The 144,179-nt window shown below is 37.3% G+C and overlaps 3 protein-coding genes across 4 annotated transcripts; all 3 read left to right on the top strand.

Moving 5' to 3' along the window:
- Nucleotides 1-289: 289 nt before the first annotated feature.
- On the top strand, nucleotides 290-18,400 carry alkbh8 (alkB homolog 8, tRNA methyltransferase). 2 transcript variants are annotated; one of them, XM_088921243.1, is made up of 11 exons: nucleotides 290-526; nucleotides 1,085-1,319; nucleotides 2,198-2,329; nucleotides 2,628-2,723; nucleotides 2,911-3,015; nucleotides 4,789-4,859; nucleotides 12,153-12,259; nucleotides 12,596-12,747; nucleotides 13,028-13,293; nucleotides 14,827-14,976; nucleotides 15,647-18,400. In XM_088921243.1, exons 1-11 carry the CDS (start codon nucleotides 317-319, stop codon nucleotides 16,178-16,180), a joined length of 2,058 nt encoding a protein of 685 aa, XP_088777369.1. In that variant the 5' UTR covers nucleotides 290-316; the 3' UTR covers nucleotides 16,181-18,400. The 2 variants fall into 2 exon arrangements, with proteins under 2 accessions (XP_088777369.1, XP_088777370.1); XM_088921244.1 differs by having other exon boundaries at nucleotides 2,201-2,329.
- A 403-nt stretch (nucleotides 18,401-18,803) lies between these two features.
- cwf19l2 (CWF19 like cell cycle control factor 2) lies at nucleotides 18,804-62,507 on the top strand. Its single transcript, XM_088921246.1, has 18 exons — nucleotides 18,804-18,902; nucleotides 22,765-22,875; nucleotides 25,731-25,853; nucleotides 28,291-28,398; nucleotides 31,895-32,014; nucleotides 33,846-33,939; nucleotides 37,492-37,607; nucleotides 39,034-39,674; nucleotides 41,147-41,270; nucleotides 43,217-43,324; nucleotides 45,666-45,794; nucleotides 47,563-47,700; nucleotides 52,710-52,922; nucleotides 54,927-55,043; nucleotides 58,314-58,469; nucleotides 58,775-58,855; nucleotides 60,295-60,396; nucleotides 61,758-62,507. Exons 1-18 carry the CDS (start codon nucleotides 18,810-18,812, stop codon nucleotides 61,896-61,898), a joined length of 2,715 nt encoding a protein of 904 aa, XP_088777372.1. The 5' UTR covers nucleotides 18,804-18,809; the 3' UTR covers nucleotides 61,899-62,507.
- A 7,318-nt stretch (nucleotides 62,508-69,825) lies between these two features.
- gucy1a2 (guanylate cyclase 1, soluble, alpha 2) lies at nucleotides 69,826-115,469 on the top strand. Its single transcript, XM_088921802.1, has 8 exons — nucleotides 69,826-70,056; nucleotides 73,104-73,165; nucleotides 74,751-74,872; nucleotides 78,185-78,912; nucleotides 92,703-93,188; nucleotides 96,764-96,907; nucleotides 108,319-108,473; nucleotides 115,142-115,469. The coding sequence occupies exons 1-8, from the start codon at nucleotides 69,826-69,828 to the stop codon at nucleotides 115,359-115,361; spliced, it is 2,148 nt and encodes a 715-aa protein (XP_088777928.1). The 3' UTR covers nucleotides 115,362-115,469.
- The last annotated feature ends 28,710 nt before the right edge of the window (nucleotides 115,470-144,179 follow it).

Below are 144,179 nucleotides of genomic sequence, written 5' to 3' on the forward strand. Positions count from 1 at the left end.
GGTTTTACCACATTTGGCATGCGAACCCTTACTGATGGCTGCCCTTGACTTAAAAAAGCAGTAAGAACTCGTAGTCAAGGACAAGAACAATTCAGAGTGGTCTCAAATCACTGATGATGTGTACATGATGTGTGCATGTCTCATGTACAGCAACTTTCTGTTTGAGACATGCACACGTCATGTATTAATTAGTTTAACATGGTAAAGCTCTACCGAACTTATGTTTACTATTAAGAGCAATATAATTATTTTAATATTTAAACAAAAAGCACGGCAGAATTGACTGCTGTCAGTTTTGTTATTAATCCTTCCAGCGATGGCTTTAACTGCCGCTAGGAACCATTTTCTTGTCTTCTGTTTCGTTCAGTGTTCAGTTCATTGTGGTACCATGGAGACACGCTTGGAAGAAGGCGTGAAACTACAGAAAAAGACTAAAGAGGAGAAAAAACTTTTAAGGAAGCAATTAAAAGCGAGCCATACATTACTAAAACATGAAGGCATTGACACAGTGTTGATACCAACAAAGGTGACACTATTTTTGTTGAAATAAGGCAATTGTAGTACACCGATCTTATGTTTAAGATACAGAACCTTAAAGATGTTTTTATGATTTATATAAAAATGTTTATATTGTATGTATGTCACGGATATGTATGTCACTTAAAAATGTAAATTGTATTGCGCTTAATGATGCTCTCATTAGCAGGTTTCGTTGCTTATTACGTACGCTGTTATTCATCGGTGACAGTTTGATCAAATCGTAACACCAACCGAATGGAGTAACTTTTTTTCTTCCCCGAAATCGATTTAAAACTCAAATTAGCCCGACCTAAAAAAGGAGGCGAATAGGTAAACGAATAGTCACTCTATTAGTACTCTTTCTGCGCAATTAACAACCATGTGTTTAAGAAAGCATTGTTTTTAAAACCTTACGCATTTGGCGTTTTCATGCCTTTGGTGATCAAGTGATTGAAAAACAGTAATGAAACGTCAAACGTGTGTAGTCGCTTTGCCCGGGGCCCGACAATGTAGGACGAAACAAAGGCAAGTGAAGGGAAAACGATTGTGATTTCTCTTGTTTCAGAGCCTGGTGGTAGCAAACGGTGGTCTTGGCAATGGGGTGAGCAGAGAGCAGCTGCTAGAGGTGCTGGAACAGTGTGGCTCACACAGGGCAGTACTCATGCCACCAAACAAGCCCTATGCCTTTGTAACTTACCAGTCCGTAGATGCTGCTCAGCTGGCGCACACAACCCTCAATGGCAGACAGCTCGATACGGAGCACCAGCAAGTCACCCTGTACTTAAACTTTGTAGAGGAAGGTGAGCCGAGATGTTTGTTTGCTTTTTATTTTTTTTATTTCGGAAAGTAGCTGTGGATAGATTGCGGAAAAGTCAGTTACATCTCTGACAGTCGGGGGAAATGTGGGGTAAAAAACCAGCTCGGGCTTGGTTTGTAGGGCAAAGGGAAGAGAAGTCTAAATGTGGGCTGCACTGCGGTGTTATATATTAAGAGGGTTTGGTTTCAGGGTATCCCGTGTTATTGAAAAGAAGGAAGCTTTTTCAAAGGAATTGTTTTTTGAGCGCTAGGTAGGGCTGTTTCTGAACACAGGGGCAGTAAGGCTGTTACAGTATAGAAAATAATGCGGACAAGCATTGATTGAGGGACAGTCTAAATTCATCTGGAATTTAACAAAAAAATATTGTCCTTAATTCTACGCTTGGTGCCGTGTACAGTTTTAGAAATGGACTATGAAAAATGTTATTTTTCAATAAACACAAGTCTTGGATGTCTGAATGTTTAATTCTTTTATTTGTGAGGTTCTTATACTGAAGTTATAGTGCTCTTTTCATACTAACAGATTTGAGAGAATCAGAGGCCCACTTTTAGAGAATCAGTCCTACTTTTAACAATTTTATATTTTACCCAACGTGATGGAAAGTACAGAACCTGTTACAGCAACAGCATGTTGAGTGATGACTTGGAGATGTTTAATAATGAAAAGATCGTTTTGTTCAGTGATTTGCCACTTTTGTATCCTGACATGTGTTTAGATCATCTTAATCTCAAAGGTTAATTGGAGGCAACCTTAATCAGACAGTGTGTGTGACAACATCAATAAGTAAGGTCTCAGTAACTTCACAGGAAATGCTTTAAGGATGCAACCCTTCCTTCAGCCCACCAGTGTGTCTCTCTGCAGTAGGAAGTGTGGTTCGGCAAGGACAGGAGCTGCCCCCTGGTCTGAAGGTGGTGGAGGAGATTCTATCACCTGAGGAGGAAATGAGACTGCTGGGAGCCGTTGACTGGGGTTCTCATAGCAACACAGACACTGGTGAGAGGTTCATAGCACTTTCTAAAATCCTTCATGACTGTTACTTCAAAATCTAAATATACCTCTTTTGTGTACCTGATTCTGCTAGTGAATTTGAATGGTTAGTAGTGTCTTAACTTCAATGTTTTGAAATATTTAAGAAATTGTAGATTTCAAACAGGCCATAAAATCAGAACAGGCCTTTGTGCCTTGATTATAGCATTTCTGAAAATGTAGTAGTTTCTAGCATTTAAAGTTCATTTAGTACTAATGGAGATTAGATTGGTGTGGAATAATTTCTTTTCTCTTGCTGTTATAGCTCAGAAGGCTTTGAAACATAGGCAAGTAAAACACTATGGCTATGAATTTCGGTATGACAACAACAATGTGGACAAAAACAAACCTTTACCTGGAGGTAAGTACATTTTGTATGAATCATTTTCTAAAATTCAGTGATTTAATTTCACAGTTAAAAAATCCAGGTGAATTTAAATTGATTGCCAGATACTGGGTTGAGTACAAAGTTTCAGTTGTTTCTATAATGTTTTTTCTACCTCATCATTGTCGTAAATAGAATGTTTGTGGTGCTGCTTGTTTTTCAGGCCTGCCCATGTTTTGTGATGAACTGTTAGACAGATGTCTGAAAGAGAATCTCATAAAGGTCAAACCTGACCAGCTCACAGTAAATCAGTACCAGCCAGGACAAGGTAGGCTGTGGTGCACTAACACTGATTCAACACAAGATGGCAGCAAAGACCTTTTGTATAAAATAATAATGATTCTGTTAATTTATATACTGTAGCACTTTTCTGGACACTCCACTCAAAGTGCTTTACAGGTAATGGGGACTCCCCTCCACCACCACCAATTTGTAGCCCCCACCTGGATGATGCGACTGCTTCCAAAGTGCGCCAGTACGCTCACCACACATCAGCTATCAGTGGGGAGGAGATCAGAGTGATGAAACCAGTTCTGAGATGGGGATTATTATGGTAAAGGCCATGGGGAGTTTTGGTTGGGATATTGGGGTAACACCTGTACTCTTTTCGCGAAACATCCTGAGATTTTTAATGACCATGGAGAGTCAGGACATTTTTTTCATCCGAAGGACGGAGCCTTTTTTACTATATATAGTAAAAAAGTCCCTATCACTATATGGTGGTACTAGGACCCACATAGAGTGCAGGGTGAGCACTCCCTACTAGTCCCACTTCTTCCAGCAGTAATCTTAGGTTTCCCAGGAGGTCTCCCATCCAGGTGCTGGCCAGGCTCACACCTGCTGAGGTTCAGTGGGCTGCCAGTTGTGCCTTTTTTGGTGCACTTATTTGTATTTTCAACTTTCCAGTAACAAAACAACATTTCTTCACAGGCACAGGTAAAGGGAAAAACAGACCCAAAGTCACAGAACCCCAGAGACACAAAATGTTTCAGGTGTTTCAAGGAGCCTTTTTCAGGTGTTTCAACCTTCACGCACCTGAAGAAGGCTCCACAGCTGAAATGCTGTCACTTTTTTTTCCTTTCAGCATGGAATTAACCTTTACCTGTTCCTTTGCTGCTTACGCATGCTGATGCAGCTACCTATGTGAATTTCTTCTACACCTCAAACAAAAAAATCCTCAGAGCACACAATCTTCCATGTCCATAGAAGTCCGCGATGAAAATTTTCATTATGGGCATCTCAAAATTATGAACTTTAGAATGTTTCCTAATTAATATTTTTTGTTGAAAATAATATTTTTGGGAAAAAGAAGCTTCTGTCTTTGTGATTAAATAGATAACATTTAATTTGCTGGGATAATGCAGACCTGAAAGGTGATACTCCAAGTGTATTGCAACATCTCTATTGGAAATGGACGATATATTCTCTGCAGCATGAGGAGCTTGAGGATGTGTTGAAAGATTGATCCTTATTTGTTCTTGTTTGCTTCGTAAGAGTGAATACAGGGTGTCTTGGTGTTTGAAAGAGCCATTTTTCATCATTGCTGTGTGTAGGAAATTAACAAATCATTCAGAACAGAAAGTTACAGAGATTATTTCAACACATAATATACTTCATGTGTTGTAACAGTTATTACTTTATTGTTGTGCTTGAGTTATGAGTTAGACTCTCTAATCATTTTGCAATCATGTTCTCATCAGAGGCTGAGTGGAACCCACTGTGCTGATTGCTCAGCATTACAGCTGAACTCTGTGGTACTGAAGAGAGCTTTTTATTGTCTACAATCTCAGTATGTCCACTATTAAGGAGCGGAAAAGAATGATGATTTCTGGGTTTAATTTGAATTGTTTAGCTGTAATCAGTGTCAGGTTTATGATCTTTGTTTTTACTAAAGCATGAATAGGTTATATGCATATTATATCCCAGAATAAATCACATGCAGTACATACACGAAGACACATGGACTTAAGTGTTACATTGTTCTGCAAAATGTGATATTTTTTAAATATATGCTTTTATTTGTTTTTGTTGTTTTTGACAGGTATTCCACCTCACATTGACACTCATTCTGCCTTTGAAGATACAATCATCTCATTAAGTCTTGGAGCAAAGGTATGCCATTTTTGTTTTTGGTGTGCAGTAATCCCTTGTGATACAAGCATCAGCTATATGTTTATAAATGAGTTATTGCTTATATCGGATGTAGGAATTCCTTCATGTTTTTGCAAAACTGGGTTCTTCTAAAGCCATAAACCATTTTAAACTCTTTTGTTATAAGAAAGACTTGTGTATTAAGTGTATATACAGTAGTATAGGATAGTACCCAATGTTTATATACTTGCTAACAACTGTAACAATGTAACTAAATTTCTGTTCCATAAATGAGCAGGACTGTTATTATTTTCCTACTTATTGTTTATGCATTGGCTAATGAGAATAAACTGGGAATCTTGTCATTTTCATAATTAGATACCGATTTTGAGGGGTATTAAGGTGCGTTTTGGGTGTTTGGGGGAACAGTTTTGTGTTCAGAAACCAATTGGAGGTTATAATACAGGAAGTAATGGCATTTTTCATTATGAGAGCTTTCACCTCACGAGCAGTTTTTGAGGAACAAATTACACTGGTATTTAAATTAATCTAATTAGGCCGCTAAATCAAATTTAAAGCTGGAGCTTGTGTGATGATTTCATAGAAAAGACCAGGATTATCTGATCAATGTCATATTCAGATACACAAAAATGTTTAGTTCTTCATCTTGATTTACCTTCTTCTACAATCTTCTATCTACTATACTAGCAATACTACCATACTACTACTATACTATAATATACTAGATACTAACTGAATAGTACCAGCTATACTATGTTATACATTATACTCTGTCATAAATAGTTGATATAATCAAGGTATTTTGCCCATCTTTGGTCACACATTTAAGCTCTGTCAATTAATTTGATCCTAGAGCCCTTCATAAGAGTAAATTACCCATTACCACTCATTAATGAGTGAGAGATCCTAAACCTTTCCGTTCTCTGTCAGTTTCTTTGATAGCATTATAGCAGTCTGAATCCGCAGGATTTGTGAGCAGTTAAACCAGAAAGTAGGAAGAAATTCTTTAGAATATGAAAGCCAAAGGCGATATGGAGAATATACTGATGGAAAAAAGAAATGCAACACCCCCTCCTCCACACTATGGCCCTCCTATCTGCGTGGAACAGGCTGAAGAGTGACTCGTCTGTGAAGAGGACCTGATGCCACTGCTGACGAGCCCATCGCAGCCTCTGTCTGGCCCAAGCCAGTCGGGTGTGACGTCTAGAAGGTGTGAGCAGAGGGCCTCTGACAGGTCGCCTTGCTCTAAGGCCAGCAGCATGGAGCCTCACTGTCCTGTCACTGATGCAGGCATTGTGTCAGCCAGCAGTTTCAGCAGAAGTACGGGTGGCAGATCTGAAACAATCTCTCAGATGGACCAGTCTGATGTGTCGGTCCTGCTCTGGTGTGGTCACTCGAGGGCAACCGGATCTTGGACGGTCATCTGTCCTGCCGGTCTTCTGAAACCTTCTCTGCAGTCGGGACACAGTGGAGCGGCTCACTCCATAGTGTCTGGCAACGCTGGCACAGACATGCCTGCCTGCAGCATGCCAATGGCCCTCTCCCTTGCTTCTGGTGACATTCGAGGCATTATGGAAAACAAATTAACATACTTTTTGTGAAAGTACATAAGCTATAACTATAGCATTCTCATTCCAGAAAATGTTTACTTTTTTCCATTAGTATATTTAAACTGCATGATCCTTTTAATGGCAGCAACTGAACTATAGATGTGTGTTTTTCGCATACTGAGTCTTTTAGATTAAGTCTGTTTTGTCTGGATGGGGTCCAATGAAATCCGTTGAATTGCTTAAGCCCCATTCTAATTTCTCTTGGTAGCCTTTGGACATCCTTAAGGATCTTAAAAGACTGCTCTTTTTTTGAAAGAGATCTTTAAATCAGCTTCCCACTCATAGCTTGAGCTTGGAGACTTTCTTCGTCCAGTTCTTTTAATTTGATAGAGTGCACAGAACACCTCATGCCCCTTTCCAAATCTACTAAAACGTTTATGTATTGCGATGAGTTAAAGACTTGACTTAATGTCCCAGTTGGTGGTCTCTCTAAAATAATCTAATAATGGTTAATAGACCAGTCTAAAGCATTGTAAACCCTAAATCACCAATCATTATTACAATTTTCGATTAGAGCCTCAGACTTTCTCCGGATCATTTATTGAGTTATTTTTAAATCAACTCTTTTTGCTTCACTGTTAATGAGGAACTGTTGGCAGGGCAGATTAATTACAATTCACAGAGTTACTGGAACCTGAAACAGTGCTTTCGACACAAATCATTCAGCAGTCTTACTTCACTGGATGGATAGCAGGTGATTTCTCTCAAAGTAAATGCCAGACTTCAACAAGCTTTGCTACAGTCCAGTGATTTACTGAGTTACTGATGAACTTTGTTGTCCAGATCTTCTCTCTTGAGCAGCGACTAAGGCAAAATATAGCCTTGGTTTGCAATAATAGGAACATTGCAAACTAGAACAAAAAACAAAATGTCAACTTGGCAGTCTGCATGGAATTCAAACTAGACAGGGGTCGATTAGAAAAACTAACACTGAGTAGTTTCTTGTGCATGAAAATCGAAATAGGTGACACGAAGAGCTTCAAAAACAGGTTAGTTTGTGAATGTCACGATTTATGTTTCACTTTTTCATCAGGCTTCACAGAACATTTGTATGCCGTGCAGCAAGGTCGCCATCATTGTCCTGGAGGTGGAATTCACTCATTTGCTATAACGTGACTCATGGAAACCTGCCTGCTCGAATTTTTATCTGGCAGTTTAAGTGACCTGTGGTTAGGCTTTTATTTATGCCTCTGGAGAACTCGGTGCTTTATTAGAGACTGTACATCCTGACCAGCTGAACCTTAACGTCTCACTCAGGTGTGATGTTGTAATTACTTTGGCCCAAGAGCTGGACCCGTAGCCAGTCTGGTGTTTCTCTCTAGTCCCTACAGCAGCCCTGACTATCTCTGGAATGCCTGCTGTTCTGTTCACTCCCTCCTGGATCATTGATCAACCCGTTCCTCCTTGAGGGGTTTATGACTGGGATCTATATTCCATCTGCCTGCCTCGTTCTGTGGAATTTAACCTTCTCACTCCCCTTCATTCTTTTCCTTATGGTTGCTCTCTGTTGTTGCTGCTTGCTTTTGTTGCACTTGGTGGGATTTGCATTTTCTCTATATCGCGTCCCTCTCTCTGTGGACTTTCTTGTTGATTCCCCGCCGTCTCATAATCGTTTCTGCAAGCTAAAATCTGTCGCTCTCCTTTCGTCCTGGGTGGGTGGGGAACTAATGGAGTCAGAAATGAGCTCACTGGGTTCCTCTCTGTCAGCTGCTCTCTGGGGGCTCAGCTGTAATAAGGCCTGGTTGTTGCTATGGTCCCTCTCCAGGTCCCCTGACTCAGTCCTAATGTGCAGGGAATACACCATCTTCTGTATTCAGCTGGGACCCGTCCTCCTGTCAGTTCTGCTTGCTTTTGTCTCTAAGAGTTGCTTCCCACGTGGTAGAGAAAACAACCTAGTAGAGTGGTTTGACAGGCCGAAGGACATGCCTCATGGGACATTATCAGTATGGTACTCTCTCACAGGGACAGTCTCACTCAGCTGCTGCCTCTCCACGTGGAGTTTTCTTTTGGTATCTTTTCAAGCTTTTTTCTGACTCACTGATGGGTGAGAACTCTGGGTGTGAGCCCGCTGCAACTTGTTCCCATTAACCCCGATCTCTGACTGGGAACCCTTGAGGGGTCCTGATGTTTCCCTCCTCTGAACACTGATATCCTAACAGAGGCCTAGACTACTACCTCTGGTCCTTATTTGGCCATGAATACTGTGCCATAACCGAGAAATGGCCTGCTTACTTGCTTGGTGTCTGACTTTTCTGACAACACTCCTATATCAGGGTTGAGTCTTATGAGTAGCAAGTGTCTAAGCTCCTTCTGACCTGTTCTCTTAAACTCCTTTTAGTGAAGACTATTACCTGGTAGCATATTTGGAATTTCCCCAAGATAAATTTTCTCTCGAGATTCCACATGGAAATCCCTAGAGAAGCAGTACTGACAAGTACAGAACAGTACGGATGATTTTGGCACCCCTCATTCATCTTTCAGCAGGACTCTAACCCTTGCCTACTAGTCTTCCATTTCAAATGTGTCCAGCATACTAATGGTCTCTCTATAACCCAGGAAACTGTGCTAACCAAGTGATTGCCAGTACAGAACATTGCTCTGTGTGTATTTTGGAATTCTCCATGAAATTTTTGGATGAAGCTAGAATAGAAGCTACATAACCTACTATGTTAAGGAAATTCATACACCCAAGATGGCACTCAGTTTTGTTCATCACGTATCTACAGTAGGTGCTCAGTACTTTATATGTGCATTTCTTTAATTAGCATTAAGAAAATGCTAAAAAAATAGGGACCGAACCTTTCATCCGTTAAGAAAACACACACAGTTAAATGAAGTAATCATAATTGTCGCACTGTGAAACACTGTATACCAGAATAAACAGGTTGCATTAGCTGAAACTTTCTCAAGTCAAGGATATGCTCATAGGATTTGAGAACACTGAAATGTGAGATATTGAGACATCTTTCTGTATTCTGATCGTATTAATTTTAGCATAGTTAAGAGAGTTGTGGACTTGTGCAAATTAGACTAAGTAGAAACCATATGCTTCCCATGTGAACAAGTAATTTTCTGTCACATGTAAAATGCAATGAATCTCTGAATGACCGCAGGGCAGCTTTTGATTAAACATTTACCTTGTTCCTTTTTTCCTTCTCCAACAGAATAAATAGGTCAGCTCAACAATCATGGATAATTCACATTATGAACAGCTTGTCATCCATAATTTCAGAGATCAGTTATCAAATAGGACTACTGAAGGACTTATGCAGGAATTAAAAAGGTTATTTCTCTGTAAAGAAAAAAAAATGAGTAAGACCTTAGAGGGATCAGCTAAGAAATGTTAATACCTCATTTATTTCTTTTTCATACCCATCTGCATCATGAGTGTTCTTGTGCTGATATCTGCCGTGTCAAGATAACATAGAGAAGACAACTGGAGAGTAAAGCCAATATTTCCTTATCAACGGGTGGATTTCTTGACATTCTTACATTCTGCGTATTTCCTACTGCATTTCATTCAAAGGTAGCCATTTGCTGCAATTAATTTTGATATTGTGCAGCTCATTATAAAGGCTTATAACCAGGATTTATATAGTATTACCATTAATCAAAGTAGAATAAATAAACCTCTGCTATTGTATCATTCAGAAATGGGACTCCTCCCACATGGTGTGAATCCACTGACTAGGATGACTTAATGGCAATAAAGACATGACTAAATCTTTGAAAACTTGAGAGGATTGGAATGGATGGTTGTTTCCCTTTGTGGTTTTCAAGGCATATTGGAATTTGACTTCCCTTGACCTTCTTTGGACAAAAGCGTTTTCGTTCATACGTATAAAATGATTTTTCACATCACATTCTCCTTCATTTCTCTTAATTTATATTGTTGGTAGTCCTAAAACTAATTTACACAATAAATTGTGGGAGGTAAAATTAAAGTTTTTAGTAAATTTAGTAAGAATAAAATCTAAATTTTTGTGATGCATGAGATTTACTAGAGCCTTAGACTTGTTCCAGATCGGTTAAATTTTAATCTTATCCCCCTAAAAATTTCTCTTGTTTAGATTCGAAAAAGAGGACCAGAATCAGATTTCTGTTCTTAATTTTCACCAGGTTTGACAGTCAATCTATTAAATCATCTCATCAATCAATTCATGTATTAATCAGGTGATTTTTTTGTTTATGCAGTAGTCAAAGTCTCTTGAGTGTATCCTGACCAGTCATGAATTATCAAAATGAAGCCTCAACATTTTATCAAAATGTAGAATCTGTTGACTTGAAGACCTATGTTTCTAAAGTTGTGCATTCTGATGTTTCTTTTGATGCTCATTACATACTAATCAACAAAAACTGAACCACAAGTGTAACATCTTTGTAAATGACAAAGAAATATGATCAAAATTTTAATTACAAAGGCAAATGACTAGTTATTTCCATCCGCTATTACACTGAGCAGTTTCTCTCATTCTTTAATTAAGAAACCGAGTTCTGTAGCTAGTAATGATGCAATTACGTCAACAAAACCTTAGCACAATGACAGTTTACGCATCAAACAGATTTTTAATTGTTTCTCAACTGATTTATATTGAGTTGTTTGCAAAGGAATTTCTGGTTATGATTTTAAGTTATTAATTTTAGCTTAATGCTTCACAACATTTTTATGTATGAGGACATAAATTCAGTATTACCATACTGTACATATCAACTGTAATGCTTTTGGAAGTAAGAGGCCCTTTAATTAAATGTGTGCATCCGCTGATAGTAGGTTTTGCAGACATTTTGTGTGTAGCCAAGGCCTTGAGTTCCTGCCTATGCAACTGATAAGTTACTAATTCAAAAGTAAAAGTTGAGACGTTCAAAAGAACATAATGAAAGAAGCTATTTGGACCTTTTTAGTCTGTTTGGTAAGAGATACTGAGCTGTGAGAACATCAGGAATTTGCACCTAGAACAGGCTGAAAATGTCCTGAAAACAGAGTCTTCAAATCACTTTTCCTAGATGGTTAGAGTTTGCAGAACAGGATATCATGCTTGGAGATGCATCAAAATCCACAATTTTAAGTTACAGATCACAACTTCCATGCATATAAGGACAAACATTCAGACATGTCCAGTTGTGGGCTATATAACAATTCACATAAAAATATGAAGGGGGTTGTAATCTAAAAAAATAAATCCACAATTTAAATATTTAGTCTTAAATCTAATCTTTTAAAAGTATGCAAGCTTTTTTACAAACCTGAGCAGAAACTTACAGATAACATGGAGCTGTTGTGGTATGTTCTAAAATGAACTGTAAAAGCAGCAGGAAATTGCTGATTAACAAAAGCCAAGTTGGTGGTTGTGATGATGACGATGATACTAATGACGATAATAATAATGGATGATGTGACAGCAGTCAAAGTGCTCCAGTGCGCTCACCACACACTAGCTATGAGTGGGGCCTAGCTATTAGAGTGATGAAGCTAGTTCATACTGTACATGAGAGTTATTTGGGAGGCCATGATTGGTAAAGGCCAGGGGGAGATTTGGCTAGGACAGAGGAAGCGGAAGACATGTTTTGGTGTGTGGTTCCTGCGAATTGTAAGCAATGTTACAGCTGCACATGGCCAGAGAAACCATGAAAGAAAAAAAAATCTGCACTTCCTGTAGCTTCCCTACAATGTGTCTTTCTGTAGACTGTGATGGATTTTAAGCACACTGATGGGCGTTCTGTCTCAGTGGTGCTGCCTGCCAGGAGTGTCCTGGTGATGACAGGAGAGAGTCGCTACCTGTGGAGTCATGGGTAAGAGAGAACACTTAACATTGTTTTTGCATGCCTTGGAATTGATAGAATGGCATTAAAAGGAATTTGGCAAGTAAGAGGTGTCTGGCTCACTTGGGTGTTAATAGCTAATTGATCTGAAAATCTCTTCTAGTCATTACTTAAGAAAAAATAAACTTAAGCTTTAATGCCATTTTTCATTTTTTGTTTTATTTTGCATTAGCAAATGGTGAATTTCAGGACTTAAATGTTGGTTCACAGCTAGAGCGCTATCACCTACAGTTGGGAAAACAAAAAACCACCTTGGGTCAAAGAGGTATACAAATTTAGTGACAATAGTGTTTTATGCTTTGACAGAATCACTCCCAGGAAATTTGATGTGGTTCCTGTCGGTGATGCAGAGAAGGCCAGCATCGTCAGTGGTGACTCTGGAGATTTAACACTCCACAAACGAGGGACAAGGACTTCCTTCACATTCCGGAAAGTGAGGAGGACTCCGTGCGACTGTGGTGGGTATTACGAAAAACTGTAGACTTGCTCTGTCTTTACCCCTGCCTCCGTCACTCTGTGTTCATGGTTGTAGGAGGTAGGGTAATTGAAGTGGGAGAACCTTTTACAGTGTTGTACAGTATGAGAAGAAATGACTGGAAAACTGGAAAAAGGAGAGATGTAAATACAACACGTGTTCTACAATACTATTTTTACTCTTTTACTTTTGTTTGTAAGTTAGGGTGTTGACTCTGGAGCACGACGCGAAACGTTTTGATTTGTTGGCGTCTTGTTGTGCAGCCTTCCCCTCGGTCTGTGACAGTCAGAGCTCTCCTGGGGATCCCAGCAGCCCCTCTGTCCCTCAGAGCGACCGCGACGCCTCCTGCCTGGAGAACGAGTTTGTACACAAGGTGTACGAGGAGATCGCCAGCCATTTCAGCAGCACCCGGCACTCCCCCTGGCCCAGGGTGGTAGACTTCCTCCAGTCTCTGCCCACTGGCGCCATCCTGGCAGACGTAGGCTGTGGGAATGGAAAGTACCTGGGGTTAAAACAGGACCTGTTTGCGGTAAGACAGTCTGTAAATCTGCAGTATTAATGATACTTTACGGAAAGCCCCTCTACTCTGTGTTGACGTGCTGTATGATTTGAGTGAATTTCACGGGTTGTTGACCTGCTCTGTTCCCCTCATTGTTGTTAAAGCATATATATTACTACTTAATGAGGTTTCGTTTGGAACAAACTATCGAGCTGAACTGAAAGACTATCATCTTCATTTAGAAAATAATATAAAGTAGCATTTGTAAGTGCATAAAAGTTACAATCTGCACATTGATTAGTATTAACCTTCTGATAATCTAAATTATTTGCAGTATCCTTGCTCGTCCGCTTATGGTATAGGTATATGGTATAGGAAGACAGTGGGCTTCTGAAGTATACATCTTTTTAAAATAAAGATAAATGGATGAAAGATTACAGCTTTGAATATGTCCTAAGTATTCTGTCTTTTAGATAAGATCATGTTTATATGCAGAAAACCAAGTGTATTATATAACACTTTGCTTTTTGATCCAATTCCATATTATATTAAAAGCTGTATTGGAAAGGAAAGTATGATGTACTGGCTGTTAAAAAGGGTAATGTTTGACGTATTTATAGTTATACAACTAAGGAGGAAAGCATTTTTTTAGGATAGGATGAACAAAATGTGTAACAATTTCTGTAAGTGACAAAGCACTAGCTCATAGCTCATAATTGTCTTTCCATGATAATTTTGACCTTTGGATAAGATAACGTTGCAAGCTGCAGGCTTTATTTTTGTGCAAAAGAACCCCTAACTGTGGAAGACACTTTTTAAAAGAAATATTATCATAAATCATAAGGGTTTTTTGATATTTGAGCACCAAACATGGCATCCTCTGTAAATTTCTGTTTTTATTTGCCTTTTACTGTGTCTTTCAAGCAGTAAAGCCGATATTGATTTATTGCAGTAAATCATGTCTTATTAAAAATTAGCCAGAATAATGTGTGGGCATTGCTATTGTCATTGCCTTCACCTTTTAAAGGTGTACACTCCTCATAGTGCCCCAAAATGCATTTTTTCTTTGCCTATAACTGGTGCATTGTTGAATTATGCATGAGATAACACATTTTTTAAAATTTCAAATGTTACCTCAAAATGTATTTGGAAAACGTAATTAAGATACTTCACGTGTCAAAATAAAAAATACTGCCACAAAATATAAAAAGGTGATATGCTTATGGAGCAAGGCTCACAATAACACCCCTTGACTTAAACTCTGCATAACACAGACGCAGTATGTGTGTTTTCAGCGACCTTCAAAGGATGTCACTGTTTGTTCAAGAGTCACAGAGGTGGCTGCAGACAGGATCCGATCCGAATGTTCAGGGACGCAGTGTGATGCTGCTTTTTGAGAAACCCCTTTGTGGTGGTTTTTATAAAGGCCACTGGCTGTCTGGATGGGGACTGAGATGGCCTCAGTCGTGTCGGGGCGGGTGCAGTCCGCTCATCCCTGTCTGACACAGCTCCTGGCCCGTGCTGCTGTTGATGCTCAGCTGCCCCGCTCCTGTGTTTTCGCAGGTGGGCTGTGACCGCAGCAGGAACCTGGTGGATATCTGCGGAGAGAGGAGCTTCCAGGTCCTGGTGTCAGATGCTCTTGAGGTGCCTCTTCGCAGTGGCATTTGTGATGCCTGTATCTCCATCGCCGTCATTCACCACTTTTCCACTAAGGTCAGCAGACACTTGCGGTTCTTCTTACCTAGCGCAGGCAGGACTCAACGGCTCTGGATGGTTCTCCTAGTTATTCTTTTCATAGGAAATTTCACTTGATGAAAAAAGGCTAGCAGGAGAGTGTTACAAAAACAGCTGAAGATCAGTGAGGATCTCAGATAAAGCAGTAGACTGCATTTTTTCATTAGGTAGGAAATATTCAGTACAGTTCAAGAAGAAAACAAGTCGGAGCCTTAGTTTGCCTATCTAATCCTTTCCCAAACCACGCCTTTTCTGAAGAGAAAAGTTACATCTAACTTCAGCTTAATCTCTGGAGTAAAAAGATATACATAAAAAAGGTATTTAAAGTTAATAAAAAGGTATTCACTGTTTGTAAAGTTTATTCCTTCTAAAGCCATTGAAATGGACAGGCTTGTGAAGCACGAAAGTGTTTTAGTGTTACCTTATAGTATTTTAGAATACTCAGTACTCAATCAACAGAATGCTTTAAAATACTCACTGGAAAACCATACAACCCGGCTAATCTCCACTGCTGTTACAGGTATTAGGGAGAACTTTGGAGTTTGGGGCATGGAACACTGCCAACTCTTCACTCTATTGGCTATTAAAAAAGAACAGAGCAGAAAAATGTAATTATTCACTGAGCTTACTAATTGTGTTTCATGTTTAGGAGAGAAGACTAGCTGCCATTAAAGAACTTGTGAGGCTTTTGAGGCCTGGGGGAAAGGCACTTATTTATGTTTGGGCAATGGAGCAGGAATATAACAAGCAGAAGTCCAAATACTTGAAGGGGAAAAAGGTGAATCAAGAAGAGGGCTCTGCACAAAGACCTGAGCAAACAGCGGACCACCTAGGACACAGCACCTCATTGGCATCAAACCACAGGCCTGCTGGGAAGGAGGTCAAAGATTGTTCTTTGACTCGGCAAAACATGTCAACATTGAGCATTCACACCAACAGAACTGCGTTCCATTCCCAGGACCTGCTTGTCCCCTGGCATCTGAAAAGCTCTGCTCCCAGGGACAAAAACGTGGGAAAATCATTAGGATCTGCAGATAAAAGCCCCATCTTTCACCGCTATTACCACGTCTTCTGTGAAGAGGAGTTGGAGAGCTTGTGTCGAGAAGTGGAGAACATTGCAATCCAGACCAGCTACTATGATCAAGGGAACTGGTGTGTAATATTAGAGAAGAAGAGTGAATGATTTTTTAAATGTGATATTAAGGAAGCCAAAAAGAAAGATTTTAGTGTGATTTTTATGATGGCCGTTATCGAGTAATTCAAAATGCAATGAAGTAATTCAATTTAATGTATTTTATTTAATGAAAATAAAAGTTCTGCAAAAAGATTCTTGCTCATCAGAAAGCACCATTTTTGGAAAGGATATCATATTATGGACTCTGAGGTTCGATGTGTTATTTTGAAAGCTTTATGGGTTTAAACCTTAGCATTTGTGCTTTAATATGCGGTTGCTTAAGATCATTACCTCTGATGTCTCAGTTTTAATATGGCTTGCTGAATACCACGTCCCTGTGCATTGCTAGACTTATATGTTCTGTACTTTGAAAACGTAGAATAGACGCATAGCAGCAGTTTCTTAATTACATTTACATTTGTTCTACAGTAAGTTCATATTTACTGTACACCTCTTGATTGGCCTCTCTTTCTGTCCCCTGCTCCCACCTCTCACTCCTCCTCCCTCCCAGCCTTTGTTCTCCTGCTACATTACCTTTGCCTACTGCCTTGTCTCTCTCACACCTGAAGAAGGCTCCACGGCCGAAACGTTGTGTTTTCTTTCTTCTTTTTTTCAGCATGGAATAAACCTATTACTTGTTCCTTTGCAGCCTACGCATGCTGACGCAGCTACCCACCTGAAGTTCATATTTAGTTTTTTATTGATTTTACAAATATCAAAATGCAATGTATACTGTACTCTTTTTTACTATTGTGATGTCTCAGGTGAAACTATGTCCTAAACTGCACCAGTCGTCTGCGTTATTATTGTCCACGTTACACTACATTCAACTTTCGGCAGAATGTTTATTTGTATGCAGAGTTAATAGTATTTCAGGAGTTTGGGTTTTCTGAGAGAAAGAGGGGACAACCATAATAGAATATTACAAAACTGATTCATGGGTAATAGGCCTTTGATCAAAAGCTGGGACAAATTTTTGGCACTAGAATATTTGGCTGCATGTTTCCCAGCACAGAGACCTGCCCAGGTTTGTTTGAAAATTAACAGCAGATCTTCTTGTGCACAATTACAAAGTGGAGCAGTGATGTGTATGAATTTACTGTTTTAACATGGCTAGACTTTCTAGTAACAACTCCGGATTTTTATTAAATAACGATCCGGGCTGATCTTTAGCCTTTGCATGAGGTCTGTCCACACCACCTCCCATTTCCTGAAAGGTTTATAATTTCATATATGATATAATCAAGTCATATGGCAGATTTTTCATTTTGACCCAAGACCATTGTATGAACAGATTGACCTCTGGCATAATAAAAATAATGTTCGCTACACCTTTCTATCGCGCCCTTCTAAATCCAATGACGCCAGCTTCTACGTAATCACAAAACAAATACTGTATGTACTACTGCCGTATATTAAAAGCAAATCAAAGTGTTAATAGGACTGACCTCCTTTTGGGTATTTCAACTGATTTATTCTTGGATGGCGTGGAAATAAAGGATAAGAAATGTAACAATACTCATATTAGAAATCTTTGTAAACCCCATCTTATCCCTTCTTGTTTGTCTTTTTGGAATGCAATGTATGAAAATATAAACTGGAAGTTAGTTTGGACAATTCCTGATAGATTTTGTATTACAAATAAAGTTAAAGAGATATTGTTTAAAATTATTCATAAGTTTTATCCAGTGAAATTAGTACTCTTTAAATTTAAGCATGAGCAGGATGATCTGTGTGTTTTTTGTCAGGCGGAAAAGGAATCTTTGGTGCATTTATTTGTTAGGTGTAGGTTTGTGACGGATTTACGGAGTTTTGTTTGCAGGCAGTTAAAGGTGTTTTTTAGATTGAAGGATTTTGACATTTTATTGTACTGTTTAGTAGAAAATTTGGAAAAAGAGCATTTATTTATAGTCAATTTATTAATCATTCTTGGTAAATTTCACATCCATAAATCCAAATGGTCTAATAATACTCCCCTTTTTAGTTCTTTTGAGGTGGAGCTGAAACACTATTTAAATTCTATTAAAAATGTGAGAAATAATAAAGCACGGAAAACATATGATATATGTAAAAAATACAATTTAATCATATAACTTACTTATTACCTCTGGCGGTTAACTGTTTATTTTTCTGTTTGTGTTTGTTCTCTTGTACCTAATTTGATCCTCTGATTGTATTTGTATTTGTAAATTCTTTACACATTTAATAAAAAAATTCTTTTAAAAAAAACTACTGCCGTAGATTGACTTCTGGGCAGCTGCTTTTTTTTCAAAAAAAATTATGCATAACAGAATAACAAAAATTACAATACAAACAAGAGTACATATAACATTTCAAAAAGATCGTCAGGGGTACATATTACAACATAAATTCAAGTTACGAAAAAAAGATTAAACAAATTAAATAAAAATAACGTCCGCACCGTTTCATATTTTTGCACTTCGAAATAGTCTGCAAATACTCCCTTACATCCATTTTAAAATGCTCAAAGGATTCTTCCCAGACTACTTCATTTTATGTATATAATGACTTCTGGGCAGCTGTGCGTTATGTACTGTTGCGGCTTCAACTGTCGTAATGTATTTACGACCGTTTAAAAGGCTTTGGACTAACCGGCCGCTCGGTTTGCGGCATCGTCATGGCGGCGTACAGTGGTAGTTTTGAAAGTGCCAACAGCCTCAATGAGAAGAAAGAGTTGAAAAGGAAGGCAAGAGAAGACATTCTGAAGAAGGTAGGTGTTAGTTTCGATGAAAATTACTGTTTGTGAAGTTTGCTTGTTTACCGTGTTCCAAGAAGGGTGGGAACTTTTATATATCTGTGCTTACTATGACTACTCTTGCCGTATTTACTGTATAATCTTTGATACTGAAATACTTTTTACATATAATAAAGATACTTTATATTTACATATAATACTTTTATATATAATAAGGATTATATATGCAGTTTCGAGGAAGTCATTTTATGCTTTGAAAGAAACGGGATATGGAATATTTCAAGACAACTATCAGTAATGTAATTTCTGCACTTCTGTTGCCTCTTGTACTGTATTTAATTAGTAACTTTTTGTCAGACAAAGTTTTTGATAAGTCATATTAGCTGAACTATAAACAGGTGTAGCCTTTCCTAGTTCTTTTTATCACCAATTTCCTCTGGCACGTTACACTAAATAACTAGCTCTTATATGTGCGGGGCAGAGGGAAATAGATTTTTTACTCGCGTCATATAACTGCGAAACCACAAGGTGGAGATATCGCACCTGCGGTGAACGATGTCGTTTGTAGCTTATGTACATATCTCTTAGGGTAATTTTCTTTTCCATATTTTCTGGAAAGGAATTATTCAGACGTTTAAATAAATGATTGTGAGCGAATTCATTATTTATTCTGTCCTTGGCACTGAAGCAGATAACTGAAAAGCATCTCCTTTAGTTCTTCAGGAAGTGTAGGGTATTACTATTCTACATTAAAATCAATGTATGCGCCAGTTTTGGATAGTTATTAGTCTTACACAGAAGATAAAATTAAAAATAGAAACTTGAATTATTTATGCATTGTAACGGCGTGATAATAGGTATAGCAACATTGCACTAGATCATTTTTCTTAAGGAATGTTCAACTGCGCTAAGCGAGGTAGAACGGTTTTCTTCTTTCGTGGGCTCTTGTAAGGAAAATTTGTATCGCATATGCTGAACAAAAATAAGTATCATAAACCTTATCAGCACAACTGCCTTGCTGTCATCAGTCACTTTAATTACTTGGCTGGAGAGTCCAAAACCGAATGCTGAACGCCGGTGATAAGACGCATTACGCGCCGCTGCAGGAAGGAAAAGATGCAGAGAAGCCCGTTTGTGCGTCAGCAGTTTGTCCAAACACCGCCTGTAGCTCAGAAGCAAAGGCAAAACAAGCGTTGGTTTTTGAATAAACCATGCCTCAAAACAGTGTGTTGAAATCCTTTGCTTCTATCTGGCGTGTTGAGCTTTACTTTTCCCCCCGTCTTCTCAAATCAAGATCAATACTTAATCATTTGCATTCGGCATGGTGCAAATTCAAAGGCGAGGTTTTTTTTTTTCCCTAGTGCTTTGCAGACGCCTAGGAACATAAGCTTCTTGGACGAAAATTAAAGCTTAAAGAATGTTAATGTGTTATGCAAATACCATAACAATTTAAGGTATGCTAGCAAGTTCGTACAGTATATGCAGAACTAGAGTTTCAAAGACCTGGTGCTTGTTTGAATGACAAGGTGAATTTCCTGAACCTTTCTGACGTTTGACCACATGTCTGATTTGGTGGTTAAGGTATGCTTATATAAACAAAGAAAAAATCAATTTAATAAGAAAAATAGTTTTTTTTAAATAAGCCTTATTGGAAAATACTGTATTTGTTTAGGCAAATTACCACGTTTCTTGGTGAGTGGCTTTTTAATGAAATTACCTTTTATAGTTGGGCAGAGTTACCTTATCTCAACAGATGTCAGAATACAGGTCTTGGTCTTGTCCGTATAAAATGAGAAAACGGCATTCACAGCAGTAACTTGGTTGGTGGACCAGTAGGTGGTGCTCTTCCCTTTCCAAAGTTTATTGATAAGTGCTGCAGTATGGAGTCCTCCACCATGCTGTAGGAAGTGTTATTTTCTGAATGAGACCCTAAACCTTAAGCTCTGAATAAAGCAGATCAATTTATTTGGCTCTGTTACAAAAATACTTGATCATTAAAGGTGCCCACAGTGCTGTCTGAGAAGGGAGATGTTGATTCCTGGTTCCTGACTTAAGTTCTGCTATAGGTCTGTCCAGTCTGGCCTACCTAAAGTTCTCCCTTAAATCAGTCGTGAACAATTTCTCACTGCTGTGTTTGATCGGTGTAGTGGGGCTGCTGGTGTGAGATGGCTGCTGCATGTCACCAAGGTGGGTCAGCCGTATGTAACCTGTTTCTGCATGTGTTGGATCTTTATCTGATGTTTATTTTTATCTTTAGCTGTATGATGTCACACTCTTCTGTGTGAGCACTTAAAAAGGTGTCACTAAATGTTATACATTTCCATAGGCCCTGCCTCTGGAGCTGCATTACACTCTTGATTACTGCATTTGTTGCATTATGTCATATGTATGTCTCAAAAGGAAACACTCTTTAATTTTAATTAAATTTTAATTCTGTCAGTAACCATGAAGTACAAGGAAAGGTTGATTTTCAGGTGGAAAGTTGTTAGATTAAGTTTGTGTCTCCTTTTTATTATTGTATCATCCTTATCATTATCTATCAAATAGATGCAAGACATTAAAATATTAAAGTTCGATAGGTTTGTTCCAGTTACAGTGTTTTGCTTATAATATGTCATTAGGGTAGTTTCAAACATTTATAGAGCTGTGCCTTTTTAATAGAACAGTGGTGTGATTTTTACTATGGGAAAACCTCCAGTAGTGAAATTGAAAGGGTTATTTTTATTTTTCATTTTATCCCCTTGTTTGTGGAAATCAAATTATATTTGTATTCCATCAGTGTAATCTAGGCTTGCAAAAGAGATTGTGTAAGATGCCGTCCCAATAAAGCACTGATCCTAATGTATGAACATTAGATCACATTTTATAGGAATAATCAAAGTATTATCTTGCAACTTAGCTTAGGTGGTTTAAATTTAGAAAATCATGCATGTCTCAAAAATAATTATCCATGGGATAGATGTTTTTCATCAAGTCGTATTTATATTAAGAAAATTTAGATGTTGAAAGAATACAAATCTATCTGTGACAGATTTTGCTGTTTAATAAGGGCCAATTCTAAATAAAGCAGATCATTTTATTTGGCTCTGTTACAAAAGATGAGATCCACCAGGAATTTTCAGTGTATTTCTTTCTGCGCATATTGAGTCTGAGAAGAGATTTAATTGGCTGCTTGCATGCAGTGGACAGCAGTCTGACACAAAAGTCACAGCATGCGAGGATGTCATTGCACACACCTTTTTGGAAGTGCTGCTTACAGTAGTTCATTCACTGAACAGTGGTGGAAATTAGCCAGCCAGCTGCTGGGAATGTAGTGGAATGGGACAAGCCTAGTCAGGGTAGTACTGGTTTGTGGTTAGGGAAACTGGGATTTGACAAATGACTTATTTTCAATCGAGTGATCTAAAAGCTGAAGGGTTTATTGCACTCTCCATGGCAGTGGAGGAACAAACAGGTTAATAATGTACCTCTGTCGAGCCCCCCAGCACTGTTATCTCTCCCACAGCTGTGTTAGCTCTTCTTAATTGTAAGGATGTGCTCCAGGATAAATTAGCCTAATTGTGATGGATCGTCTTCCTGCAGGAAATGATCGGATCCATGGAAATCCTGGGGGATGAGGAGTTTTTGTTTTGTCACAGAAGAGATTTAGTCCTTGATGGCTCCACTGAGGCCTAGTTTACAAACAACTACATTTTGGAAATGTTTTTGAACATCTGTGACGTTATGGGGTTTATGTTGCAGGTGGATGACTAAATTGTGCCACAAATGTCTGAGGCTATTGCTGTGCCTTGAGAGTACAGCAGCTTTATTGCCTTTTTTGGAGGTGAGGTGGTGTCCGAAAGAAATTGAAAGCTTGAGTCCCCTGTCTCAATTTCAGGCTAAAGAGCAGCATGAGCGGGACGAGAGGCGCAAGGAGCTCAGGCGAGCCCGCGGGGAAGACACGTGGATGTTGCCCGAAGTGGACATGAGGATCAAGCAGCAGGAGGAGGTGAGAGTGAAGGGAAGTGACGTCAGATCCCCCATGTTCTAATGTTCCAGTGCATTGAGAGGCTTGTAGTAAATCCATTCATGTCCCATCAACAGTTTAGGTTTGGATTTGAGAGTAAGGAATAGGATTATATTTTTTAATGGATTGGCTAATGTATTCAGTAGCCATATCACCCTGCAGCTCACAACTGGCAGCCCACTGAAGCTCAGCAGGTGTGAGCCTGGTCAGTACCTGGATGGGAAACCTGGGAAAAACTAAGGTTGCTGCTGGAAGAGGTATTAGAGGGGCCTGTAGGGGGCGCTCACCCTGCGGTCTGTGTGGGTCCTGGTATAGTCATGGGAACACTATACTGTAAAAAGACGCCGTCCTTCGGATGAGATTTAAAACCGAGGTCCTGACTCTCTGTGATCATTAAAAATACCAGGGTGTTACCCCGACATCCTGGCCAAATTTCCCATTGGCTCTTACCAATCATAATCCCCATCTATGAATTGGCTTCATCACTCTGCTCTCCTTCCCACTGATAGCTGATGTGGGGTGAACATACTGGTGTTCTATGGCTGCCGTCGCATCATCCAGGTGGGGCTGCACATTGGTGGAGGGGAGTTCAAATTATCTGTAAAGCGCTTTGAGTGGAGAGTCCAGAAAAGCGCTAAAGAAGTGTAAGCAATTATGTTCTTAGCAATGAGATTAAATCTCTCAAGAGTCTGGGCATCTAGAGTAACACAATTAGCCAAGAACAACAAAGCTAAGTGCACAATCCCCATATGTACAACAGAAAGACAGGGGGTTCATATATTTATTGTTTTATGATTAAAACAGGATTAGTGGGAGCAGTAAACAGCAGCTTGTGAAATACAAATATTAAACACATTAACTCTAGTTGTCCAACATGGTGTCGAGATTTATCCTGGAAGCTTGTTACAAACATTGTTAATGTACAGAACTTGGATTTCCTCTTCTGTCCATTTAAAAAAGATTAAAGTTGCCAATGAATATCTTGATCCACAATAAGATGTTTTACATCGTTTACAAAAATGTATCTTATTTAAAAACCAAGACTTTAGTGTTCATAAGAGCAGGGCATTAAAACATACAACCTGTTACATAAACTCCATGGTGACGTGTTTGACTATTGACATATTCTTAAAGAAAATTGCCCTGTCTTTTAAATGTTACATTAAAGTCTTCTAAAGCATACAGGCCCTGAAGGTAAATAAAGCAGATTTGAAGGTAATATTTTCATGTTGGATCTAATCTAAGGTTAGTGTTTTCTTCTTCATCTCTTAAATGTTAATGTTTATGTTAAATACTAATGTTTTGGACAAATAAATCATTTTATTTCTCATATTTATTTACTATAATACAGTGTTTTATTCACATTTTAAGGAATTTTCTTAAATATGTTTTCCATTGACACACAAGGATACTTTTTAAGAGTGTAGTAAATTGTGGGGTCTTTTGTTTTTAATTAGACTATTTGCAGCTCAATGCTTGTCATATTAAATTGTGGTAATCCTATCCAGTTTGTGCAATATTTCTCTTCATTAAAGAAAATCAGAAAGATAAGCTGTAGCCTGTCAAACCGTTGAAACTGGAGTAATTAAAAATTTATCTGGTTCTTACTAGGGTAATTGTGCCAAACCCTTTTAGACATTCTGAACAGCAAACTGAATTAAGTCAGATGTATGCCATTAATTAATGTCAGCTGAAGTATCCATTTGCAGTCAGTGTAATAAAATCATGGTGTCTGTTGCATTGTCATGAAGCTGAATATATGATAGCCATGTACCTTTTTGTAGATCAGAAATTTTGTTGCATAATTTTAATTTTATGAATAGTGGTGCGGTACATTTTGCATTGGAGTCTAGATTATCCTGACTATAGCAGAATGCAGCACTGCATAGAGCATGGTGATAATCCAGAATTGTAATTGTAATGTCTTCATTTCTTGTTGCTCTTTTTAACTCCAATTCCAACAATATACACTGTAGTTGTCAGAGCTGTGAGGTGAAAAATCTTCTGTGAGCTATGACAAATGCACTTGTACCACCTCTGTTATGATTCCTTTTCAGCAATTCGCAAGCTTTTCCTTGAAAACAAACTTACTGCTCTGTGTCGAATTTGCTGATTTCTGGGTATTCCAGAAGATCTTCACCATTTTTATTATACTTTGTTACATGTTTTGTCATACGAATCCTTTAAATATGAGGTACTGTATGGTCACGTTGTGTGCAGGTGCTTAAACACAAGGAGCTCTTGCTCATTTTATTTCATTTGTCTGTGCCTCTGAAAACTAAGGTACTCAATGGGACTTTGGTATTATATTTTTGAAAAGACTGTCTTTGCATATCTCAAAACTCAAGAAAATTAAGCAAGCCAGTGATGAGCACTAGAAAGTGCAGTTATAATGACTGCTGCTTCAGCTCACTGCAGAGGTCAATTAAAATTCACCTCTGAGTATTTTTGTAGGCCTGTGCTCTTGAACTGCCTCCAACCTGCATTCACAATGGGCTGCACATACAGTACAAGACGTGACATCTGATCCCAGCGTGAACATTTCTAGCTCCTCTGGATTGGACTGTCTTTCTATGGCTTGCTTCTCTAAACGTTGATCTGACAGCACTGATTTCCCCAGGGATCGCTGACATTTCAGTCACTTTGAACCATTCCTGCAATCCAGGTCATGTTATTAACGTGAAAAGGAAGAATAAAAAGTAGGTGTGTAAAGCCCAAAGAGAAAAAAAGAAAACCAAAAATTTAACAAAAGCTCTGCCTGTCCCTGAGCCATAACTGGACTTTGTTTTCCATGCAGGAGAAATTCCACTTCTGACCGGTGTTTCATGTCTCTGCAGGAGCATTCCGTTAAAGGGAAAAACAACAACAAGAAGAAGAAGAAGAAGGAGAAAAAGGCCAAAAAGAGTAAAAAGGAAAAGAAGAAGAAGGGTCAGGCCAATGACTCTGGTGACAGTTCTGCAGTAAGTAACCAGGCATCTCTGGGTGGTAATTAAAAGATAGTTCAGAAATGACAGTGGAATATCGGTTTTGCACAGTGTAGGTTAAGCCAACACATGTGAAATCACTGACCTGCATCCAGGTGGTACTGCTAACCACCTGCGGATGAGAGTCCCCTTGCCTTCCCTGCCTGAGCACTTTCTGTAGCATTGGATGAGGGGAAGATGAAGAGATTCTCCGGCTGACGACTGTGGTCTACTGGATAGTGTCGTGTTCATTGGGTGCCATTTGTGTCTTTATTTAGGCTGACCATTTTAGGTCTATTGTTTCTGTTCGACAGTACTGAAAATAGACAGTTGGCCCGGCACTTACATATCAATGATATTAAGGGTTACCCTTAGTTAGTAGGATGTTAGTTTGATTCTCAACTGATAAATCAGTTTGTTCTTAGATGACTACCTTACTGTCTATCTACTAATTTTGTATATGTATATGCTTGCACATTTGTGCACATAGCAATATTAAAATCTAATATTTATGCAAGCATAATGCTTATACTGTCCCACAGAGCACCCTAGCAATCCTTTTTATTTATTTTTATGGTATGAAACTCCTTCCTACTGGGAAGGGCCTGATTCTAAATTCAGAATTCCCTTCATAAAAACTTCTGCATTATCAAATATGTAATTTGGATGGTTTATAAACCAGAAAGTCAATGCCTTTTCATCCCTGCGGGAGTTGTTCATGTGCAGTCTCTTGGTTAAAGCACCTTCAGAAGGTATATCGGGGATTTCACGGTATGCTTGCTGTTTATACAATGAAGAGTCTAAAGAAAATGAGTTGTACTAATCACACTTGTAGGAGACAATTGCAGAAGGTGACTTCTTTTAAGTTTAAACTTCAATTGTAAGATGAACTGATCCTGCATCACCATAATTTTGAAGCATCTAATTTACTTGAAAACAGAAAAAGAACAAATTCAGGATCCGATTATCCAAGGTGAGAACAGACATTGCAGAAAGAAAAAACTTTTATTTGGCAGATTTTATTTTATTCCTTTTTTATCCTTCCCAATTCGGATTTGCCAATAGTTGATGAGCCTGGCTCGCCGACAAAGACTTTGCACACCCGCGTCAGGGATGTGGACCTTGCCCACTTTCCTGTGAACTCCCAGCTTCTGCGAAGCCAGTAATGTCTCCAGTAGAGACAGCATCAGCTGGAGGACAAGTGCAGCTCTCACTGACAAAGATGGAAGTCTGACGAGTGCCAGAAAAGACCAGGGGCACACTGTTGATTCGAAACAAGAGGATACTCGAGTCTATTCAGTCATGGAAGCACTCAACCTCTGTTGCACCATTAGTACTGGAATCTCACTCACAATCAGCTAAAGACAAGGGTCCACAGCTGAAGCAAATGCGATGGATTTAAAGGGAAAAACTTTCAAGCAAAGAGACTGTAGTTCAGTGTGGTCATGTGGCTTTATAATTACTTATGGGGAAAAAAAGTCTGTTGTGTTCATTTTTCTTCTTTCTTCAAGACTTTTATCTTGCCATCACATTCTCTTGCTGTCATATCTGTATGTGTTAAAAAAAATACAAGATGAATTGTGTTTCTCTTCATTAAATGAAGCAGACCAAACACTTAATTGCTTCAAGCTGCCAGGTATTAATAAAATGCTAAAACGTAACAGATAATGTTCATATTGTGTGGTGAATATCACTTAGGAGCCAGTTTTTTAATAAAAAATGAAATCCTTTTATTTTCTAACTACAGCATATCTATGCATCTGGGATCATTAATATTTATGGCTATAATATAATGGTGAAGGAGGGCCATGACATTGGTTTCTCTGGGGCTGATATTACTGCTATGATCATCTGGAAAATGTCTGTTCCAGTGAAGGGATTGAGCTGAATTAGTTCTCTTCATTTGTCAGCAGCGTTGATCAAGGTTTGCTTTGCTTTGTGGAATTGTGTCGGCAGTAACACCTCACAGCACAAATTGAATTGTCTTCTCCCTGGATTGAATCTGTCTCGGGCCTGGACAGCCCGAAGGATTTTTGAATGAATTTCTTGTTTAAATACCCCAGGTGAAAGCTTTATGAAATTGGAGTCACATTGAAAAAGCAGGGGCATAGTAGAGGGTCAGTCTATAGCAGATGCTATCATTTTTTAATTATCAAGTATTTGCTCATCAAACATTATATTAAAAGTGAGTACCATACTGAAACATGCAAAATATGGAGTCAAGTATCACTGTTGTTTGGAGTATACCATATTTTGTAATTGTAGTGGTTTTTAAAGCTCTTCAAATTATCCAGAAATCATGACTGACAAAAAGGTGGCTAAAATGCACAATTCTCAGTTTTGTATTTTACACATTAGTGTATTAAATAGTTTGCCCTCATAAGCGAGTTCATGTTACAGAAATCTAAAGGCATGGGTTGTGTTAATGTTTCAGGATTCTGAAGATGAGTGGGTAGAGGCCTCACCTGCTCCACAGTCAGACACCACAGAGAAGTCATGGCAGATTCCAAAAGAGAAGCCAAGTCCAGCAGACAGCAGTCAGGTGAGCACACCCAACAAAATTTGCTTGCTCTTGTTCTGAGATGTTTTTATTTCAGGTGGGCCAGCAACCTTGACCCATTAACACTGTTACCTGTTATGCTGTGGCTACAAATGATATTTTTTTGTCGACACCTAAAACTTTTCTGTTGATTTTGAATCACACTGATACGTGGGGGGCGCATTGGTAAACGTTGCTTCTCCGGGTGCTCCAGTTTCCTCACACAGACCAACGGTTGGTAAGTTCATTGGCTTCTGGGAAAATTAACACTGGCGGTGGACTGGCGTCCTGTCCAAGGTGTATCCTGCCTTGCATCCATGGCTTACTGAGATAGGCTCCAGCTCCTCTGTGACCCTGTACTGGATAAAGTAGTAAGAAGATGGATGGATGGGAACTGCTGTACAGATTTGTGAATTATGTTGACAGTTGAATAGATTTGATTATACAGTACATTTCATTTGTTTTGTAGGGTACAAGCTGTTACAACAAAATTTGTAGGACAGTTTTTATGTAATTTTTACTTTTCTCCCCAGCTGTAAATTGCTCATGCCAGCATTGTCAGGTGTTGTTTAAAATGATAGTGTGGCCTCATTGGTTGTGGAGGGTATTTAAGAGTAGTTTGCTCATCGTTTTTTCCCACCCTTTTATATGTTACAGTTGTAATGAAACTCAATAATACCTTATCTGAAAGAATTAAGTTTTAAGAATAAATCAAAATATAACAATTCCCCGTAGATCAAAGCAAGATGAACTAAAAAAGCACATTGATTGAAAACAATTCCAATCCTAAAATTCCAAAATGTTTAAACTTGAGATTTAAATGCACCGCATTACAGTAAATGCCAAGCTTTCATGCTGACTTTTAAAAGATTCCTGAATTGCTAGGAGCTAGAAATGACCAGAAACTGATTTATTTGTTTTAAGAAAACAATTCGTTTTTCTCTTGAATACTTGTTCTGTAGTTTTCAGACAAGGCCAAGAAGAGAAAAAACATTATTATGGTTAAAGAAAGTATGTACATGATTTTGCAATAGGTTATATTTTAATCAATGTGCACATACATAGTTATGTGATACTTTTGTCCGTGTACTGAAGCATTATTGAAGTCTGGCTCTAATTTAAGAAAGAGACCCTGAGATAATTTTTAAGACACTGTCAGTGGACAGGGAAAGTATCTCCAAAATGAAGCTATGCGAGTGTTTTGTTTCGTTAGTTTTGTTTGATATTTTTAGATATCAATTTAGCTTTGTTAAAGACAGTACAGTGGTAGAAGGAGCTTTGCATTTATTTTGGAAAATATTTGACTCCCACTGTCTGTACACTGTGCACTGTTTTTAAGCAAAGTGCATGTCTGCTTGACTTAGATGAAAGCAGACGGTACTAAAATGAGACCTTGAAAACTGACAGATTCACGTCAGAATGTAGATGTCATTTTAAAAGCACAAGTTTAGCTGATGTTTCCTTACAAACAGCCACTGTATCAGACATCAGCATTGTTTGCTGACCTTTTATAGTATTGATTGAACATATTCCTCTGTCTTAGATAGATAGCTGGGTGCCTGATATTGATGAGGTTTCCAAAAATACAATGTTTCGAGGAGTTGTTGATCAATAGTGCATGGTACTTAACACATTAGTTTATATGGATTGATGACTTCTGCTGCTAATAGATGATCAATGATTACAGTTGTTATGGAGTCGATTTAAAACAAACTGTCTTCCCCAAGGAACAGGATATATGATTATTATACTTTCACCGTTGTTGCTACTGTAGATCTCTGCGGTATAATTCATTACCTAGGAGCACTGTTGTGGTGTCACAAAGGATCGGTAATAAACTGATAACTCTGTTAAAAGGGTTTTAAAAACAAATCCAGCACTGAGACTGCATTGCATTCCATGAATCAAGAAAATGGATTAGTACAGTGCATCAGGTGATTTTAAAGTACTGTTTTCGATAACTACTGTAGGTATTTCTTTGTAGAACAAGTTAACCTTAATGCATCCTTTTTTGTTCATTACTCATGACATCTTCGGCAGAGTAAATCTATTTGAAAAAGTTCAACCCTGTTTATTTATATCTTAGGAATGACTGGCCATAGCCTTAACATAACATAGGTTATGATGTTGGTCTTTTATTGCATAAATTATTTAGGAGATGACAGACCTATATCTTAGGGGTTTAAAATCTTTCACATAATTTTTGGAAATTTTGGAGATTTTATCTTATAGAGGAGTCTCACAAGTATTAAAAAACTCTTCGCACACACTTTCAATACTAGTTTGGTACTGCATGGATTTCAGTTATTATGCTATGTTAATGTTTTCAATCTTCATTTTCTTTTGTAAGATTGATGTTCTCCACCAATTGTGCAACTTGTAATCTGTATCCATTAACATCTAATTAAATCTGTGACAGGGCAAAGTATGAAATCTAGTTTTTTTCCATGAACTTTACTGCAGGTTTTGTGATATCTGTCATTAGATTTAAAACACTCTGTGTGATATTTACAAGACCTTATAAGTTTTATGAGTATTTACAATACATTTACACAACAGGGGAATTAAGCTGTTGATGACTGAGTTTTTAATTAAAATTAATGGACAGGCAATTATGCTGACCTGGTAAAACACAACATAAACGACAAGGATTCTTTGTGATGTTTTTTAATGATGTGAATGTCGGAACAAGCTGTATTTTTTTTTAAACAAAACAACATCAGAGCAGCTGCTGCTGTTTTATTGGCAACGCATGATTAATGCTGTGGCTTGATTTACTGCCACTGTAAACTGACATTTGAACAGCCCTTTCCTCCCCAGTGTGTAAACTGTGTATAAAGAGTGAAAGCCTTGTCTCTCAAGTCCCCAAACATTTCAACGGGTGAAGAGGTTAAATCTTCATTTTCTGTAGTTCACAGAACGATTTTCCAAGCTCCGGCGAATGTTTTTTAAGTGAAAGCTCCCACGATATAAAACATGATGCAAATGATTACTGGTAGTTGTTGGTTGTAAAAGTGAATTTATTCAGGTTCTGAAAGTGCAGTCAAAGTTTTCCATTATTTGAATACTAAAGTATTTGTTTCAGAGGTGAACTGTGCTAGAGTTGCAACACCATATTTATATATAATATAAATTCCTTACAAATATATAGCACTTTTCTGGGCACTCCACTCAAAGTGCTTCATAGGCAATGTTGACTCCCCTCTATCACCACCAACGTGTAGTATATATTAGCATAACATCTCCTGAAATACATTAACATAATCTCTTGACCTAAGGTGCTTCACAGTTGTTTGCTGACATGGCTTACGTGTTCATCTTTGAAATAAAGCAGTTTATTATCAGCTAAGGGTGCAGTAACACTGACTCACTGTAGACCTAATTTCCCTTGCCTCCAGTGTGTGCTTCACCAGCAGCAACCTCTTCCTGCGTGGCAACCAGCAGGCATCGAGAAACTTCATACCTGCCTTTGTTTTTTTGTGTTGGGTGTCATTGCCAGAGAGACGAGTGGATGACCTTTGATTTCTTGTCCATGAAAACCGTGTCGACTAAAGAGCTCCGGGACGATAAGGAGAAACGGAAGGAAGCAGAGAGGGAGCGAGCACAGGCAATCGAGCAGGTAGGCTGTGCTGATCACTGTTGCCCTGTGTTGAGGTCCACTTAAAAGTTCATGGTCACTGCTGATCCAGAGGTGCAACCAGAGTAAAATCATGAGTGAATTATGCACATACATATAACATATAATGCATATAAGTGGGCAAATGTATATGGCAAAGTACAATTTTCAGGCATTAGGTATTTGCTCTATTTTTTAAATCTGTATACTAGAAATAAAACGGTTGCATACAACATTTGTCAATATGGTCTCTAGACAATCTTGTGGCTCCTGTCCCATCATAGCTGAGTGAAGAATAATAATAATTATGATATTTCATTCTTCTAAAAACTGTTAAATTAACACTTTACTTTAAGGAAGGCTAAAAACGTGAATCTGATAAACGGCAAAACAGCATGCTGCCCTTATTTTTTTCTTCCAGTTTTAAAGCGTCCACTTAGCACGGTATGTCCTTCTGCTTTGGACAGACAAAACTAAAATTACTTATCAGAATTTTTCTTTGTTTTAGCATTAGTCCAGACTCAGAATGTTAAAGCTAATGAAAAACTGTTTTTCTGAATGCCATCTGTTCTTACTGTGCTTGATGGCATTAGTCACTCTTCCTTGCTTTCTTTTGATAATACAGGGTAGCTGTGGAACAAGCAATGCCTTTTCTCTTTTTTCCTGGTCAAGGTTATAAATACCAATGTCTTTCACTTTCAATAAACCAAGGGCATTTATAAGTCTAAACAAAACCCAAGGCCTTTGTGATGCGTTTTTCTGTGACAGCTAATTAGAAAAAAGAGACATCTGTGTCTCTGTTAAAAAAAGAAGCAAATTGTGAAGTAATTCACCTGATAGAACACCTTCTTGGTAACCAGGGAGACCAAATTCCAGTTGTAATGAGAACTGATGTAAATTAATAGAAAATAGCAGAAAATGTCATTTATAACTAATTAGTACTGTGATAAAGTAATGCTTTTTGAAAAATAAGCAAGATGTGTGTCCATTTGTGGGATAGAATGTAATAAAAATGTAGGAATGTGGAAAAACCATCCATATCATTATCAGAAAGCTGCTTACACTTTCATAAAGTATTACCTTGTCCCCTTCTAGAGTTCATATTTTATCAACATGGTGTACCACAACCTATAAAAGAAATCTAGTTATAAGATGTTTTTTTAAACCCAGGTCTTTGAAAATAAACAGAATCCCAAAAGGTGTTAACTACAGGTTTACGTTACGCATTGTAGAGATGTGTACTGCTTAGATCCTAAATGCTTATTTCACAATGATTGCTTAAGTACAGCCACATCGTAGAACTTACTGATAGAGAAGCCTGCCAAAAACATCACATGTACATGTCTATTCTATATAGGCAGAACTCACTGGGAACTTGCAGAATGACTTAATTTGGCAGATGTCTGCTTAAGAGTGAAAAGAAAAAAACGAAAGCAAAGAACATTGTGCTTATGAAAGCCAAGTTACTAATGTTAAAATGAAAGATTTTGTCTTGTTTAATTGAACCATAGACTTGAAGCGTTCAGCAAAATCAGTGCCTAAATGGCTGTGCTTCAAAGCCCCTTGAGAAAAGAGTAAATATTTCTGCATCTCTTCCTTTTTGTTTGCTGACATTTTGACATTTTAAAATGGTAATCCTGTAAACCCCTTTTAAAGATTTTCTTTGTTAAGATATGAAAAGGCCTAGCAGTTATGTGCTTCTGTATTGTAGATATCTCCATCATACGATATGTGAGTGTTGTGGATCACTGGGTTTATTAATATGATTAAAATTATAATGGAAGGGAATGCTCCCTAAAATTATTTTTATATGCTTTTGCTGTGAAAAATTGAGGCTGGACTACATGAGCGGGAGCTGAACCCTTTCTGGAAAGACGGAGGGACAGGTCTTCCTACAGAGAACAGCAGTGGATCCTGGTGTAAAAAAGGTAACATCTACAGTTGACTGATGGAGTTTAACTCGTTCCTTCCACTCCTATAACAACAGAAGACCTTCTTTTTGAAATCCTTTTGTGCTCTACCTTAATTCACATTTTCTGAAAGTGAATTTAAACCTGTGACAGGCTTTTCCTTGGAGAAATAAAAAAAGATTGAATTCAAAGCTGTAGATATGGTTTTTGAGGTGTAATAGAATTCCGGGGCTGTTTGTTTCACAATTGAATGTCGTACAGCAGCAAATTCTTTTGAAGCCATCGTGCTCAACTGAGATTACGCAATGGGAGAAGGTCAGATTTTTTTAGAGGCATATTTTACTTTCTAATGTTTTCTTTTGGGGCTAAAGGACATTCTAATAGGATGGTAATGTAAACAGTGAGCAAATTTAACATTGATTACTGACAACTAGTTGTGCCCTATTTTTCACATTTTGACTACACTGCCAGATAGGAATGTTTTTCCTTTATTTGCATGATTTATATGCTTATTTGAGGATGTTTATGCAGAACGGGTCTTATTTTGAAGATGTTACTGAGTATATCTTCCTCTGCTGTCTGAACCTACCTGCCATTTAACATATCTAGAGCGGCTTTATGCCTTATGGACCAATTTGACAGTTTCCCACCCCTCTCTTTGGTCTGAAGCTGCCAGTTTCAGTTTATAGTTTTACATCAAATATTGAGATTGGGGTTCTTGACAAGTAAATATTAATTAAGTGACGTTTCTTATTGCATGTTATTTGGTGTACAGCACATCATCAGCCTCTTATTGCAGATTGTAAAATATATATTTTCTGGATTCAGTTTATGTTTGACACTGCTTTTCCAGTCCAGCAGGAGAGAGAGTTTAAGGGGCAACAGCTGTCCAGAAACAGGAGGTTTCAGTCAGTTGCTCAGATACCTGTACTAAGAGATTTTATTGAGTCTGTTACTTTCATTGTTTGTTTTTTTCCCTTTACTTCTTCTGAGAGCATATTGGTCTTTTTTCTTCTGTCAACTCCAACAGATCTCTTCCTAGAAAAATGTTTGCAGTTTCATTCCCTGTTAACATTTTAGCAAGTACACTACTTTCTGATTCATTTCTCAGTAGTGGTTGAATGCAAGATTTAGAGAATGCTTTTGTTTTTACAAATGCCTATTTAGGAAGATATAAAGCAGAATTTCTGTTTAATTTTTTGGCTTCAGCCTCAGATTTTCTTTCAAAAGCATACCCTGGTAGTCCCTCTACATTTCTCAATTATGCATCATGTTAAGGTGAAAATGGAGGGTTGTGCGTATGAAGAGTGAAATGTTATCCCTGAGTTTATAACAGCAGACTTTTATTTGTCTTATTCACTGTAGACTTACAGTTGATTTATGTTCTAGGGAGTTTTCTTATATTTAGTACATAATAAGATAGAAAATTAGCTTTATACTGTCCTTGGAAGTTTTTGAATTTACTTGTGCTAATCCTGAATCTGAGGTTTCAAAATTAATGGAAGATCTACATTCACTTAGTTTTAATTCACTTCCCCCCAAAAGTAAAAAAATACTACTTAAGTCCTTGATGTTTTCCTCCAAGTAAAAGATTTACTAATTTAATAAATTATTATTAATTGGATAGAAAATAGTATGTATATGGTTGTTAATATTGGGTTGACGGAGTATCACAGAAATCTGTATTAAGACCTGATAAAAGTATTCAATATCCTGAAAGGCATTGACAACTCAACCCAGTGATTTTACTTAGAGTGATCAGTGAAACTCAGACCAGAGCACATGAGTGGAAACTATCTGGAAGTGCATTTACAACAGGGAACAACAGGCACTTCTTTAACCAAAGGATTTTGCAAGTATGGAATAAGATACTCAGAAATGTTGTTTAACCCCAATGCCTTGTCTTCTTTCAAGGAACAGCTTGATGAGATTTTCAGATTTACAACCAAAAAACCTAGATGGGCGGAGTGGCTTTATTTCATTTTGATATTATGCTCATATTAAAGCAAGTGAAAAATAATTATAGAACATATGAAAACCATGACAAAAACAAACATTTATTTTAGCACACCAATACAGATTTTAGCATAAGATTGTGCAAGGAAGCCACAATTATCCAGAGACTGCAGATAATGTGAATCTTACAATTTGACTTTTATAATAAAAATGAATATAACAAATTAGTTCTAAAGATATGCAGGTATCAAGTGCGTTGGAATTCTCATAGTTTAGTGTTCTGTACTTCTGTATTTCATGTCACTGACATTACTTTGGATTGATTATTTTTAAGTAGATCCAGAGATAGAAATTAGACTTCATTGCAAAATACTTACTGTAAGGAATGCCCCTGAATCTGCCACTCATACACCAGTATATGGTACGTTTCTGCTAGTGCAGAATGATGTGACATCTGTTTTCCATTTTGTTTCCAAAAGTAACATAATGAATTCCATTGCCAAAATAAAGCACTTTGTAAGTGCTTTATTCTTTTTAATGAATTAAGTTTAATTAGTTTTGTTTTGTTAAATACTGTACATCACAAAAGCCCATAAAGACAATTCAGCACAGTACTTATAAGAAGCAAGATTAATTACTTTGAAGAGCATGGCTAATATAAGTCTCCAGAGAAGCTTAAGTAAAGCTAAGAGAACATTTGTCTAAACTTTAGCATAAGCACAGACACCTCTGAAAAATGTTATCTTGAATAAACTGCTCTCATTATTAGAAAAAACCCAAAAGTACTGCCAGTTCCAGCAATTAAGGTATTACTCAGAAATGGCAGTTAATTCTCTAAAGTGTAATTATGTTTTAAAATATATAGTATATGCAGATCTAAAAGTCATATGACTCCATAGTGGTGAAAATGGGTCTGATCTGTTTTGGGAAACATAATGGGAAATACCATTCTGTCCGTTACAGGAAGCATGATGTCTGTGATTTCCTGAGGGCATGAATTTCAGCTGCTGATAGATATCGTCTTGCTACAATTTGTCCATGTAGAAATTCTAGACACTGGTGTCTTAACTGGGGCGATCACAAAATGACAGTTGTGTTATGTATTAATGTACAGCACTGAATGCTTCACCTGACCTTCAGTCTTGCTTGGAAATGAAAGTTCCTGTGCGTGCTCATTATGCCCCATTTTATTACAGCATGATAAATTGATTGTGCGATCATTTTGTTGCCACTATCCAATTACATTGACACATTATGAAAACGTTTTGACTGTCAAAGGCCAGGGTTGAAGTCTTCCAGTTGAGCTGTCATTTGCAAGACACTTCTTTGGATTTCTAATGGGCTCTGGAACATGTCACTGTTCATTCTATCCTTGGTCCTAGTTTGTAGTAGCTAAATAGGATGTGTGTACCGAATTGAACTGTGCTTTCTGGCAGTGAAGTATGTGGCAAGAAAGCAGTTTTATATATAAACTGAATCTGGAACTTCAAATGGATCTGAATTAGACAATCACATAGAAAGTATATGTACAAGTATATACACAGATTACGTGCTGTCAGCTGTCATAATTTGTCGGTACAGAATTCTAAAACTTTTCTGTCTGTCTTACTTCAGTTGCAGTAGTTGATGATGGAGGTCTGAGTTGGCTCAAAAAGTCTTATCAGCGCATGAGGGAACAAGCTGAGAGAGAGAGTCGCAATCTGGAGGATGTAGTGGCGGAGAGATATGGGGTGAGCCTGTAAAATATGTACTCATTACTTAGAAACCTGTTTTGTATCCTCACTTTCCTTCTTCACTGACAACTGTTCTAGCAGTTTCAAGATTTGGGTTCAGCCACTGGAATAATGTCTTTACTGATATATGGAAAATGTGCCTGGCTGTGTTACAGGCAGTACTTCATTAGTAATGACCCACAGCCTAATTCACTGTTCCTATTTAATCCTTGTGCTACCAGAGCGGTGAACTGTGTTGCATCAAGCTACTTGCTACTTTCTTCAGCTACAATGTAATGTAATAATCAAAGACTACTGTAATTTAGAAGTGGCAACGGCAATGTAATACAGCTCCCAATACAAATTAATAGAACAGTTTCTCACTGTGCAATCATCCAACCATTTTCAATAAATGCTTAGTCCAATACTGGGTTGCAGTCATCTGGAGATTATCCTGACAGACAGTAGCCACACGGAGGATATACCCAGTCCAGAGGGCATACGTACTAGTGCACTCACACATGTATACTGTACATGCATGTTTTTGGACCCAAGCTCAGGACCCAAGAGCTGTGACACTAATGCTGAAAGTAACACATTCTTTTTGCTAATTAATTGTACAAATAGCTAACTATAGACATCAGCATGAAGGCAATGAAAAACTATAGCAGACATCTTTGAAATACAAAACATTTAGTCCACTCATTGTCTTAAAAGGCATAAGTATGAAAGTATAATATATAAAAATATATTCTATATATTGAAAAAAATATAGACTGCTATCTTTTCTATCCAAAACATAGGTTACATACAGCTGAAAAGTATTTAAAGCACAGGATGAAAATGTGTTTTTCAGTGGATGCAATCAGAATCAAGTGAGTTAATAAAGAGGTGGTAATTTGAACTTTGATACAAACAGTTCAGTTGCACTCAGAATATAGTGCTAATTTATCTGTGCTTGTCTTCAGCACAGTCCTTAACACATCCACTGTTTCATGCTCTTCAAATTGAAAATTTACTGAAAATAGAGTAAGTGCCACAATGCTTTCACACCTTGAGAGAATGCAGCTGATTTTAAGTCGCATATCTAAATTATCTGCAATTTATTACAAATATGCAGTTACATTACTTAAGCAGAGGCCTTTTTAATTAAAGCACCAGTATGCCATTGTGATTGCAATTGATGCAATAATCAAATTAACTCTATTAAGTGAGCAAGCAGGTTCAAAGTTTGACTTTTGAATGTTTACAAAGTCCACAGTCCTGGGCAGCTTTTTAAAATAATTGTAATCCCAGTGATCAGTATTAAAATCCATTACGTGGCATGTCACAACGTGGCATTTGAACAGGTTCAAATCTCAAATATGTTTAAGCTTTCTGATCTCTGTTGGCCAATAATAAATGTTTCTTGGCTGGCAATTGTTTAATATCTGTTTTTTTCTAGTCGATGGAAAAGTTCCAGAAGAGACTAGAAGAGGCTGAAAAGGCAGCGTATGAGCAGAGCTGGAAAGACAGGGATGGTGGGCGAAAGAGATGGAGGAAAGAGGACCCTCAGGCTTCAGACAGCGACCACCCATCAGACAGCAGGCACAGCAGGGCTGAGGACAGACCTCCTCACCGAGGAGAAAGAGGGGGACATGGGCAATGGCACAAGGGTGATGAGGAGCTCAACAAACGCCGGGACAGACACACAGAAGAGAGAGACAGAAGTTCTACAGAACGGTCTCAGTCCCAGCGTGAGAGCCCCAGGCAGTGGGAAAGAAAGTCCTCTTCATTTCAAAGAGCCACTGGAGTCAAGTTTCTCAAACCCTCAGAGACAGATGATACCCCTAGTGGAAAGTGGAATGTAAAACCCACAAGCTCTTCTGCTTCTGCACTGACTCATAGCTCTGTAGGGTTCCAGAAACCTAATTTTGACGATAGTGGTTGCAGCAATATTCTATCCTGGAAAAAAGAGAGCACACCTTCAGGTGCTGGAGAAGTGAAACAGACTCCCAAAACATCAACAGCGTCAGAAAAGACAGCTGAGCCAGCTAAGGGAGAACAGGAAGTATCCAGACCTCAGAGACAGACCACACAGCACAGGTGAGGGGTTTTGAGCTGTAGTAGGAAAACTGAGATTGGAAGTCTCAAAAGGGGCAATGCTCATAGATGACAGCTGTTTAAAATTTTTGTCATTAAAATAATCTCATATCATAGCTCTTCAGACACTTTGGTCACCGAAATATGTCCTACAGACCTTTCAAGACTAAAAACTTTATCCATGTGTGTGTCCAGCACCCAGATCAAAACTAAAGAAAATGTCTGTGGGCCTTTATTTTACCCTATCTTCAGTACCAATGACACGTTAATTTCAAGCAAATAATCGGCTTGATAGTATAATTTCCAAATACTATAATCTCACACTTAAAGGTCAGTGTTACTTTGTAATCATAGATTTTTACAATGATTAAATGAAATCTGAGTAGCCCCAAACCAATTACTCCAGTTAACATTTCGTTAGTGCTTCATCCCGATTTGACTACACACATTCTGATCTTTGTGTTCACATGTTTGTTGATGGCTTCCCAGGATTCATGCTTGCTATTGAATTGTGTAATTTTTGAGAGCTTAACTTTTGCACATTACCTTTTATTGCATTTTGAATCTTCTCCCTTGGCTGTTTTTTTTAAGCTTTGGCTCACTGAAAGTAATAACAGTGCCAGAGATTGGAATACAAATGAGTAATGTGTGAATGTGGTCTCTTTCTTAGTTACTTCAATTCCTCTTCTTTCCTCTGGTTATTTCTGACTTTATAGTGAAGTTTGTCCTTAACCATTTTGTCTTTAGTCTTTCCAGCTGTCTAAAGTCTCTTAAGAAGTTTCTGCTGTTTCAGATGCCAAAAGAACATCAGTCTGGTCTACATTCAGACTGCTGTTGCAGTTGATGATTTCCTGAAAGCCTGTTCATTCACCATTAAATCTCTCATCTGCATAGCCCTTCTTCTTTTAATTGCCTTGCTTTATGGTACCTGTATTAAAAAGCGAACTGGTACAGTATTTAATATTCGGAAAACCATAAGCATGAAATTCTACATTAATTGTCAGAAAATGTAAATTTCTTCCAGGAAATGAGTTTTACCCTGCACTTGTTAAAGGGCCATTTTAAGAGTTTAAAAGCCTGTGAAGTAAAATAAAAAAAGATGTATGTCTGTTGACATTCTCAGAAGGTATGATTGATGACTTTTCAGTTTTCTTCTCTGCTTCAATTATGGTGTGTTTTATGTCTCATGCAATACTCTGAAGGTTAAATTTGATCAACTGATCAAACCCGAAAAGGAGCTGAGCTAATTTTGTGAAATATATTTTAGTTTCTCTTATGAGTACTATCATATCACTTACTATCATAGTTGTTGTATTGAAAGATGCCATCCCTGTGTTTTGCTCTTTTTTTGCTGAAGTTGACATGATTTATAGCCGTAAGCTTAGGTTTAGAGAAAATCCACATCCACATTTCCATTCTGTACAGCTGCCTAAGAAAATGCTTGTTTCTCTGTTACTTTCATTTCCTGGTCATAGTAATCCTGCAGACCCAGGTAGAGATGCAGTTAGTGAGGAACAAGGAGAGGTGCAGATACTCAGCGATGAAGATATGAACAAGCTGGGAGCAAAGCTGGTCAAAGCAGAGCTGATGGGAAACACTGTAAGTTCTTCTTTTCAAAACAACATTTTCAGTTATTTATATATGTGTCTGTTGTGACTGATCACTGTGCTCTCTCTGTGGTTAAGTTGTACGACATTCATTATCAAAGTCATCTTTTCTGAGACAGCTCCCAAGTGATTTCAACATCTGTCATATCTGTTTTCCTTATACTTGCAAGAGGCACATGGGAGAGACCCTGAAGGAAAACAAAACTTGTTTTAAATATAACTCCTGGTAAATATCTGTCCGCCTTAAAGAAGTTTAAATATTTGATGTTAGGAACACCTAGTACTTGGGCATATTGGAGTCATGATTAGAGTCCGATACTGAAAACATAAACAGTCTATCAAAAAGAGAACATACTATCCACGCTATCATATATCCTTATACTGAAAACATGAATAGTATGAAGATAACACTGTTCGCCCTATCATGTCTTACTGATTTTCTGAAAAACTCCAGGGTATTGGCCTAAATAATGTGGCACATCATCCTATGCATTAATAATTCTCAGTGTAATCAAAAATCCCTGCCTTTATTTCAGCTTGATCTTTAGTAGAATTAGGAGCTAGAGCTAGTAAACATTCCACATTCCATTGATAGCGAATGGAGTAAATACTGTCCATGATCACCAAGATCACTAAGAGATTAGTTCCTTGCTTTAAAGGGATTTTGAGAAAATATCTTTTAGACAAAAATATCTTTGTTGGATGATGATTATTAGATTGTTGATTGGCACAGGTGGAAAACAAATTTCACACATTCTAATGCCAATCAGTCTACGCATTGGGTTATCCCACTTGATGATGTGCACACACCTGTAGGTTATCCTCTTATAAAAACATTGAAGCAATCTTTGAAACCTTGCAAAAGTGTTTTACAGTCCTTCATAATGGAACGTGTCTCGACAATATAATAAATCTAGTTTCACCTTAGCTTTTGTTTCTGAGAATTCGGGGGGAGGCTAATTCCATCCTTATCTTATCCTTGCTCTTAAGACGTAGAATAAGTATGGCTGATCAGCTCTCGGCTTTCTCTGAGTTTTCTTTCTTTGTGTTGTGGATACTGTATACAGTTAAGGCATGTTGGATTTCATTGTGCCCTGCCAGCAGACGCACACTTGACTTTTTGTTATGAACATGCAGTAAATCCTGAAGGATTGCTCACAGTGTCAGCTTTCTGTTTTCCAAAGAAATGCCACGGGGTTTTACAACCAGATTAAATCACTGAATTATTTTGGGAAAAAGAAGAAAGAGGAGAATTTGCAAAAAAATCAGAAAGGTTATAAAGGAGAGGAGGCAAATCTAGTGAAGTCTAGACGGGGAAAAGGATGCAGACAATATTATGAATGTGTATGTTCCATTGATTAACCTATTTGGTAACAAAATTAGATTTCACACATTGTCTTATTTATATTGCAATAGCTTCTCCCAGTTCAAATAGTTTTTTTTCTGGAGCAACTGGTCCTCCATATATTTCTCAAAACATATTAAATGATTGCTCTGAGGACTGAAACTTCATTTAAAGCGAAAAATAAAGATGGAAAAATGCTGAGTTTCATAATGTTCTGTGAAAATTAGGGCCCTATAGATCAATATCTCAAAAGTGCTAAAATTCTTAGGCATGAACCCCTGAGTATTGGAGTCAATAGCATTTGTTTTTAATGCCTTTCAACTGATTGATAGCACAGCAGTTTCTTGTTGTGCCCCTTTGAATATTTTAAATGTATTTCAGCAACATATTCTGCCTAGTGTCATGTTGGTTTGTCGCATTACAAACTGCACCCAGTAAGCAGGTTTTACCCAAGAATATGTTATAGCTTCATGTTTTTTTCATTTGCCCAGGGAAATGCTTTTTATTCTGAATAGTGCTTGTAAATGAGTTGATAATGCTAGTGACAATGAGCTCTGTGGCTTTTGAAAAAACAGTGATTGTCTGTATTTCAGAATATGGTTAACAAGCTGAAAGCCCAACTGGAGGCAGCCCGCAAGGCAAAGGAGAGCCAGGTACAAAAGGCATCTACTGCTTCCCTCTCAAGAAAGTCAGAGACCCAGGTAACCAAAATAATTTCAGCTCATTTGAGAAATGTCTTTCACATTTATACCCGTCTGGCCGTCAGTAGTCTGGATAAATCAAGAAGACTTCTGCTGGATATTTTGGAGTGTGTAAGTGCCTGGGGATTTCCTAGGAATCATGTAGCCAAAGCACCTATCTGTTAAAGATTTTCAACAAACAATTGCTTTTTCCATGGAGTTGGTATTCCAGACGTTTTTGTTTTTGCCAGGCTTTATTTTTTTACGTTCATGCCATCCTCTCTCTCTTAATTTTAAGGACTTTTATGTTTTTTGAAAGTTCTTCTTTTCCCTCAAGTATTTAAAATTGTCATTATTTCTTTATGGTGCTTCATGCTTTGCTGTGCTTAATTATACACTTAATGATTATGAGAAAGAGCTTAACCGAGCATCTTAATGATAGAAAACAAATGGTGGTTAATCGAATACGCAGTGAGTTTTTTTTTCCCCTGTTAAAATCTCCAAAGGCTTGTGTAGTTAATTCTGTGTTTCAGAAGCTAGGGATAATTTGCAGTGTAGGATGCTCCATTTCCCAGTTTGCAATTTTACAATATGCAATTAGGACTTGCTCTGTAAAAGGAAGCACAATTGCTGGGATGTATTGTGTTCTCTTCCTCACGGTTCTTGCAGCACTATGACAGTGGGGAACTTTTAGGCCACATAGAGATCTGTCAGTATTTAAACAAATATGAATTGCTCACTAAAGGGATTTAGCTCTCAGATTAAACAAGTTCAAAATGTTAAGCTCTTTTGTAAACTTGGAAATGTTTCTTGCTATGAATCTCATTTGGCTCAAATGATTATTCTTTGCTTTGTAAAGGATCCATCCTCTATGTTTTGGACTATTCCTCCCATGGGAGCCCAGAACTGCGGCCCTTTGTTATGCTTAGTGAACACCAAATAATAAACTTGGATGAAATGTCATTCGATACTTTGGTAACTGGTGGTAATTAAAACTCTAGGTAATACTCCAGTTTCAGAGCAATTTTGCAGCGAATATTCAGAGTGTTTAAACAATTGAACTGAACCAATGTTTTCTGCCAAATCTTGATTTATTTGTTCTTATCAGTGTCTGTGTTCAGATTTACCTAACATGGAAGATTTATTTATGCTAAATGAAAAATGATATGATGTCTTAGAAAGTATGACTGCAAAGTTGGATTGAAACCGATGAATTTTTGACGTATTAACATTAACACAAAGCCAATTTGCTTTTTTTATAAGCATGTTCATATTTAGTAAAAAGTAAATTATAAACAAAGTAAAAAATAAGATTAAAACACATCTGTGGTTACTTTTTTTAATTTAAAAGCCTTCATTATCTTCCTTAGATCTCAATGCCATAGCTTTGTATGGTATAGTAAGTGATAGCTGAAGTACTGTCAAACACTGACATGACAAAAGACATTCCTTAGTTTGGTGCTTAGTGCCTTTTACAAATGTCTTGGAAATGGAATGCTTTTCTTGCTCACTAATGTACATAAGTGTAATTTAAGCTTCTTCACCAATGTTCATAAATAGAATTGATTTAAAGTAATTCCACATTCAAAGCTGATGTGTGGAATTTTCTTTCTGAACACAGTTAGTGAATCATAGCTTGGATTATCAAGGAATTGGCTGGCTTTTTTTATTTGATTTGTTTTAAACCCTAGCCTGATAAGTTCAACGTGAATTCCAAATATAATTAACCTTAGAAGGAATAGTATTTTAGAGGGTTGATGTTTCCTAAAAAGATTTTTTGTTTTACTCCTCATTATTTCCCTTTACTAAAAGCATAATGGAGTGAATGCTATCACCACGTGTAGTTTTGTTTTTTTTAAATAAGGAGGCTTTTAAAGTTATCCTCCTATTGTGTTTTATATTGTCTTAATCCAGTTTATCTTAATTTGGTTTCACATTTAGTTGGGGTTCTTTTTTTCAAACTTGCTTCAATACTGAGGGAAAAAATGAAATGCTTTGGAATTGCTGTGTGTGACTGAGTGTAGAAACGCATCTGCCTTGATTATGATGTGAACACATAATCATGCTGAAATCAAAATAGTTTAAATTTGCAATGAAACAGATCCTCCTTCATTTTTGAATTGACTGTCAGCTAACCTCCTAGAGCTGTCTTCAGACTGTTTTTAGCAGAACTTATTTTTCAAGTCCAGATTCAGATTGTTTTAAATCTATGGAAGTGCCTAATAACATTTTTCTTCTTATCTTATGATTTGTCTGTGTTATAATGGTATATTATCGGTGAATGTCTTTAGAGGTAATCTAAGTCTATGTGTGCCTGTATTGTGTTGTGCTGACTTCCATGCTGCCCTTGTCTATGGTCTAGGTTGAAGGACAAGAAGAGACAGACCATGAGGTTGTTCTCTTCAGGACGGATCAATCTGGCAGAGCTTGGCCAGTCAGTGCTCCCTCACAACCCCTGGAGCCGAAAGGAGGACGGCGCAAGAAACCGATGGTAAAGGGAAAAAATACTCACCTTCTTGGAAGTGTCAGCAAATGGGAACGGAGTATGGATAATATTCAGAGTTCTCTGATCCTCTCCTTTTACTGCCTAACCAGGGACCTGCTTAAGTGCCACATCCCAAGAATAGTGCCAATAGCATAGTCCAACTCACAACTGACAACCCACTGAAGCTTAGCAGGTGTGAGCCTGGACAGTACAGTACCTGGATGGGAGACCTCCTGGGAAAGCCAGGGTTGCTGCTGGGAGAAGTGTTAGTGGGACCAATAAGGAGCACTCTCACCCTGTGGCCAATTTGGGTCCTAATGCCCCATTATAGTGATTGGGACATTATATTTTTAAAAAAGGTGCAGTCTTTCTGATGAGACATAAAACCGAAGTCCTGACTCTCTGTGACCATTAAAAACCCCAGGACATTTCTCAAAAAGAGCCGGTGTCCTGGCCAAATTTCCCCCTAGCCTTTACCAATCATCACCACTTAATAATCCCCATCTATGAATTGGCTTCATCACTCTGTTCTCCTCCCCTCTGATGTGTGGCGAGCGTACTGGTGCACTTTGGAGGCTGTCAAATCATGCAAGTGGGGCTACACATTGGTGGTGGTGCAGGGGAGTCCCTATTACCTATAAAGCACTTTCAGTGGAGTGTCCGGAAAAGTGCTATAAAGTGTAAATAAAAAATAACAATATTGCTATTCCTCTCTGTTTCACAAGATCCCACGTAGCTTTTCATGTTGAACCGGCAATCCAGTGATATTTCAAATTGTTAACTAATAAATTACATTAGTATATGTGTTGATTTTGACCATGTACATCTCAACAATTCTACATGGATGTAATGCATTATTAATGAGCTGAACGTGCAGTGCAATAAGTTACTTAAGGGCCGTTTCTGGAGCTAATTACTTACAGATTGCAAGAGCAGAATTCTGTTTTCAGTTTTAAGCCCTAGACAGCAAATGCAAGAAAAAAATGTTCAAGATATTCTGTTTACAAAGAGTCAAAGTTTCAGTGTTCAGTGTTGATTCAGTTCAGCGGCAACTCCCTTGGAATGTGGGGACCCAGACAGTTCTCATTAGTCTGTTCCATGATGGATCTTGATGGTTGCTTGCTTCATTTTGCAGAAGGAATAAGTGGGGAGCGATGAGCTCATTTAGAGTGCACTTTCCAGAGGGGTAGGCGTGGGTTGTTATCGCTCTGTTTTTTGATGGTGGTGTTAGGCAAAGGATGTCAATATTCATTGCATCCCAGCTTTACCCAGACAGAGATATTCAAGCTCTGCTCAGGGAGCTCAGTTATCAGACAGTGCAGACTCTTTCATGGTTTTCTGCAGGAGACTACAAATTATCATGAAAATGATTCATATTAAAAGGACCAAAGACGGTTGCCTGAAAGTGTCTTTTTTCTCTGTGCTTAATCACATGAAGCCCTTTTAAGTTATTTTAAGACGACAGCAAACAGTCAGCAAGTTGTGAGTAAAGAAAACTGTGAATGTAGAATGGAGCTTGGGTTTGTGCTCACAAAGAATTTACCACAGTGCTGTCTTGGATTTTCAAATGAGATAATCTGTAAATTCCATAATCTACACTTTATACGTCATAAAGCTAGCGATCAACTGTTAAAAAGGTATCGTGGATGTTTTTTCTGTTGGTAACTGTATGGCTCATATGCAATGTTACTGCATAGCAAGTCGATAGGATGATAGAATATCCTTCCTGTCGTTTGATGTCTGGCTCATTTTGCAAGTTGGGTTTTCCCCACAGGTGGAAACTCATCGAGATGGGGAGAGGGTGCGCTACTTCCAGGACGATGACAACATTGATTTGCAGGAGATGGTGAAGAGAGAGAAGATGGGCACTGCAGAGGACCAGAATGCACTCTATTCCCGAATGGCATCGAAGGTGTGTGCCAAGTGGTTCCAATTTATAACTCTGCTGATAAGCAAGGCCCCATGTTCATGTCTTCCGATAGGATGCACTATGATCTTTTCTTTAGAATTCAAACTGTGTAAATTCATTTAGGATTTTGAAAGTGTTGTGTGACAGTATATTAAGTTATATAGTTGTTTGTTTGTTTTTTGTGCACTGAACGAGCGACAGAAGTGAAATCTAGGCTGTACAGTCTGGTCTTATTTGCGGTGCAGTGGATTCTCTGCTGTCAAGGGGAGTGCCGCAGTGTTCTCTTTGAGCACACGAGTGACTGTGATCGAACCCGGGCAAGGGCAGAGCAGAGCTACACGAGTTACATTTGCACAAAGAAATATGTCCAATATTACAGCCGTATCTCCAAGCAGCATCTGAATGGATGCCACTTCTTCAGCTGCCCAAAACTGGTTGCTGTGACCTGGTGTATTTTTTCCAGTGTATACCACCATTGAGACTGCTGCACTGAAAGTTTTGAAGTGAAGTAGGTTTGTAAAGGTCTATCTATAATAAGGTGATTACTTGGCCTATGGTAATTGAATTGTGCCTACAGTATTGGTCTTCATGCGGTGTCTTTGGATGACTACTACTAGCATCCAGAAAATTGAAAGGTCTGTATCGCTATATAACTCAGACAAGAATTGCTGGATGATTTTGTAGCTACAAATACATATTTGATTCTCTCCCTTCTCTTAAGCATTTTACTGTTGCATGCATTCATAAGAAGGAAAAATAGTTTTTTGACAGTGCCTGCTGGCAGCATTCATGTACTTGATATGTGTTGAACAGAACGACGGCCATTGGTAAGAATGAAACTACAGGATTATTACAGAAAGAACAGATTCCTGTAGGGCACAAGTAATTGTAAGTGTTTTGCATTTGCGGTTTCATTTGTCTGTTAGCCTTTACTGATGTTCTCATCTATACTTATTAAAACAATACACTATGACACTGGCTCCCAAAGAGCTTGTTAGAATGTGTTTTAGATCAGTTTTGGGCTCTTTGTTGGAATGAAGATTATTCTTTGTCAAATCAGCATTTTTATTAGCGCATTTAGTGTTTCTATGTCACGTTGTTATTGCAAACTGGTGTGTAGCTGGAGGATGGGACTGATTCAGTGGATGAGAGGTAATTCACAGCAGAGGTGAAGAGTTCAGAAATAGAAAGTGGAATTGCATTGTAGAACAGATGTAGAAATTCATTATATTTTTGCATATACACTGAGCAAGGAATCTTTCCTTTTCTTTCATTCTTTTTCAAATTGTATTTAGTAGGTCCCTTTGTGTTTTTGCAATTCTTATAATTACAGCATCTATAAATGAATCACTGACTTGACATCTGATTCAGGCATACTGTGGGTAAAGAGCAGAAGCCTTTTATGGCTGATATCTTAATATGTAAACTAGGCATTCAGCTAATGCCTAGACATTTGCAACAACTCCGATGTGACCTTGCACATCCTTGTCATGTAATCTCACAAGTCAACAAGTGAATGAGAAGACATGACAACACAATTCAGTATTATCTTATCTGCTTATAGGTGAAAAGAACAATACTAGTTTCATATAATGTTTAATTTCTTCCTAAATTATTTAATTTCTCTAGTATCTGTTCTTTTTGTCTTTTGCTTGCTTTTTATTGCAGAAATATTCAACAGAAAAAGTTAATCCATGTAAGTCTTCAAAAATATGTCTTTTGTTTTTGTTTGTTTTAAATACATTCTGGAATTAAGATGCAGAACTGTGACGCACTTTTCTTCAGCTTGTCACAGTGTGCCTGTGCCTCAGTGAATTAATGACTCAATGCTGGCGTTAAATGTGAGCAAGGGCTGTTGTGCTTCCTGTAGAATTTACAGCAGCAGCACCCCTAAAACCAGCAATAAAAAAAAACAAATCAATGATTTAACAATATATTTCTACATAAGACTCTGGACCCTGGCTCGGACCACAGCCTGACATCTCTCAATTGCATTTGCATTTTGAAGTGCTTTTTGTTTGTACGATGAAAAACTGCCTTAAAAGTGCATATTATCGTAAAACATACATAAAGTCCATCTTCATTCATGGGATATTAAGCTCTGTCTGTGAGTACATTGTAGCAAAAGGGTTTTAGCTGAGAAAACTCCAGTGTGGTGCCCCTTCATACATGTTCTCTAGTACAACAATTAATGCAAATTAGATGCATCTGAAGCACCTATAAGCCATCTAGATAAAAAGTCACGTATAAACATTTTCTCTTGAGCATTGTTAATATCACACATTGAAAAACCATAATGGTCTTGGAGCCTGAAGCCTCATTACTTAACACACCATGTGGCTTTCCTCTTAAATGTTCAGAGACCTTGGTTCAGAGGGAAACAAAAATTAGATACAGCCCGTTGTTATTCAGTGATATGCTGCCAATAAAGCTATTTACTAAATTGTATTGAATGCAGTCCTGTTTTCCACATCATAACAAAGACTTAATGATGGTTAATATATTCTTATCTTGCAAAATAAAGGCTCCTTGTGTGTCACGGCTGTAACTTGCATTCACATAGATGTTTTATAAGAACAGGTAAACCTTGGAATACTATTGCTGGATTTAAAAAGGTTGTGCAAAGCCACACTTAGAATTTCATCAATCTGTTTTTATTTATTTAGGCAGCAGATTAATGTATTATAACAAGTGCTAATTTAAAAATCATTAGCTGGTTCTTTGTTGTATTAAATAGCTTATAATGACATTTGTGCTGCAGGTAAGTGACCTTTTGATTAAAGGTTAATTGCAAGTACTGTGTATCATGATGATGAACAGTGATTATTAATTTTTAAAGGTTTCTTTGTTGAATGCTGTTCTATACATCATAAGCATAAGCATCTCCACTACAAAGACATTTTATATATGTCTAACTATTGTGATGTAAAATAAAGCATCACATAGTTTTTAAATGTTTAAGTCTTTTTAAACTTTTTTTTCAGTAATAGCACTAAAAGGGTAAAGACATAAAGGCTTCTCATCTTGCAGCTGATCCAATCCGTTCCGTTACAGACATCTGCTACCACCAACTCTTCAATTATTTAATTGATAGTTAGAAGGATAAATCTAGCAAGCTTGTTTGCATCAAAATACTGCATGTGGACTATACAGTACAGTATGTGGCACTCGATCATAATACTGTTCATGTGTGGATGTATTATACAACATTTCTGATATACTGTTGTAGTTTTAATAATCTATGTGTCAGAAATCTTTTCTGTTTTCTCATGTTAACTACGAGGCACTCTTTAAAAATAATCCATGGTATATTATTCATAAGCAGATTTGGTGCTCGCAGTCACTGTAAGGGTAATGAAGCAGTGAGCAACTTTAAAGTGATTTATTTTTTGGAATAGCATAATTTCTGTCAATGGGATGTCACATTAGTCACTGATCAAGGCGCAATCCCATTTGAGTGGAGAGTGTATTTGTTTTTGTCACACTGTTAACAGTTTGTCTACTTGGAAGATTTATTTTCTGCCATCTATGTAAGCATTTTAATGGCTCTAGAAAAACAGAACTGTGTGGTCCTTTATGTCATGTTTAAAAATGTTGTCAATGCAGAAGCTAGTTGCTTTATTTTAACTGAGGTTTTCAGCAATAAACAAAAAATATTGGATGTAGGGTATAATATATTTAATGGGATCCATCTCGCTTATTGTATTTGACATTTTTAATTTTCTTTTAATTGATCTCATTTGATACTTCTTTAGTTTCAAGGGCTAAATCAAAGGGTGTTGGTTATTCAGTAATATGTTTTATGTATGTAGTTCAGTTTGGAAAACCTCTAGAAGCAAAAGGAGTCACAATTCTAGTTTTTGTTTTTTTGCCTGTAAATAAGAAAATTGTGTGTTATTTGATCATATTAAATGTGTGTAATGTGTGTAATTCCTTTAGGGGAGGCATTATTAATAAACTCCAAAGACGTCATTGTTTCCATGGAGATTCAAAATGAAAGCGACAAACGTTACACCTTTAGCTTTCTGTGATGCCGTCTTCTCAGTACAACTGCAGATATAAAACCAGACAAATCTGTAAAGATGAGCCTTGTCTTCAGAAATGTAGGGTTACAGTAGCTTAAGGATGAAATACCTAATACATATTTTCCTTAGTTTATTTAAGCAAATGCACAGGGAAAGAAAATCTTATTTTCTTGTCTGAGAAACAAAATGTCTGCCCCTGAATTTGTGAAAAAGTTGTTTTCTAATGGTTTTCACAATATTTTGGTAATTTTGTTTTAATCATCCACATTCTGCTGGATTATAGCATACTTTTTTTACTTGGTTAGTGGGGAAAAATAGAAATGGAAAGTTGTTTTGGGCAGTTAAAATATTATTGAAATAATATGTCAATGACCTAAGGCATTGTGGGGTTGTGTGTGGGCTTGTAAGAATACATTTTAATTTATTTCTTTCTGTATCAGAGGATTGTGTTCAGGAATATCATTTAGCTGGGGAAAGCCAGTTTTCATTCCTAACACATAGGCCTTAGACAATAAACCTAAAACTGTATTCTTACATATGGGGACAGTTTAAAAAAGAATAGCAGTAGTAGCCCAGGCTGAGTGAGATGAGATGTAGTTTTGCAAATAAAAAAGAATCACTGAGAGGGTATGCTGCAAAGCAATTGGAATTAAAACTATAATTGTGTTTGTACCTTTTTTTTAAAAAAAAAGTTAAGTTTAGCATCACTTCCAAACCCCCCAGTTTCAACTTCAAGCAAGAAAATCTGCACCTCCTCCACAACTCTTTGTTTCCATGGACACTAAACACCACACTTTTCTCTTAAAGTAACCCTTTTGGAACAACACATTTTGATAACCAAATAAACTGCAGTACTACTGTACTACTATATGACCTACTATATGTTGCTTACATACCACACCCATAGGACAGCTTTCTTCTACTTTATCAGTATTTCAGTACCACCCTTATAAAATAATAGCCCTGTGATCCCTTCTGTGTTGGCAGTTGATGGGGAGGACCGATGGAGATTACCACACCCTGGATGACATGTTTGTGTCCAGCGCTGCTCAGAGGGAACGTTCTGGCCTGGATGAGGAGAGACAGCGACAGAAGGCTGTCCAGGAGCACAGGCGTCTGGCTGGGCGCATGGAGAAATGTCCCTTCTGCTTCGACAGCTCAGAGCTCCCTAAGCATCTCATTGTCGCTATTGGCACAAAGGTACTGCTGAGCCGCTCAAGGAAGGAAGGAATAATGCTATGCTTCGGTATAATGCCAAACTTTGCCAGGTATTCTTTTCTGGCTGTCCAGATTTACAATTCATCACAGCTACATGAATAATGAAAACATCCAAACAAAAAGTGTTTGAGCTGTTTTTTTGGCAAGAGAAGTAGAATATGTTTTATCAGGAGAATAACTGGAAGTTTAAATCTACATTGCCAGACAGACATCTTTTTATTATTTGAATACTGAGCATCAAAAGAAATGTCCTGGTTTTTCTGTACAAAGGTTTTAGAAAAATAAAGTATAAGGATTTTGGATATTGATTAAAAGTTTTTGATGTTATTTTTGTTTACTTTCTTCCTGTCTAACTGTGACTCGAGTGACGTTCACCATTTCATAGTTACTAAATCTCCTCTAGTTACTAAGAGTTGATAGATCCCAGGAGGTGAGGTGATTTAAGGTATTGAATGTCAAGCCTGCTGAAAATAAGGAAAGGAACCATAGGTCCCGCCATTAAAGAGAACAAGGCCTTTGTGTCCTCTGTATGACAAACACAGTCTTGTCAGTGATTTCACAATTTAGAATTCCACAGTGCATCAGTGGTTCCACAGATCCACATATCTTGCCAAAATTAATGGGGATGTCATAGTGTGTCACCTGTCGAGATTAATGTTAGCCTGAATGCACAGTGCAGCATTGATTGAAGCATTGAAGTCCTGGGACCAAATCCTGCCCTTCCTGTGAGCTCATCCTGATGTGACAGCGTTCTTGCAGGTCACCACATGTCCTCATGCTACTTGTATATTCATGGTTTTCTTGTGAGGTGACAATGTAACAGTTATGCCCCCTTTGCCCTAGTCTCCAGACTTTTAAACCCTTTGAATATTTTTTAGATGGGCTTTAGCTACATGTCACCTCTAGGGGGTCAGAGACCAGTGAACAGGCATATGTGTTCAGGTTCAATGAGAAGAATTGGAAGAGAATTTTACAAAAGACACCATCTGCAACCCAGTGTGACTAGAAGTGGCCACACACTGCTTGCCTGTGACTTTGACTGTAGACCTTCAGTTGATCAATCCAGACAATGACAAATGTTAGTTAACATACAGTAATCAATCTACCATTGTTGTTCAATAAAATGTGAGTTAATTATAAAAAATTGCCTTATCACTTTGTTAAAAATCAGTTTAAACCCATATTCTGTTAAAACATCTGTGAAAGGTTTGTAAGGACTTGCTTCTTTCACAAACTGCATCAATCTTCCACTGGCTGATAATTGTTGTTACCAGTGTTCACCAAGAAGGAAAACCATGTGACTGTCCCATAAAAATTGAATATTTCATGGGTTCTGTGGCTTGAAGAATGAATGACAGGAGTTAAACTTTGATAAGTGCCATAGAGATCATTTGGGTCAGAGATAAAAGGACAGTTTAGTGCTTGCGCAGTTTTTGACATTATCTTTGAGATGACTAAATATAGAGATTATTTTACATCTAACACTGACCTAAATAGGATGTTTTATATGGTTATCAAATGCCAGCTGCTGAATCTCCAGGGGATTTTAAAAACGAACCTTTCATATATGCTCTTTTTTAATTTTTGGAGACATGACAAAATCCATCTGAAGGGTTCATGAAAGCAAGATATAAAAGATTGTGATTTTTAATTTTCTTAACATCTTCCAAATGTGATTAAATTTTAATTTTTCTTTTTAGAGCGCTATTTCCCTATTGCAATGTCATTTACGAAAAATCTAATTAATTTTTGACTGTTAACAGTTTCAGCTATGCTAATTACTTAGTAGTAGCTGATCTTTAAGCAGGAATTTGCTCTTGATAAAGGCAGACAGACATTAAACAGTATTTTAATGTATTTTTTTGTTGTAGCAGTACTCATTTTAACCTAAAAGTTAGTAATAGACATCTTCTGTATTTGTTTGCTGTCCTAAAATGTTATCACTCTTGATTAAATCTTGAGCTTGATGCCTTCTTTCTCTTGCAGGTATACCTGTGTCTGCCAAACTCTCAGTCTCTTGCAGACGGACACTGCTTGATAGTGCCCTTGCAACACCACTCTGCAGCTACAGCACTGGATGAGGACATCTGGGATGAGATACAGGTCAGTTACACCCTACTGTAGTGTCTTTTACTCCTTATAGGGTATCAAGTTCATAGGCTGTGGCAGGCCAGCACCTTATAAGTTATGATAAGTGAAAAGGCTTGTTCTCTAATTAGCTGTGTTATTGTGTTCTTTGGATATTGGGAAACGGAATCAGCAAAACACAAGTTATAAAAAATAAATGCCAGAAATGTGGACCAGTATTTGAAATTGGTGATATAAAAACACATTCACTTGTATCGTTTGCTGTCTGTTACAAAGCTGTCTGCTTCCCATTATGTTCTATGAAGAAACATGAACTTTTCCATTTCTCTTTTTTTATTTTTTTATAACAGAATTGTATTTTTGTATAAGGCCATGTTACCGTGTGCAAGAAATCTCCTTTTGAGATCATAACAAACACTGAAATAGGTGTAGTTTCAATAAGACTGATGTTGGTTCAGTTTTGGGGTTTGCTCCAGAATGTGGAGAAGTATGGGAAAAGCGTGTCTTCAGGTCTTGTTGTGTCCTCTCCTGCTACTTTTTGTATAAAGATGCACCCCTGTCAAACTGCATTTGTGACCTCATCAAACAGCGGCTCCGCAATTAGAGGGAGGGAACCGTAGGGAGTGCTGTGTATTTGAGACTGCTACAGTAACACCACCAAGGGCACCTGCTTTGTGTATGGGCTATTCAGGCTCAGACCAGGAGTGAATTGAATCTAGGCAAATGCCACACAAGACAAACAAATGGGCTTGGCTGGCTGGATTCCGATTAAATGCTCATTATAGCTTTCTTTTCACCAAGCCATGTCTAGTCTCATTGTAGATACTGCCAAGCCAGAGGTCATTAATTAAGATCAGACAAAAGCACAAGTCAGAGAGAGGCTCCATGTACCTTCATTTTATAGCTTTTCACACTGTAAAATCAATCAATAGATTTTTTTATTCTTTTTCGGCAGTACCGAGAGGTCAATATAACCACTTCTGGAACAATTATCCCATTGTGGTACCATAATCACCTCAATGAGTCATGTCGTTTTTACAGTCTATGCATATAAGCATGTACATTAACAACAATATATATGTATACTTAATATACTAATTAAGTGTACATACTTAATATATACTTAAGTACTGTATATACATAAGTTGATTATATATATAAGCTGTTGATCAACAGGAATATGTATGTAATGTGTTGATAGAATAGTCTTATTTTAAATCAGATAAATCAGAAAATTGTAAATCAGAAAATGAGCTCAGTAATAAAATTAAGCAACGGTGGTCTATATAAAGCAGTATAAAGAAAAAAGCAGTTTCCAAAGAGTCTGTAAATGTCACTTACAGTTCAGTGAAAGAAAGTGTCCAGTGTGTGATATTTTTCTGCTCAATTTAATCATTGTCAGTTGGTTTACTCACTGTGCTTTCATGGATTGATGTTGTTGTCTGAAAGCCTGCCCATATGAAGAAACACTTCATTCAGTCTCTACAGAATTTGTAACAAATGACAAACATTGTTAGGCTTTCAGGCTTAGTTGGAAAATTATTTTTCAGGTTCCTTTCAAAATTCATCCAAACACATTCCACAGCCATGTTCTTTTGCATAGTGTTTGTATTCGTCCACTTCAGATTTACATTCATCATCAAAGCTTAGAATAAAATCTAGACGGGAGAAGGATTCACATCTAACCTGCACTCTTGTTTCGGGTAGGATAGCCTGCCTCCCTTGAGGAACTTGTGAACTGTTTGAATTAAATGTTTTCTTTTTTAATTGATCCGGGTTTTTCACCGAAGGGTTTTTATCAAAGTCTGTTTATTGTACTGTCCAAGTCATGCATCTGCTATGTCAGAATTCAGTATGTATTTAATTCCTCATTTCTGTTGTATATTTCATGGACCTTTAACTTTATGACTCTTAGGCCTCTGTACTAGATCATCCAATGTCTTGCCAAATATATTATGGCAGTTTGTATTTTATCTTAGTAAGTGATACCTTATAAGACAGCACAATAATAATAATCTGCAGCCCAGACTGTAAAATGTTCCCTTTGCTTCTCCCACTATGTTCAGTTATTCTTATACCTATTCTCGTGGTATGACCTTGAGATTGGCTACAAACTGCCAGTGAACTGCTTTACATCCAGGTGGTGACAACAGGTCAAAAGAGGCAAATTATAGACAGATACTTAAATGCCATGGTAACTGTGCTTTAGTTACCATTTAATTGACTGTGTGCTAAATCCTACACCAAACGTAAATGGAAGTTGGAGTGTGCTGCATGCATGACATGTGTTGTAATGCAGACATTTAAAAGTAATGAATTCAAATGTATTAAATTGATTTTAAAATATTGATTTGAATTTCTCTCCAGTTCAGCTATTATGGGCTTTTTGATTCTATTTTTAATTGAAAAGAAACATCACTCTTACCATTAAACACACACATAAATGTTGTTGGAATTGAATAAATATAAAAAATAGGACTAAGAAATTGCTTTGGTGCATGATTTAATCGGTTTTGTAAGAATATTCACAAAGTTTCTTAAACTTAAATTAAACTTCTCTTCAAAAGTAATTTCATGTATATTTCATGTGCTCTCCTATAAGAGCGTTTATAATTAAATCAAATTAAAAGGTGTGGAATGTCTCTCTTTTTCACATTATTTTTTTAAAGACATTAGCTGCAGTTACCAAGAATTAGAATTTAGATTAATAAGACAGCTGCCAAAACACAAAATGGAGTATAACAATGCCAAATCCTTTTTTTCCTGTGTGAAACTTATGTGAATTGTTTTCCATCTTCCTGTGTATATTTTTATTTACACATCTTGGAATTCACTGCAGGCAGTAGCACACTATCTACACTCTGCCTGTATCCTGTAATGTTTGAAATAAGACTTGCTCATAATGTAAATCTATCTGATTATAGGCAGTATAGGACTGACTATTTATCTGTGCATTTGGGTCAGTGTTTATATTTGGGTGAAACCCAGGGTTTTGGTCTTAAAATTGTGGTTTAATATTTAAATATAAATATTTAAAATATAAATATTAAATAAAATAAATATTTTGTTTAAAGGGTAAGGTTATTGCCACATATAGGTTGGCATAGTCTTAAAGTTATGCATTACAAGGGATAACTGCGGTTTAAGGTGTTTGTACAGTATAGGATGTTGCGGGGGTTGTTACTGTGACCTAGGTTGTGGATTTGATTAGAAGTTAATTGCAGAATTGGGACAGATTTTGGGATGGGGCAGGTTTTGCTCAATGTTCAAAATGATTTTCCACAGGCATTTCGCAAGGCCTTGGTGAAGATGTTTGAAGACCAAGACCAAGACTGTGTGTTCTTAGAGACTCATATGAATCTCAAGAAACGGCGTCACATGGTGTACGAATGCATTCCTCTGCCTAGAGAACTTGGAGATATGGCTCCTATCTACTTCAAGGTAGATCACAATTTACCCGTAGTAAATAGCAGTCTATTGTTTTATTGTGGATCACGTTTTGCGTATAATTGCAAGCTTGTTTATTTTGCACAGCACAATTAACTGATTTGGTAACATTAATATCTTTTAGTAGGCCACTGGGAATGCACTATTGCAGTTGTATTGCATTTACTGAACGGTTTCTTTTCAGCACTTCTTATTCAAAGTCCCAAAGAAACATGCCAATATAGAAAACAAATTTTATTGTATTGCTTTGTCTATTAATATTTGATATTTTTTCTGCGTCTGACATGATCTCTTTATAGAAAGCTATTCTGGAATCTGATGAAGAGTGGGCCATGAACAAGAAGCTGGTGGACCTCTCTTCGAGGGATATTCGTCGGGCTGTGAGTTTTGCTCTTCCTTTTCTTTTAAAAAGTGGGGGAAATGTGATGTTAAATCATTGTGTTGTTGAAAAACAAAAAGTTTGCTTTTCTGTGTGTTCATTAGAAACCAGGAAAAAGATTAGATAGATTTCATCTTTGGCAAACAATACATGGTTAGAAACTTAAAAAGCAGAGTGCTGTTGCTGGAAGTTTCCTCTTTAAGCCATTAATTAATCTTATTCATATATAGAAGCCTTTTTCTACACTTTAAAGTATGAAATGTTTGATATACGCTTAGTTTTTCAAACTTTGATAACAGAAATAGCTATGTTTTCTGTAATATTCTAAATATAGTGCTATTCTATAACACAACCAGAGCTGTCCAGGAAAGACTCATATTCACAGTGTTGAAAACCTAAGATGGTTTAAGTTGTAAACAAAAGCTTTATATATTCATCTCTGGCCATTCCTGATGCTTGGGAATTCAGTGCTCTCTTTCTTGTTTCCGAACTACAGCTTGTACAAAGGTTGGTCATTGTTCTGACCACGACTGTGCTTCTCTAGTAGTGTGAATTACAGGTGTAGTTCAGTGTGAGAAGGGTGTTCTTCTATTCCCTTTATTTTTTTCATTTTATTACATATCGACTTAGAGGCAGTGTACCTGTTTCAAGGGATAAACTGTGATGATCTTGCGTGCTTTCTTCACATGTACTGTATATCTGTACCACAATAACTTGTCTTTTCGAATGACATCCTTTAACTGTGCACTATGTACCTGCCAGTGAAAAATGTCATCTTCTGTTTTAAGCGCTCTGATCTCACTACTGTCCCTGCAAGTGTTAATTGTGCTGCTCACACTGTTACTCACAGTCAGGCCTGACTGGAAATGGATTAATTAGCTCTATGTGAGAGGTGCCCCTCTTACTGGTAATCCAGTGTCCAGCAGCCCCCTCACATATGTGGAGCACTCACTATTATTGTGTAGGTATGATCATTTGTGAGTATATTTAGCAGTTGGCTGTATAGCAAAATTATCGCCCATTGTCATACAGATACCTAAGGTTATATTTGTAGTTGTTTGTGATTTAAAGAGATATTTTGCCACCTTTTTTAGTATCAAGGACATCTCAATAAGTATTAAGCATGAACAGTAGTGTTTTGCACTCTTCAGAGGGAAGGGAAAGAGTAAGTATTAACAAAATGACACAATGCTTTTCCACTTATATTTTAATTGAAGAAATAAATTGCTATACCATATGGAACCAATTTATCTAAGTCATTGGTGCAGTTGTGTGAACTATTTGTAAATCCTGCCCTTGCTTTGTGAGAAGCAAGAATAAATGAGTTAGCTGTCCTGTGGTTTTGGTACTCAGTTGTTTAAAAAGTCTAAATCTTATTTTGTTTGATACATATTATAAATGATTGTAATTGTTTTTTAATATGGTATTTTTGTCCTGCAGGTTCCCAAAGGTCTTCCTTATTTCTCTGTGGATTTTGGACTTCAGAGTGGTTTTGCTCATGTTATTGAGAATGAACACAAATTCCCTCATTATTTTGGCAAGGTATTTGATTCCATGAAGATGCCTGTTTAGTGCCTCCAGAGTGTCTTTGTAATAAAAGTCATTTTGTCAGCTGTCTTATTAAGACGAAAGGCTGTTAAAAAAGAATTACAATCTGGATTCTGCTGTTCCTTTGAAGGTGAAGCTAATTACAATATATTGAGTTTATTATTGACATTGCAAGTTTACTGCAGTCACTCATGCTGATAGCATATTGAAGTTGACTTATAGCCAATAGAATTCTGCATCTGGAGACAACATATTTTTAATTGCCATTGTGTAGATGTAACAAGTCAATATGCCAACTAAACTAATAGAGAACTGCTGATATTTTTGACAAAACTCTAGAGCGAGCACTCTCATTCATCAGTAAATGAGCCACATTCTGAGTGTGAGGTTGTTTCCTCTGGACCAATTCATGTTTTTTTTCTTGTTTCACTCATTATTGTCAGGACAGAAGGGGAGGTTGTATTTCATATCTGTCCTGAAGCATTTAATTCATTAGTTGATTTATTCCAGTTGCACATATTCTAAATGGTGACTTGAGCCAAAAACAAAAAGAACATGCCTTTATAACCATTTTCCCTTTTCAGTAAGTTAAAACTTCCCAGTACCAACAACTACTTGTCAGCTTAGCAGAGCTTATTTTTTATTGATGTTTAGTGGCAAGATTTAAATATTTTTTCTACCTTAAACCATTACTTATAGGTTTTCCCTGCACATTAAAAAATAGGTACTTCCACTGTCCAGTCTTGTCTGTGATGTGTATACAAAACCTGTACGCCATCGACTCATTAATCTCTAAAACACTCATCCAGGCTGCATTTTAATTTATTGCTGCACTAAACTGTTCATATATTAATGGTAAAATGAAGCAGAATCTGTGGAGGTCAGGAGTGCTGCTGCCTCCAGATTCCAAAGCTTTCTGGCAGCAGAAGGGCTCAGTGCTTTATCAACACAAGCAACTGCCCAAATCTGCAGCGTTAATGGCAAACTCAGTGTAATGCAGTTATCACCAGTAATTAGATTAGTGCTCTTTAACATTTTCAGCCAGATGGTGTATGCTCTTGTTGTCAAGAGAATCCTGAGTTACAAAGTCCAGGACATATACAGTATAATTTTGACACAGCTGGGGTTTACAAAAATAGAAGAAAAAAAAACAGATCAGACTCGCCAACTCTAAGCTGTGTCTGGAGAAGAATACAGTATATCAGTGTTTTACATCTCGTCTGTAAACTGCTTTAGGACCAGCTGTTTGGCTTATGGCAATAAAGAAAGTCCTCCCTTTCATTTTTGCTACAACAGTCCTTTCTAACTGAATCTTCTTCCGGTGCAGTGATACTTTTTTTTTCCTTTGGCCAAAGGAAATCATTGGAGGCATGCTCGACCTAGAACCGAGACGCTGGAGAAAACCAATCCGAGAAAATTTTGAGGACCAGAGGAAGAAAGTTCTCCAATTTGCTCAGATGTGGAAGCCGTTTGACTGCACCAGGAGTGACAATTAACATTTCAGACCTGCAGATAATGAGAGATAGTTGGCAAATGTCTCCTTGACTCTGATCTCACTCTTTCCAGTAACTTCAATTCAGGAGTTACAGTATATATTTACAGATTACCTCAATTATATGGTTAAAATGACCAGCAGAATTCACATAATGAAATAGTTCTTTCATAAAACTACATTGGATGGTGAATATAAAATACACAAAAACAGAACTAGATTTGGCAGCCCAAGGTATATAAAATTTTGATGAACTACACAGTTAAATTGACTTACATATTGCAAGTAGCTAAAACTACTTTACGTCCAATGTAAAGTAAGAGTGTTTGTCAAACACAGATGCTTTTGTATGTTGTGCTTTTAACTTTTAAAATTATTGAGAGTATTCACATCCTCCTGAATTTTTCTTTTGGATAACACAGTTCCCAAGTCCTTGAGGAAACAGAACTGTAGGGATGCTTAGATACATTTTAAAAATCTATATGAAAGTGTCAGTTATGTAAGAGTGGATCTGTAAAAGCTGATAATGTCATGTGAATTTTCATGTATTTTAAAAATCTTCTGTTTGTACCAAAAAAAATAAAATTGTATGACTGATAAAAGTCAAAACAGATAATCTTTGCTTTCTTTACAAGCCAAACCTCTTTTTTTTTGGTTGGTTAGCCTCGTTACCTTTGGTAACTTTAGCATTTTTTTGTTGTGTTTCATTTTAAGAAGACCTGTAACAATACTTAAGATTGTTTGTAGTTCATTGTATTTTTAAGACATTTTTCCCTTCTTATCATAATCAGGTGCATCGCAATAGATATTTTGAATTAATTGTGTTAATTAAGTGTATTATATGGTTCAGAGGGAAGGGAAGAATAAGTAAGTCAGTCGACAGTTTAAGGAAAGTTCTATGTAGATTGGTACACCATTGACGGTCTAAAGTCTGGGACAATTCACATATAATGAGTTCCGCTTGTATAGCACACAAGGGTCTTGAAAATAACTGAATAGTACAGTTTCCCCTCAATATATTCCTCCTTTAAACCAGATCTTCAATAACCCAGCTACCAGATACCGCTGTGTGTGTCAGGGTCAGTTTTGTTTTTGGTTGATTTTGTTGCATACATTTCGTATGTTGAGCCTGCTTTCAACTATGGCAAGGCTGTCTATATAGAATATAAATTGGCATATTTTCTTCTGTTACCATGCCAGTAGAGATGAAGCTGCAAATTAAACACAGCAGTAGTCATTAAGAATACTGTTTGTGGGTTTATGCAGTCTTTTAAATGGGCCTGAAAGAAAAAAAAAAGCTTTATTTTGCAGCTTCAGTATATTTAACAAAAAACATTTCTTGGCTTTTCTTAGCACATCAGAACAATGCACACTCACAGCTCATTAGCTATGTAGCTACTAAATGAGCTGTTTCAAAGGTCTATTAAGATTCGGCTGCATTTGTAATGATAATTCTGTACATTTACTCTATAATAATAATACAATTAGTCCTTCCTGCAGTTGGTTGCACTGTTAGCATTTATTGTTGGATGGTAGGGTGTCATTTGTCTTCAGTACAAATATTCTAAAACATGAAGAAAAAACATCTCTATCCTCACATTACTGCTTAATGTAAAGCTGCTAGTGCAAAAACCCTATGAGAAATATTCATTTGTCTGTTGTCACTATTGGCCCACAGTTGTTCAGGCCTCCAGGAGCTATTTTGGAGATGTAGGAAAAAGTGAGTATATAATGAAAATGATGCTTTATAAATGAACATCTTTAATGTAAAAAGCTCATACTACCTAATATATTGTTATACTGCTATACCACTATGTCACTTGTTGTCAGCCAACCTATCAGAAAGTTTTATACTGCCGCGAGACCTGCACATGCATGAGTGGCAATACCTTTTTAGAGTTTTAAATATATGATGAACACTCTGGATCCCGTCAAGGAAATCTGACATGATGAGCATAGAAATGGAAGTTTTAGGTAATGAAAGCTGCTCCTGTCAGGAGATTGCAGCGCAACTTTCCATTTCTCCTAAAAGACACACAGCTACTGTTGACAGCTATCCTGATTTAGCTATTTGAATCGCTCACTTTAAATTTGGTAAACATCCTTTTCTCTGACCAGCTGCCTTGCCTGTCACCTATGTATCTCAGTAACATACCTTTCAGTCCTGTCAGTCATTCGGTTTGGCCTTAAGCACTTTGCTTACAGCAGCTTTTGTTGCAGGGTTGGCTTGTCACCTGTAAACTTGTGCAATTCTCCAGACTGTTGCACCTGCAGTAGCTGTCTCTGATGCACTAACCATACTAAAACATCATGCTATCTGCTGCGCTTCACAATGCAATCATCCACATACTGCTTTATTGATTTGTATTATTTGGGTCTGGGGATTATCACAGTGTTTTTGTGGAGGTGTCTGGACTGCACTCGTCTTCTATGATAAATGTGTTTATGTCAGGAATGTAACTTATCATGGAAGCACTTGCCAGGATTTGGGATTTGCTGATCCTAACAATAATTGTGACCGAATTGTTTCCTTAAATGTTTCAGCTATTGTGAAAATTAAATTTTCTTTCTCACCTTGGAGTTCACTGTAGCAACACTAAGCAAGGATAAGCAAAAGGTAGGTGCATAGAATACTATTTTTATTAATCTGAATCTTGAGAGCTTAATTATTGCTATTTTGGTTATGTGTGCTGAATGAGTATGCAGTAAGCACAAAGATCTACTTTGGTTAGATGTTTTACACACATTAGACCTATCTTCTAAGACTTGGGCAGCTATGTAACTTCAGCGGAGGTTGACGATGGTCCCATTAAAATGCATCATCAAACTTTGAAGCTCTGTTAGAACAGCAACATTCTGTATGAACAGGAATTTCATGCTTGGTAACGAATTATTTCCAAACCTCAGAAGTTGTTTTCTTTAATTGTGCAATACAGTGTGTAATAACACAAACAATTTGTTCTAGTAAATTCTGTATACTGTGTATATTTGAAGTATGCAGAAACATTTCATATGTGTAGTTTTAAGCACTTAGTATTCCTCCCCATACAGCTGTTTAGTGTATAAAAGCTTCTCTTCAAAATAATGTCAGCCAGTGTAGGCAATCTTTTCTGCTTACTGCCTCTGTGTTCTGCTCTGTCAGTGTTTTGGATGATGGGATTGGATTTTTTTTTGGGGGGGGGGGGTTCATTCAGCTAGTTATCACACCTGCGTAGCAAAAGATTGTTCACTGAAACCTTTGATCAGTGAAGGGTTTGGGATTTTGTTTAATTTTCTTTACCGAATCTGTTTCCATTGTTCTTTCCTGAGTCAGTTTCATGACTGACTAGTATGTCTTGATTGCCAAAGTACCCTTTTGCAGAATGATAAAAAAAAAACATACAAAGGCGGATATTCATTGTGGTAACAGGGTATGCCGTTGAGAATTGTGTGCCCTCTGTTAGAGTGCATATGTATAGAATCAAAAGCCTTCGCCCCAGAGACTGCTGACAACCTCAGTCACAATTAAATCCGCAATAGACTGTGATGATTTCCTTGTCTTAAATTTCCACACCTTTGCTAATTCAACTAGTTATTCTGATTTGGCATGATTGCCAAGCAATTGCCTTTCTTCTGATTTTTAATATTCAACATTGCTGCTAGGCTACCTTAGATAGGACTGCATACTTAACAGAAGGCAGAAAATAGGTATAAAGTGTGAAAAGTAATTACATATTTGAGGTGAATGAAGGTATATAAAGCTAAGGAAAACAATAAAAAATTCAAAGCAGAGGCTTTGTATGTTTTAGCCTAATTTATTATCATGTACCTTCAATGTTTTCTTGAAGCAGCTTCTAAGACACAGATGACTAACATCATGTGATGGTGGTATATTTTTATTTTATGTATCTGCCAGGTTTCTTGAAATGCAATTAGTGTTCATCCTTCCTTAAGTGAATCAGACAAAAATATTACATTAATCTTTACTGACTATACCATATGGTGTAGTTAGAACCAAATACCAGGTAATGAACAAATTCTGAAGACATGATCTACAAATAGAAATGTACTGAAATAAGATGTATTGATATATTTTCTGCAGTGCCTTAATGAAAGCAGGCTGCTTCTTTCTTATTCTTTATTGAGCAGAACTGTAGACAAGGGGATAGATAATAGTCTTGGCCTGAGAAGGCATTAACTGTGAAACACAACTACAATATGGCTAGTTTCTGCGAAAAATGGAGATCATGGAAAAACTCTTGAGAAAGAACAACCAAGGATCAAAAAGGAGAAAGGATAACCATTCTAAAACTGAACCTCAAGGGTAGGAATATGACAAAATATATTTTCTTTTGTTTTCCTGAATAGCCAACAGATCTCATAATCTAAGACTGTTCAGCTTTATATGCAACTAATCACACTATTGATCACACTGAGACATGACTGAGAGTACATAATAATAAAACACTTATATAGCACTTTTCTGGACACTCCACTCAATGTGCTTTACAGGTAATGGGGACTCCCCTTCACCACCACCAACATGCAGCTCCCACCTGGATGATACACAAGCAGCTATAGTGCACCAGTACACTCATCACATACCAGTTATCAGTGGGGAGGAGAACAGAGTGATGAAGCCAAAAAGGAGATAGATGGGGATTATAAGGAGGCCTTGATTGTAAAGTCCATGGGGGGGGGGGTATTTGGGCAGAAGGAGGAGTAACATTCCTATTCTTTCCAAATAATGTCCTGGGGTTTTTAATGACCACACAGCAGCTTTATGTCTTATCCCAAGGAAGGCACCTTTTTTATAGTGTAGAGTTCCTATCATTATACTGGGGCATTAGGACCCACACAGACAGCAGGGTGAGCACACCCTACTGGCCCCACTAACACCTCTTCCAGCAGCAGCCATAGCCTTCCCAGGAGTCTCCCATCCAGGTACTGGCCAGGCTCAATCCTGCTGAGCTTCAGTGGGTTGCGAGGTGTGAGTTGCAGGGTGATATAGCAGCTGGCCATAATGGATTTCTTGAGTGGAAGGCCTTGTGCATTGTAACATCCTTCAGGGCTCTGAGTTGTAATCACTGCAAGTACTGAAGATTGTGCCTATGGGGTGAATGTTGCCCTATAAATATGGCTACTGTAATTGAGGTTTTAAACAATGAACAGATTCCTATGCTGGTTGTCTGGTTTCTTTCATTTTCTTTTGAAATGATATAAAAACTAACACCTAGTTGAAATATTTGTAATGATATTTTCAAACAATTTGCATTCTAGGTTATTCTCTTTGAAAGTTACTTCTCAATATTCTACAGTTTCAAAATGGTGGCAGTTGGTTCCATAAAGTATTTTTTAAAATAGTGGTACAGTATGTGTAAAATCTTTATTTTTCATAAAGTCTACATCTTGATTCATATTTTGTGGAATGTGATGAAAAACACTAATGGAGTGTTTTTTCTCCAGCCAGAAAAACGTAAGGTCATTTTGTCTTGTAAAAAGAGACTAGTTTATGCAACAATTCAATTTGCTTCAATGTCATGTCTCTGTGGTAGCTTCTCCTTGGGGACTTTGTTTGTCTACTGCAACTGTTTGATAAATGACAGAAGCAATCTGTGATTGAAAAATAAGCAAAGAAATTCCTTTAAAGATTAAAATACATAGATATAAAATACCCTTGAGTACCAATGTTCCTGTCCGGTCAATAAGGAAATGATTGAGAAGTTAAAAAGCATTTAAATTGTACTTAAAATAACACAGAATATAAAACATAAAGCACATGCTGTCAAACACACTTCCAATTGACTATAGTTAATGATTTGTATATATTATAAAACACCCTGTTGTGCACAGTTTATCAGGGATAATGAATTGGTCAATTTAGCTCAATAATAAAAAAAAAATTAGAAGTGTCAGTGTCAAAAACCCTTCATGTAATTCTAATGCCAGTATCATTCATTAACTTTAGTCTCCAGAAAACCCAGTGAAACATGAGAGGTTGGAGTGATTTAGGAGGAACACTAACATAACAACTACAGCAGCTGAACAAGTTCCAGACAAAATGGACCTACTGTTGCATACTTATTTTCTCAGTCCTCTTTCTCTGCTTTTATGGTCAACTAATCAGTTCTGGTCTCCCGATGCACAAACAGAACGGTCAGAGCAAGCAGGAGCATCATCCTTCAAGAAAGAGAATTCTTCCAAATTTCAACCCTTTCAGATCCCCTTTGCCATGTACTGTATACAGTACCTGTCACCCCTTTCTGGGTAACATTCTCTAAATCATGACATTATTATCTAGGTCATCTTTCAATTTCAGGAGGGTGAAAATTACAGCAATATAATTATCTCATAAAATGTATTATTACGATTTCCAAACCTTTTGATTTCAAACTGTAGGGCTTTCAGTACAGGTTTTCTCCAGATTCCTGAAAAAAACAGCAGCGATGGACCTAAGCAGAAAAAGAAGTATGGGCTCTTGTGTCGGACACTTTGAAAAGGTATTTTTTTTGCTACAAGAAACATCTCAATCCTTCCTCACAGTGCGGTGGATGTCACTGTATGTCCTTTGGTTGGTATTGTATTATCTAGCATGACGTGGGAACACTTTGCAAAGGAAAAGTGCCACTTTGGCATGTAGAGTCCTTGAAGAAGTGGCTACTTTTATTTTTAAGCCACAAGTAGTGCTCCGTGTCTTAAAGGTAGATCTTGGGTAACTTTGGTATTGATTCTCATGTCACATAATTATCACCCACAGCAAACACCATCAAAAAGGCTCTCCACCTTTTCATTCTTTCACACTTTGACTTGGAAAAAAGCAATTTCGTAATCAAAATATGAAGGAATCAACTTAATCATTAATTACCCCCACTCACACACACTATAGTTACAGTAGTGTGTTTAGGGCATACAAAGCATTATGTTTCTCTCCACGGTTTACCCTGATGACTAGTTCTTTATTTCATGTACCAACCAGATACCTAGAAGCACAGATAATAACATAATTAACTGCCTGACCTATAATCAATCTTTTAAAGTAGCAAATACATGATTAGTGAAAAAAATAAATGAGAATGTTGTATGACCACATGACAGAACATTAATGTGGGCAATCTGCATTTTCTCAAACCTTCTGTATCTGTATCCTAAGCAACGTGTAAAGCATGCCCTTTTCTACTTTCATTTTTCTACGCAATAAGTAGAAAAATAATCTCCCTTTATATACATAATGTTTCTTGACCTTCACCGGGACAGGCGGACTGAAAATGGACGAATCGATCACTAATGTACCATCATTGCTCTCCCCAGAAGTCGTCTTTTTTTCTCCATCTCCGTTTCAAAACTACAAGACTTCGTATCCATCAGTCACAGTATGACCATATTCAAGGGGGCAGGTTGTTAACCTCACAAATTACTGATTGGCTGCCTCATACAGCTGAAAAAAAAAATGAAGGGAAGATGCTGTGATTGTGAGGACTGGCATATCTCAGAAGGAAGAGTTCGCAAGCTTGACATAATTTAGGTTGTACTATCTCCCAGAAAGCTGCAGCCTGTTTTAATGTTTTATGGATTTTTATCAGGCAGCAAAAACAGCAGTGGGAAAATGAATTCTGTCCTAGTTCCTTCTGAAATAGGTGACAAAAAGAGAAGAGACACTGAAAACACGTGATTCTTGTTATCATTGAGCAGCAGAGGTAAAAAAAAAACGGGGTTTAAAATGCTCGACGGCTGGAGAAACGGACTAGCTATGTGACCACACACACAAAAGCCCCGTCGTGCTTACCTTTTCATTTTCCCCTTTTTCTCCCCAAAGGGCAACGTTTGTTCTGGGATCGCAGTTTATAATTAGCCAGTGGATTTTCATTTTGCCTTCTTTTTTTTTCTCTCTTTATCTGTACGCGAATCAGTATCACTTAAATTTGAAATCTAATGAATCCCTTTAGCCACCCAGCATGTCTTCAAGGAAGATTTCGTCGGAATCGTTCAGTTCAATGGGATCAGATTATCTTGAGAGCCCCGATGACGGAGAATGCCCCTTTTCCAGGGTATTTTGGAATGGGAAGAGCCCCTCCGGGTCTCTTTCGTGCCCATTTGAAGACATCGGGGTAAAACGGGCACCAAGGAGGAGACGCGTTAACTTGGACTCACTCGGGGAGAGCTTGAGGAGGCTCACGTCGCCTACGGTACAGCTGCTCTTTCCAAGTTAAGAAAATTGTCCTTCTGCATGCAAAGCAGCCCCTGCATGCTGGAAAAAAAAACCGACAGCACTTTGACCGATTTTCCATTTAAAAAGGTGCCATTGTGTTCTTCTAGTTGTGTTTAGATTAATTATATTCTTCAGGCAATTATCTCTGCAACTATCAACATTGTCTATTGCCAAAAATGAAAACCGAAAGATTTCGCAGAAGTACCTTCTCCGTCTGTATTAGATTTTATTCATCTAGTCTGTTAACTCTGCCATGCAGAAACCCTAAATCATTTGCATCTGGGTCTTGTATAAAGTCAACCGATTGACCCGTTTACTCTTAATATGAGGATTACATATCACATTTAATATTGTAATGTAATCGCGGGCTGATAAACGTAGGTATCAAAATGTTTTTGTGTTAATGGCATGCCTAAATGCCCGGGCGTCTTTGTGGCGCTTGGGAAATATACATATATACTATACTGTATACAGTGTGGTGGGTTCGATTTTGATTTTTCTCGAGTTCTGAAATTATTGGAGTAAAGTTTTGTTTAAGATAGTTACATTTTTTATTTTCCATAGCTGCACGAATACTTCAGTCGATACAATGTATGTTATTCTAGATAACGAAGAATGGGTGATGTCTGCCATAAGAACAGGTGTGGTTATGTGTGTAGAAAGCTGCACTGGTGCACCTGATAATCTCTGCCTTTCCCAAGACCTTTAGATCTGCCCCCTCACCACATTATGTGGTGAGACCCTCACTTCTGAATTAGGCATCGACTGATGCTAGTAAGAGGGTAATTTCATTAGGGGGGTCTCGAAAGAATAAAAGAAGTACGTTATTTGTGATACATACCCTCAATGTAGGGAGATATACAGTACAAAGAAATTTCATTAGTTTTTCTGAAGAAAGTTTTTTTTTTCATTAAGTTTTACTTGGGTTTCTCACGTCCTCGATCAGAATGCCTGCTGTCTAATGTGTTTATATTAACTAGCCCCTAGTTAAGATGCAAAGGTTACAGCTGTTCCTTACATGAAATCTCGCTGTGTGTCATTCTGAGGGCCGAGAAGCAGCGCTAAAGGAAATTCAGTGTAGTAGACAAACATTGTGTCAGTGTGTCCTTTTCTTCATTGTATACAGAAACACTGCCAATCTGGCTATGAATGCTGGAGTAAGCTTCCATTACTTTCATCTGGAATTCATCAGTAAGCATTAGGGGCTACAGGCCAGAGTTATGCTAATGTTTTTACAAGTAAAATCGGAGATATATCAGGCAGAAAACTATTTAAAAACACAGAAAAAAGATGAATGGCACTGAAACTTTTTTGAGAATTTTTAAGTTTCGAGTTGTTCTATTTTTTTTAAAAGAAATCGTTACAACAGAACAAAATATACGGTCTCTTTAAGAGACGCATGTTTTATAAACATAATTTGCTAACTTTCAAAGACAATTATTCAAATTGAATGCCAACATTTTTCAATAAAATGAGTTGTGGTTCTGAAGTTCAGTATTTTGGTATAATAAAAATATCCAGCCATATGTACGTATTTACCTTGAGACCTAAAGACATACAGTAAGAGCTTTCCATTATTTGTTATCTTTAATTTTCTATGGGCAGTTTAAAATAATGTACTCCTCCAGTCTATGAAACTTGTTGTTTTACATTTTTACATGTACATGTTCATGAGTTTTCAGTAGATGGTCTTCTGAAAGCTGAAAGTGGTTAGTATAATTAAATTACAATGAATAGCTTTCTGAAGTGCAGTTCTAATTTGAAGCACACCGTGCCAGAAACCACAACAGCATGTAGCACCTTTTGTCTATATTAGACCTATATCAGACTGTGTCTAATAGGGTTTAAAAGCCTTTCAAAGACATAAAATAACTTTGATTTTGATTTGGAGGTAACTGAATAAGTATAGCACCTATGATTTGCCTTTCACAACTGTTCAGGCAAAGCTGATGATATTAATACTTCCAAATTAAGTGTTCCTGAAAGGCCAGTCAAAACAACACAGGCTATTGTTAGGCTTAGTGTGAGCTTAAGCCACAGGCTTCTCCACAATCCTGACCTCAACAGACAACCTTAACATTTATTCTTGGGGTTTATCTGAGCACAACTAAGCCTAACTTCTCTTTATTGTGTGGAGTTCTACATTAGGGGTATCAAATGACAATAAATCAAACTGTACAGGCAGGTGGAGAATGTTCAGTACATTTCCAAAATGGCTTACTGTTCTATTATTGCTTTATTCCTAAACAGTGACTTTGAAAGCCTCTTTGCCGTCATATGTGGTGGGCAGGTTAAGCCTAGAGAAAAATAATTTGAGTTGGTTGTTAATGTAATGTCAAGTTCACCCAAAAGGTCAAACTTAGTGGCCAAATCTGTTAACTCTATTAAAACATTAATTGTTGTTGCTACATTTGCAGCCCCTTTGGTTCGTAATACATTTTCCATTTGCCCATCCTTAATTGCTTAAAACAGTTTCTGTGCATGGTCAACTTTCCAAAAGAGAGCAATTCAGGGGAATACTTAGTCATTGTCTAAACTAAGAGCACTGGATTAAGAAGATTAGGAAACTGTGGTTTGCAATATAACTCAGTTCTAGAAAGAATGTAATTTACAGATTTGCACAATATTTAAGAGACGTCTATTACTGTTGATATATAGTATAGGCTATTCTGCCAAGTGTGAGGACTGTGGACAAAGTCTTAGCCTAACTAAAGCTTTGTCCATATAATACATAGATTTTTAAGAGTGTAGTTTTGGGGAAAATCTTTCTACACTCCTTGCTTAAGTAACAGATAGTGACAGTCTTTGTGTTCAAAGAAGAAGGACACTATTGCAAAGGAGTGGTTACATTTCACCTGTGTTGTTTATAAATCTTACTTTAAAGTATTAATGTACATCTTACATTAAAGACCTTTTAAACACTCAATGCTACTTAATATGTTCTAGTAAATACTTCCCTTACAAAAACAATCACTGCAAAAATCTGATCAATTATTTTGTTGGTCTTTTTTTTATTGCCCTTAGACTCAAACAGTGCAGCAAGCTCTCCAGAGAACTGTGCAGATCTACAAGCATCAAGTAATAAGGTAAGAATTTTTTTCCCCGTAAAATAGGGTTTTAGGGCATTTACTGTTAGTCAAAGAGCTAACTCTAAGATTAAAAGAACTGACTTTCATCAACTTAAAAGCATCCACAACACAAACATATGGAAGATCTCTGGAATCAGCATCATTTATAATACTGTACGTTAAGAGTGATCGCTAGTGGGCTGTGGAATCTAGTTACTGAAAGAATTTATGGGCAGATCCCAAAGTTACTACTTTCATCATGACCAATAGCACGACTGGACAGCAATCCTCACCATAAATCGAACCTTAATCTTAGAAAAAGCATTAACTTCAAGGTTGGTCTAGATCCCACAACTATATTCACATACATATGCAGTAGGAGAATGGTTGAATTCTAATTCTATTTGAAATTATCAATGCTTTAACGATAGTGAAATCTGTTTTTAAATACCACATGGATATAAAAATTTGATATATATATAAATTTACTAAGAGAAGGTCAGATGTACAAAAAACACCTTCTGTTGAGCTGAAACACATTATTTAGATTTAAGTTGCCTTCTTTAATTTCCTAAACATATAATGGTTTATTAGGAACCATGAGGAAGTGTGATTCATTAGCAGATGAGGTCTTTGTGCAAACTCTATCAACATGAATCATGTGGAGTTTTCTTCAGGTCACACATGTACTTTATCACCTCAATTATTTCTGATCCAATTCCTGATACGAACGGCCTCTGGGAATGTGTGTAATGTAATATTGTCAACCCTTATGGATTTGGGTTTATCCTACTGAAAACTAGAGATGAATGGAGATGGATGGCACGGTTGTTAGCATTGTAGCCTCTTAGTGGTGGAGTGCTAGGTTTAATTCCAGATCTGGGCTGCTACTGTAGCTGTGTGGAGTTTGCATGTTCTCCCCAAATTCTTCTGGGTTTTATCCAGGTGCTCTGGTTGCCTACAACAGTGCAACAACATGTTGGTAGGTTTTTGGCTTCTGGGTAAATTGGCCCTGGTGTTAGTGTGTGCGTCACCTGCCCTGCAATGGACTGGTGTCCCATCAAGATTATATCCTGCCTTGCTTGCCAGGATAGGCCCTGGCTCCTCCTCGCCTCTGATTTGGGAGAAGTAGCTAGAAAATGGATGGATGGACAACTAGAGTTTGAGATTGGAATGCAGAAACAATGTATTATTGTTTTAATCTGTCATTTTGGCTGCAGCTTTAAAACATATACTTCAGGTTGGAAAGGTACTGTATTTGCCAATTACACAGGGAGTTTATATTAATGTATTTTATTCATGTATTATATTCATGTATTTTTAATTAGTCAGACTGAGGCCCTGTGTAAAATTACATTAAATACGCAAAATTTTAATAATGAATTCACAGTTAGGTATAAGATATCAAATTGTATAGCAGACATAAAATTCTCATTTGCTGTTTGTCGAGGTCAAATAGATCTTGTAATAGCTGGTTCTTGACTAATAAGGTGCTTGGTATTTAATTCCAATTTAGCCTGCAATTCACAAGACTTTATGTCCAGTCAGTGCTGTAAAAAAAACATGCATTTTGCTGTGAACTGGTATTAACTTTGTGTTTAAGGAGCAATGATGATGAGAAAGAAACACATAACCTTTCGAACAGATGCTCCTATCTGGACCATTCAGGCACAGAGGAGTTGGAAGATATCTCAGGAATTCTACAATGCACCGCCACGTTACTAGGTAAGAATATAAGACCTATTGTAATACATACTGTATGTGGCACTTTGGCAGATATCTGTACTTTCGTACAACTGAATTTAAAACAACAAAAACAAAACTGATGATATTGTTATTAATAATAATTGTATGTAGCACCTTTAAAAGTAGCACCTTCAAGCTCTTTGCAGTGCAGAAACAAAAAGAATACAGTTATAAGGATAGCAAATTACAAAATAAGCATACACTGTATAAGAAAGGCAAGTGGTTCGAAGTGCAGCAGAAGGCGTTCATTAGAAAATGGAGCAGACGCAGACACTAATTAAATAACAATCTTCTGGAAAGAAATGTTTTGAGATTTGGATTTAAATGCACTCAGGGTTGGTGACTCTCTGATATCCTTGGGAATTCCAGAGTTCCAGAGCTTTGGGATGTAGGAAGAGAAGGAAACCAGAGTCAGATGAACAAAGGCTGAAAGGTGGAGAGCAGACAGATAACAAGTCAGATAGGTACTGGTGAGCCACACCATGTAGAGCCTTATAAGTGAGCACAAGGATTTCAATGTGAAATCTAAACCTGATAGGTAGCCAGTGCAAGGAGGCCGTGACAGGTGTAATGTGATTGCTTGCACACAACCTGGTCAGGATTCTGGCTGATAAATTTTGAACATAATAGAGTTTGTTCAATGTTGATTTAGGTACCCCAGCGAGTAGGGCAGTAATCAGTTCTGGAAAAGACCAATGTGTTGACCAGCTTTTCTGCTAGAGTCAAAGACTACATGGGATGCATACTGGCAATATTTCTGAGATGGAAGAATGACATTTTTACAATATCCTGATGCTTTCATTGTGTCTTCACGTCCTGTCATCCTGTACTTTCAACACGGCAGCGAACAGGAGGAAGCTATTTGGCCAGTCTTGATTGTTTCGAAATTAAGTCACTACGTGAAACTGAATTTTCACCCAGACGTTTCTTGAAAAGCCTTGTTCTAGACACCGACAACTCTTTTCGTAAAGAAATGTTGATCTCCATTTCCAGCTGTTACTCCATGTCCTTGTTTTGCTGAAATGAGTCTGAAATAGTTCCCACAGTTGACCCTATCGATACCTCTCTCGGTATATTCACTCAGAATCTCTCAGGGGAATTGATTACAGCTAATGAAGTGCATCCACTGGGATATAAATACATGTAGCACCTCGACAGATTAATAGAATCCACATGAATACATGAGCATCAACAGCATCAGCATGTGGTGGGTTTAAAGGTGTGCACCTGTTAAATCCTATACACTGTAGTTCAGACATTGACAGTTAAAGCGAATCCTGACAGGGTGCCTGAGGTGGCAGTGCCAATTGCCTTCAGGGAGGGTTAAAATAGGTGAGCATATGTTTGGGCACCCCTGTAGGTTGGCAGGGATCTCTGTACTTGCAGTGCTGACAGTGAGAGCTGCATCTCTCCTCTAAATGATGCCAGTGCCTCTGCAGGGACATCTGATGGCTCAGGCACTGAGCCCTCACACACACATACAGTGAGTCAAGCAGATTAACTGCTGCTGACTCTGCTCGGATGTTGTGTGCAGGGAAAAATAAACTGTAAAATGCAGATATTACAGAAAGGTTTGGTGGGCCTGGTTTTTGGAAAAGTAATCAGATTGCAATCCTGGCACCGTGTACCTGTAAGCATGAATTATAAGGAGAGACACAGATGCTTGAAGACAGAGAACAGGCTTCACAGCATCCTTTTAACTAGTTTACATATGCAGAACTCCCTGAAAATGAATGAGTTTATAAAAACTTTTCCTGTTCAGACAATTTTCTACATCCTGGAGCTGTGAATAAATGTGATTTTGATCTGTGAAAGAATATTTTAACATCTTTTAATGATTGCTGAATCGAGGAAGTCCAAACACTGGAACTATGTCCTGTGACCACTACAAAGCCCCCATGTACAAATATTAATGTAGTTGTACTCTTAAAAAAACACAGGCTGTAGTATTCATTTTGTATTTTGCTATTCTATCTTTATTTACCATACTGCTAAAAGTAATGGGACTTATAAAAAACTATGAATACTTATAACAATCATTTCCCGTGGAAAAAATATAACTGATTGATAAGTGCAACAGCAAAATACTTTAATGCCATTTTAATGCTTCCAATTCAGATGGAATTAAAGTATGAGGAAACAAGATTAGTGGAACCATTTTCTTAAATATGTTTCTTGTTGGTTAGGATTTTTCTGTTGGGTACTTACGCATTTACAGAAGAGCTTTATCAACCTGTCAACATCCTATCAAGCTGTCCTACTTTGACTCCAGTGTTTAGCGTTCACAGTCCAAAGTCAAAATAAAAATCAAATAACTTTTTGTTAATGAAAAGCAGGCAATTTTGAAGCTGAAAGAGCAGAAGACCAACTCGGCCAGAACCACCTCTCAGAAAGTGCACAAAAATCAACAATTTGGATTACACTGAAGATGAAAGACACCGCAGGCATAATTACAACTAGCCAAGTTTGGGTCAAGTCAATCTCTAGATTTAAATCTAATTAAACATGTGTTTTACATGCAGGAGAAAAAAATAAAACAAGAATATCCCAAGTAACCTAAAATGCCTGTATATATATGCTTGTATACATTATGTGTATATGAAATGATTTATAAGATATTTTTCAGATTGGGTGCCATCTTTGTTTCAGTATAAAGCAATATCATTTTGATTAGTTCCATGTAAGCCTGAAAGGAGGGTGAATTGTATTATTAGTAATACATTTTCTGTAGCAGGAAATTTCTTTGTGAAAATACTTTGTTCCTTTCTGTGTTTTCAAACCATTTGTGTCTGGTGAACATTCAGTTACAACTGGTGAATTGTCTCTGAAAATATGTTTATGTGACACTTTAATGTTCTTCTAACTCAACTGTTTTGAGTTTATTTAAATAGGGAATGTAAACTGTAGGGTTGTAGGCTATTTTTAGCTAGCACGAAATTCTTTTGTGCAGTTTTCTGTCTGACTTTTTTTAGCCTGACCTCATCTTCTTCTAGGCGCTTCATGGCTGAGATTGGAAAGTCTCCCTTGTCCAGAGTTTCTTCTTAGTTTATTAGAAAGCAGGAATACCAGACGTTTTATATGTTTATGACAAGGAGAGATCTCTCTCTCCATACTGCACTGCATATTAGGAGATGGATTAGTTGCATTGTTCAAAATATAGTAAAAGATTTTCCCCTGTAGTAAATTACTCAAAACTGTCAAATTTTGTTAAGACAAAAACAGAATTTCACTCATCTGCAACCTCTGCTAAACCTGAACGTTTAAGGAGCAACGTTCTCTTTTTGCCCGCAGGAATGAAGTTTGAAGAGTTGCGGGAGAGGTTTGGAGAGGAGTTCTTCGGCCTGTGCTTTGAGGAGAATGAGCGGGTCCTCAGGGCAGTGGGCAGTACCCTGCAGGACTTCTTCAATGGGTTCGATGCCCTGCTGGAACACATACGGACTTCCTGTGGCAAGAGGGCGTCCAACGAGTCGCCCTCCTTCCTATGCAAAGACACCCCTGAGGGCGGCACGCTCCTGCTGCACTGTTTCCACCCCTCAGCCACAGTGGGCTTGGCCATGCCAGGGCTCATCAAGGCTGCGGCCAGGAGGATATACCACATGGAGGTGCAGGTGGAGGAGCTGACCGGCTCTTCTGACAAGCTGCCTTTAGATGGGACGCTCGCGGGCAACTACAACTGCCTCAGCTTCCTCATCAAAGTCTCCCAGCCCTCGGGGGTTCCCAAGCCCCTCCCCTTGAAGTTGTCCTTTTCCCCACCGGACCTACGCATCAGCCTCAGCACCTTCTGCAGAGCTTTCCCCTTTCACCTGGTGTTTGACCCCAGCATGGCGGTCCTGCAGCTGGGGGAGGGGCTGCGAAAGCAGATCAAGTGTGAGGCGCACAGGGCCTTGAACTTCCGCGATTACTTCGAGATCGTCTCGCCAATAATCGCCAGCACTTTTCAAGGAATTCTCTTGAGACTTTCCACACCCTTCGTGATAAGAACACGGCCCGAACCTTCTGGACTCGAATCCAAGGAAAAAGTAAGATGTCTTTTGGGCTTCTTGTCTGAGCAAGTCAATCTGCACTGCACTATTCTTCAAATCGTTCCCTTAAAGAAGAATGTAAATGTATTATTCTTTGTGAAAATATTTGTCAGACCAGGAAGTGTGGTTGTGCAGTGTTGCAGTGGGCTGCTGGCATGTAAAACGGGAAACCATTAGGATTAGATCTGTTAAGTAAAGATGTAATTGCAGGATAATTGTTAAAGAGAAGGAGTTGATGTTGGTCTGTTCTTTACCAAAATAGGCCACAGTGTGTGCATTGAACTAAGGCTTCAGTTCCTTTCAGAGAAATACTACATCATGAGATTCTGCACATGGCCTCTAAGAGCAAATTAAGCTTGTTAAAGCCATAAAAGACATTTTCAAACATGCAAAGCAAGCTTAATTTGTAACGTTTATTTATGATTTAAGTACACCACAAAACAAACTAGGAAAAAACTGGGTGTGTCCTGGCTTGCAAATTTTGTCTGCTGGTTAAGGCTCAGGCTCATTGTAGCCTTGCACTGGAATTAGCAGCTATTTAGAACAGATGGATGATGTTGGACCAGGTGGCTTGCAGGCTAGTTGTGCCATGATGTGAAGAGGGGGGCTTTGTCAACATCTCGCACATGAAATAACCAACATTTTCCTTTTACAAAAGAATGTAAAAAGCTTTGTTTTTTGAGCTTGTTGTGGTTAGTAAATACATTTTGCTGCCTGAAGCCCCTTCCCTTGGATAAAATGGTCTATTTTGAGTTGCTTGCCACTTGAACGCTGCTCTTTTGTAGAGAGAGGCTTAGTGATTCATCCTCTTGTTGGCTTCCACTTTTTCTAATGTTGCACGGACAGTCTGTGAATCTCTGGCTTAGTGACATGTAACTATGGGATACATCTTTTGTTCTGCCGTTCTGTGTTCATTCTGCTAGCATTATAAAAATCCTTACACTCTGAGGTTTTTTTATTATAATTAATTATAATGACACCTTCATACATTCACTGTTTAAATTAGGTGGATGTAAAGCAGTTTTGCTGTATTCTGGGAATGGAATGAGTGTACAATTGCTTTTGCCCTTTATCTATCCGTAGTGCAGGCACAGATCGAGGTCCAATGGCCATCAATATTATACTCAGTGCTCCTGAAGGAATTTCCTTTTGCTAGGAGTATAGATTAGCCTTTCAGTTGTTAGCCACAATATTTTAGATAAGAAAGAGAATAGATAAGTAGAGTCACAAGGTAAATTTGAAAACTGCATATTTCATCCTTTTTTCAACAGCTGTTAAAATGTGAGATTTAATTATCAGTTTCCTTGCAGTATTTCAAATTTTAGTAAAGACAGATATATTCTCAGCTCCAGTCCTTTATGTATATTGCAATTAAATAGTATGAGTCACAGATCTCTTGCATCGAATTATCAGTATTTTTTCACTCTATTGCATAATCATATTCCATTCTTCTGTCTCTGAGGTGTGATGCATAATACATGCTTTACAGTGACAGTACAAAAAACCAATAATTTTTGTCAGATTGATTTTGATGTTTAAATATCGCCTCAGTCATACATAAAAACCCACATGAATCAAGGTCTGAGGCCCTTTAAATGAAAGGCAGCAAATGTTATCTTTGAGGTTAGGTTTGCCTAACCTCAGTCTAAGAAGAATCTAAAATTGATGTTAGTGCACAAAGATAAACAATAACACATATTAAACTGGTCAATGAACCTTCCTGATGATTCTGCTTTTGTGGTTTTGCTATAGCCTGCTTCTGACCACTTAAAGGTTTCATCATTTTGCTTTTCCACGGGATTTGATGTCATTAGACACTATGTGACATAAATATCAAGAGCTTTACAAAAGACTTTCAATTCATATTGCAAAGATCAGGGGCTGAAAACAAAACTGTGATTGTGTTTCAGAGAGGCGACAGAGGTGCTGTTTTAACATTTTCACTGAACGTAAAACTGGGGACCAGTCATTTCTCATTTCAGCACAGGGGATTGGACAGAGGCGGAAATGTAGAGATCGGACATGTTTTTACGCCACTAATGAAATTAGTGGTTGACACAGGGTGAGAAATTTAATGGAGGAAGTTTGTAAATAAGGAACCTTAGATTTTGGCTAAGGAAAATAGGGAGATAATTTAATGTTTAAATCAGTAGGTCCAGATTGGCCTCTGGGATCCTGTTCAGGGTGTATAGTACCTTGTGCCCATTGGTTGCAAGGATAGGCACCAGCTCCCCAGCAACCCTGTATTGGATAAAGCAGTTAGAAAATGAATGGATAGATGGGAAAAGGTTACAAGTTACATATGATGCATCTGTGATCCAGAAATAAATAAGCAGGCATCGTGTTTTTTGTGAAAGCTTGAAAGCCAAAAGAGAGATGAACAACAAAGGCAGAACTTCTTTAGCAGGCTGGCATTTCCAGAGGTTACTGGGGAGCGAAATGTCAGGCTAAAGGAGAGATGTGGTGCAAGAGGAGCACCACTGGGTGAAGGATGATGAAGATGAGAGAGAGGTAATCTGTGTAGAAGAAGATGAGGAAATGCACACAGTCTCAGTGCAGTGCAGGCAGCTTATGCAGTGAGAACTACAAGGGAAACAAAACATGGAAAAAGTAGGTGAGATCACCTTTGCCTGTACCTGTTTTTGAAGATATAATACTGTTTAAATGAGCGCAACACAGATAAGTGGGTGAGGCCGTGGACTCCTAATTGGCAGGTTGTCTAGTGTCTGTGTTAACTGCCACTGCCAACTGTTGATGTACCATGGTACTTACCCTGAAACTTTGTTTCAATCCACCCAGCTGGACTGTAAGCGAGGACCAGAATAACTGTGATATGGTGCGGATTTCATCTTAACTGTAATGTGTAGAAATGTCACGTTTATGTACATCACACTTGTGTATTGTTAGTTTGCTGCAGTGAAAGCCTTATGGATTCCAAGGAAATTCATTAATAATATTTGCTGATGGATTTAGGAGATATTGAACTTAAAAACCTCTGTGTTTTTAGAAACATGACGTGTAGCACTGACTTTTTTACGCCCAGAATGAGCCATGCCGAAGAGAATGTAACTTGCAGGCACACTGGGATAGATCTGCTTTTCTTCAGTGCACTTAATAGCCATTTGCCAGCCTTTTGACAAAACGAATCCAATTAATTCTGCTTTACTGTTGGTCCATTTGTGTAACATTTCCTGGAAATCAATATTTATTTTGTCTGCATTCCCTGTATAGCTACATGTCTGATTCAGTACAACAGCCTTTACAGGGAGGTGAGTGCCATTAATTGATGCCAGACAATTGTCAATACAAAGATGAATTGATGTATTTAAAAAAATGAATGGAGTCTCATTACAGAAGTTCACCTTACAGTGTATCATGGTGCCAAAATTCCTTTTAGTGGGCATCTCATTCACATTTAATTCTAATAACATTTTACAATTTTTGATTAAGTGTGAACAGTGATATTAAAGAAAATGAATTTCATTAAAAAGCAAAGTGCTATTATCTGCTGAAAAGCTCTCAGGAAGGATGTAGTTATACTGACAGATAATAGATAATTTTTTGCCATTTGTTGCAATTATTAACAAAGTGCCCTCATCTTTTGTTAGGTAATAAATTTTGCAACAAAGTAAGTAATGATTTCTCAGCCGCCACAACCAAACCTACTAAAACAATAATTAATAATTCTTGTATTGACAATGAATAGTTAACAGTATATTAGCAGGTCTTTTTTTAAACTTAACTACTTAGAATTAGAATGAACTCTGATCTATTCTTTATTTCAAGTTAATTTATGTCAGGTAGGATTCAGCCTTTAACTACAGGTCTGTATTTGAAAAAAGGGATTGACGTAAATCCCCTTAAAAGATTTAGAACTACAGCATTTTATTTTACATAAAACACATAAGTTAAATACAACACACCCTTAACACAGAGTACTCCGTATCAATTTAGCCTGTCAATGAAGGTCTAGAATAGCTTGTCATTTATTTTATGTGCCATTTTAAATATTTTGCAGATGCATAAATAACTCCCTTCATATGTTTTAAGATGTCAAGTCTTATCAAAGAGAAATCACATCTGAAAGAATCCTGAAATTTGTATTTTTTTTATTTGCCATTTGAGAAAATGATTAGACAGACTATTAGATACTGAATGAGCATAAACAAGTATTTTACTGCAAACACTGTCAAATAGTGTATTTGACAGCATGCTAATATCTTTGTTTTGCAATTTCTGGTTTATTGTTGTCTTTAGAAGGCTGTAAACTGCTCATCATAATGCTCCATGATGCTAATGTTTAATTTGGCAAAATTGATTGGGATAATTTCATGGATTACACTGTCAGTATACAGTATGTAAGTCTCTTTCCGTTCACCTTATGAATTGGTGCTTGTGTACAAATTGCATTACATTTTGTGGGCTATTTGCATTTTACTGTTATTAGTAAGGCAAAATTAGCTCACAGACACTTTTTTTAACCTTTTATTATAATAAAATAGTGCTAATGGATTTTATGGTTGATCAAAATATATGTGCTACAAATTTGTTTGCTCTTACAAAATGTCTTAAACTGAAACAGTTGTAATCCAATTTATATCCTTATTGAGGACAAAACCACACTATGAAATTTTGTTTTTATTATTTGTCTCCTTTACAATTAAATTCCACCTAATGTTGTCAAGGTGGCTTCATTTTGTGATGTCAGAGAAATTAATGAGCTGACATTTTCAACAGAAAGGACAAAAAGCAGATCTGACAGCAATAAATCCAAGACTTGCTTTTAATCCAGGAAGCAGTTTTCGTCTGTCCTTGTCATCTAACATAAGACCCTCAGGATATCATGAGCCAGGTCATTATGTACTGAAGGTTGTAAAGGATGAAGGATACTACAAATAACAAATACGAAACAAAACAAGAGTTTGCCTCTGAGAACCCACATGTCAACTAGTACAGTCCACAACATCTCTGGTACCTCACAGATGAACTTTTCTTGAACAATAGATTCTGCTCCAGCTACTGAAATCACAATTTAATTGCTATTAAAGTGTCATATAAAAGGACGATTTTCAACCAAAGGAATTTTCAGTCCATCCCAGTGCAGATCACTGTTACAATCAGTTGCCTAAATCATGCAATGTCATAAATGATCAAACATTGACATTAGTAATGACATTAGATATCTTGTAATTATTTACATTAGAATATGCAATGGTAATGATCTTTTCAATGAAATTTAATCTTCTTTATTGGCATTTTATGATGGCAAGGCATAGACATGCTAGAAGCTACATCAGCTTAAAAATAGGTTTTTGTCTTTCCTTACGAGAAAGCAAGAGTGAAGACGTTAGTAAAAAAAAATTAGCTGCCGACACAGGATGAAGAAATAACTGACATTTGGTTTGGGGAAGCAGCGTGTTAGGTAGTTATTAACAGGTGCATTAGCTTGTGAAGATTACCCAGCTGCATGTTACAAATGGCGTTTTGATTAAGGGACAGTGAAAGGAGACACCCACTCATTCTTTAGCAGCATGTTCTGTCAGGCAGCCATGGATAGAAAAGACAACAGTGATGGAAACTGAGCAGAGTGGGGTTTTACAGAAAAAAAGGTACTGACACCAGTGACAGAAATGATTAAGATTCACAAGATTCTTCACAGCACATTTCAAGGCAAATTTGTCAGTGCAACCAGAAAACATCTTATTTTTCCCGCTGTATGCATAGTGCTAAATTGATCACCTTTTTCTGGAAGAATTTGACTTCATGGGAAAAATTAATTCTAATGATAGCTTGTAAATGCTCAAGTCTTTTGCTTAGATATGTGTCATTCCACAAATACACATTTATACACTGAATTTCTGTTTAAAAAACTACATACTGTAGATGTTCAAGTGCATTACACATTTGCATTATGTTCTGCTACTCAGTGGGCTAGCTGCAGTGTTTTGTAATATTTACAAATAACTATGAAAAATAATAATACAAAGTGATTATTTTTTCACATTTTCTTCCATTTTTCATCACTATTTAATTGATCTGAATGGTTTTGCTATTTATTTTGCTGTCACTTCACATCTCAACAAAAACAACAGTACACCAGAAGTCAAATTAATTTTTTCCCAATTAAATGTATATTTATGGTATTCAACTTTGCCTATTTACACACAATACTAACAGCAGAAACATGAAATTTGGCAAAAAGGAGAAGAGTCCACCTTGCTTTATATATTGTGAATGTTAAGAAAATACAATGAGTTAGTAGCCAGCTCAGTCTCTTCATTCAATCTGAATAATTAGGTAGAGACATGGTATTCATGTTTTCTGCTGAATGCTTTTTGTTTTTTTAGTATTAGTATAATTCTTTAGGATGGTTAAATTCAGATGATTTTATATTTTTTGCTGAAAGTATTTTTATATCCATAAAACTGATTCACCTAAATTTCACACAGCTTACTTCATTCACAATATTTTGTAGCAGACTGATTGAATTTTCTTTAAAATGACTGATTTATTTGTAAGAATAAACAGTGCTAGGAAAATATTTGTGATGCAGTAACCGGTAGCAACACCTTGAGTAGCCATGACTGCAACTAAAAACTTTCTGTAACCGTTGATCAGTCTCACACACCAGCTTTAAGGATCTTTGGCCCATTCCTCCTTACAGAATTCCTTCAACTCTGTGACATTTGTACTGAAGGTGGTAAAGGTTGAAGACACATTTGAGGGCTGCCTTGCATGAACTGCTCGTTTCTGGTCCTGCCACAACATTTTAATGTGGTTTAGGTCAGAACGTTGACTAGGCCATTGTAAAATTCTAAATGTCTTCTTCTGCAGTCTTTCTTTTGTAGATCTCCTTGTATGTTTAGGAACATTGTCTTAATGCAAAAATCACTTTTTGTTCATCCTGACACTTTCCTCTAGAATCTTTTGATACAATGCAGAAGTCGTGGTTGTGTCAATGATGGCAGATCACCCAGGTCCAAAGCAAAGCCGCCCCAAACCATCACATTCCTTTTTGTAATGCTTGTGGCAGGGTAAGTGCTGTTTCCAGCTACCGTAACACCATGGCCTGCGGTCAATCATCGAATCAATCTTCCAATTTGCCTGTTCCCGTGATAATGCGGTCAGACAGTTTGTCGATACCACCGACATGTAATTAACAGTATTTACCTTCCCAGCAGGGTTTTTAATCCCACTCGAGTGGCATTAGAGTGCTCAGTCTTAGCGTTAGCTTCTGTGACCTTCTTGTGTCTCTCGGTGTTTTGAAGTGCTCCCTGGCTTGACACCTCGCTTGTTCCCCTGAACATACTTCCTTAACCTTCCCTTTTTTGGTCGTTGATCTCCCTTGTTTGGTCCGGGTTGCCCGACTTTGTGAACCCTCTCCAGCATTTGGACCTCTCGCCTGTTTGACCACCCCACTTGGATTTCCCCTTTGAGCTTTTACCTGCTTCTATCTCAATTGTGTCTTGTTGGTGCCTCTGCCTGCTTGCCAGCTTTGCTCACACATCACTGCTGCCTGCCAAAGGCTTTCTCTAGCTATTTCAGACTCCTCCTGCATCAGGATCCTTCTCCTAACTTTGGCTGCTGCCGCCTGCAGGTCCATTCAGCCGTCCATTACAAGTAGTTGATGGTTGGGATGAGGTTCTTCTGTTCAAAAGCAGCATTTGGTCATGCTCAAACATAACATTACTCATTGAGGCAAACAAGTTCTTCCTTTGACTGGTCTGTGTCAATAATATTATACCAGAAGCCTTGTGGATCATCTTTGTGCTCTTTGGAGAACTTCTGATGGGCAGCAGTGCTCTTTATGGAGAGAGCAGTTGTTTTCTCCTTGCCATGAAAACCACTCTTATTCAGTTGTTTTCTGATAGTTGAGTCATGAACAGTTACATTAGTCAAGACCAGAGTGGCCTGCAGTTCCTTGGATGTTACTCTGGGGTCTTTGAATCCTCCCTGATAATTTTCCCGTTTGTTCTTGGGGAGATTTTGATAGGATCACTGCTCATACGTAGAGTGACTGTGGCCTTGAACGTTCTTCATTTGTTGATGGTCTGTCTGAAAATGGATTGATGAACCGCCAAATCCTAAGAAACCGATTGTAATCCTTTCCAGAGTGATGAGCATCATTAACTCTTGTTCTGAGGTCCTCAAAGATTTTCTTAGATTGTGGCATGAGTTGGCTCCACACACAAGTATTGTGAAGATCAAACAAATAATTTTCTCATCTTTATATATAGTAGGTTAAGGCCTTTTGAACTCCTACTTAATTATTTAAATACCTGATTGTGATTATTCCTTTAAGTGAGTTAATGAAACTAAGGGTTCACTTACTTTTTCACATCTCCTGTATCTTAATTATACATTGTTTGTTTAATTCATGCATCATTGTGTTTCAGGAGACGTGGAATTAGTTAATAGAAACCCTACGGGATATTTACACAGTTTTTTTATTCAAGAAGGCTGTCATGGCAAAACTGTGAATGTGTCCATATTTATCATTGGGTTTCAAAAACCTCATCTCGGCAGTGAGAAACCTTGCACGGCTGAAAATAAAGTAAACTTTTGAAGCTTAAATATACATTTAAAAAATGAATGAAGTTGTTTTCCTTGTATCTGTTAACGTCAGAAATCCTATTAAGATGATTTAATTCTTATCTCATTCCTTAGGCATCCATTTGCTTGGATTTTTGGTTGCACTTCTGAGTAGTTATAATGTCGCCTTTGTTGATGGAGTGCTACTGAATGGACTTATGTTCCCAGTTCAATTCTTTTGATAAACAGAAATTGTGAGGATGGTTATTAAAAGGAGGTTTTCAGACCGGAGGTGACTTGCTCCACTTGGCCACTTATTGCTGCCAACAATATCCAACAAACTGGGCTATTGTGGATACTGGCCACAAGTAGAAGCTGTTAATTGGAAAACAGCAGAGTATTCTCTTTTTATGAACAAATGGCTGTTTTCCTCTCTGAGCAGTAAGAGGCGGCAGGGTGCAGGGGTAGATAAATTAAACAATGGGTTGGTCTTCTAATCTCTAACATATCACTGTCCAGAAAATAGCCCTCCCCCTTTTTAAAATGTATTCAATATTATTATCTGCTTGCACCACTGAAACACTGTAATATCTCTAAACAAATGTGCATAGCAACTATCACCCCAAGGTAAAGGGTTCAGTTGTTTTGTTAGTGTTTTAAGCGATAAGCCACCGGTGTTATCAAGTGAAATATCTTATGCTCCTTTAAATTACATTGTCGCTTCTAATGAATTTTCATAAGCTGGCTGGGAAATTGTGAAGCCTTTACTTCAGTTATCTTATTCATTTCAGGCAGGCAGCAAAGTGCAAATATGATATACCCGGGGACAATTCTGATCTTAATGAATCGCCATACTTTGATATGGAAATTCAGTGTTGGTGCTTTTGTGCCTTGTTTTGCTGTGCTGTGACTTCTATTGCATATTAACCCTGATGTCACTATGGAAATGTTTTGTATGTATCTGGGGGTGTCATTGTCTTCTATGCATTTTATAATGTACATAAATAGCTGTAGTGTTTAAATTTCGCAGTTGTGGCAAATCACCAGATACAGTATATTGAAGTTGTGGTAATAAATACAGTAACTACAAGAAGTTTTCCAACAGTAGAGAACTGCTCCCTGACAACTAATCTAATAATACCCTTATTGTAAATGCACATTTAAAAAATTCTCATTTTCCTTTGAGTTTAGAAAGAAATAAAATGATTTAATATTTTGCAGTTTACATTTGCTATGAACATCAACAACAAATAACACCATCAACTTGATATCACCAATCTAATTTTGATCAAGTGTAGACTCGTAGAGTAATGGGATTATGTTTTTAGGGGGCCAGCGATTTGCCATAGGCACTAATGAAATTTTGAATTTCACAGACAGCGGAAATCAGATTATGTCAGAATTTTCTTTCTTGCTCGTCGTAAGACTGTTTTGTGCTCAAGTGAATTTATTGCAGCAAACTCATGCAATGCAGAAACATTACCCCACCAAGTCAATATTATTAAACACAAGAAGATCCTACACAGTTCTGAATGTGTTTTGTAATTATAATATTAGACTATAATAATGTGTTTTGAAATAGGATTTCTCAGGCGAATCCTTGTGTGGCCTTGTCAAAGCTGGTGTCTCTTTCTTATGAGCTGCATACAAAAATGATATCCCAATAAACAGTGGGATGTGTTTTGCCATTATTGTAAACTACTGAGAAGTCTGGCTGTGGTAAAGGGATTCAACACATCAAAGGAAAACCTCAAAACCATCTTGCTGTTGCAAGTGGTGCTGATGGGCCTGTAGTCAGCACTGTTATCTCTGGATTAAATGACCTTTCCTGAACAAGGACTGTGCTGTAGGAGTTCCTCTTCTTTGGGTGAAATGTTACAGTACATGAACCAGAAGACAGTTGCAAACTAAGGGGAAGTGCTTTTAAAACTGAGAATGGGAAGTATCTTCTCCTACAGAGTTGTTCGAATGGGTAGCTGCGTCAGCATGCGCAGGCTGCAAAGGAACGAGTAAAGGTTTATTCCATGCTGAGACAAACGCAACATTTCAGCTGTGGAGCCTTCCATACCCGAAGAAGGCTCCACAGCCGAAATGTGCTTCTTTTCTTCTCTTTTCAGCATGGAATAAACCATTAATTATTCCTTTTCATACAGAGGATTTTGGGATTGTTGAACCCTAACCCTGCCTTATTTTGGAAGCCCATAGCCTGGCTTCTTTCAAGGAGAGGTTCTGATCAATTAGCTGCCAGTCACCTAGTGGGCTAGATAGGCAAAATGGCCTCCTCTCATTTGTAATCTTTTTTATATCTCTTTTCACAGGCCACATTTTATATAAAGCCTCAAACATGGACACACTATGTTTGACTTCAAGCAATGGTTTTATATGTTATGTAATACCACAGGGGATTCTATAAATAATACAGAGACTTGTACTGTTGCAAGCTTACTCATAGGCGGAATAATTTTTTGTGACATTAGCTACTGAAAACAGTCAGATTTGCCCTGTTAATCCAGAGAGCTTGACTGTGGCAAGATTAGCATTGCGGGAGAGGAGTAATACCCATGCAGTCTATAATATTCGAAATCCTGCACTGATAATGCTTAAAAATAAGAATTCTATAATTTTAGAGCATTTTTTAAATATGTTTTCCCCCAATTCTAGATGAAATGTTGTAATTTTAATCAGGTTGGGCTTGGTAGGAGGATTTAAAAATGACTAATTGGGCATAGTTTTGTTGAACATGGGGTGTCAGGTTATTCAAATTGTGCAATCAAGTGAAAATTACAGTTTAACGAAAAAGAACTTTGTGGATGATCAGAATAAGCATAACCTGAAAACCAGTTTGCACATTTCCTTATTTCTTTTGCCAGCTGACGCAGTTTTTTTTTTTCAGTTCTTCCCACAGACCGCAGTCTTACCAATTCAGCAGTTCTTGATCTTTGGTAGTGTTCTTAGAGAATATTTTTTCTTAGAGTCTGCCACACACTTGGCTTGGGTCAGATTGATTTTTATTGTTCTCAGTTTCTATGTTGGTCACCTGCCATCATGAAAACATTCTAAGTCATTGAGATAGACATGGCCATTTAGTTAAATTAGGCCTGAGGTAAAGTAGATATTTAATCAACCTTGGTAATCACAAGCTACATCCCCAAAACCTGCTTCTGGCTATCCATTGGGTAGACATTAAGAGCCCCTGTTACACAGAAATCTGCCATTAAGGACTGGGCTTGGAATTTGTGATTAGAAGGTCAGTCAAAACCTGAAACATTGGGAATTTATTTCAGGCATCATGGGAAACACACTAACACAGTTTTCAGGACAATATTTCTGTAGTACTTTTTAAACAGAGGGCTGATTGTATTTTGCTGACATTACAAATTGCTATCAAATCATCATGACGTCCTGTCATCTTCATACAACAGAGGAACTTTGAATGACTCTTGATGGGTGATACCTTTTTGGCAAGGGAATGTGTTTAACATTTTGGAGAGACAAAATACTACTTTAACAACTGTAGTCTGAGAAAAATACACTCAAAGACCTCTTATTGTCCAGCTAATCCTTGTAAAACAGACAAAGCAGATACCTTTAACCCCTGAAGAGAGGGGGTGGTATTGTTCAATATATAGCATTTTAATTACTTGGGCCTATTGCCTGTCTCTTTCATAATTTCATGTGCCTAAGTAGCTATAATGTCAGTCAGTATAATTGATTTTTTTTATTTCTTGCAAGGTGCCAGGTTTACCCAGCCTCTAGCAGGACTCGGTTTTTAAACGTTATAATGTATTGCTTACTTTTGTTCAGGCAAGCATGCTGCCCACCTTGATCTTCTGAAGTTGAAATCAATATTACCCTGGTTGTATTTCATTATCCTGTAGGGAAGACCATAATAGTATAATACAAGCTTTTTTGCATCCGTGATTTGTAGCTTTTGCAAGTCTCCAGGTTCCACGGGCCTCTGTGGTAAACAAATTATAATAAAGTACGCTGGCTTTCGAGATAAAGAAAAGTAAATATAGTTAATGCAGCTTAGGCAGAAAACTTAAGCTCTGGTTTGAGTTTTAGGGTGAGGTGGCATTAGAATTGTGCCCCTGCAGACAATTTTCAAATAGCAATACACACAAGATTAAAGACTTAAAATTTGTTTCCAGCATGTTGATTTGTTATTTGATGTATCTTAATATGAATTGTTAATCAAGGATGTTTAAGGGGTCAAGTCATTAGACTATGCATGACCCATAATTATTTGGAGAATAATAAAAATGTGCAATACTGTTTTGGATATTTCGCTGTACTGTTGTACTAGCTGGCCATTCAGGAACTGCAGGATGATATTTGTATGAAACTTCGCTCTTCCTTTTAATGCCCCTCCTGACAAGCAGGAGAACTCCAGTGAAATGCCCAGCAGGGATAGAAACACTTTTGAATGCAGTGTGACTGACAATGGGGGGGGGGGGGGGGCAGGGGGGGGAAGAGTGCAGAAGAAAGCAGGGTGAGACTTCCAGCCTTTGGGCTACTTGATTCTGCAAAAGCTCAGTGGAGGCTGGAAATAGAACGGTTGGATCGTCTGGCACAGTTAACTGCATTCGTTACACAACTGACAGAAATTCTAAATCTAGGCTTTTTTTTTTCTCTGTGTGTGTAAGAGAAATTAAATATGTCATCACATAGATTGCCCGCTGGGATCTCCAGCAACTGCGCTACTCAGCACAGATCATTTTACTTAAGGTTTTGCCACTGTTGATGGCACACAAAGTTAAGCAAAAGCTGCGCTGCACTCATTTTAGTTACATTTTAAGTAACATTTGCACTGCTTTCAATTATGCTACCTGTTAATTAAAAAATTCAGTACACCATGAGTACTGAATAGTTATTAATTGAGAACCTACACTGCCTACCTAATGGAGTTTATAACAAACGTTTGGGAGGGATAACAACAACCAAGATCAATTGGACTCAGCTGTCAGTAATTAGTAATCATTCCTGACAATTTATTCCTCTCCCAAACGCTATAAATACCTACGAGATCCCGATCTCTCTCTCTTGCACATCTCTTGCGTCCCACCTCCACCCCATCTCCACCTCTGCAGCTGCCCCTTGGTCACCCTGCAGGGGGGTCCTGGTCTCCTTGTCCTATGACCGGGAGGCCAGCCCTCAGCCAAGTGGGTTAAGCCACAATTTCACTCCATAATGCTTTATACTTGGGTGTTTGTCATTCCTCGTGAACAAGAGTTAATTTATTATATGCATTTCAGGTGATGGAAATTAAAGGACAGATGATCCATGTCCCCGAGTCCAACTCCATCCTTTTTTTGGGTTCTCCCTGCGTGGACAAGCTGGAGGAGCTGATGGGCCGAGGTCTGCACCTGTCAGACATCCCAATCCACGACGCCACACGAGACGTCATCCTGGTGGGGGAACAGGCCAAGGCCCAGGACGGGCTGAAGAAACGTATGGACAAGCTGAAGGCCACGCTGGAGAGGACGCACCAGGCCCTGGAGGAGGAGAAGAAGAAGACCGTGGACCTCCTCTATTCCATCTTCCCCGGGGACGTGGCCCAGCAGCTGTGGCAGGGTAAAACGGTGCAGGCGCGCAAGTTTGACGATGTCACCATGCTCTTCTCCGACATAGTGGGCTTCACAGCCATCTGTGCCCAGTGCACCCCCATGCAGGTCATCAGCATGCTGAACGAGCTCTACACTCGCTTTGATTACCAGTGTGGCATCCTGGATGTCTACAAGGTGAGACAGTATTCTCTATATTTCACAATGATTTTAACTTTGATGCATGCATGGAAAGCTTTAATTAATTGTGGTGTATTTTATATAATAGTAGGGGCATTTTGTAAAAGTTAAACCGATATTTTGGATGAAAAAACAAGATTATGGTTAATAGAATATGGTTAATACAATACCAAGATAACAAAATATATGTTTACACGAAACTAATGTCTGCGATTGAGGTCTTAGAGCTCAACATTACATTCAACCTCCCACTAGATCACTAACATTGACTTCCCTAGTATATTTAGAAGTGGACATAAATCTTTAGTAAGGATAGGTCAGACAGCTTTAATAAAATCTGTATTTCTACAACAGGTAAGCATAGCCCTTTAGTGATGCTACAGAGGAGACATCTTGTCCCCCAGACAAAAATGCATTCAAATAGTGGCAAACAGATCCAACTGGATATACAGTAAAAATAATTTTACTTGAAATAATACCACTGATCTGATTTAGATGAACCCCTCAGCAGTGCAAATGCTTGGTACTGTATATCCCCCCTCAGAAACCAGAATAGCTAAAAAAAGATATCTAAGAAAAGGGGCAATTAAAATAACAATTTATACAGTAATTGACACAACCCATAACAACATTTAAGATATATTGGTAGAAGAATATTGTCTGCACCTGCCCTTTAAAGACCTCAGATACTATAATTTAAAGATATGAAATGCTACAAAACTAAGGGTTAATACAGCCAATAGCATTAACACCCTCAGTTTAAAGTCTCTTGTCAGTATTTTGACCAATTGAATACCATCAGTACTATTTAGTTACTATCAGCAGTGCAATGATACTTTTTAGTCACACCAAGATTACTATGAAAGGAATAATGTTCCCATGTCTCATTGTATTGTACATTGTCAAATTCTGGAGTTAATTTTTCAATGCTTCCTAAAAATGCAATTGACTCTTTTGAATAAGAGGGCCTTTTATGTAAAATTGCTGAAGATGTTTGGTTTCTTTCTGCCCTGACACTCAACAAAGACAATACAGGTCCAGAGCAAATGTAATATCTATCATCTGCTGTACTATTTAAGGTCACTGAAGATATTCTATATATGACAAGAGCCGATCACACCTAAAATACTGTACTTGTCTTTGGGGGGAACCAGCACACCCAGCAAAAATCCATGCAATGTCCACACAGACAGGTGCCAGCCAGCATCAATCCCAGTATCCTGGGGCTGTGAAGCAGCAGTGCTAACCACCATGCCACCCTGACACTGTGACTGCAGAGCCTTTTCTTTCAGAAGGACATTTTGTCTTTGTTTTTTTGTGCATCCTGTCTGTGTGCCGCTGAATGAACTTGAATAAATGAGGGCTTATTTGATGTCTGGAATGTCTTCTGTGCTACGGCTGGCCACTCTGTTTATTCACACGGCGCAGTCAGCCTCTTAATGAAAAACACTCTGCCTTAAAGACTTGGTGAATCAGCAGGAAAAATGGCCTGTAGAGGTCTTGATATGAGTCGCTGCTCAAATTGCCAGGTTCATCCATAAAAGTGCTGACATCTTTCACTTTTGCTTCACAGTAATTGGTTTCCTCTCTCCCTCAAGTGCAAAGTTCTTTAAAAAAAAAACTGACCAAGGATAAGTCCTGAACTTAGTTACTTACAAGGGGCAAAGATGTGGCGGCCAGAGGCAAAGTTGAATGGATTGATTTCTGTTAACTGCATGAACAAAACAGCCTTTATAGTTTTAGAGAAGATTTACTTATGTGCTGTAAGGTTTGAGCATGGTCTGACTGAAGACTGACATTTCCTTTCCTTACAACAATTAAATTGTCCGTCACCCTTTGCTGTTTGTCAAAACAGGGGTCAAATGGGATTGTTGTTTGCCATTAACATTTAAATTAATAAGTAGCTGATACCTTCACAGAAATATACAGAATGTGTGTAAGAAAAATATGAAATATGTTTGCAACAAGGTGCACATATGTCCAACACCTGAAACCTTGGTCAAATGGCTCATTAATTATTTTTTATTTAACCAAATCAATTGAGAATAATTTAAGAATTTCCCATTTACAATGACGAGTATGCTTTTATGCAGCAGGGCATTTACTGCAACAATATAGTGAAATAATATACACGACTGTATGAAAGCAGCATCCCCTCTGAGATTTTGAATCTACAAACCTCTTAACTAACTGCTACACCACACCACCACGCTTCTTTGGGATAAAACTGAAATTATAACTAATAAAAACACTGACTGCTGAAGAGGCTTAGAAATCTTATGAAAAAGAGCCGCTGGACAGCTGGAATTGAGCTGGAACAACCAAACCTTTTCCTTTTTTTTGGAACAGTTGGATTTTTTAATTTTACTTGTCTCTCCCAAAATCATCATTTTAATTCTGTTTACAATAAAACTCTTCAGGTGTCAATGGATTGCAGGAGGGATGAGGCATGCCACAAGAATTCATTAAATTGAATGTATGCTGACACCCTGTTTGGCCTTGATTTGTACCTTTAAACACATTTATCCAAACACCATGCTCCTGTAATTACCGCATAAGTGACATACTATTATTATGTTTCTTTCTCTGTGCATAGACCAAATCAGCTATACTTTACATATACAAAATACATGCAACATACTTCTCTACCATATTTACAGTTCTGGCTGCAGCTCTTTATTGTTCTGTTTTGAGTAGCTATGCTGTAGCCAGAACCTTCAAAGCTTGGAAAACTCATCAATCCCGGGAACATTATGATATAGAACTTTTTTTTCTGGCAAAAAGGTGTACTGCTTTGTGCTTACCTTGCCATGAAAAACAGCACTAGAACTGGGTTTGGGTTTACGTTGTAAAAACATGCACTGCCTACAGTTTGATTATGTACAGGGACTCCATAAAAAAATGATGTTTCCGTCATCTTCTGAGATGAGGGAGATTTTCTGGAAATGTAATCAGCCTAGCTAATATTTACTAGGATAGCAATTGGGATGTAATACAGGAAAATTGAAAAGATAATCATTACTCTCAGCAGAGGTAACTTCTGATAGTCCCAGTGACCTATATTCTGTCGCTTGATATAGAAATAATAAATTGTTCTCTGTGCTTTTTGTGCCCTGAACATGCACTCTTTAAAACTCTGCTGGACTCATTACACAGCAGCTTGTGGACACCCGAAGAAGGCTCCACATCCGAAACGTTTTCTTTCTTCTCTTTTCAGCATGGAATAAACCTATTACCTGTTCCTTCATAACTAATGTTATTCTGCCTCTCTGACAAACCATCAACCATCAATAGCTACACATGAAATGTTATTCAGTTAATCAGGAAAAAGCTGATGGGGATGAATTTGTGATATAAAATTTTAATGGCACTGCTCTGTTTTTAAAGCAAACGTCGCAAAATGAAGAAAGCACGATAGACACGCTTTATTTAGTTCATTTGAGAGACCAAAAAGGGTCTTTTTTACCCTAATCCAATTCAAAGGAATGCTGCTCCATTGCAACATTGGCTTGCTTGCCCTGCTGATCAGGAAAGGGTTAAAGAAGGTAATCACTTGTGTTTTTCCCTGACAGATTGAAACAATAGGTGATGCTTACTGTGTGGCTGGAGGCCTCCACAGGAAGAGTGACTGCCATGCCAAGCCCATTGCACTAATGGCACTAAAGATGATGGAGCTCTCAGAAGAAGTTCTGACACCGGATGGAAAACCCATCAAGGTAAGGAGATAAGAAAGCTGCAAGATGCCAAAAAGTTTTCAAGCAATCGTTTTACACTCAGTGCTAAACTTTTAGAGTACGTCTGATACAGGTAGGCTACTGTATAGTGATTAAAAACCAAATTCTGCAAATTTGCGGGAATGAACTGTTTACAATATTTTAGGTTATAGCTGCTTATCAAGTTTAAATTTGTATAAGTCGTGCATTAACAGGAAATAAAATACTGCACGCCCCTGTGACTTTACGTATTTCTTAAATGAGGAAGTTCAAAATGGCAACAAGCAATGCCTCATGATGTATGGATGGAAAAATTCCGTGAAGTGATTTTTGATTTGATTTTTTTATTTCCTGTGATGATAAAATTTCATTGTAATGTTCCCTCCAGGAGTTGATGCTTTGTGAGGTTAGATATAAGATGTTATGGATGGCCAGACAAAATGCAAAGCAGTAATTGAATCTCTAGAGTTCAGATGAAGTCCACACACCTTTTGGACTGAATTACTGTCCTTTGTTCAAAGCAGACTTTCTATTATAACGTGAAGAATGTGTTCTCTTCCCAGTTCTTGTCTTCTTATATGACACTCAAAGAATGATTTGACGAGAAGTCAAGTTGTGCGTTTCCATTCACCTTACACTTTGCTTTCATATTATGATTTAAGTTCATTTGTTCTAGTTGGACAAAAATCTATGCATCAGTTAGCAACGTTTTTATTTGTTTTCAATAAATCAAACCCAAGTTGAGTAAAATGTATGATTATCAAACATTGTCTAAAGACACTTAAATTGCAAACGCAATCTACAGTCCCCGCTGAGGAAGTGGGTATTCAGTAAGTCAAAGTTAGATCATTGTTTTCTTTGATTTTGCTTCGACTTCTTTTACCAGGATTAATTGTTTCACTTTACCTCTGTAATTTAAGACCAACTTGTAGCTAATGTCCTATTAAATTGCTTTGCTGAAAATGATGACATTTACACAGGTTCGGGTTCAACTTGCTAATCAATTTCACGAATGCAAACACATTGACTTCGTAATACTTTGCCTTTACGTTAGGGACAATCAGGCTTGTGCAGTAATGGACTGGCTTGACCTACCTCACTCCACCCTCTTGACAGTGCATTGAAGGGACACTAAAATGATGGATTTATACATTCTTCACTTATTCATGGCCTTCCTTCTTCAGTCTCCTCAGTCGTGGGTATAATTAATTATCGTGTAATTGTAACTGGTTAAGAAAAGAAAGCTTTTTTGTATTGAAAGTATTGAAAGCCTGCTGAGTGGGGGCTTTGAAAAATCGAATATCTTGGAAGAACATCCAGTTACTAATAAGAAAAGCCGATATTTAGAATATATACAGTATAGGGCTTTGGGTATACCTTGTAGGTTTTGTTATTTGATAGCTAATATTGCCTCTTTACTTGGCATACCAGTGTGTTCATACTGGTATGCCAATTGGTTGAGACAGGAAAAAAATTATTTTTAGCAAGGAGCTATAATTTCTTAGGATTCTGATTTCAATATGCAGTAACTAGCAGAAGATGTCGAACATTCATTTTCGGCCATAGTTCTCAGAACATAATTCCTTTCCTACCATCTCTCAACATCTGTTAGTATTGTAATTAAACAGCAGTGCTTCACTAAAAGAACTATATAATTTAAAAGCTTCAATCCTTTGACTCCCTCTCAGTTTGATAAATTAGATGAAACCTGCAGATTATGTACCCAGGTTCAGTGTTTAAAATGTGAGGGTTCTGTTTTGTACAGCTACAGGAAACAGAATTAAATGTGTTTGTCATAGCTTTAAGTAGCATGGGACAAAACAGCCTCACAAAGCTCTGGGTTACAGGCAGAAACAAAATTAGGTGTAGACTTTCTCTTTGATATCTGTTCAAGAATAAAAATGTGCTTTGCATTTGGATGCAGCTTTAGTAGCGCAGTTTTAATTGAAAGACCTTTATCTTAAGGGAGAGGAAGACAACTCCTGAGCTCTCTAGAAAATAGTTTTATTATTTGCTACAACTTACAAATGGACTTTTTCACATATTTTTTATAATTATGCACTCAAGAATACACAAGTCTTTTAGAACACGTGTTTCCTACAGTACATACTATTTGTTTTAAAAAATCAACCAGCTTTTATGTGTGTATTTTGAGAAATAAAAAAGGCTGAATTTATAAAACCCAGTATAGTAAAACAGAATATTTTTTATCTTAGTTTTATGATAGAAGTAACTGTTAGGCATTGTTTATGAACAACACAGAAAGCATGCAAAATGTATTATTCCTCCTTGCCTCAAATAGCATGGATATAAAATATATCATTACATAAGAAAACTGTAAATTGAAATGTACCACATTACCTAATACATATGAGCTGCTGCACCATCTGATACTTTCAAATGCTTGCATATTAAATATTAATGCATTTGTTTTAGTTAAGGGGATCTCTAATTAACCGCTGCTGCTTGTTGCATGATCTGTCAAAAACAATTAAAACACAGCAACCAATTAACCAATTAACATTTAACAAGTTAGCTCAAGAAAATGTATGATTACATAACAAAGTTACCTGTCAGATAGTAATTAAAAATATTAGTTTATGTTTTTTTTTAATTCAGTGAGACTAGCTACAGATTGGGGTCAGATAAGGTCCAGCAGAGTAAAGACACAAGTAAACAGATGGGGTCCATTGACAACTGCCCAATAATCTGTTGTGAAAGGACAGCTTTTAGTATATAATGGGGTAGGTTATAATATTTTAATTACAGTACATGTAATGACAAGGAACTGCTGCCTTTGAGTGGCATTGTAGTTCTTTGGGCTAGTGTAAAAAATATTCTGACATGTTCCTTGCTAATAATTATATCAACCCTTTGCTGTTTATGAAATTTAACAAACTTTTGATTTAGCAAATTAATATATTGCTATTTAAGTAATATATGCGTTTAACCTTTAACAGTTATTTCAGGAGTTTGGTCAGATCCTAATAAGTGTGATAAAGAGACTAAATGTATTAGAGGTTTGTTTGGAGTAACTCGCCTTGCTGAGAGAACAGCAGCCTTACTGTAAGGAAGAGGCTGTCGAACCTCCCCACCAACACTTTGAGAGGAATGAGCTAGGGAGCCGCTATAAGGGTGAAGTGGGGTGACAGGAAGGGTGCAAGAGAGATGTTCAAAGGAAGGTTCATACGTACCTGTAGATACGTAGAAGCAGATGTTAGGATTAACATTGTCGAAAGGATCTGACCTTCCTCCCAAATTTAAGAAAAAATCATACATTGTTTTAAATATATTTTGCATGTTCTTCCAAGAAGATGCAAAATTCCAAGTGGCATTTTACCAAGGTTAAAACAATTTTAAAGGTATTGCTTTTCATTATAATGCACAGCCACAAGAAATGTAGTAGTTCATACTGTACTGTATATATAATCAGCTAACTGTGAAGAAAAAGGAAATGCCTGACTTCTCTGTGCAATATTTATTTTAAGTGATAGATACTTTGATGCTGCTAAACGGTCAGAGATAACAGTGCTTTATTAAAATGCCAAAATAAGTAGTCCGACATCTGTTGTGAAAAGCATTTACAGACTATTACGAAGAAATGATCTAGCCCCTTGTTGCAACAGGTAGGGAATCCTAATACATCAAGTGTGACACATGATGAAAATGAGAAATACAAGCAGTAATAGCATCCACCACCATCACATTTGTGATAATTAATGTTAAAAAGTGTTTAATGCATAGTGTTCTACGCAGAGCAAATAGCTTTTTTAAGGTCTTGTTTATCTGAGACTCAATCTGATATGAAGATAAAGCATACAATTTGGCATTCATTTTCACCCTGAATACAACAGTGCACTATTCACAATGCAAACAGTGATCAAACACAATCCAAAAGCATTTAATTTTTTACTTTGCGAATTTTTGTAGTGGTAGGGAAGCTTGCAGAAAAGGAGCTTATTTTATGGATTAAGTAGCGTCTGTTGAAGAGGTGTGCTGATTTTTGATATATTGTTCATTTTGACATCTGGTAGTTGACTTTACTGCACGTAAAGTCTCGAATGAAAATGTAAATGTTTTGTTTGTTTTTGGTTGCCTAGACATCTCCTCTCGTGAATCATCTCTGGGACAAGGTGTTAGAGTGAAGCAAACTGAAAACTCAGTAATGAAAATATACGGCAGTGTACAGTGTTTACTATCAGAGGAGTATCAAAATTGCAGATTTTGATTGGGGGACAAGTTGGGGCAGAACGGTGGCTCTGTGGCTAAGGATCTGCACCTGTGGCTGGAAGGTTGCCGGTTCAAATCCTACAACTGGCAGAGGAATCCTACTCTGTTGCTCTCCTGAGCAAGGCCCTTAACCCCAACTGCTCCAGGTGTGCCATATAATGGCTGACCCTGTGCTCTGACCCCAAGCTTCTCTCTCCCTGTCTGTGTGTCTCATGGAGAGCAAGCTGGGGTATGTGAAGATAATTCCTAATGCAAGAAATTGTAAAGGGTTAATAAAGTGATGTTATTATTATTAAGTCCCATAAACAGCATCTTAAAATGTGTTTGCATTTTAGAACGGTTTAATACACTGGTATATCATGGGTGATCAAATTACTGTGTTGGTGCCTTTCAGGTAAGTAAAAAGCAAGGTGAGTTGTTTACATTGCCTGAGGTAAATTGCTCCGTAAGCCTTGAAATTGCTGTCTTTACACAGAACATTCTCCTTGCGACCGTTTACAGTGTGGCTTCTTACCCTGAGATCTCTGTGGCAACAGGCAACTGGAATAGACACCCTCCAGCTAACTGTGTGAACATTCATGCGTTCTTCTTCTGATGGCCGAGGAAAAAAGATTTCTCTTGCCAGCACTTGCAAATAAGAAGACATTTTAAAGAAACTACTGTTTCACATAGTTTCATACTTATAGTGGACCATTTCAATGGATGTAAATTATTCACTTACTGTATTTTTATGCTTGTATTAAATGAGCTTTCTACTGATTTAGGGTGCCGTTCTTTAATGTAAATGCAAACTGCAGTAAAGCAAAGCTTTGCCAATGGTTATTTATGAGCCGGTGTCTCTGCTTCCTAGGGAGCCAAGTAGATGATAGAAATTGTTGTTCCACTGACTGAAGGAGCATGGATCTATATACTGCTATTGTTCACTTCTCCATTATTATTTGCTGCTCAAAATATAACAAGTTCCAAGAGTCGTTTGCCTTTTACTCCATACCCACTGGAGCATGCTGAATGGAGCCTCCATTTCCAGTTATTTTTGTACTTAATGACATCAGAGTGTTGCCTCAGGAGTTACCATGTTTGGGATGGGAGAGGAGTATTACAGTATATTGTTAACACCCAATAAAAATGATATGCTCTAATACAGAACTGAGAGTCTAGATACTGTATTTATACCATATTCTAATGCTTTGATTATCTGCCGTGTGCCCTATTTTCCAACAAAATATATATTTTGCTTTGTAATAAACATAAATGTAGGAAAGAAAAACGTTTAAAATGAATATTTATGAACACACCTCTGCAAAATGGTCTCAAAGCAAATTCTCCATCTCCTTATCATGACTTCTTAGTAATACTTTTTCTTTGGCTTTGAAATGGTTTAAGCTGAATGACAAAATCCCATAATCTACTGCACGACTGCAGAGAGGGGGGTTTTAACGTGTAATTCCTGAGTCTCTCTAGCCTTCATCTTGGCAGCATTCAGAGAGAGGATGTGAAAATGATATATTCCACATTATAAACAGAGTGTTAGAATTAAACACAATGAAACACCATTAACAGCAGAAAACCACAATTTAAATTTACTGGGAGGCAATCAAAAATGCCTACTTTGAAGAAACAAAATCAACAGTTGTTGCATCTTAATTTAATTTCATGGTGAATCAACAGCATGTTGCTGGTGTTCAGTGCACTGAACCCTAGGAACACTATCTAGAAGATGCGTTCCCAGATGTATTTGGAACACCCTAGAGGTGTCTTAAATTCTCAATGCTTAGCTGTTTTGCTTTTTCCTTTTTCCATCACTTTATTTCTCTAACGCAAATAAACAAACATTCATCTTTCAAGTGGGATTGAGCAGCGGTTGGATTTTTTCTTCTGCTGCAGTGAGACACCCAGAACTAATGCATGAAGGCTGTATGTCAGGTGTGCTCTTTCAAAAATTGTGATGCCAGTCTATTCATTATTATTCTCTTGTAGTTTGTTTATTTGCAGATGTAAAGCCCCTGCTGGATATGATTGTGCAGTAAGTCAAACGTTGTATACCCTAGAATATAAGATGTTATGGCACAATCTCCATTTTCATGCAGTTAGGCCTAGAAATAGATTTTTAAACACCTCTTTACTGCTACAGTACATAAGAAACAGGATCACATCACTCTTAGCCACCAAAGCAGAATTGTTAGGTTTGTGGTTTGCAGAAGGCTGTGCGGAAAACTCTTATTATCCCCTTGAGTGTGTGTGGTATAAAGCATCAGGAATGTGCACATACAACTATTTTTAACCTCGCTGAAATGGTGAATCTTGAATATTTTACTGAGGTGGTAGCACTCGTATAGTCAATTGCTCTCTGGCAATACAGTCATCTGTGGAGTGGAGGTAATCAGTGGGAATCCGTGATGCAACGCAAATAGAATACTAGAATAAAAGGATTCCAGGATGGGAAGTCGTTGCTGGTGTCGTTGTTCAAAAAGGCAAGCACCACAGGATCTGAGACTGAATTTTTTTTGTATCCCTCTGTGTTGCAAAGCAAAGATGACATTTGACACAATCAGACCTGAGGCCATCTCCCTGGGAAGGCAGAGAAATGTCAGGTCTGCAGAAAACGAAAGAGAGTGAGAGAGTGTGTGTGTGTGTGTGTGTGTGTGTGTGTGTGTGTGTGTGTGTGTGTGTGTGTGTGTGTGTGTGTGTGTGTGTGTGTGTGTGTGTGTGTGTGTGTGTGTGTCTGGGCCTCTCATTTTTAATGAGTTTTATTGGCACAGTATTATTCTGTCCTGAGCAGCTATTCATCACAAAAAAATAACATGGAATGGTGATAGTTTCAGTGGGAATTATAACATTGTATTACTCATTCTAAGTCTGAATATAAACATAGAAATAGAAGAATCTGTTTATGCAACAAGAGGAAACCACATCACATGTGTCTTACTTGAGTTAATAACATTAACAGGTCTTAATTACATTGTTGTGAGACCTTGTGAAAAGACAAAGGAATTAGGTAAATGCCATTTTCTTAGAAAACACAATGAAAACAAAGTCCTCCTAAACCAGGGAAATTTAAATGTGTACCTGTGATGGGGCTAAACTGATTGTATAATTCTGAATAGAAACAGCATTAAATTGAGCATTCGGTGCTTTAATCCTCCAATGTGTGTCGCCAATGACATATTATTGTATTTATTGTGAAAGCTTTCAGTATCAAGTTTCTCATCAGTACTGTAGCTATTGATTTCTTCCTGAATTCCACCCTTGAGTTATTATTTATTCAAAAAACACTTCGACCACATTGATGTATTTCCCTTATAGTGTGCAAAGTAAGAGGGCACTGATTTGTGTGTGTATATTGGAGAAGACTGAACAAGATATAAACAAACTCTGAAACCTAAATGCAGGTCAGATGAAATGGTTATTGTCTTGAAAGGAAAAGAAAAAAAACATAAGCCACAAGAGTGCCTTGCAGAAGTATTCAGACTCTTCCATTGGTGTCCCGTTTGGGGATACATTTGCAAAATGATGCATTCTCATTTTTCAACACATTTTATTATTATTGTATGTAAAATCTGGAGACTCAAACTGAAGGATTCATAGAGTAAGATAAGTTACAATGAATATTAGACAAAGAGAAAAACATTAAATATGTTTATTGCATAAGGAATCAGACCCATGAACTCAATATTCGATGGAAGCACTGGTGGCAGCAATTTTAGCTGCTAGTCATTTTGGTCAATTCAGAAATGTATCACAACGTTGCCACCAACATGCTTGCTTGACAGTATGGTGGAATGGTGATGCTCTATGTTGAGTTTGCATCAGATGTAACACTTTGCATTTAGACCAGAAAGTTCCAGTTTTATCTTTTCTGGCCACAAGACCTGGCAACACGTTTCTGTATCACTTATAATTTCGTTGAAAGCTCCATATGGGGTCTGAGTTGGGTTGTCCACACTTCCATATGGGCCAGCTTTGCGGAGTCATTGGAATATTATTGACTCATGAACATTTCCTCTCATTTCCAATGGTGCAAAGCTGCCATCTATGGAATTATGACTGAATGCCTCTGTCGGAATCCCCCCCTTGAAGGGTGGAGCTCTGTAGCTGTGTCAAAATCGTCATTGGACTCACAATTAGCGTACATCCCTTCTCATCCTGCGGACAGGTTCCTCCTTGTCCAGCCAGTCAGTTTGGGGTGGGAAGGACACCCTCCTCTAGGCAGTGTCTGGGTACCTTCCATTTCATAATGATGGGCTTCACCGTGCTCAAAGATATATTTAGAATAATTTATACCCTTCTTCTGATCTGTGCTTTATGCAACTTTGTACTGTAACTCAATTGTTCTTGAAGCTCCTTGGTATTCATGATTGACTCTGTGCTTGAAATTCACAACCTGACTGGACTGAGGAATCTCACAGAGACAGGTGAATTCAGAAATCATGCAATCCACTGTTATTGCACACAGAAGCTGCACAACTAATTGTGTTGCTTATTAATGTAATTCTGTGTACATAAATACATTTAGGTTTACCAAAGAAAAGGTTTAAAGGCACAACATTTGAAAACTTACATAATTTTGCAAGGCACAGTGCGTAGTGCTTTAATGGTCTTTTAAAAGCTGCCTTAATGGAGGAGGGAGTTCTGTGAATACATCTGTCATATACATGTATTGTCCTTCCTTTTAACTCTTTAAAATAGCAGAAGGCAGTACAAATAGAGTTAGTATGTCCAGAAAAGAAGAGAACAAAATGCCAGCAATCTAGTGCCAGATTGTTTGACTTCTGCAGGCATTCACACTATTTCTGTGGCAATACTTTGTGTGGGCTGGTCCTTATAAGGACTTAAAGATGAAGTCTGTGTAAAGGAAGACTGGCTTTTCATTTTCTTGACTTGTAATAACATACATACTGTAGGCCTACTCTTGTTTCTGCTAGACAAAACACTAGGTGTGCACTGAGTGATCGGTGTGTGTGGTACTGATGTGTTGTCAACACAGGAGCCTCCCCCCATCCCAATCCGAACTGCAACTAATTTGGAAATCTGGGTTCTGAGAGGCAGCTGGAGTGTGAGGAAATGCTGCTCTCCTGCTGGGGTCAATGGGGGGTCTGTACGTCTCTGTGCAGTGATGGAGCAGCAGGAGGGTGGGGGCTAGATCTATCACAGAACTCAACATAACTCTGCCTTGTCTGGTCCGAGCATTTTTTTCTTAAATGGACAGTAAATTAAAACAGCCGTGCACTTCTGTGTTGTATTCTGTCTCTGTTGCCAAACCTTCTCTGTGGATCGTGATATAATTAGACTTGGGTAAAGCAGAGTAAACAGACAGTGGTGTACAAATGAATGGAACAGAAATTGAAAGGAACAGCTCTGGAATTGGAAAGAGATTTTTAACAGCCAGCATTAATTACTACATGCTATGGTATGACTACTGGGTACAGTATGAGCATAAGCACACAATTATGCACAAAAACTGTGTTGAACATACACAGTGTGTTCAGCTTTCAGGGGTCTAATGAGGTGTTTAGTCTGCCACTAGTAGTAAGTTTGGGAGTATTTTTGTGTGATTGAAAGAACCATATTTATTTTTTTCCTTTTTGCAATTTAAGAAGGTTGTTACCCAGGAATAAATGGACACAGACAGAATCTTAAGGCCCAAACATTGAGATGATTACCAGTTGCTCTCACCTGTTGTTTTGGGGTGATATCTTCAGTACTCCTCTACAAGCTTTTAGTTACTCCTCAGAAAGATCAGAGCATATTTTTCTCTCTAGCACAAGGATCAATGCTTTTATATGACCATATTATTTTGTGAAAGGTTGATGCTTTGTGTTCACATTCTCTGTACTGTATATATCGCCATATATTCGACAGCTCAGGACAACCCATTGTGCCCTCCTCAAAAGGAGAATTGAATTGGATTGTTTTTCTCCATCATCATAAAATCACTGAACCAGAGAAAAAACTGGAAAAAGACACGTACAAAAAGTGTACAGCCCTGTCAGGAGACATGTACAGTAATTACCAGGCTGCCTCCTAATGCTGGCCCATGTGTCTTCTCTGGTGGAGTGGGAGGAGTGGGAGGCTGCTAAGCAGTATTAATAGACTCCTTCTGCTCCACCAGCACAGAGTTCACGGGGAAAGAGCATATTCTGCCAAGCATGCAGTATTCTCTAACAGCACCCTGTGTAAGCACTTATGAAATTATGCTCTCCTGCATTCTGACTAACAGGCTAACAGAACATCCTCAAGTTGGATTCTGTCTGGAAATTAACCTATTGGTTATGCTTTGCATGAGAGCAATATTCCATTGGGAATAAATGTGGATCTCACATGACAGATCAATCTCCAGTACCTGCTACAGACAAATCTGGGATCTAATGTTCTTGGTAACTGTAGTTGACTTTACTACCGCAACAAGTAATGTTACATCTTTCAGGCTGTTTTAAAATGGGAACCTGATCGGTTTTCATGACCAATTTCAATCTGATTTCAATCACTTCATGGGTGTACCACCTGTAAAAATGTAAATGTCTGTGTGCTGTTACTGAAACTGTCTGAAGTGGAGTTAAATGTAACATCCTTTCTAGATGTTGCTGCCAGGTACAGAGTACATTCAGGTTGTTTTCAGCTAGGGTTAAAAACTTCTGCTCGGGCAAATTTCTACACTTGGCTACTCTCAGGCCTTCTAATGTGAAAATGTTGCAGCTCTAAATACACGAGGAAGCTGTGGTCACATAATTACATTAATGACCATGATAGCCAAGGTGATTTGTTTATCATCATGAAAATATGTTCAGCATTGGTTTGGATTGACACTGATTTCTGCCATCTTGTTTTTATTCCATTGTCCTTTTGGTATGCTCCCATGCTTACCATCATGTGTGGTTTCCTGGCACCCGTCAGTGGTTTGCCTCAGAGATGCCTGTGTTTGAGAGGATAATTGGGCTTTTGGCTGGGATATCTTGGCAATGTAAAGTCACTTGGTAAATGTGAAATGTGTGTATCTATTCCTAGAATGCTAGACTGTTTTTTCCTGAATGAGTCTAATGCCAGTGTATTACTAATTCCAGTACAAATGTGCCTAAGTAACAAATGAACAAGTAACTGCTCCTTTATTTGCCCAGAATAAAAGCTCTGGAAGGTGCTTGTTTTGAAGCACGACATTAATTCATTCTTGTCTCCTGTCTTACTGTCAGCTGAGGATCGGGATTCACTCTGGCTCCGTTCTGGCAGGGGTTGTTGGTGTGAAGATGCCTCGATACTGCCTGTTTGGGAATAATGTAACTCTTGCCAGCAAGTTTGAATCTGGAAGCCATCCTCGGTGCATCAATGTCAGTCCAACTACATACCAGTAAGTACAAGTAATACTTATATAGCACTTTTTCTGGACACTCTACTCAAAGCACTTTACATGTAACAGTGACTCTCCCCCCACCAACACTAATGTGCAACCTGGATGATTTGACAGCAGCCAAAGTACGCCAGTACGCTAGTATGCTCACGACACACTAGCTATCAGTAGGGAGGTGAGAAGAGTGATGAAGCCAGTTCATAGATGGGGCTTATTAGGAAGCCATGACTGATGAAGACCATGAGGAAAATTTAGTCAGGACACCAGGGTACCACCCTTACTCTTTTCGAGAAAAACCCTGGGATCTTTAATGACCACTGAGAATCAGGACCTTGGCTTTCTGTCTCCTCCAAAGGATGGAACTACAGTGTAGTGTCCCCATGAAGTTTGTGTTAACAAGTTTGCATCTCCCTATGCAAAGGAAGAATTATAAAAAATAGTTTTGTAGAAGCATAGAAGCATAAAAGATGATAATGGAACATTGGTTACCCTTTTCTCTACAATGTTACAATGAAGTAAAAATGGAGAAGTCCATTTTAAGAATTCACTTCTCTCACAATTAAATTCAAATGGCTCATTAGACAAAGACCATTTCAAGATAGAATATATTTTTTTCCAGAATGGTAACCATTGCAAGCATTGTGAAGTATTGTATAATGGGCCAATTTATTCCTCTTTCCTTACATGTATGTGTGGTATCTAATCACAGCCTCACTCTCCTTATGAATGGGTTCGGTGTTCTTTTTTTTTCTTTGGTTTTTGTTAAAAGTCTCAATATACAAACTCAAAAGTTAAATAATTTTCAATTCTCTTTCGCACTTTATTACTGCATCATAGAGCAAGTTTAAGGCATTAATGAATCCTAAGCCTATTATGCTAGAACTTTGTCTTCAGATCAATATGAAAAAAATTCAGCATGTCACTGAATCATTTTCCATTGAATAAAAAAGGCAAATGAAATTGCCCTGAACTTAAAATTGAAAATGTTCAAAAGAATTATATTATAATCTTTTTGTTACTTTTCCTTGCCTACTCACTTAAGCCTTTCCCAAGCAAAACGTGTCCTTTTGATTACAGAATCCCCCTCCTCCACCTTAGATGTGAAAGATGATAAGTCAAATATATTCCAAATTTGGTGGGTTTATAACAAAAAACAAATAGTGACTATATTAAAACAAAGACAAAAAATGGATATACTTTTTTGTGAACCTGCATGTAATTTCTGAATGAACAATGGGTTCAAGATCTCATTGATGTTTAGTCAGCCATGAACTGGAAACCTATTTTCTATCTAAAGGTAGTAACGACTAGGATTTTTCTTGCTTTTAGGTAGGTAATTCCATTCTAGCTACACACCACAGCTTATTGGTGTAACAAGAGCAGGTCCAGGCTCCCGCGAAGCATAGTTCAGGACCCTATGCAGACGGTACAATCCGTAAGTAAGTGGAGAAGGACATCAGGGGAGAAGACGAAGAGGATCAGGATGGGTTGACAGATAGGGGGGCGTGACGATGGTGATCCGGTGCTTGGGGGGCATGGTTTCGGCATGGTTTCGGCATGGTTTCATGGTTTCCTATCATGGAAAACTGGAGTTAAGCAAAATTAGTTGAACAAGTCTTTGAGCTCCCCTTCAGTTTGAAACAATACTACAAGTAAATTAGAGTTTCAGCATATGGAATTAATCAACTGTTTGATTAGGTTGATTTTTTTTGTATAATCATTGACTGTATATTGATACATTGAAGAGATCTGTGCAGAGGGGACAAAGGATTTAGAGCATAAAAACAAGAAAAGCAACATTGTCTTCAACTGAAAGATGAAAACATGTTTGCTTAATATAGTTTTTCAGATTTTTTTATATGCTTTCAATTGTATTTGTCAGGTGTATTGTTATCTGCACAATGTAATAACGACATTTGACACCTCTGTCATACAGTACTGGAATAATTAATTAACCATGTGCTAAATTTAAATCAACCTCACCTGTTTTTTCAGGCATGATCTTTAGATTGTCTGTGTTCCTGCAGTGGCCCCATAACAGTTTAGCTATGTAGAGCATTGTTTTGCATTTAAGGTACAAGAAATCCAAAGTATACAGGGAGCAACAGAGTGGGTAGCAGATTTCTACCAGTTGATTTTGCTGCAGAAATCGGTCATAACATTATGAGGACTGACTGATTTGTATTCTTTTTATGAGTGCATTTCCATCATCCACTTTCTAACTGCTTCATCCAATTCAGGGTCTATCCTGGCAAGCAACAGGTGCAATGCAGGACACACCTTGGACAGGACAGTGCATTGCAAGGCACACTTAGACACATACACTCACACAAGGGCCAACCTACCAGTATGTATTTGGAGTGTGTGAGGAAACTGGAGCACCCTGTGAAAACTCATGGTATGGGGAGAACATGCAAACTCCACACAGATAGCACCTCGGGTCAGGAAATGAAGCAGTGCTACCCACTGTGCTGCCATATGGTGCACATTGCTGCCTGATTGTCTTTGAAGCTAAATAACAATTTCCTTGCTTTTTTGGAAACAGCAGTAGAGGTCTCCGCCTGCCTCCTTAGAATTCAGCCAAATCTATCTCCTTGTTCCCTAAAACACACTGCATAACAGCAATAAAGGTTGTAGTACAAAAGAGGGTAGATTTGCTGATCACTAAATGGTGACACTATTGCACAGTCAAAGAGAAACTACATAAATTGTTATGGAAACCATATACTTAATTTAAAATGAAATAAAAAATCAGAGACAAATGTATACTCAACTTATTATCAAAACCTTAGTTCAATGTTATGAACATATGCTGTTGCTTGCATAAAAGCGATAAGCATTAAACATTATTTCCTTATACAGTATGTATACAGTATATATATAAAGATTCACAAGACCACCAGCTTCCACCTTTGATACATACAGTTATACTTATACTGTTACAGTAAAGACTTTAAATCAAGGCTTTTACAAAATCCATAAATAGTTAACATGAGACTTTAAAAGGGAATACATATCAAAACCTTTAACATGGATCACGTCTGACTATTCATCTCCATTTCTTTGTCTTTCGCAATAATGTCCTTGTCCATGAAAATGACATGCAGAGAACAAACTTTGAACAGCTCCAGTCCTCCCACGGAAACCTTGTAATTGAATCATGTTGTGAAATAATGAAATAAAATCAGCATAAAGACATAAATGATGATTTTGAATTAGGTAGTAGATCGTTGCTTGAATGCCTTTGCCTTTTCAGCTGTTTTCTATGGTGTTTCTTAAGCTTTGGAACAGCGAGGCCATTAAGATGTGCTATTTTGACCCTTACCCTTTATTTGCCAACATATATTTAATTAGCTGAGAAGAAGAAATACTACTAGAGAGGGAGGTAACCCAGAAATGGCAGCTGGCCATGTAGGTGACAGCTATTTTCCCCCAGAACGTGCATGCTGTTGTAATGCAATTACTGAATAATACATGAAATTCCATTCAGAGGATTTGGAACAGTGCTTTAGTCCTCGAGTTCAATTTGTATAAAACTAAAAAGTCCCTCACTTGCTTATAAGAAATGTATTTTTCAAGGTGGTTTGTCAGAGAAAAAAAATGCTTTACTTTTGAATGAATATTAAAATATAAATGCATATTAAAATGAAATCAAAATATTTATGCTCAGGTGATCTGTCTAATCAGATATTGAAATAATTCAGGTGACTAACACTGAATATATACTATATATATAATAATACTTCCTCTTCGGAAATACCTAAAAAGAGTATCAGAATTAAAAGGACCCTATTTCAATTTTCTTTTTAAGTCTCATTTGTATTACGACAATTTGTGTGGTAAAGTGCAGCACAAGTCAAAGTCGTTGCTGTGGCAACCACTCTTATTATTATTTTTCAAGGACTCCCTCTCCTTTCTCAGCATTCATTATGATGTCTGTAAAAAAGATAATTGTGTGGAGTTCATCATGGTCTAAGAAGCATCTATGCTATTAGGATACCAAAGATTTAATAGGGGTCTTTTAATAAGTAAATGTAGCCTTTAGAAATGTTTTTCTCTTTAAAAAAACTTACCACATTTCTCTGAAATCAAAAACAAAGAATGCTTTAGCCTTATTATGGGTAAGATAGATTTGTTGACTAGCAATTCTATACAGTATATTTTATGCTTTCACAGGCACGGTAAATCTTATGAGTACACACATACTGTATAAGTATAGTTCTCTGAGAAATGTAGATCACAGGATATGTACTAAAAGACATAAAACAGCGGGCTTCCTTTTTACCAGTTTCATCTTTGTCTTGAATGTTCCCACACAATAGTCAGGTAGATGGAGCTTCTATGCTAATTTGTTTTTAAATTTTGGTTTTAAAGACATCACAAATAATGGCTGCTTCTCAATAATCCAAGGCACTCAATAATCCAAAATATTGAAATAGGTTAAGGAGTTTGTTCACTGTGAATCATGAGATGTCTATTTACTAGTAGTATTTAAACATAATATTAGTCATATGCCATTAACAAACCTCTTGCAGGCGGTAATACCCATTAACAGGAAATATACTAATGTTGTGTAGACCCATAAAATTTTAAACAGATTAGTCATTTATACTAATGCAATGTTACAGAAAAAATGGAACTTAACTACAGGATCATCTTATAAGGAAATATACTGTAGACATCACGGATTTAGAAAATGTGAGTCATGCTTAACTAACGTGTTAGCGTTCAATGCACAAGCAACAGAAGTAATTAAGTAATGCAGAGAACATAAAAGTTAATATATTTATATTTGTAGAATCTTTTGATCACACTCCTCATAAAAGCTTCATTCTCAAATTGCAGGCAGTAGGCATTCAAGCTAATGCATGTGTGGATTGAGAACTGGTTTAAGGATAGAAAACAGTATTTAGATAAGGGGTGAAAAGCTCCAACTGGAATGAGGTAATTAGTTGTTTAAGAGTGGCATAGCGTCCTACTCTTATATGAATTTATATGAACGATACCGTTTCTAGTCACCCAGTTTGCTGATGATACCATAATAGGAAGATTAACAAACAGAGTAGGAGCTTCAAAGGAAATACAAAAAGATTTAGAATTCAAAACTGGGCAAATACAAACATATGGCATTTGAGATAGACAGGTGCAGAGTATAAGAAAGAAATTAAATTGTAGCTATAAAATGGAAAACAGTCAGCTTGAAAAAAACATCTAGGAATAAGTGTTTCTATGGTAAATAGAATGTTGGCATGTATTGTTAAAAACCTAGAATTTAAATATACTGTAGGGTTGTTACGGTGTGTTACAAGTGTACAACACACTATTAAAACCTCATTTATAATACTGTGCACAACTGTCATGATTCCCCTTTATAAAAAGATAATGCTTCTTTGGAATCAATCCAGAGAAGAGCAACCAGATACTGTACATTCTGTGCTTAAAGGAAAACGCTATGCTTACAGAAGACTAAAAGGAGAACTGACACCAGTATTCAAAATCCTCAATTACATCGAAAAAGTCTGCCCCGTGTACTTTCAGAATCAACTGTCCAATGTGAAACAGAGGACACAAGGTAAAATGTAGTGGATGTATGTTTGAAACTTAGAACAGCAGCCATTAAAAAAAAAAAATTTATAGGTATCTAAGACAAGATGCCAAGTGAGGTCATTGAAAATGATAACATTTCTTTCATGACGTGGTTGGAATATTGTAGCAGCCAGATGAAATAGATAAGTGAAAGGGACCCCTCTCATTTGTGTCTTTTCTTTTGCTCTCCAAAATTCACAAAGTTGCTGACTACTTCATGCAAAAATACTGGTTTCTTTAATATCGTAACATGCTTAAGTGTAAAACGGTGATGTGTACAAATGTTTTGGTCAGTCACCTAAACACCATAAGTGCTTATTTTAGGTTTTCACAGAGAGCAGCTCTCTTTAGTGTTGTTTCTTGGCAGCAAGGTAGAGTTTGAAATGGTAGAACTCCCTGAGAACCTGTTTTCTAACTCTAAGCTCCATATTGCTTGTCTTGTCTTTTTGGCACTGTTTGTAAAATGGACTGTCTGGTATCTGGTACCTGCTACTAAATATTAATTAAGCATATGGTGCTTAAATACAAGAGAACCAACGGCTGACAATATTATCTTGCTAATTTTTGTCATTAAAGACCTTTCACTATTATAATACCATCTTTTACCATACAGTGTTCTTTACGTATCATATCAGAAATAAAAACAATATTGTACTGTATCACTGCACGTTTTTTGCATAAAGCCTTCCTTATAAATACTGGGTGTTATGTGATAGTAATTAACTCTAATAGTAATAAACTGCTTTTTTTGGCAAAGTAGTAAATAATTCTTTGTCAAGGATTCCAGTTAAATCAGGCTCATCTATTGAAAACTATGCAACTGCTGAACTTTTAAAAATATATATACAGTAGATCCACAATGGCAAAGTGTTTGGCTTTCTAGCTATAGTTTAATATGTAAGAGTCAATGCTGTATTTGTTCTTAAAGCCTTATGCTTCTATCCTCTGATCTAAAATGTATAAACTGAAAAGGAATGTGTATAATGTGTAAGGGGCTCAGGGTTTTGCTTCTTTAAATGAAGTGTAATTGTAAAAAAAGGCAGAAAATAATGCAGTAATGATATTTCTTCTCTTTCCTTCAGGCTTCTGAAGGAAGATAAAAACTTTGCTTTTATTCCACGCTCCCGCTTGGAGCTTCCTGATAATTTCCCAAAGGAAATCCCTGGGATCTGCTATTTCCTGGAAGCTGGCTCATCCCAGAACCAAGGCTCCATAGCCAGCTCAACTACAGCCATGTCTGTCCGCATCAGGAAGATCTCCTACAATATTGGCACCATGTTCCTCCGAGAGACCAGTTTATGAAGACTAACAAAGTCGAGGACAAAAGCTCAAAGAAAACTATGTTTTTTTTTTTAAGAAGTGCTGTTACTGTCCAAGGTCCTGAACAGCCCACAGGGAATGCAGAGAGACAAAGGAAGTGAAGAACGAAGTCAAGAGAGTTCTGGTCCATAATACAAACAACTTAAGCGAACAACTTGCTTTGAGCATTGCAGGTATGAGATATTATTGTATAATTCGGTGCCTTTTATCCACACAACTGAAGTGAGTTGGACACGTATCTTATTGAAGCACACCTTTCTGAAAACCTATCTCATTCTCAGCAGTGCAGCTCTGTGTTTCTGTCTGTTTGATATCTTTCACACTGCTCTGTCCCCGGTAGCTCTGTCCTTGGATTTAAATGTTGGACAGCATCATTGTTTGCAGTCCTGAGCCAGCCAAGTCTACTCACGGAACAATCCACCTGCCCTCCTTGTTTCTGCAGCACTGCATCAGAGGGATAAACAACACACAACCTGCATCATAGCATGCAAAGTTAATGTAGCATTTAAATTTGTACGTGGTACTGGGGTATACTGTTACTAAACCAAACAGATTTATTCTGCTGTCTTTGTTAAATCTTGGACTCTTTATCACACATGAAGTGCACTCATTTACAATTTTCAGGATCCAGTAAAAGCAATCTCAATCATGCTAGGCACACTTTAATTTAATTTCTTTATTTGATTTGTCTTTTAATTGCCACCCTCTCACAGTATCTTTTAGAAACAATAATTGACGTGAATTTATATTCTTAGAAATAGAACAGTGTACATACTGTAGCCTGTTCATTGTCCCTGAAGCGTTAAATATGTCCTATTAGTATTGAAGAAATTGTGTTGCATTTATCTAGAACTATTTTGCCAAGCTAAATAAAGATTGTATTTTACAATGGGAGTTATATGGAACAAAAACAAATATATTATTGTTAGTGTATAGTGTATAACATCGGTTCAATGAAATCTAGGGAGAATGGCGGCTTGCTCTGCTCTTGCCTATGGGTCACCACTGGTCACGCATGCCAAGCTTAAAGTGGGTCTTAGAGGAAGGCACAGGTACCTTGAAGAATGGTGCCTGAAGTTACAATCCTATCATGTAGACTAATGCTCGATAAATATCAACTCACAGAGATGCAGCTTCTCCTGACTTAAAACCCTTTATGAATCTGTAGTTAATTCCCAGCCCTGAGGACAACTGTCAAACTGCGAAATACAAAGATACATAAATAATCAACATTTTCTTTGTAAGCTGTTTGTCCCCATAGACATACAGTATATTAAATAGTAATAATGGGGCTTTTTCCATTATCACTCAAATGGTGTGAAAAAGTGCAGCTTACCGTGTATCATAGCTGGCATTTTTAGATATTTGCCTTGAACCACTATAGGAAATATATTGTTATGTATTGTACTGTACATGAAGATAAGCACTTGTTGGGAAAATATGACCTTTCTTCTAAAGAAACATAAAAGAATAGATAAGATCAAAATAAGTGCCATTGTACATTTCTGTTTAGCACTCCATTTCGCAATCAGTGCAACTGCATTTTTATGTGCAATGACTTCATTATAGCTAGTGTTTGTATTTATTTAGAAAATTATGTAATTATTTTGCTGTTTCAATACTGTGGTCCTGACACATTATGTCATAACACAGCACGACAAAAAGCATTGTCAGTGAATATGAAAAACAAGTATCCAGGCAAACTATACTTCAAGCAGAATTGCACAAATGGGGACTTATTTTCTGTTTAATGGAGTTATAACCGGAGTTGTAAGAGGAATTAAAATGGAAGAGGTTCCAAGATTAGATCCTAATCTTGCACACTTCCTTTTGTATATAAGTCTTGTATCTGGGATTTCCCATAGTGCATCTCTTTCTTACCCCTCCTGCCAACCCATCCAAACCCCTGCAGCAGCTCCCTGGTCAAATCTCACAATACTGACTGGTGGGGATTCTAGGGTTTGCCAAACAGGCCAGGTTGCCAATTCCCTCCGTTTTGCAAGCAACGCCAAGTGCTCCCTGCACATCTGGTCTCTCTAGAATTTTACTAGAGCTAACCCAGCTAAAGAAATATGGACTATATTTTATTTTGTTATCTACATTAGATGTTTGTATTTGCAGAGTCAAAGCTCCACACTTCACGGTTATTGTACTGGAAAACAAAGGGTGTTGGAAAATAAAAGAAAATGGACTTATCCAACCAGAGGAAAAACGTAATTAGGCTATCTATGCTCTCCCTCAGTTTCTGCTATGAAGGGAATTGTAGTGGTGAGCTGAACAGATTAAGAATTTGAGATTTAAAATAAGGGAATAATTGACAGGTCTGAATAAAATTAAAAGGTTACACGTGCTCAGTTTAATTGAAAGAAATGCCAGGAGCTGGAAATTTGCAAACCTAAGTAAAAGAAATTTTGATTGACATTTTACATAAAAGCAGATTTTATCTTTCCCTCAGAGGATAATAATTTGGTAGCTCTATCTCATTATTGTGATTATTTGTGCTGCTGTGATTTTGTTCTTCTATTTATTATACCGGGCAGTAAAAAATAAGGCATTTATTAAATGATAGCTAACTCTGAATTTTATGGTATCAATCTAAATTTATTTATCCAAGAAAGGAAGAAATAACATAGTGTTAATTACTGTATATATATTTTGAAATGAAGTTACCCGTGATTAGTATCTGGTTGACACTCAATGGTGTTTATACAGTGGTATTTACATTATCTTTTCAAATATTAGTTCAGAAAAGGTACAGTAGGTGTTAGATTTACAACAAGAAATAATTATACTGTGTCCAGAGTTTACTAACTGTATGTTTATTGATCTCAATTCAAACATTTCATTAATGGTTTTCAAAAACATTTTAAATATTAATGTGTTAAAAAGTACTTTAACTGATTTTACTTTCAGAGCTAACATTTCCAAGTTTTCCAATTACTCTTTTATAAATGGCACAAAAACATCTAAATTTTAAACACAAAGTGTTTATTTAATTCTTGTGACGTTTCCATGTTTTTAATTCAGGCAACATGGAACTTCAATACCAGCTTTAGTAAAGATTTAAATGAAAATCTAAAGTGCATGTAGTTAGCTTATACAAAGCATTTCAAAATGTATAAGAAATGTTTAAACAGACCAAAGCATAAAAATCTATTTTTAAAGCAGATAATGTAGAAGCTGTAATTGCTTACAGCTGAGACAAATTAAACTAGGTCTTAAAAGTTATAAGCCCAGGTGTGACTAATTAAACAAATCCTGGCAAAGCTTAAAAAGCTTTGTGCAACAGCACCTGTTTCTGAGGGTGTTAAAACTGACATTTAAATGTAAATTAATTGACAAAATCTTTATTTTGGGACATATTGTACCTTGCGCTGCGTAGTTATAAAGAAAAATACAGTTGAAAAAGTATGTGTTCATAGATTTAATCATTATTTCTTTGTCCTAAAAACATAGTAAAGTATATTTTTAGCATATTAATTAGGATTGACGTGCACAGTAGCAATCCACTGTCTACTTGAGAACCCTTCAGACATTCAGACAGTGCATTAAAACAGCACTAATTCCATGCAGCTGCTGAAGCTGAAAAATGACAACGAATACACATATTGAAGGCAGGCCTTTGGCTTTTTGTGAGGTATTCTGCTTTGTTGAAATTTGCTGCCTTTGCAAAAGAGCAATGAGAGATTCTAGGCAATGTTTTCCTGTGCTGGTCCTGGCCTGTTCCTAGGTATTCTACTGTACTATTCATCCCTCTTGAACTGTGTAACTTTAGTACACCAAGCCCTTAAACTTCTTGCTTGTATTTTGGATATGTTTCAGTTCCTGAACAGCAGACCCCTGTTATAAATTGTTACAACACGTACGGTACAGGTATATCAGATGCTGGATTTCAAAATCAGGTTTGTTGTTGCAGTGACTGGGTTGAATTTAAGTTGGGGCCCTGCAGCTCTAAGAATGCTTCTTTTGATGGTTTGGTATGTCCACCTATATCTGCACGTCATTAAGTGCTAAGATTAATTGCATTTTTAAAAAGCTACAATGAAAGCAACTCCTAATCACAGTTCTCGGAGATTACACTCTTAAATGAGATCATTTGTGCCAGCCACTATTCCTATTTCTTTTTGCATTGCTGAATTACCCTCTACTTGTTCCTTATGCAGCTCCCCACAGTAACCTACTGTATAATTGGAAGTATTTGTAAGTTGTGAGTGCAGAAAACAGTTAAAAGTAAATCAGGTAGTTCAATTAAGACCTCAATAATCCTAACTGAGTAATTAATAGGTTATTGGAGTGAAAATCAAGAGACTCAGGGATACTCCAGGACCAAGAATACAAAGTGTTGTAGAGAGAAGCAAATATCTGAAAGCAGTGGTTTTCATTACCCATTGATGAAACTGGCAAGGCTTACATTCAACGGACTGACACATGTCCAGCCTTGAGCACTTTTATATACAGACTGATAGCATTTACAAAAAGGCAAGACTTGCCAAAAAATAACAGATTGATTTCAAGAGGGACAGCGACATCCAAGAAGTTGATGTTTTGTGAATGTTTAAGTATTTTAGGTGGAATAAGTCTGGCATAACAAACTCTGTTAAGGGGCAGGCCCCTGGCCATAGGACAAGGAATCTCGAACCCCAGGTAGAGAGAGGAGTGAACCAGGGGGAAGCTGCAAGGAGGAGATGGGGGGGGGAGAGATGCTTCAGACAAATGCGAAGGGAGGTGTTTGTGTTAAATACAGTACATAGCTGATTTTAGCAATGATAATGATCTGGAACAGCTGTGGAAGATTGATTTGCTGTCCTTATGCCTCCCAAACATCAGTTAATAACTTCCATTTCAAAACAAGATTCAGCCTATTTCCTATTTAAGTTCATGCATTGATTTCAGTAATAAACTACTGTGAATTGCCTTTTTTTCTGAAAATCTGAAATATAGACGTTCTCTGTGAATTTTCAGTAAGCTACTTTAAAGACTAGATCATTTCACTGATGTTTGAGGTGATCTGGATCATGTAAATTGGTTATAATTAAAAGGCATTTAAATGAGCCACATTTTTCTAACTACAAAAAATCGCCTTTTTCTTTTGGTAGCTCACCCTTGATTTGCACTCATCTGCTGACTTCACAACTCCTCCAAGGAAATGAATGTCCCTTACATTTATAATTGAAGTACATACATTAGTTCCCACAAAGTAAGCCATTACAATTTGATAAAAACACAGGAAATCAGTATATAATAAAAATGTGAATATTCACCAGGTACTGGAGCACTGAAAGCACCAGCAAAAGAAGCTCAATCTCTTTTAATATTTACAATGTCAAATACCTTCCCCACAAAGCGAAATCTGGCAGGTGTCGATACAGTATGTAGCAATCCTATGATGTCTGCCGTGTCAAGGGTCGTAGCATAGCACTGGTTCTGAGGTACCACAGATACCTGCGAGATAACAGAGCTCAACAGCTTGATGGGATAGTTAGCTCACCAGGGAAGGCTGATAATGCACGCATAGGAAAGAGATGTCACAATTACAAGTATAAACCATGCATATTGACAAACACACATACAGTACACACAGATGCTTAAAAAAGAAGCTTGTCTCATTGCAGATGTTGCAAAGCTCTTTAAACTGAGATGAACTGTAGTACGTCCAGTTCACCTGCCTGTAAGAAATGCTTATATGCAACCAAAAGGTATTATCAAATGCAGTGGAATTTAATGGTAATTACAAATGTAGTTAATAATATAAGAACAGTTTTTTTAGATATATTTTTAATATGCATTTTTTGTGGTTTACAATACCTAAAATATTCGTTTGCACCACACTTTAATTTTTGTTATAGCTGTCTATAAACATTTTTAACATGATGATAAATCAATATTTTTGTGCATTTATATGGAACCTTTCCTCCCAAATGTTCCCACGTTTCTTTTACATACTGTACGTCTAATATTAAGGCTGGGGTGTGGTTCAGACTATGGTCAGGAGTAGGGTTCTGTTACATCTAATAATCTACTGTAGAGATTAGTTATCACAATTGTCATCTACTTATAGTTCAAGAACTGAGAGGAATTTCAACACGTAATCGGTGGCGAGATCTTCAGTGTTGCTTCATTTCTTGTTTTTGTGCTATGTACATTACATGCAGTATTTTCAAAAATCATACATTTATAAATAATGACATAAAGCAGAAACCCACTGTAAATTGTACTGTAGGAAATGTGTATATTGTCTGAGGTTTCAAGCAATAAGCTGAGTATCCTTTTTGGGTCATAAATATAAAAAGAGAACCTCATACACAGCTGTTATTACTTTGATTTTGTGTTAAATATAACTGCCAGGACAGATGTGTGAAGTGGAAGCATTGTCTACCACTTATAAAGTGAATACAATTATATAGTTTTGCCATGACTACTGCCTGCCGAAATGGGATTGCTAATTGTGTCTCATAATTGCTTGCACTCCAGATCTGTCAATTAACACAGTACCTGCAAGTGGTCTATTGAGAATTTTCACTAGTAATCCAACCCCTCTGCAATGGACTGGCATCCCATCCACAGTTTATACTGCTTGCTTGCTGGGATAGGCTCCGGCTCACCTGCGATCTGCGACCCGCAGTTAGAAAGTGATAGAATGATCTTAACTCTTTTTTTTGTGTGATTGACTGACTGTTGATTAGGTTATAACATGTTTAAAACTTAAAAGATTTGACTCATTCAAACTTACTGTATGTCATGGAATCATCAACACAGATATTGCCGTGTTAACATCGTCTTGTGATTAAATCAGATTCTTATTTTGAATTCTCAAGTATCCATGTTGTGCCTGATTTCCAAACTGTGCAACATCCTATTTGGTGCACTGCAGCTTGAATCAATTGATTTATCACCACTGTCCATTTTTAATTGCTTCTGTCTGAACATCTTGCTGTTTTCGTCATGTTTATTTTTACGGTTTTCCTGCAAATATCCTTTAAAGGTTTTGAGGCATTTTTTCTTTGCTTTTTTGGAAGAATGTCTTAGCCTAGACCACAGTTTATGACAGTGCTCTTTCTCTGTGTTCAGGCTTGTATTGTGCCACTAAACACACGCACTTTATTTTCCGTTTGCCTTTGTACTCAAGTGGTACAAAGGATCTGAGAAAAGAACGAGAATACATTAGTATAATTTAAAGCAAATTGTATGATCCATTTACTCTGCTTCATAAGAAAGCGTAATTCCAGCATATTGCAATACAAAACTATATAAGTAAGCACTTCACTTCTTGGTATGATAGTGACTTTGATAATCTCATGGGTTCTATTTGAGTAAGGAATCATTATTTTTTACTTCCTCATTAAAATTATCCAACACATGTTACAAAGACATAAGGGAAAACAAAGAACAATTACATTTGTAATATACCAACTATGTATGTAACATTTCTAATTGGACAATGTAGGTGTTATAACATAATTAAAGTATAAGGAAAGAGATCCACGTCTTATTCTGTTGTCTTCTGTGATTGTTCTGTTCTGCACAGGGACACCCTTGTCATTTTCAATCAAGGTTTTAATTTACACTGCTGTCTTGTCAAAACTGTGTCTTTCTATTACATGGGTTCTGAACCAAAGAACTTCAAATAATGTACAATATATTATAACTGTAATACAAATCTTTTATAAAAAACACAACATTGTATAAATGCCATACCTGCACTAAAAATATACAGTCTACGGCTCTTTAATATATTCTATTAGTAAATAGTATACAGTATATCTTAGTATGTTGTACTTTATGGGAAAAATATTTAATTAGTTTAGGTTCGTGACAGTCCATTTTTGCCAAATAGCCCAATCTTGTTTTCTTTGTACTACTTTTTTATGTGTATTTTTTTTTTCTTCATGTATAAGATAAAGAAGCAAACCGGGGCTGTTCGACAAACTGTATATGACTACATTCTTATATGGTTTTCACATCTGTCTTGGCTGAGCAACAGAATATGGTACATTAAATATAAGCTGAAAAGAAAATGTAAATAAATATCATTGTATACCTAAAAAATGCTGTTGTGTTCTTTATGTTTTATTTGATTTACTGCTGTGCTTAAAGAGTAAGGGGATTATAGGTTAGACTGATAGTGGAAAACAACATCTTAAACAGGACAGTTATTTCAGTCTCTTGTGGTTTTGGTGTTTCTAGAACCTGAGACACAAAAATGGCTGATACACCTATGAAAACACTGTTACATTTTCAACATTTCTTTAACATTTTTAATGCAAGTGTTAAACAAAAAGGAAGTGAGACATTTCTAATAACTCCTAGGCTCCCCAGTATTCCTACTGGGGTTTAAAATATCTGCTGATAACGTGAGAGGTATACAGAAAGAATAGTCCCTTGTAATTAGGGACAATCACAGAAAGTGTTGAGCGCTCTCTGTACAGCTCACAAAGGAGGGAGAAGAATTCTAAATGACTCCTGGGCCTACCTGAGTTTTAAGGGCACTGCAGTGTATCTGTTTTTCTCAAGACTTGCATTATTATTCTGCTGTTCTTGCATTACTGTCATCTGTGCCTGATTGAACCACTGTTCCTGAGGCATTCTTTTCTGTTGTCACAGCTTTATTCACACTCTTGCTATGCTGCACGGTTGAATTTGTTTAAAAAAAGTATGAAAAGACAATAGAATTATGCTGAGATATTACAATCTCATTGGGGCACTCTGGATATCTAGAGGTCTTGCAAAGTTTTGAGATGGAAATGCTGAGAACCATACACTACCTGTGCAAAGGAACTTGTGGAAAATATTTAAATGCAAAAAAATTATCATAAAATATTTCAATGGAAAAAAATGGTCTGTTACCATTTTAAGAATTAACAGTATCATGACACTTTTTCCTATCCATTCGTGCATTCTTGAACTATTTTATCTGCTACTGGTTTGCAGGGTTCCAAAGCCTATATTTTTATAATATAATGTGTATATATATAATATATATAATATATATATATTTATAATTTTTTGCCAGGCTAAAGCAAAAAAAAAGTAAAAGATCAGACATTCAAACCCTATTCCTATTAAATGTAATCTTTATTGTTAAATGGTCTATTTAGGACAATTACAAACATATTCTACTGCCAGATAGATGTTTAATTGTCACTCTTTAAACCTGTGTGCCAGTATGTCTTTCTAAATGAAAAGTTACATTGCAGACATTGAATTAAAGATGCATAGTGCTCATCTGCAGTATAGGTGTCTTCCAGTCAAGATGATCGTTATCTAACCTGATTAAGTGAACCATTTAACACTGTTTTCTTGGTGAAGAAGACCTACAGAACCAACTGGATTAACAGTCCCTGATGACTAAAGAGATCACTGTTTCAAATATTCACTGAATTACAATTTACCTGTTTTCACAATTTTGCATGAAGGTTAAAAGAGCACAAGGAAATGTCCTGCTTTTTTTTAGGTGTAAATTTGCCACTTTCTATAAAGATTTCCTGAATTTGTTTGCCACCTCTGTATAATTTGCAGATTAATGTCTGTTTTGTTTGCTGTGTTTTGCTGAGAAACAATTTAAAAAATAATTTAATCTAATCTTCCCCACCTGTTATCTGAGTCGTTTTGCTTCTTGATTGATTTGGCAAGTGTGTAATACACTGAATTATCTCTGAACTGTTATTTATTTGTCTCTTAAGCTTTCTAAGGAGTGCTGTGTACCCCTGCTTGAAGGCTTGTATAGTGGCATTTCAAAGTCTCTCAGGAGCTTTCTGATTTTCTAATATTATCCGTTCAACTTATTCTAACTCATTCTTCCAATTCAGGGTTGTTAGGAAGGTGATATTTATCCCCTTCAGCAATGGGCACAAGCCAGGATACACCCTGAATGGGACTACAGTCTATAGCGTGGCTTGCACACACGCGCACACACACACACACACCAGAGCCAGGTTCCCCAGAAGCCGATTAACCGAGCAGTAGGTTTTTGGACTGTGGGAGGAAACTGGAGCACCTGGAGGAAACCTATGTAGACATGAGGAGAACATGCAAACTCCATGCAGATAGGACCTCAGGTCCAGAATTGAACCCGGGGCCCCAGAACTGCATGCCAGCCTCTAATATTATCCAGAAACTTAAACTGTTTGTAGATATGCTTTAAAATGCAGACATATTATACCATAGCCAAAGCATACCGGCACATTTGTGATATTTATTCGGAGCAGTGGCTAAAAAATAGTACTTGAGTTGTACTATATACAATGCTTATATCTTAGTTTTTTTTTCTGTGGTGTAACATAAGGAAGCTTTTGTACTGTATCTTTTCGACACTGAGTAAGAAAAACCATCCTGCATCCACCCACTATCCTGTAACATGGAGTAAAACCTAATTCTCTTGTAAATTGGGATGAAGGTACTTGATACATCAAGCCAACACCTATTGATAGGCCCAAAGCTATCATTCTCTTGCAACTTTAAAATTATTTTTCCTGTGAGACTCAAGAGGACAGTCAATTCATCCAGGTTTAATATCCATATAGTTTTATAGCTTCCACCTTTTCTTTTCAGTAATTGGTTTTTTAGAATAGCATTCACATAACATAATCTTTCACTTAGAAGGCAAGAGAGGCTCTGGCATCCCTCATGTACATCACTTTAGCTCATTATAAACAAGTTAGATCGCAAAAATGCGAAAGTACAGGCAGGAGATTCCTAATCATATGCCACATTATGATTACAAATGAAAACATGACGCTGCTTATAACTGCAATTAAGTCAATGCCGTGCAATTTTTCCTGTATGCGTATCAACCCACATACAGTATGGATGATTCTACTGAATGCTTTTAATATTCATTTGAGAACAATAAAAAAAGTGATTTGATTGTAGATTCAGAAAACCGCTGAAGATCAGCTGTAAAATGGTTATGAATTAAGAACAGATGATAACGCATTAAACAACTGCATGCCGAAGAGCTCTCTCTTAAGTCTATGGATGTGTCTGTACGGATTGTTGTGTGCCCTGACACCACATTGTAATAATTTCCCTGCCTGGGGACTGGAACAAGCAGCCCTAGTGACCTATGCATGGAGCTTTCAATTTCCCACGGTTCGCACAATAATTAGATAGATACTTTATTGATCCCGTGAGGGAAATTGCAGTGCAACAGCAGCTTAACACAGACAACACAGCAACAGAGTAACGAATGATACAATAATAATAATAATACAATATATACAATACAATCAGTACAGTGAGAAGTGCACTAAGAAGAGTTACTCACAGTCCAGAACACACAAAGAACAAACCAGAACAGAACAGTACACTAAAAAGTTGTATTGCACAATATAAATATAAATGTATTGCACAAGTCCCTGGCATATATTGCACAAAAATGGTTGTAAATAGGAAAAAGAAAAAGAACAGATGTAGCAGTTTACTGTTCAGACCAGAAACAGGTCACTGTCAATGTTGCCTCTGCCTAGACACAAAGTGGATGTGTTGTACAGTCTTATGGCAGAAGGCAAGAATGACCTCCTGTAGCGCTCCCTGTCGCACCGTGGATGGAACAGTCTATTGCTGAACGTGCTCTTCATGTCATAGAGGGGATGGGAGACGTTGTCCATGACGGTCTCTAGTTTGGACACCATTCTCCTCTCAGCCACTACTTCCAGGGGGTCCAGGCCAGACCCAATGACAGAGCTTGCTCTTCTGATGAGCTTGTTCAGCCTGTTAGAATCCACTGCTCTAATCCCAGAGCCCCAGCATACCACCGCATAGAAAATGGTGCTCGCCACAACCGACTGATGGAACATATGTAGTATCTTACTACACACATTGAAGGACCTGAGACTCCTCAAGAAGTAAAAACAGCTCTGACCCTTCTTGTAAATGGCCTCGATGTTCTTAGACCATTCCAGTCTATCGTCGATGTGCACTCCCAGGTACTTGTACGAGTCCACCATCTCCACGCCACTCCCATGGATGTAGACAGGAGTAGGTTTGACCCTTTTCCTCCTGAAATCTACCACTGAGAATAGACGCTGCTTATGTCCATGTGCAGAAAAAGTGAGATTAATTATTCATCAGCATCTTCATCCTCATTTGCCAACTGGGAAACGATAGCAACGCAAACCTCAGGTTATGATTAAATGTAAAATAGTGAAGATAATTATGACATGAATGTGCAGTTTTGTTTCTGAGGTTGTGTCTCAAGGGAATATGAAGCATGTTTACGCCTACTGTTTGTCTGCATGGGTTTCTGATAGTCACTAAACCAGTTGTGCAAAACTAATGAAAGAGCGGTGAGATGCTTTAAAGCTAAAGTTATTCACATTACTTCAGAATCAGCCAAAGTCTTTCTTAAACAAACTAACCTGACTTGCAAACATGAATCCGCACAGAACTTTATGACCTGTTTATCTTGTTTTGTTTTTTTACATTTTTATGATTCCATTTGGTTCTCTCTTTAGTGTTGCCTGAATACCAAAAAACAAATATCTAAAGCAAAGCAGAAGGACAATAACTGTAACTGTTCTTCCTGCTGCAATATTTACTACGATATTTACTATGGAACATTAGAGTTAGGGTTAGGGGAAATAGGACAACCCCTGAGAATGATACAGAATTTTAACAATTTTACAATTTTAATGTCATTCAACAAGAAAGGAAACAACCGCAAATTGTTGTTGATCTCAGCTCACTTAGTGGAACTTTCACAGTTTACATCCCAAGAACTGCTGCAAGAGCCTAACTCATGGCTATTATTATCATTCTATAGTACAACGGAGCTCAAGATTCAAGTAACTGAGTGGTTCTATTTCTAGTTGTTACCTTACTCCTTTGTTTAGCAGGACTGTGATCTGACAGCAACTGTTGACACGTAAGACAAAGTCATTTGAGAAGCAAAAGAAGCTGTTGGAAAGTGCTTGTAACACTCAAGCTTAGATAATAATGAAATGCCAGTGTGCTTGCAGCAAAAAAAAAAAGTGATAGGCTCTGTGAATGCTGTGTGCTGAGGTGACACAATTCAAAACCACTGCTGAATGTCAATCTGTCAAAAGTCAAAATGGAGAAGATAAAGAACTGAGCATTCAGCACTGCTTCCTTCAAAGACATGTTGTGTCTCTTTATAAAACTGAAGATAAACTCTACCTTAAATGCTTATTTATGTTGATTATATTATAAAAATTAAGTATGGAACAAGCTGAATAGGTCTGCAATCCTTTGAAGTAGTAAAATGATACAAGAGCAGAAACTAGTTTAATATAAGGTAGTCTTGGCAACTGCCTTACTTGATGTTTTATACATTGTGATTTTGTCACCTTCTTTCTCACTTTCCATGTATTTTTTCTTCAGAATTTTTTCAAGGCGATTAAATGGAGGTAGAGAGGCTGACAAAAGCAATTCCTATTAATGTCACACTAGTGAGAAGCTTGGGTTCTCAGAGCCTCTTGACTGTCTAGTACTGTAATAGAAAACAGTAAAATCCTTTTTTTAGGGTTACAAAGGCCATTAAAACCAGAAAATCTTCCTTATCTCATTGCCCATAATATAAAAGTATCATTTAATATTTTATTATATAATAAATATAAAGAATCATGTCAATATAAAGTATAAAAAATCGTCTTCATTTGGTAGAAGCTATCGATCCAGTTATGTCATGATTGTATGTTTGTACTGGACATCTTCCTCAAGTAACAGCTTGCTAATCAATTGGCTTCATGGTTTAATTCAAGCAAAGTTGAGTTTAATAATTATGAGGCATTGACTTTTTGTTTTTAGGCATTATGAGGCATTGTTTGTAAGTCTGAAATATTTTAAGAATCTCAGTATTTTTTATATTTTTCAGAGCTCATTAGGTATTACAAGCTGGTGTTTTTAAGCAGAGAAAAGAAGTGACAGGTAAGAGTAATAACTGTAGCTGTAAAACATAATATTCTGGATATGTTGACTACAAAGTAAAAGATATAGTATCCATCTGGGAGCAGACAGGTGTCCAGTGATGTGTTGATGAAGGTCAATGTCTATGTATTATGCCATATAAAAACACAATATTGTTTCTCTTTTTAAAATTATGTTTTTAATTAAACTGCCTTTCAAAGACCCGTGCCTAATGTTTTTTTTCTTTCAAAGGCATCAAGACTCTGTCTGTGTCTACTTGATAATTTCCTTGTCACATCCCAGTTACATTCCTGACCTTCTATAATAATTTGGATCTTATTTTTATGTTAAAATTCAGCGGAAAAAATAAGATTTGTTTAATGTTGTAAGAGGGGTTTGTAGCTTCTCATTTTACCAGTGAAAAAAGATACTTCATTCCTTTTACTTTAAAATGCATTGGTTTATTATGCCTCTTATCTGACCTTACAAGTCTGGTATTCTTCTCACTCTCACTACATCGGCCTAGTTAAAATGAGGTCACACTGCACTGAAATGCCAAAGCTTTTAGTTCCAATAGAGATGAAACTGTAATTGTGTTGACAAATCAAACAGCTTTTTTTCATAAAGATTGGCTTGTACTCGAGAATCTCCTCACTGGATCTCAGTTCTGCTTGTAGCCATATAACCACTTATGATGATTTACTACATAGTAGAAACATGTAAATCTACAAGCAAACTATAACCACCCAAACTGAAAGCATGTGACAGCAGTTTGCAATAAGGCAAACCATTCAAGGAATAAGAAAGCAAAGCAGTGCGATAACAGAAAGTCTGTAACCCTGGGCAGTGCAAGAGAAAACATTATATGTGATGAGAAATGCAGGTTATATTCATTTGAAATATTAATGTTGACTTCCATTACTTAGTAACCAAAATTACAAATGTAAAACTATCAATAACTCCTCAACACATTCTCAACACATTCTTGCCCTTAACTTATATCATAGCCAATATTTTCTAAGGAAGAAAACAATGACCATCTTTGTAAATAATGTAGTGAACTGAAAAAGCTTTCTCCTTCAGGGAAGTAGACAATGCTTATACTTGATTGACATCTTATGCACTGCAAAATACCATAGAAAACAAGTGTCACTTCAGGTGCCGATGACCCTCACCAAGACAACTGACTTTCTGGTAATGAATTGATGAATGTTGAAAATGAGCTTGGATATAAACAAGATTATATTTTATCTGGAAGTAGAAGACATGATAATGGTTTTGTCAAGTGCTTTATGAACATAATTCATGCTACTATACTGCAACATACTGTACAGATCTCTCCTATTTGAATAGAGATAATTATGCCCTAAGGGCAAACAAACAGATAAAGGATAATAGCTTCACCGTAAACTAAAATAAGTAGACAAGAAAGCTTGAAAAAATGCAGCTATTATATGGCAACTGTTTTTTGAGGTAAGCAAATCATAAACCCATAGAAACATTTTAATTTACTTTATACATACATACAGTATGTATATACAGTATTATGTATAATTTGTCAGCTATTGCAAACACTCACTCAAAAATACTTTAGCAATCTTAGAATAAAAACAAATAATAATTTGTTGTTTGTTACAATTTGCCGTCTTCTGCATGGTCATTTCAAATTGATTTGTAATATTTCTCACGGTGTCACAGCTATTTTCCAACACAACTGTCATTCTGTCTGTCAGCTGGGGTGAGAGACCTGACACAGGAGGTGGCTGTCATTATATTGCACAGGTATTTTTTTCTTTATAACACAGTGCAGGTCTCAAGTCTATCTTTGATGCCAGATGTTTAAATCACACGGCAGAGAACGTTTAAGAACTCTGACCACAGAAAGAGAGACACAGTGACGCAAACTCACAGAGAGAGCAAACTCATGTGGGAACTGAAGTCCTCAGATTAGGTTTCTTGGGTTTTCATAGCTGTCACAAAAGAAAGATTGTAAATTGATATGAGCAGCCTAATAATAATAATAGCTTACACTTATATAGCTGATTTCTGGAAGCTCCACTCAAAGCACTTTACTGGTAATGGGGACACCCCTTCACCACCAATGTGCACCTGCAGCCATAGTCCGCCAGTACACTAACCACACATCACCTATCAATAGGAGGAGAACAGAGTAATGAAGCAAATGGCAGATGGGGGTTATTAGGAGGCCATAAACTGGATGACTGCTAAAGGCCCATGGGAAATTTGGGCAGGGTAACACCACTACTCTTCTCAAGAAACTCCCTGTGATTTTTAATGAGAGATTTTTACCTGTTTTATGTCTCATCCGAAGGAATCCCTGTCACTATACTGGAGCGTTAGGGCCCACACAGACCACAGGGTGAGCACCCCCTACTGGCCCCAACTAACACCACTTCCAGCAGCAACCTTAGTTTTCTCAGGAGAGTCTCCCATCCAGGTACTGACCAGGCTCACACCTGCTGAGCTTCAGTGGGTTGCCAGTTGTGAGCTGCAGGGTGATACAGCTGCTGGCAAAACTTGTGCCCTAAGTAGAAATCGAACACAGAGCTCCATGTGGGAGAAGCATGCACCAAACCCACTGTACCAACGCGCTGCTTTGATGAAGATGTTGCGTGCCTTCTTAGGGAATAGTGTGTTGCTTTCCAAGGGGCAGGGCAGAGATCCCTGCCATGTCATGCGAGTGTTTCAAGGCTGTGATGGGAAGACGTGCCCTTATTGTCTGCCGCAGAATTGCATTGTGAGAAAGACCTCTCAACATTAGACCTGTAATATCTAAGATTGCTTTCCCCTTCAGATTTGCTCTAGACACGGAAGGATTATTACTTGACAGATTAAGCGATAATCCCACAGGAGAGGAGAAACACCATGCATGGTGGTCCTTTCACAGAGGCCCCGGAAAACATTTTTAAGGGAGTATATACAGTATACACAGACATTTCCATCAGAGCTTCTCTCCTGCTCAGTCACTGCAGGGTGCTTTGCTATTTTCTTAATGCTTCTTTGATCGCCTGCTCTTTAAAATCTGTCATCTGATTTACCTGGAATTGGATAGCATTGGCAAATGTGGTGAGGCACTCTAAGACATGGAGTGAATTTTAAAGACGGTAGCTCTTCTGCCCTTCCACTTCAAACAGATAACAATCTCAGTCGAAGCTATGTAACATACAGTACAAGGTACTGTACAGTAGTTCACTTTTTTGAATTTGGACACAGTAAACTAGACATAGTACTGATAACCTTTGAAGTGTGAAGAGCCTAACGGAATGCTAAAATCACAAAACCCAAACAAGTAACCTAGTGGGAATACCCTTAGAATCTAATTGCTGTGCAAGACGCGGAGTACGAACTGCCTCCAACTTGTTTGGAGCATTTTAACATTCATGAGGCATTTGCAGTTTATATCGCTATACACTGTTAGGACAATGGGAACCCCAGTGCTGAACTGCTTTGTAATTAGTGAACTATTTGGTAAAGCTTGTTAACATGATTCAGAGAATGTTCTCCAGCCTCATCACGCATTCACTGTGGCTGTCTGTGTGAAGCACATGATGACACATTTATTTTTCTTATTTTATGTGACCATTTATGTATACCACGTTTAGAGGATAATATATTTTGGATGTATTATAACTTTTTGATTTTTTACCTGTTTTCTTTTTGAAAGCAAAATAATACTTAATTTACATTAAAATGAGATTTACTGTATATGTTATTCACTGCTCATATAACCAAAGGGTTTCAATACTTGGTCAAAGAGAATTAATTACATTTGGCAAAAATTACCTACCTCATTTGTTATGGCAGGCCCAAATGAGATAAGATACAATATAGCACTTAATACAAGCTTTTATTATCATATAGTAGTAGTGGCCGGGCTATTTACTCTTTTTCTGGGTAATTCCTCTCTGCAAAAAAATCCCAAATTCCCACTGGCTTGTAAAACATTTCTCCAGTCAGTTGCTGAAATGTGTGACCTCAACTGAATACAGTAAAAGCAATGAAACAAACACAACAATTAAAAGTTGTCCTTGCCTCTAGGATATTATTGTTTCCATGCATGGGATATCTAATCTCATTAATACCTATAAAACTTCAGGAATCTTTTAAACAACTTGTAGCCCAGCTGGAAGGCAGACCTGTGATTTTTTCCCCCTTTTTTCATATAAACAAATTATGAGAAAACAAAAGCCCAGATGCAATAAAATATAAGGAGGTGATATCTATCTACAGTTTGCATGATTTTCATAAAATGCACAATTCTCAGTTTCTGGCCTGTATATTCATCAGGTTCTGGAACAGATGAATATACACATTTAAATTTTCTGGTACTAGAAGACACACAATACTGTAATTTCTAAATAAAAAATGACACACAAAGAAAGCAATACCATTCCTTTAGTGGGAACATTGTATATTATTAACTCTGGTATCTTTTAACGGATTGAGGTCAAAAGTACATATTACATCATTGTACAGTGTACAAATGCATAATTCAATACATCCTACTTACTCTTCAGTCCTTTGGTTTTGATCTTAATAAGATATTTTAAACATGATTTAAAAATATGATGTAATTAAAAAAAATGCTTGAACACTGTAGTTTTTGCAGTATGTTACATCTTTAAGTGTTTACACCTTTTTTCCTAAAAAGAAATAATATATATATATAATTTTCTTAATCAAGATTTGAGGTTTTATAATTCATGAAAGGCCTATTGGTTGCTAGGCAAATTCCATACTGTTGCCATGTAGCCTACAGTACCAGGGAGTATTGCAAATAGCCAGAAAATTCAATGAGTTACAGTACAATGTTACAGTTGTGCTTTAAATGTTTAAATAAAGAGACAGTGTGGTTTTGAATCGTCTTAGACTTCAATTTTGCCATGGGCCTATCTCTGTTCCTTGGTAGGCCTAATAATGAATCTGCTCCAAATATAATCCCCCCCAAAAAGATATACAGTATCAAGGTAGGATCAGATTTGATATAAATTTAGCCCCCTTTACAATGAAAATATAATTCAGTCAGATTGGTGTCTTTAAAGGGAACTTTAAACCTTGCACAGCCCTAAAACAACCACTGTCAGAAAGCTTGACTTCAGAAAGCTTAACTAAACTTGTAACTTCACTTTCTTGAAAAAAAATTATGAATTCATAACAAGAGTACTGTGTAAGAGACCAAAGGTCACCATTAACACTATCAGGAGCATATTTTAAATGGCTAGAAATTCATTTTTGTATCTTTTGGTTCATTTCGTGTTTGCAATGAAATCCAATGTTTAGATTGCTAGTAAGTTTACAGCCAGTGATTGGATAGAGCTCAGATTAGAGGTAGAAATACAATTAATCATTGAACAAAACTAAATTTACCTTTGTCATTTGAGTGCATAAAATAAGAGAGCGTGAGTTCCAGACATTGAAACTTGGTTTCAAAATTTGACATGGGCATGATATGGCCTACTGGCTATTCTTTGCAAAACTGTGCAAGGAAATAATCTCAGGGTAAGACCAGAATGCAATTCAGGCTCTATAATATACATACTTTAAAAATAAAAAATCTAATTAGCATATAATATTGACATATGCTGTACTAAAATACTCTACAAATACCTACAATGCATACAATCAAGAATTTTGCAAACTGGGGTTTGGATCAAACTACATACAGTATAGGTCAAAAATATACATAATTAAAATATAGTTCTCTAGTTTAAGGGTTGGGGTTTAATTTTTTTTTTAATCGAGGAGGGTATGAAGAACAGATTAGTCTTATTTTCAATCTCTGGCAAAGTTTTTGTGGGGGTATTCTACAGTAGCTCCTTGTACTATTACCAAGCCCAAGTACTGAAAAAATTCATAATATGAGTTCTCAGACTGTTGGTACTCTATCCTTAGGACGGGCCTAAAACACCCCCTGGTTTCAATTTTTTCCTCAAATTTATTTTCAGCTCATTTTAAAACGTGTTTGAATTCCGCACAGGGTCAAATGCCACCTTAACACTGTTATGCGTATATCCAGTTTGTTTCAAAAGCATATTTTGTCTGCAGAGAGTGGAGTAAAATTGAATTTAAAAGTATTGAGAACATGGGTGGAAGAAATTCCATATTAGACCCTTCGGAGTTGGAATTTGAGATCCCTCCACAGAACTCTATTACGCTAGTGTTCAAACCACACGTAATGACTGGTTTGGTACAATTTAACCGAAAACCCGCCTTTTGATATACTGTCTATGATTACGCAGGACTGGATTGGGCAATGATGAAAAACACAACTCTTGGCCTCCTGTGAAATGCAGTGGGATAAGATAAATGTCAATGGACTCGTTATCTTCAGTTTGTCAGTGTCTTATTTAGTGCCCAGTTTGTAAATGCATTATTTATTTTATTTTACTATGGCACTTCTCCCGGGAGGAAGGCCGTTGGGCTCCCCATTTCATTATGTGCCTGGGAGTGGAATGGCTTTGGTGCCCCTGTTTTCTGTGGCCATTTCAGTTTATGGGACTACACAGACGGACATGCTACTGCTGAAATCTAAGCTTTGGGAATCGTGCTTCCTTCAAGCACAAGAATTTGCAATGCGAAAAAATACATCCCAGGTTATTAAAGGGTGTATTTTACTTTTCGTGCGGCAAGCAAAAAGAAGTGTGTTCACTCAGGAGACTAAGTGATGCCAATAAAAGGAAATAATAAAAATGTCACCTGCTTTACACTGACACCTGTCTCCAAGGATGTGCAGCTGAGTGTTAAAATTCTTCCAAGATAATTACAGATTTTTTATTAAACAGTGACTCTAAAGCTGTCTCTTGTAAAACTGATCCCTAAGGTGACTGAGGAACATTTTAGTGCAAAAGATAGTTAAAATGGCTTTGAAACAATAATGTTACACAGCCTGTGCTATCTTCTATGGCAGAAATCACAATCCAAGATTTTGGTATTAATTTATAACTCCAGCCCTGTTTTAATTTATTGGTGCAATTGCCAAGTGTATATCAATCTCCTGAAGCCACTATAAAATATATACAGTACAGCATATACTGTAAATTTCACTGAGAACTCAGTGGACATCTCTGGTTGTGTCATGCATATATCATGTGGATTGTCATCATGATTTGTCATATAGATGTCATTGTAATCTATCATGCAAAAAAGCACAGGCTGGAGTGCTTCTATTTTAGTAATAAGCCCAAAGAGGATTCTGTTGTGATTTGTAGTTCCTTGCTTAAACAAATACAACATGCAATAAAAAAATGTTTATTGTTTAATTTACAGAACCTGCTTTGTGTTAATCTACAGCAGGAATCTAATTTGGAAAAGCAGTGGCGACCCTCAGAATGCAGAATTGTGAATAGCCCTCATCATACTTCATTCCATCATTCCTCTAAGGGTAGGGAGCTGGGTTTGTGAGGCTGTTCTACTCATAATATAACACTTTTGCTTTGTTTCTCTTCACTTTTAAATGTATCCCACTACATAATACATAACAAATTTGGACTATCATTTAAATACTGAATGATTTCATTAATCATCCTACACAGTATTCAGGGGATGATATTTATCAAATATTTTATAAAAAAGAAAACTGCAATTGCTTTTGATCTTTCTTGAGTTAAATTGGATTGCTACTTTATATTATATACTATACACATGCAAGTGTGTATACTATGTAATTTGTTTGTTGGTGATTTTGTACTTGTACAGTATAAACCTCTTTAGGGGCTGGTGAAAAATGATTTCACAGGAATTTTTTATTTACAAGAAAAAACTGTGTGTCTGGGGGGGGGGGGGGGATGTTTCCAAGGTTCCAATTCATATTCTTGTTTCATGTTTTTAGTTTTTGTTTTTTTTTTAGCTTTACTGAAGAAACGGATAATCTACTCGACTATTTCGCCTCTGCAGTTTGTGTGTTTTTTGCATACTAAACATAAATGCACAAACTGTACAAATGGCAGGTAAGTTTACATTTGGCTCACTGAAAAAAATATCTAAATCAGGTATTTTCCCCTGAAAACAAAAGGTCACCAGCATCTGCCAGTATGCCTTGAGTAACATTCTAATTTAAAACCTCTATTTGATACAGTTTCTGACAGGCAGCTAATTTAAACAGCATCTGCCAACTTCATTTCTCAGTGCAGCTGTAAATGGCTCCTGAATGTAACATCATGTCATGGGAACTTTGTGATTACTAACTAAAATTAAATGCTCAAGAGTTCTCACTTTGCAGATACTTTATTTGGAGGACACCATTGTTCTTAAAAATGACGTGTACATACACAACATTAGAACATACTGTAGATGGGTTGAAGGGCCTTTTGCTATTATTCACTGTTCTTATGTATCTCAATATGAAAAGGTCTCTACTAGTGTATTACAATATATTACATTTAGTGTTGATATCTAGCATACAAAAAACAATAGTCCTAGAACATTCTGAAAAATTCTCATTGCTTCCCAAGGGATTCTCAGTGTTAAATCTGTTGCTTAGAGAGAGGTCAGTCAGGAAAACTCAGGTCAATAAGGAAAAATAATCATCACAAATTTTTTTGTCCTTAAAGATTAATCTTTGAAGAAAGCACTTTGCGCAAAAAATTGAGAAAAGTAAGACAGAGGTAAGATAAAACCATAATGTGTGAAAAGGGCTTACACCTTTTTAGGTCACAGAGAATTAAGTGACTAATTGCAGATGTCTGAGCTCAGAGTCTACATGGACTGATTCTTTAGAACGTCAGCCCTTTAAAGCCATGTAAATCACAAAGATTAAATTGCCCTCCTACTCTTCAAAGGACAGTCTTGCTTTCACGTCACCTCTGAGCCAGAACATACTCAAATGAAATCAAACACAGTACAGTATATACTACTGGCAGCGACTGTGCCAGTAAATGGCACTTTGATTAGCTTGCAGTCTTATTTGTCTTGAAGGCATCATTTAAAGGTCTCCTTTGTAGAAGAAAGCTTCAAAGGGGTACTGCCAAGCTTTTATGCATTTCAACAAGTTAAACTGAAACAAATATTCTGGATCTGAGAGGGACAGGTAGTAACTGCTAACTGGTCCGGATCCGAGTTTTATATTTTGGACAGGAAAGTGTTATAAGAATTTTACACTTTGTTCACCTTTATACCTTACTTCCCACTGCATTATTTGTAAAGGTCTGTGAAAAAAAACAATTTTTTTAAGTCCAATGCACGTTACAATACATTCTACAATATCGGTTGTAAAATACTGCAATATCACAAATACTTGTCTTCATTTCTATCCAAAGGGTACTGTATATGCACCTTTCCTTTAACTTAAAGGTAAGTCATGTCATTTGCCAAACCGCTTTATATCATACACTGTCGTGGGAAGCTGGAGCCTACCCGGCAAGCAACGAGCGCAAGGCAGGGGACACCCTGGACGGGACGCCAGTCCATCGCAGGGCAAGTTCAAGCCAATCATACTGTACATGAGGACAATTTGGAGGCCACAGTAAAGGCCAAGGGGGGAAATTTGGCCTGGATAACTCCCTACTCTTATCGAGAAATGCCCTGGGGATCTTTAATGACCACTGAGAGTCAGGAACTTGGTTTAACGTCTCATCTGAGAGATGGCGCCCACTACAGTATAGTGTCCCCGCCACTATACTGGGGCATTAGGACCACACAGACCTCAGGATGGGCGACCCCCGCTGGTCCCACTAACACCTCTTCCAGCAGCAACCATAGCTTCCCAGGAGGTCTCCCATCTACATACTGACCAGGCTCAACCCTGCTGAGCTTCAGTGGGCTGCCAGTTGAGAGCTGCAGTTATGCTGATATGTATATGGCTGCTGGCCTTAAAGTTATGTACTGGATATAAAACTTAATTATACTGTATATGGAATTTTACACTAGCTTAATGGAGCATTAGTTCATTTATGATGTATATTTAAGAATAAGCTGAAATTCCTATTCAATGGTTTTAAACTGTTCTGTGTGATTAAAGAAAGATGTGGCTTATTAGCCAGACCAAACCTCTGGCACCTGTTTTTACCCCAGTAAGATGAAATAGGAGAAACTTGAAGGCTTTTTGATAAACAAGACGAAGGTACATGTATATGATTCGGCAGTCTCTCAAAAGATAATGTACAAATCCAGACTGTTACAATCAGTGCAATGACATGTTAGAATTACTGTAAGAGCTCTGTAGTTACACAGTATAGTAACTGTAACTTTGCACAGAACTCTACCCATTATGTTCCTGATTTGTTTCTGGAAAAGCAATAGCATTGTCTAGAAAGGAAAGACAAGGACAGTGAAGTCAGTCACTTCTCAATGCAATTGAGAAAGTAAACAAGATGCAGATCATCTCAGTGAAATAATACTGAATTTCATTACAATTGTAAAATTCTATTACTATTCCATGTATTTTTAATGGTATAATGCTATGCTTATATTGACATATACTGTACAATGTCAAAGTGGTACTATACAAAAAACATCTGAAATGTGTATCCGACACATAGTTACAGCCACACACAGTTGAATATGGAACACTTTTTCTATTGTGGAAAATCAACTCTTTTTTCATCTGATACTGCGGTTTCTCTAATATTGATAGAACAGTATTAAGGAATATTGCAAGCCACAACAAAAATAACCTACAGTATCACTGATTTTACATTTTGATCTTTGTGTTAACGTATGTTCAAAAGCTTATATCGATAATACCAATAGAGCACACTTCTGCAGCTTCTGCAGCTTAGTATACAGTAAATGACTTTCACATTTCCTACAACACCGCCTTGGCAAATTCTAGCTGATAAGTCATTCAGAAAGCTATTTCTTTGGTTTGTAAAGATATATTACAAGGGTCAGCAAGGCACTATCAAAAACTGTTGTTCACTTTTAACAACTTTAAAAGATGAGAGGAGCAGTTCCATTAGACTGTTAAATACTGGATCTCTTGAAGAGTCTAAATTCCATGGAAATAAACTTCCTTGAAGTTGTGCCATAGTGATAAAATGGGTCAATTCAACAGCATTTGGTTTTAGTCAATATGAATCTGAAAGGACAAAATATGAATGTCATAAATGTTCAAAAATAACCTGGTGTTTTTAGTTATTGCAAATGGATACACTGCATTTTTGAGTAGTGTGACATGAGTTGTCATCAACACACAAAGGCTAGAATAAAGACATCAATTCTCCTCACCTCCAGAGAAAAGGTTGTTATGTCACAAGGACATTTAATTTCAATTGTTGGCAGTAACACAATGTGGTATGGGAAACCACATAAGGAATAAGCAGCTTAGAACTGCCCCAAAAGAAGAACTCATGAGGAAGGCAAGTATGCCAATTTATCTTATTATACCCTTTAATTACTACATAGACATTATACTGTATATGTTAAAACAGTGTTTCTGAAATATATGAACAGAACCCCACTTCAATTAATCGTCACAAACACATAGCGAGTTGAAGTACTGTAGTTCAAGTAGGTAGCTGCGTCAGCATGCGTAGGCTGCAAAGGAACAAGTAAAGGTTTATTCTATGCTGAAAAGAGAAGAAAAGAAGCACAACATTTTGGCTGTGGAGCCTTCTTCAGGTGCCTTCTCCCTTTACTTGTTCCCAAACAGGGTGGGACATTTTTTATTATTATTATTATCATCATCCTCATCAGATATGAAACCCATTGTTGGAACGATTGACAAAACATATACAGTACTCATAAAAACACATACTGTACAGTAGGTGGTTGGTTCAAGAAAAATTTTGAACCAACCATTTTGTTTCCACCTCTGTGTAATCATGGAAACAGCAGGCCTAGAGAGGTTGCAACAGAAGTTTTCACTGTAGTGTATTCATTCCCAGGGAAGGATGATAAACTGAAATAAAATACTATAATATAATAGCCTTACAGTTACAACAGTTACAATACAGTTGTAATATTCCTAGAGTCACACAGGTACGAGAGTTACCCAGTATGCTACTGTACCTAGAGTGTATACTGGTATGTTAATACAAGTACTGTACTTCTTTTATAAAGATGGTAAAATTAAGCAGAAGTAAGTAGTAGGTGATGGATGTTTAATACAGATATTTTCTGCAGCAGCAGAAAATGATTCTGAATATATTTCCTATTACTTAGATAATAATGCTAGTGTCTGAACAGCTATGTGATTAATGTAAGAACAAAATGACAGGGCTTCAGTCACCCAAAGCTACAAAGAATGCATGCTTTCATCTGTCTTAAATCTTATTTAACATTATGAAAGTATCTCAATTACATTCATTCTATCATATATATATAATTTATCAGCAACTTGCTGCAATGCATATTTATAAGGTATAGCTCTACATTAAACCCAAATAGGCTTAATTATCTTCATTAAAAAGTACTTGAATTGCAATTTTGTGTTGAAGCTGCACTCTAATTTGCCAAAGGGGGTTCTGTGAGTCTTTAAAAACCTGATCTGCCAGCAAATTCAATTTTGCAACAATACGGATTTAAACATGACACCATATATCAGTATTTAAAAGCTTGAAAAAAACTATTTGCTCAGTTATTTAATGTAGATCCGAGACAGAAATAAAATCACACTAAGTTCTATTAATTAGTGTCCATTATTCAAAATGTGGTTTGAATTTCATTCAAAATTAATCAAATTGGAGGCTGAGTGAAACTCTCTTCTATTCTAGACTTATCACCCTGCCTTGGGCTACATACTGTAACTGCATTGCAGACCCACTAATTTCGGAAATGTCCTATAAGTCTATGTTTCTTGTTTCATCTGCCTCCAGACCAGGACCTGCGTTTCTCAATCAGAAACATGTTACTGTTATAGTTTTTTTGGCCATTCCAGCCGACATTTCCTAACTGCTTCTTACAAATTGGGGCTATGGGGGAGCCGGAACCTATCCCAGAAAGCAATGGGTGTAAGGTGTGACCCAAACGGGACAGTCCATCACAGGGCACACACACAAACATGCACGCACTATCTCAATTAAATTCATTCTATCATATATCACATCCATCACAGGGAACACACACAAACATGCACACACTCACACTAGGGCCAATTGTCCCAGAAGCCAACTAACTTACCAGTATGTTTTTGGACTGTGGGTGGAAACTGGAGCACATAGAGGAAACTCATCTGAACACAGGGAACACATACTGTATAGAGACACCACACATACAGTATGACCCCAAGACCTGGTATGAACCCAGGGCCCCAGTGCTGCCAGGCAGCAATACTAACCACTACACCACCGTTTTCCTTGTTGTTTTCCTTTAAAATCCTGAAAAAATATTCATCCTGAAATGTTGGAAAACCATCACTTCTTTCTATTGAAGCACATTGGTCAACAGACACTATCACTCCACAGAACGTCAGCAGTCTTTGCCCATGAGTGAGTACTCAAAACCAGATATCAGTGTGTAATTTCCCACAGAAGCACATGAGAAATGGCTCACCAGAAAAGCTGAGCTGGAGGTCACCTCCAACAAGAAGCCACATGAAAAGCCTGACCTGAAACTAACCAGCCATGACATCACAAATGAAGCAGACTCCCTTGGCATTTTCCAGAACTGTGCTGGTGAAGAACCTCCTCATCATAACAGTGCAATAAAGGAAAACCAAAATGTCACTAAATGCCTGAGGCATTTGTGCTCCCAGAAGTGTAATTGTACAGCAGGAAGTGGAACTTTCTATATCCAACAGAAAACACAACATAGTATCTTCAAAAGTCCCAGGACAGTGAAGTTTATCATGAGCAATCATATCAATTGAGAGCCCCCTACATTATACTGTATCAAGGCATATCAAGAGAAATTGTCCCGGCTCATAGTCATAACGTTATAATGATTGGCATTATATTTTTGTTTCAATCAATGGAGAGCTGCATCATTGTGGTAGTTAAGAAAGAACGAGCAGAAGTTCATATTTTGGTTTGGTCAATTATGCTATACAGTTTCAATACACAGTATATGCAAAAATAATTTGCTTTTCAGTATAATAAGCAATGTGAAAATCTGGGCTGATCATGCAATTCAATAGTGAGATTCTTGATGGTTTAATTAATTTCACATTTTGGTGCAATAATTATGGATAGTGGAGCCCCTCTACCGAAGATTCAAGAGCACTTCACAATAAATGCTGAAACTATCCCCTGGTTTGAAAGTGAAGTGCATCCTCCATTCAAAGAATAAAAAATCTCATCATTATGAAAATGAACCTCAAAACAAAAACAACCAGAAAGTGGGAAGTGGATAAAATTAAGCAAGAGGTATTTAGAAAGATCTAACTCAACTGATCTTGCAACTATACAGTATATATACCTGTACACATACTGTAGCTCACTATGCTGTACAAATAATATTTTGACAAAGGAAAAGGCATGAAAATGTGGGCATGTATTGGAAAAATGGAAAAGACAGGTACAATAGATAACTGCATATTATTCACAATTCTGAAATTGCTATCATGGCATGACATCCTTTTTTCTTTTCTGTTTTTCAGGTGACTTGTTGATAGCAGCTTTTAATCAATCATGTTTCTGAAGAAACATTCCCAGTATATGTGAACCCTGGTAGTCGCTTAACTATGAGGAGGCAGGCATGGATTTTACAGTGCAGCTTAACAGTGGAGAAGAAATTACAATCAATTATTTCCTATCCGCTTGTCTACCGAAGTGTGCTCCTGGCTCACAAAAGACCATTTGTAAATACTGTACCAGCGCAATACTGACGTTTTAGTTCTTAAAAATCAAAAATCTAAAAGATCCACAAGCTGAGATACAGATGAATGAAATCTCAAAAAAACTTTGATGATTAAACTTCTAAGCAATTAGGAAGAAGCAGCATCAGAATTTTTGTTTCGCTGTTAAAATTGATAGAAAAGCTATTGTACAGAATCTGCAGGTGAAAATCAGTTGTAAAAAGATGCCTTAAGCTTTAAGCTTC

Source organism: Atractosteus spatula, chromosome 7 (genome assembly GCF_055471065.1).
Source record: "Atractosteus spatula isolate fAtrSpa1 chromosome 7, fAtrSpa1.hap1, whole genome shotgun sequence".
Classification (NCBI taxonomy): domain Eukaryota; kingdom Metazoa; phylum Chordata; class Actinopteri; order Semionotiformes; family Lepisosteidae; genus Atractosteus; species Atractosteus spatula.

Coding starts and splice junctions, on each gene's coding strand:
- alkbh8 (XM_088921243.1), top strand. CDS start 317: ATGGCTTTAACTGCCGCTAGGAACCATTTTCTTGTCTTCTGTTTCGTT. Junction 2,724..2,910: donor AAACAAACCTTTACCTGGAG/GTAAGTACATTT, acceptor CTTGTTTTTCAG/GCCTGCCCATGTTTTGTGAT. Junction 12,748..13,027: donor GAGGACTCCGTGCGACTGTG/GTGGGTATTACG, acceptor CTTGTTGTGCAG/CCTTCCCCTCGGTCTGTGAC.
- cwf19l2 (XM_088921246.1), top strand. CDS start 18,810: ATGGCGGCGTACAGTGGTAGTTTTGAAAGTGCCAACAGCCTCAATGAG. Junction 45,795..47,562: donor GACGGCGCAAGAAACCGATG/GTAAAGGGAAAA, acceptor TTTTCCCCACAG/GTGGAAACTCATCGAGATGG. Junction 47,701..52,709: donor ATTCCCGAATGGCATCGAAG/GTGTGTGCCAAG, acceptor CTGTGTTGGCAG/TTGATGGGGAGGACCGATGG.
- gucy1a2 (XM_088921802.1), top strand. CDS start 69,826: ATGTCTTCAAGGAAGATTTCGTCGGAATCGTTCAGTTCAATGGGATCA. Junction 70,057..73,103: donor GGAGGCTCACGTCGCCTACG/GTACAGCTGCTC, acceptor TATTGCCCTTAG/ACTCAAACAGTGCAGCAAGC. Junction 93,189..96,763: donor GCATCCTGGATGTCTACAAG/GTGAGACAGTAT, acceptor TTTCCCTGACAG/ATTGAAACAATAGGTGATGC.